General features: G+C 40.1%; 3 protein-coding genes across 4 annotated transcripts; all 3 read left to right on the top strand.

Moving 5' to 3' along the window:
- The first annotated feature begins 6,920 nt into the window (after nt 1–6,920).
- On the top strand, nt 6,921–101,263 carry EXOC6 (exocyst complex component 6). Of its 2 annotated transcripts, XM_064144695.1 has the most exons (24): nt 6,921–7,044; nt 27,945–28,116; nt 29,379–29,426; nt 29,543–29,633; nt 30,546–30,591; nt 37,534–37,738; nt 39,594–39,749; nt 40,407–40,475; nt 42,306–42,389; nt 42,479–42,525; nt 42,903–43,023; nt 44,869–44,940; nt 46,053–46,150; nt 47,262–47,367; nt 51,432–51,541; nt 52,586–52,697; nt 54,751–54,885; nt 59,462–59,641; nt 62,597–62,626; nt 67,956–68,097; nt 75,573–75,646; nt 99,106–99,218; nt 99,662–99,673; nt 100,150–101,263. In XM_064144695.1, exons 1-24 carry the CDS (start codon nt 6,962–6,964, stop codon nt 100,280–100,282), a joined length of 2,439 nt encoding a protein of 812 aa, XP_064000765.1. In that variant the 5' UTR covers nt 6,921–6,961; the 3' UTR covers nt 100,283–101,263. The 2 variants fall into 2 exon arrangements, with proteins under 2 accessions (XP_064000765.1, XP_064000766.1); XM_064144696.1 differs by lacking the exon at nt 62,597–62,626.
- Nucleotides 101,264–102,117: 854 nt separating this feature from the next.
- LOC135176405 (cytochrome P450 26C1) lies at nt 102,118–109,908 on the top strand. The gene is made up of 6 exons (XM_064145556.1): nt 102,118–102,309; nt 102,386–102,610; nt 102,750–103,025; nt 104,435–104,590; nt 108,790–109,269; nt 109,546–109,908. The coding sequence occupies exons 1-6, from the start codon at nt 102,118–102,120 to the stop codon at nt 109,906–109,908; spliced, it is 1,692 nt and encodes a 563-aa protein (XP_064001626.1).
- A 3,724-nt stretch (nt 109,909–113,632) lies between these two features.
- On the top strand, nt 113,633–116,651 carry LOC135176480 (cytochrome P450 26A1). The gene is made up of 7 exons (XM_064145617.1): nt 113,633–113,821; nt 114,039–114,263; nt 114,359–114,646; nt 114,768–114,917; nt 115,229–115,363; nt 115,578–115,730; nt 115,898–116,651. The coding sequence occupies exons 1-7, from the start codon at nt 113,633–113,635 to the stop codon at nt 116,237–116,239; spliced, it is 1,482 nt and encodes a 493-aa protein (XP_064001687.1). The 3' UTR covers nt 116,240–116,651.
- The last annotated feature ends 27,528 nt before the right edge of the window (nt 116,652–144,179 follow it).

Below are 144,179 nucleotides of genomic sequence, written 5' to 3' on the forward strand. Positions count from 1 at the left end.
TGTAATTAGAACAACCCCAAATGTATTTACACATGTTTTACTACAATTCATGAAGCATAATTAACTTAAACACTTGGAAAAAACAAGGTAATTTCCATGCTGGTATGTAATATACTGGCAGTATGGAGTGATCAGGAAAGTCAGCCACCTTTAAAAGAACCTATTTTATTAGATGCTTGCTACAGAGATGTTTTAGTAGTCATGCACTGTAGGGAGACAGTAGCAATTCAACTCTAGAAAAGTCAGATTATTAGTTATGGTACTACTTTGACCATTAAATTCTTAACACATTTCCTTTGTCTTATGGTGTTTATGTAATATTTGAAAATAAATGCTGTTTTTTAAATAGAAATAACAATTCTATATGCAAAACCTAAAGCACACTTCGTCCTGAAAAGTTTTAATTAAGTGCATTTGTGACAACTAGAAAACATATTCATTTGCAGCAAATGGCTGTGAATCCTACACAGAGGCCTTCTACCTAATCTGGAGAGGGGATTTTATAGTTTCTAAAGGTTCAGATTGTATTTATTAATATGTCCAAGTATTTTGTCTGAAAAAGTGGTAGATTATAAAGATCAGAGCATAAGAAGTAGGTAACCACTATGCCTGCTATTAAAATTATTATGGAGTCCAATTTCATACACAATTGCTTGGCTTTGTTACAAAAAAAGGAAAGATTCAATAATTTTTTTTAGTGTAATGGATGAAGAGGCCTAGAAAGATACCAGAAGTCCCTGTTTATAGAGAAAGATTGCTGTCTTTGATGTTTGCAGACAGCTCAATCTTATAGTCTCCAAGCATTCCATTCAGCCCAGCCTACGTTGTATATGTCTTATTACTGCATCAATTACACTGAATTATCTGTCCCTGCATAGCTGCTCTTGCTACTTTTGCTTAGGCAAAACTGCCTGATTTCTGGTGGCATAGCCTTGAGCATTGTATTTATCTGGGCTTCCCATTCCAAACTTTTAATAATGTATTTGAGAAAAATGGTTTTCTCCTGGTCATATGGGCCAGGCTGAGCTAGATGCAGCTGTACTGTTGATGGTAAGATATTGGTGAGTGCATGCTGGTGATTACAAGTATTTGGGGGTGCAGAGAAAGCAAGAAACAAGACAAACTTCCTTTCTTCCTCCCAGTAAGTCCCTTATAGCAGTACTCATCAAGAAGCTTGGGTGGCTATTGAGGTTACAGATGACATAAAACTTAATAGAGCATAACTGTATCAAGGCAAAACATGTCAGTGGTAATTTTGGCAGCCACTTATTTGCCTGTCATTCCCAAGAACCGTTTCACAGGGCTTTTGATTCATTTGAGTGGCAGACAGAACCGGGTCTAGCTACCAGAAAAGAAGATGGCACAAGTGGAACAGGTTCTAGGGAGAACGAGCTTGTTTGCAAGTGTCCAGTTTGGGGATGAGCCCAGGAATGGAGGCAGCACCAGAGCAGGAGATGCCAGAGAAATGACTAATGCCATTGTTGTCCCTGTGAAGGGATGTAAAGAGGAGAAATCTGAGCAATGACCGATGAAGTAATTTGTTATGGATGGCATTGCATGTGAAAATTATCTTTAGTAATCCCATTTGAGGGTGGACATTTCTCCCCTTCCCTTTTTTCCATGAATCATGCAAAATGGATTCCAATCCAACTGGAAAAGAAAATTTAACAAACTTCTGATGACTCGCTGCTGCTAATCTCTCATCGGTAATTTGAAAGAAAAAGTAATCTATGCTGGGATTATATAGCCAGTAGGGATGACTATACTAGAGCACATGCTTCTCTTTTTTAATTGTCATGTGCATAAAATATATTTTTCAAGCATTAATGGAGGCAGGCTAAATTACCAGTTCCCTCTAGTATCCCACTGAGGTTGGGGAAGAGTGGGAGTTGGGGAAGGAAAGGGAGAAAGGACGTGGTGAAAGTGGTTTTGCTCTAGATAAGGCTGTGCATCCTGCTTCACAATCCTGTTGTTGACAGAGCACTGAAGTGGGCTACCCACAGAGGTTGTGGAGTTTCCTTTTTGGAAGATTTTCAAAACCCACCTGGATGTGTTCATTTGCAACGTGATCTAGGTGTACCTGTGAAGGGGGTTTGAACTAGATGGTCTCTTCCCACCCATACCATTCTGTGATTCTATGGCACAGTATGGAATGTATCCTTTTGTCTTTTTGCAGTAAGCTTTTATTTCTGTAGATAAGGCAGTTCCCTAAAGCCTTTTGAGAGTGGCCTTGAACTCATCTGGAAAAAGGAAAAGCTCACATATGACTGAAAGATGTGCACTTTGGGCATATCTAATCAGCACTGGGATTATGGAAGAGCTAGTGAGGAGCAGAAGACAGAAATTTGAGAGAATGATTTACCATTGGAATGGGCTGCCCAGGGAGGTGGTGGAGGCACCATCCCTGGAGGTGTTCAAGAAAAGACTGGATGAGGCACTTCGTGCCATGGTCTAGTTGACTGTACAGGGCTGGGTGATAGGTTGGACTGGATGATCTTGGAGGTCTATTCCAACCTGGTTATTCTATGAATTCTGGGATTCTATGAAACAGAGAGGAGTGTAGGTTGGGCAGATAACACAGGGAAGAAGCAGGATCACCTACAGGAGAAATGGCTTTTGGCAGGTATGAGCAGATTCCTGCTCACGGATTGGGGATCAGCTAGGTCCACTGCTATATGTTAGATCCTTCTCTATGTGTCATGGCCTTACACAGATTTAGAGTCTAAACCACACTGGGGAGCCAACCAACAGGGCATTATGCAATTTGTCTTCAGTTAGGCAACTTTAGAGCTACCTCTACACAGAACCAAGGCACCTCAAGACACACTTCCACAACTGAACAGACTGTAGCACTTGCCTGTTTATTTGGTCATTCATTTTTTTGTTTGCTTCTTTTTACATTGTTTTGTTACTAAATACATTTCCTTCCAGGTAGCAGTGATACCTACAACATTTACACAATAAATCCACAGTATGGTTTATTTTGTTATATTTATTCCTAAAACAAGCTTCTGAATGAGTTTTTGGGAAAGAAGGAAGAAATTGTACCAAAATCTTTGTTAATACTGAACTCAACATTGCATAAAAACATTCACAAAAACACTCTGTATACATGCTTCCATCACTGCAACCTATTTTTCTTGCAAGATACAGCATGTGACATCTGCCCAAGGCATCTCCGATTTACCTGTCCTATCTGTACTCTGCCACAGTGGTGGCAGATGAACTTTGTTCTATCATGTGAATAAGCTTCAGCTTATTCAGTATAAAAATTTTTGCAGTTTACTTAGACTCACCTTATAACTGACGAATTACCACCGAATCTGGTGCTTGTTAAGGTTACTAGTTACGACATTCTTTTGCCTGTGTTTGTGTGACATCCAGTGGCTGGATGGGTCAATCACAGGCTCTCATTTCTTGTGAAAGATGTAAAAATGGCTCACAACTCATTTAGAACAGGAAAGCAGAAAATGTTTTGAAAATTAAAGGTAACAGAGCAATTGCTTCATTTTGGTTTAAAAATAAACAGGTCACTAGAGCAGCTTGTTCAAGGGAACACATTACAGATTTGTATGTAATTCACTGTAGTCTTCAGAGCTCTTTCCCATTGCCATTGATAAGAACTCCTCAGTGCTCCTGCTAGGCATGGAGAAGTGAATAAACAATATATCACCCTGGTCAGAAACGAGTGATTCCTGGTTTCCTGCATTTAACTGTTGACTGTACCATGAATGTGTCAAGACTCATCATTTTCATCAGGAGCAGTACTGAAATGAGACAATTTTTTAATTAAAACCTTTGAAATATCCAAATAAAAAATGGACTGCCACTTATTATTGAATTTGGTTTAAAAAAAAAAATTGTTTAAATTGAAAGATTTAGAACTCCACTTTCATATTTGAAGTAACTGCCTGAAATTAAAGTAAATACTGGCAGTTGTACAAAGTATTTTCTCATCATCAGCATAATGACTTTGACAGCAGCACCACTCTCAATATTAGCAGTTTTCCCATTTTCTTTTCATTCCACACAGGTTAGTAATTAGAAAGTTTTGTTTATTGTGCACTCCTATCAAAGCTACAGTTATCCCAGAGCATTTTTTTGCACTCTGTTTTGCACTACTAATGCTGAAAAAAGACAAGAACATGAAAGTTTCTGTGCTTTTCCAGTTTCTTTTACAAGGCTCAGAAACCTTCTTTATAAATCCAGCTAACCTATTGTGTCTGGAGGCTTTTTATACAGCAAAATTAAGAACAAACTTTTTAAAAAAAATTATTGTTATTTTTAATCTCATAAGGCTTAATAGAGAAATTGAGCATTGATGTCTAGTGCTGGAAATTAGTTTAAAATTGTGTTTTCAAACTGACTAAGTTTCCAGCTTAATATTTATTACTGGTGGACTGCTACAAAGATGCAAAAATACTAACTTTTACAGTAAATTTCCTTTTAGGATAAATAAATTTGACTCACACGCAAAGACTGTGCAGGCCTGGATACTGCATGCAAGGCAAATGTTACCAGCAGAGACAGGAAAACAGCAGCTGTGCACCATTCTTGGACACAAAGTCCTCAGGAGTCACGAGGTTAGCTCAGGATCTGTTTTTTTCATGCCTGGTTTCGCTGACTACATAGTCACTTAGTCAATGATAATAATCAGAATAGAAGTCCTCTCCTATTTTAGACTAGTTTTATGCTAATCTATGGCAAGGAAAAGCAAATCAAATCTGTCAGAATTGTACCTAGAAGAAAAAAAAGATCAGATATATGAAAATGCCCTTGCTGAGATCCAGTCCTTTGAGCTGCCTCTTGGAACCACCGTAAGGTATGCATCTTTTAGATAATACTTTATTGTTCATGATGGAGTTGTTCCATTCTGTAACTGTTCTTTCAGTCAGCCAAATATATTAGAAACCTTTCTTGACTTTGAAATCTACAGGAAAGTTGAATTTAATTTCTATGTGATTGCCCCTAAATGAGAAAATATGAGCCAAGGTCACGTACTCAGTTCCTTCTTTTCAGCAGGACAAAGCTATTACTCAAGGCTGGCTGCAGATTTTCTGTGAAGAAATTACTCTTAAATGTGAAAAGAGGGGGAAATTTGCTCTTTTGTGTAGAAGTGAGGTTAGTTTGTTGTTAACAGCTAATTTTTTTCAGGAATTAACTTATTTTTAAAACATGTGCCATCTTTTTTAATCTCTAAACACACAACTCCATGAGATTTTGTTGTTAATATTCCTAGATATCTGAAGAATTTCAATATTTTTTAGATTTACTGCTTATGGAAACTGCTTAATGGTAAGAGTACAATAAAAAAAACTCCTTTGCTTATTCATCTCTACAAAGAAGTAACATGTAAAACATTATGATGTTCTATGTCTAAGCACACTGTCAGTATCTGCAGAAGAGTTTTAAAAATAGCCTGCTAGTACTGTAGGTGTCAGATTGCAGTGACTACCAGGCTAAAGAAAGAAAATTTAATTTACACTGAAAAATCTCTGGCCCTCAGTAACCTGATGATGGGGGAGGGAGGAATGCGGGAAGATTGTAACTGCATTTAAGTGATTTCTTGAAGGAAATACTACTGCAGTGGTAGCCTGTAAAATCTATTTTCTTTCCACAGTATGCACTTTGTAGGTACTTGTCTACATTTGGAATAGTTCTTCTTGATTTAGTAAGTGTCATTGATAAATTAATTTGAATCAACACTGAATATGGTAAACTCACAACCATAGACAAGATGTTCAGAGTTTGGTGCCATTTATTAACTAGTATCCAGGTGTAAGTGCACCTGGGCAGAAAAAATGATGAATTTGATTACAGTAACTAGAGGGGTACCAAACAGTTGTAGCTAGCTGGTGTTTCGACACTGATGCACTCACAGTTTTTCCTCCCTCACTGGAAAAGTGAAGTTTTACACTTAAGGCCTATGTCTTTACTTTGGGTTTCCACTTGCACACAAAGTAAGTGTGCCTTGAGCATGCAAAACCCAAGGCGTAGTTAATCTTTGGCCATAAACCACAAAGTGCATTATTTAAACAGAAAACGGGCTATTCCTCCTTCACTGAAAAATGAACTTTGCTGTAGACGTTCTCCAGGGCCACAGTTAAAAAACAGGCCAGATTGTAGGGAGACTAGTTTCTAGCAAGTCAGTGCACAGAAAGTGCAATTCTTGTCGTTCTATTTTTACCCCAGCCCCCAAATTTCTACCACTTAAAGAAAGGAAGGAAACAGATGGGCGACTGAACGTGAACGCAGAACACCCTGCAGAGCCTCCGCCTTAGGGGTAGGTGCCACTGGCTCGGCCGCTGCCGCCGCACCGCTGTCGCCTCCCTGCTGGGACTATCCGCATGTCCAGGAGTGGACCAGTTAAAAAGAAAAAACAAACAAACCCCAAAACAAAGAAATGCCCCTATGAAATACTGGCGAAAAAAACAACCCAAACCCAAAACAACACGCCGGCAAGCAAAACAGAGCTAGTCCCGAGGAAAAGGCCGGGTTTGACCCGGTAACCCCAAGGCGTCCCTGTAGTGCGGTGCAACGGGACAGCTGGTCCGCCCGTCCGCAGCGCAGTTGAGAGAGGGGTCGGGTTGTTGGCATCCCTCTTCTTTAACAGGGCGCTGAGCGGGGCCGAGCGGGTGGCAGCAGGCAGGGACGGCTGCCCGCGGTCTACGCTGGGCACTAGCGCTCAAGGTACGGAGGGGCTTTTGCTGGTCGCTTTCGGCGCAGCACTTAATCCTGACAAGGGGCACGAGGGGTGCCCTGTCCGGGGCGACCTGCTCCTCCTTGCCCGCCCCTTTACCTCCCTCCTCACCCTCGCCTGGGCCACTTGCCTCTCTTCGTGCCGGGAAAACCTCCTCGGCGGCTCCCACTTCCCCGAACCCAGCTTCACGGCCGCCTCCGCCCTCGGTCCCTCCCCGGCACCTCCCGCAGAGGCACGGCTGCCGGGTCCCTCCCATCCAAGATGGCGGAGAGTCTCCCCGAGCATGATCGGATACTGCAGGAGATTGAAAGCACCGACACAGCCTGCGTGGGACCCACCTTGAGGTGAGGGGCCGCGACGCGGGCGGCGGACGAGGGTTCCCTGCCCGGCCCTGCCCGCCCGGCCGGCCGCCCGAGGAACCGTGGCCCGGCTTGGTGCGGCCCGGCCGCGCTTTCTGACAGCTGCTCCCCAGAGACACCGTGGGGCTGCCCGAAGCGCCTCCGGTGGGAGCAGCCGCTGCGGGCTGGTGGGGGGCACGCAAGCCCCGTGGGAGACTGTCGCAGGCCATACCTGCGGCCTCTTGACTCGAGCTTTACGGGGACGGCATGTCCCGACCCCCTTTGAGGTGGCGGAAGGAGGAGGGGGCCGCCGCGGTGCAGGCAGGGAGAGTGGAGCCGGCGCGGCTGTCACTCGCGGGTCGGCGGCGCTGGCAGGGAAGGAAGGCTGAACGGAGGCTACGGCTGTGCCCCAGCCCCGGGCTGGCTTCCCTCTGTCATTGTCTACCGGGGAAGCGGGGCGCTGCCCGGCTTCCGGAGTGGGTGGGCGCCCTAACCTAGTGCTGGTCTCTCCGTCGCCCCGAGCTGGGAGGGTGCCTGGACATGAGGCTTCTCTCGGTACCCCCGGGTCTATGCTGAGAACTGGACCGAAACTCTGTTCTGTGAGTAGGTGTTTGCATCAGTAATTACAGGGCTTCCCTATATGCAACCTTTCCTAATGCAGTCGGAAATGTGCCCCGGTGAGGTTCCTTCTGGAAATGTGACAGTGTTCAGAGCGTTTCTGAAATGCCACGACTTCGGTGATTTTTTTTCTCCTTTTCCATTCAGTTTTGCATACTGCCAAATGACGTCTCCTGCATGTTGCAGAGAGGATTTTCTTAAGCTTTCCTTTTAGAGAGGAGCACGTCAGTGCCGTTCAGTTTGAGCTGGGGAGAGAAGAGCAGGCCCTGAACAGAGTGAATCAGGATATGGAGAAGGTGCATGGGGAAAGGGGATATTCATTCTGGAGCCGGACTGATGCTTTCCTGATCGGAGGTGTCTGAAAGAAGTGAAAAAGCATGAACACTAGCCAAACTGGGGAGAGAGGCCTGTGAATTTGTGTGTTATCTGTTTGGGAAGATACAGAGAGTTGGTTTGCAGGGGACTGGAATAGGCAGTTTGTGTGGCAGGAGGCTGTGGGGTGCTGCTGGCTTTCCCTGGAGAGGAGGGTAGGGCTAGAAAGAGGGAAACACGGAGCACAGGAATGGGGAATCTGATACTGAGAACTAATGGAAGAGAAATGTATGTTGCATGGGAAGTGGATCATTTCCCATGCAGTGACTTTGTAGTTGGCTGTGTATGCCTGCGGTGGGTCCTTCAGTGCTGAGGGAGATGGCAGTCTGGCCATTTGTGCAAGGCTGGGGTTAAGCAGTCCTAAAAGCGCGCAGATGGGAAGTGTGCTGGGGTGGCCTAAACATTACCCAGCCTGTATTCAGCCTGGTAGTGGAGGCTAGCTTGGAGCAAACTGCTCTAATCTTCCCTTGCTATTCTTAAAACAGAGACAGTACTTGGAATATAATGTGGAGGTGACAAAGCTGAGCATCTCAAGAAGCTTTACCTGTGAGCGTTTGTAGCTTCAGCTGAGAAGTTGGCTGAGATGCTTTCAGACTTGAGTTGTCCCTGGGGGCTATTTCAGCTAGCAAACCAAGACAGATAGCAGTTGTCTGCAAAAACCTCACTAAAATGAAAAACTTAGAAACAAAATGTTCTCCTTCTCTGGAGACTTTCAAGGCCCATCTGTGTTCCTCTGACCTGAGCTAGATTGTATGGTCCTGCTCTGGCAGAGGGGTTGGACTCAATGATCTCTTTGGGTCTCTTCCAACCCCTGACACCCTGTGATCCTATGAAAATGTTAAATATAATTATAGTTTCACAGTGTATAGTGTACAGAGCTTATAACAGAGGAACCTCTGTAAAGGGCATACAGGAATCAAGCTGCACAGTGGAAGAAGGCATGTCTGAGAACTGCAAATGTGGATGGAGGAGGTATATAAAAGGTGGAAGGGACAATATGAATCTCTTATCCATATTAAACATATAAAATGCTATTTCTTTGCATATTACTGTCCTTTCTTTTTCTGATTGTAGCTTATTTATCTTATTTGTCTTGTTATTTTACTGACTTTTTGGAAGGAATGTTCTGAATTGCTGACTTCTGGACTTTTAGAAAAGAAGTGTGTACTGGTCTGATTTAACCTCCAGTGTTTACTGACAAATCAAACCAAAACCCATCAAACCAAAAAACAAATGAAAAAAAAGCTGAAGGATAGTTCCACCTGGCTGAATGTTTTGGGAGAAGTCCAGCCAGCATCACAGAAATATGCTATTTCTTTGTAAGAACAGCAATGTTTAAAATGAAAACTATAGCTATCTGTTTAGCTATGTCTGTGAAGTGCTGTGTGAAGCCAAAGTCTAAAATCTCATATTCACTCTCAAGATCTGCTTCAATGAACAAAGTGTGAAGGTAAAATGGAGTGCTGTTTTCTGCACAAGATTTAGGTTTTGCTTGCTAGACAATACAAATCAAAGAAATGAGTTGCATAGTGCCATATGCAGTTGCAAAAGGACAGAACATAAAATAATCCATTGATTTCTAGTGGTGGAAGCCATTGATGCCAGCTGCCACATGTGGTCCCTGGAATTCCACTAATTTTGTTATGTGAAGTGGAATATGTTTTTAATCTATGGTCTGTAGCATGGGGAGAACGTTTATAGCATTGTGACACGAAATAAAGTACCAATGTACCTACTTAAATATCAGAAGCAAAAAATAGTTAATACTGAATGCTGAAGATTGCAGGATATGCAAGATCTGATTTATCCTTCATTGCTCATACCCAGATCTCAGAATCTTCCTAGTGCATCCATGCTTCACAGAGGAAGTGTATTATCTTTTTTTGGTGAGCTGTACACAGATTCCATGGAAACACATTTCTGTTCTTGTTTTTTCTTCACTATTTTGTTTGCTAGTTTGGCATAGTTGTCTCTGCCAGGGTGATGTTTCCTACCCTGCTAGAAAAGTGGCAGTACTTGTGCTTGTGATATAAAAAACAATAGCATATGCTGATATATAATTTTATTTGGTGTAATTTACAGGTAAGAAACAATATGCAGACTGAACCTGCAGGTGATTTCTAGTGCTGGAAATAGGAATGTGAAATGCAGGTCCTTTATAGGAGAATTATTTAGTGCACAGGAAGTAAATTAGCTCCTAATGATTGCTCTGCATCTCAAGAAATATAAACTGAAGAGACTATTTTTTACTAAATTAATTGTTATTGTATTTGGTTAGATTGATTTTCTTTTTAGATTTCAAGTGGAGAGTTTAAATTGGTGGTATCTAACTTGCATCTCTAAATTTAGTGGCATACTGAATTATAAATGAGACTTAAATCAGCTATATAACAAACTTTTCATTAAATAGTCAGACTGTGTATGTAGCAGGCCAGGGTTAATTAAATGAATATTTTTTCAGCAGTCTCTATGAAACTTTTTTCAACATCCCCTGGCTCTAATGGCTAACTAAATGAGATTAATGACAACACCTATTAAAAGCTCATCACTCTCACCTTTTTATATAACGTGTTAGTATGTTGTAATTCACGTCATGTACTGCTGGGCTTTGCAAAACCAGGGAGGATTGTCAGCATATTTCTACTCTTTGTAAAGGAAAAGGAGAAAGACAAAATGAAAGAAAGGCAACTCCCATCTCTTTCTCTGTCTAAAACAACCAAACAATCAAAAAAAAACAATCCAACCAAACCACTTTACACACAAAAAAAAATTCAGGTTCTCACTGAACTCCATATAAATACCTATTAACAGAATTTTAACTCTTGGATATGCCAGATTGATTAACAAGATTGATTATATTAAAGTGAAAATGGTTAGCCTTACCTGCTGATTGGTTAGTTTTATGTGTGTTGAAATAGGTCAAAGTAGAGCTCAGTGGAGTACAAGATGTTTTTCTGCCAGTGCCCTGATACACTCTACTTAGGAGTCATTGAGCTTGTGGTAATTTGTAGTATTTCAAAGCCCTTAAAAAATAAAAATGGAATTAACTCTTTAACTTGGCAATGTATCACGTAAGCATATGGTAGACATTTTCTGAACACTTCATTTTTATAACCTTCACATCACTGAGTCTGCATGCATAGCCTGTCAGAGGAGTACCTCCATGCTCACAGTCATTTGACTAAACAACTGATAGAAATGTAAAAGATAATTTAAAAAATATGAGAGAATCAATGATAGGAATTTGTAGCTAAGGTGAATTTGATAAGAAGGTACTCTTTCTGTGGATGTATCTGTAAGTGGGATATACACTGTGATTTTGACCCACAATTGCAGCTCAGTAAGTGCTTCCTGAAAGTCAGCAACTTCTCTGTTCCTCTGCTCTTGAAATCCACCATAATCAGGTTATTGTCTGATAGATGTTAGAGCGTCTTCTACATTGCTCAAAATTGTGCTGGCCATGAAAATTATTAGAGGTTCTCCTATGTAGATATCTCATTAGCATGTAGTCTATGTCTACAGTGACCAACATGAGCTATTAGGTTGATGTGTTTCTGTTTGATGCTGCAGTATGCCAGGGTGACTTTTCACTGGCCTAGAATTACTTTATGGCGGTAAAAGCAGCACTGAGCTGCCTATCTGCAAAGCAAAATCGCTTCTGCATGGTGCTGCTTTTTGTCATCTAGGTTGAACAGAATTTGGAGACAGGATATTGCTTAATTGTGAGCTTCATAAATGAGTATAAAGTGTTAGAAGCAGCTGGTAGCTGTTCATCTTTAACTTCTGTCCTTGTGGTGCAGAAAGGCTAAAAGTAAAAGGCACATTTCAGTTAGGTATCATTAGAGGGAAAAAATGAGGAAACAAAGGTTAGCAGTAGTGGTTGAAGCAAGGCTGTTTTGTCCTTTCCCGATCAAGGTTTCTAAGAAAATTCAGAGGTGGAAATGTGGAGTGAATGTCTGATTCTTCCACTTTTATTGACTGGTGCTTTGCCCAGACTGGGAACCATAATTTGCATTTTGCAGATATTCCTGTATCTATTGAGGAGGCCTGTCCAAAGCCAAGTGAACAATGTGCCTTAAATCTCTTTGGAGTATGACAGGGTGCTCTTAAGCCTCAGTCTAACTTGTTTTACTGCAAGTATATGCTTTTATTACTATCAGTCATAATCTAGTTACATGATTCTGTGTCTTTAGCAGAATAGTTAGTAAGCAGTAGCATAGGTAGTGTGAATGACTTCTCTAGATGTGGGAAAATAGTGCAGCATATAGCACAGACTGGGAAATATGTTTTCTGAGCACTTGCCCATGGGCTGTTAGGATTTGTGATGTGGTTCTCCAATGACAAAATGTGGTTACTCTATTTTTTTCCCCTGTGGTCTTACTTGTCATGTATGATTATCTAAAAGCATTTTAATGTGCTTTCCATGCTTTTGGTTTTGGATTATGAGCCAGCAGTTCACATTTTTGTCTATAGCTTACTCTTGTTTTAAATATAGAGAAAACGTAAAAGGGCTCAGAGATCATCAACCAGCGCTTTGAGTCAGAATTGAAATGATTTGAACATGTATTTCAGTCTTAAGCAAGGTGATAATATTTTACAGGTTTGTAAGGTATTTTTTGAAAATCAGCACTCTGTCTCTTCATTTTCAAGCTCTGCTCAGTTTTCAGTCGTGTTTTTCATTCCTGGTTCCAGTTCAAACTGAAATTACAAGGCAGCCTAAAGGAACTAGAAACTCCTGGTTACGAAGCAGCCCAAAGGAGCTGGAAATTCCACGTGATCTTTTTTGTATCAGGTCACACAGTGTACTTTGATGTGTGTTTATGTAGGTAGTTTAATGGACTAGCTAATTTCTATTTTGCAACTGAGTTGCTAAGGAGTAAGAGTGACTTACTGGCTGAAACAGTGTATCCTGAAAAACTGGTGGCTGGCTTGTACAGTCAGCTGCCTGTTTTGTTACTTGCTGTGGGATTTGATGGCATTCTGTTTAAAAGTTTGTTGCTCTGAAAGGCAACAATCAGATAAAGCAACTATGTGAGCAGGTGTATCACTATCTATATTGCTACGAAGAAGCAGTATTTTTGTAATAACTAGTCCGTTACATGGCAGTAAAACCAGCAGTTTTTTACAACAGAAGAGTGTGTGCTGCAGAATGATTGATCTGGCATATATATATATTCAGAGGCAGAGCTTCAGTTCTCATTTTTCTGTAGGTTAGCTTGATATTTTAGTCAGATTTGCCACTGGTGCCAAAAATATTCTAATAGGTGAGTGCTTCCATCACTGCAAGTTTCAGTATAATACTTTATCTGCCTTTTTTAAATAAAGCCTGAAACTGTGGGTACTCATGTGTTCAGTGCATTTTCACAGAACCACAGAATTAACTAGGTTGAAAAAGACCTCTAAGATAATAGAGTCCAACCTGTCATCTAATCCTTCTAATTAATTAAACCATGGCACTGAGTGCCTCATCCAGCCTGCTCTTAAACACCTCCAGGAATGGTGATTCCATCACCCCCCCAGGCAGCCCGTTCCAATGGGCAATCACTCTTTCCATAAAGAACTTTTTCCTGACATCCAGTCTAAACCTGCCCTGGTGCAGTTTGCGACTGTGTCTTCTTGTTTTTGTCCCTGGTTGCCTGGGAGAAGAGACCAACCCCTGCTTATCTACAACCTCCCTTCAGGTAGTTCGAGAGAGCAATAAAGTCTCCCCTGAGCCTCCTCTTCTCCCAGCCGGACAATCCCTGTTCCCTCAGCTGCTCCTTGTAGGGCTGTGCTCCAGCCCCCTCAGCAGCCTTGTTGCCCTTCTCTGGACACATTCAAGTACCTCAGCATCTTTCTTAAATTGAGGGGCCCAGAACTGGACACAGTACTCAAGGTGTGACCTAACCAATGCTGATTACAGAGGCAGAATGACTTCCCTGGCTCTGCTGATCACACTGTTCTTCATACAGGCCAGAATGCAGTTGGCCTTCTTGGCCACCTGGGCACACTGCTGGCTCATGTTCAGTTGGCTGTCGACCAGTACCCCTAGGTCCCTCTCTGCCTGGCTGCTCTCCAGCCACTCTGTCACCAGCCTGTACTGCTGCATGGGTTTTTTCTACAATGCAAAAAATCTTTAGGTTCAATGCTGATTAAATTTGTCATGAGGCATGTGTCTGCAAGTCAGGTTATCTTGATCTTTTTAAGTGTTCATGCATCAGCTTCTGACTCAGTTTTTGCAGTGCTTTCTAAATGAGAAACTGCCAAGTGAAGCTTTAACCTAACTAGTAACTTATGTGAGTAATAATTCTGAAATGACTCTGCCCAGTTTCACAAGTATTACTAAAGCACTTGAAACTATTCCTGTGTTTAGGAAGCATGTTTCAAAATACATTAAAGCTTTTAAAATGAAGTGATCATCTGCTGAGAGATTCAGAAAAATGTACTTGATAGGTAACTTATGAAATGTGTATAATTGTCTCACAATTTAGCTATCTAAATTTAGCTGTGTCTTCTGGTGAATGGCTTATTCACCATCAGATCAGTCAAATTCAGGAAAGCCAGTGGTTACTCATGTTGTTTCTTCATTGGCTCATTCCTCAACCGGATTTTATTTAGTGTCTGTTGACCCAGCTTTTATGCCTGTCATATGCATAGGAAAGCCATAATTTTGCATCCTTCACAAATACCAGTCACATGGATATCTACTTGCAGGGGTTTTTTTGGAAGCCTGTAGCATACACTACAGCTTTCTGTGTACGTTGAACCTTTGCTCTGAGACTTTATAACTTCCTTGATACAGATGTCTTCCTGAGAAACCTTAGCATAGTTCAATTAAATATAAGCCTGTTTTTGACCTGTAGGTGTTAGAGCGTTTACACAATATGGCTGAAGTTAACTCAGATACAGTTAAACAAGTTTTGTCATGTTGCATTTGATGGATTATGCTACTAAAATGAGCTCATAAAAATCCACGAGGATTGATATTTCTTAAATAATGTTTCTAAGATAATGCCAACTATGGTTCCTAAATAGGAAACTATTTCTATGAGTTGTAGTAAAATATTAAGTGTGCTACCTAATTCAAAAACATTCAACCTAGCTTTGCGTTGACATCGAGTAAATATATTAGACTTTATCTTCCTCAAGGGCTTGCAATAGCTAGTTATAAAAATCTCACTGTTGTTAGTATTTCTGGCTCTTATGTGGTGGTGGTTGAAATGCCCAAACCTCATCACTGTCACCACAGGTCTTTGTATAACAATGACATCATGTTGAATTTGTTCACCTTAAAGTATACTCAACAATGCATTGCTTTCTCATCTTGTCCACGACTTCTAAGAAGTTATTTGTGTCCCTGACAAACTTTGTCATAGGTAGGAAGAAGTTAACAATCCCTCCTGGAGCCTGGATGAAGCCCGCCCTCTACCTCTACCAATGATGTCAAACTAGCAGGGAACTTAATCACTGAGGGAGGCGTTAAGGAAAAGAAGCCGGTTTTAGAGTACATCAACCTTGATGGAAAGATGTAGGGTTTGACAAAGAGGACCTAGAAGATACCTTGGAATGGTTCTGTACTAAGGAGAGTGCTGGGACTGGTGTGGGTTTTTTTGGTTGTTTGTGGGTTTTTGTTTGTGGTTTTTTTTTCAATACAGCATGAGAAAGGTGTTCAGCTGTAGTACAGTGAAAGTTACTTGCTTGCAAAATTGCAGGGAGTGTAACTTGCAATTCTCCCATGAAACAGAGTCATAAAAACCTAATAATGCATGTACTGTGGTATGTGTACCTAGGGGGATACTTCTGAACCATTCCAACTCTCCATTCCCCTCTCCTTTCTGTTACAGGTACTTAGGTGTTTCTGTTGGTAGTAGCTCTCACTGGGACTTTCAGGTTTTGTTCTTACTTCTTATGCTTAGAGTGACTTTGAAGGATATCTACCCCAATGAATTTGACAGGGCAACGTTTCCTTCTGTGTTTTGTTTTTAGTCAATTTCAACATGAAAGTAATATAATTGACATGCTTTTATGTTGGACATTTTTTCTGTTTGTTTAATAAACTTAAAAAACCATAACCAGATAGCCAATGTATGCTACCTCCTCTTTGAAATGTGTAGTGTGCTGAACTGTCACCTTTCCCTAAGACAGGAACAGCTTTTTTGTCACTTAGTCTGCTTATCAAGCAGGTACAGGGCTGGAGTGTTTTCCCTGCATTGTTTCCTAGCGCTGTGAGTCAGTTTTAGCTGGGCTTTTGAACTAAAACTAGACTTTTTTTTTTTTTTTCATTCTTAATCACCTTTCATTTTACCCAGTGATCCTGAGGAGAAGATGGTGGAAAGGGTCTATAGTACAGGATGTTGATTTGCATGAGAGAAATACGTGATGATTTTCTATATACATGCTGTGTGAACTCATAGAGGTAACAAAAATTAGTAATATAGAATTAATGGGAAATGTATGCTTTGGCATATTTACAGAGGAATATGATACATCAAAGAATTATCTGCTTTGATCTGTATTGAGTAGAATACATTCTTAATCCAGTTGGGTTTGAAACATTGTAATTATTGTAGATTTTATTTAATCTGGCACATCTTGATTTCTACAATCATGCATTTACAGTGGTGTACTGTTGATACTCAAAGCTTATTGAAATAAGTAACTTAGGCAGTTGTGACAACTATTTCCTGGGCTACATGAAAAGAAGTTTAAGGGAGGTGATTCTGCCCCTCCACTTCACCCTGATGAGACCTCACCTGATCTTCTGTGTCCAGCTCAGGAGTCTTCAGCACAAGAATGACATGGACCTGTTGGTATAAGTCCAGAAAAGGGCCACAAAAATTATCAGAGAGCTGGAACACCTCTGCTATGAGGACAGGCTAAGAGAGTTGGGTTTTTCAGCCTGGAGGAGGAAAGATTTTGGGGAGACCTTGTTGTGGCCTTTCATTACTTGAGGTGGATTTATAAGAAAGATGGCTATTCTCTTTTTAGCAGGACCTGTTGTGACAAGACAAGGGATAATGTTTTTGAACTAAAAGAGAGTGGATTTAGACTAGTGGCTATCAACAGGTCCAAGTGGAGGCCAGTGACAAATGGAGTCCCTCAGGGATCAGTCCTGGGACCAGTCTTGTTCAACGTCTTTGTTGGTGACATGGACAGTGGCACTGAGTGCACCCTCAGCAAGTTTGCTGATGACACCAAGCTGTGTGGTGCAGCAGACACGCTGGAGGGAAGGGATGCCATCCAAAGGGACCTGGACAGGCTGGAGAGATGGGCACAAGCCAACCTTATGAGGTTCAACAAGACCAAGTGCAATGTCCTGCATCTGGGTCGAGGCAATCCCAAGCACAAATACAGGCTGGTCAGCAAGTAGCTGGAGAGCAGCCCTGAGGAGAGGGACTTGGAGGTGCTGGGCGACAAGATGCTCAACATGAGCCAGCAGTGTGCACTTGCAGCCCAGAGAGCCAACCAGAGCCTGGGCTGCATCAGAAATGTGTTCAGCAGGTCGAGGGAGATGATTCTCCCCCTCTACTCTGCTCTGGTGAAACCCCACCTGGAGTACTGCATCCAGTTCTGGAGCCCCCATTACAAGGAGGATGGGGATGTGCTGGAGTGTGTCCAGAGAAGGGCCACTGGGATGCTCAGAGGGCTGGAGCAGCTCTGCTATGAGGACAGACTGAAAGAGTTTGGGCTGTTCAGTCTGGAGAAGAGGAGGCTCCGAGGTGACCTTCTTGTGGCCTTTCAGTATCTGAAGGGGGCCTACAAAAAAGATGGGGAGGGACTTTTTAGGATATCAGGGAGTGCCAGGACTGGGAGGAATGGAGCAAAGCTGGAGATGGGGAGATTCAGACTGGACATAAGGAGGAAGTTTGTCACCATGAGAGTGGTGAGAGCCTGGAGTGGGTTGCCCATGGAGGTGTTGAGGCCCCATCCCTGGAGGTGTTTAAGGCCAGGCTGGACGAGGCTTTGGCCAGCCTGATCTAGGGTAGGGTGTCCCTGCCCATGGCAGGGGGATTGGAACTAGATGATCCTTGTGGTCCCTTCCAACCATGACTACTTCTATGATTCTATGTAAGGAAGAATTTTTTTATAGTGAGCATGGTGAAACACTGGCACAAGTTGCCCAGGGAGGTGTTAGATGCCCCATCCCTGCAAACTTTCAAAGTGAAGTTGGGCGGAACTCTGAGCAGCCTGGCACAGTTAAAGATATTCCTGCTCATTGCAGGAGGGTTGGACTCGATGACCTTTAAAGGTCCTTTCCAACCCAAAACATTTTATGGTTCTATGATTTCATGTCTCATGAAGGCCCTACTGAAACAATTGGTATGTATTTATCCCTAAGTTTATGTGTAAAGTGCTCCAGATAAGAGACAAAGTAGCTGTAGGTTGTAATAGATGGCTAATTATTTCTGGGACAAGTAATAGAAATCTAATAAAATCTTTAAAAATAATTTAGAAACTCAGAATTTCCTTTACAGAATAATCCATCGCTCCTACATTAGAACAATTTATGTTACAGTCTGTGGAAATAGCAAAGGAACACGTGAATATTGCTATAAGGACTTCAGATTCTTTTTTTATTTGTTGTGAAATAACCTAGGTTCCAACTATGTCCACTGTGTCTGTTATGGTATATGAAGCAGATGGCTAGACTTGGCATTTTGTTAAGGAGTGGTAGGTAGTACCCAAAGCTGGCATTTTCTTTGCTGTCTTTTTTATCTACTGTTACAACACAAGCCTAGGGGAAAAAAATAGTTGCACAGCCCTTGTTTTTCAGTTTCTTGCTTCATACATCAGTAAGTTGCACAAAGACTTAGCAGGAAGAGACATCTCCTTGGTCAGCAGTGTAAAAACAGGAAGGAGGAAGTCTATTGCAAATCTGGGTTTGCTGATTATCAGTTCATGTTTTGCTGCAGAGGATGTCCATTAACAGGCATCAGCGTGATCCATTGCTTATCCAGCAGGAACAATGACTGCTGTAGTGCTGCTACTACAGAATATGGACCCTGCTTATAGGAAGTAATGTTAACTAACAAACTGTTCTCAGCCCTTTCCTGCTCATAGAAACAGGATACTATTAGTGAGAACAATTGACAGAAATTGCACATCCAGGAAAACCAGGCAAGCAAAGCAGAACAACTAAACTAAGATTATTTCTTTTCTTTTCTAATTTTTTTTTTTCTGATTAGGCTGTAGCTTGAATTCTGTGTTGTTCTGGCATGTAATGTGATCTTTATTTAAATAGAGTGGTGAGACGTAATTATGAACAAGGATAACAGAACTGGACCTTAGATAGGGCCTGGCATAAAAAGGCTGCTTTGGTTTTAAGAAATGTGCTTATTACCATAACTCAAGTTGAATCACAGGAAACACCTGGACATTATTTTATAAAGCTGTTTAGGGTGTATGCAGCAACCTATATGAAATTACTCTCAGAAAAATCCTGATGGAGTTTGCAGTTTGTATAAACAAAAAATATCTTTGTGTGTTGTAGGACAAAGGTAGTTTCTGTGGTGTTTCCCATGAAACTGCTCCTTACATGGAGGCTGTGATACAGGATCATGGTTAGGAATGCCATGGTTATAGTTACAGTAACAGATCTGTTTTAGAGGCAGAATCTTCATTTGCATGGTCAGTGTTTTGTGTTTGCATCAGTTCCACTGAGCTCATCATGCAAATTTGAGTTGTAAATATTATTTTAGCTTATAATCTCTTTTTAAAAATCAACTGAGAAATAAGAGAGAGGATCTGCATCCACTGGTTCACTTCTTGCAATGCACATCTGAGACTTAGCTGAGAGCATCTCTAGCCTCAGTACAAAATTGTCTTTAGTAGCAAAGTACAAATTTTGAACAACTACCTGAAGGGAGGTTGTAGTCAGGTGGGGTTTGGTCTCTTCTCCCAGGCAACTAGTGGCAGAACAAGAGGACACAGTCTCAAGCTGTGCCGGGGCAGGTTTAGGCTGGATGTTAGGAAGAAGTTCTTCACAGAAAGTAATTGGCATTGGTATGGGCTGCCCGGGGAGGTGGTGGAATTACCATCCCTAGAGGTGTTTAAAAGGAGACTGGATGAGGCACTTAGTGCAATGGTATTATGTGATAGGTTGAACTCGGTGATTTCGAAGGTCTTTTCCAACCTGGTTAATTCTGTGATTTTTCCACAAGCACAGTTTCTTTGTTTGAGAGCTGGTTTGTGTGGGCTTTTTTAAGCACTACTTGGAAAACTTGAATAACATTTGTATGTCAGAGTTTGTTTTTTTTCTTTGTGTCTCTTGATTTAACAGATCACAGTTAAGGATTTATTTTCTCATAACCCTAAGTCTGAAACTCTAGAGATGAATCTTTTTCCTGTTGCATCCCTTGCAGTTCAGAAATTGTATGGTCAGACTTACGTTTCATGTCAGACTTGTGCAGTTATTGTGCAGATCAGTGTAATTCCCATCACTGTCACAAGCAGTCATGGTAGTGCAACTGATTGGCACTTGGTAAGGGGTTATCAGTACTCTGAAAGGAATGTGTGTGTACAGTTTTTCATTGCTTCATGTCTTACATAACCAGGAAATGAAAGATTTTGTGGCAATGTAGGCAGAGGTGGAAAACTTTCAATTACTCCTAGAAATTGGACAGAACAGGAGGGGTTGGGAATGTGTGAAAATGGTGGAAGGTGGAAAGTCATTAATGAGGAGCTACTTTGTCCTATATAAAAAAAAATATTTTTTCTCTATTTTATGGCAAGATTTTTTGCTATTTTTAAAAATACATGATCTGTCTTTGCTGCTGTTAGAGCATGTTATTATAAACCTAGGAAAAGAATTGTTAACTCTGAAAACTTAACTACTTTCCAATTAAGAATCAAATAATTATCCATTTAAAGATACGAACATACACACACACACAAAGCAACCTTCAAAGCCTTCAAGAAATAATAGCTTTTTTCAAACCTAAAAGGGATTTGTTAATTTTTTGTTTGTTATCTAGTACACTGTTGTAGTAATGATCTTTAATTGACAGTTACTTATCACCAACCTGGAATTCATACTATCTTCTGGATCATTATTCTCTTATGAAAATACAGAGCTTTATTTTTAGTAAACTGTTCAAGTTTATTTTTGTCTGAGGCTGCAGTGCCAGGACAGTTCTGCTTACTACTAAAACCTTACAATTATTGCCAGAACTATAAGGAACAAAATTACTTTAGTTGTCATTCTGATTACTTTTGCAATTCACTTTTCTGTGCTTGTGCTAGTTTGAAGCTAGCTAGAATGTTTTGGTGAGAAGGACTAGATGATAGGCTGTGAAATGAAAACAAGAGTGATGTCTACTTCCCTTATAGGCTTGCTGAGATGTATAAAAATATAAGTCAAAACATAGATAAGACACTTGGCACTTAGGTCTTGCTTGGTCTGCTGGCCGAGTTACATCTTACTCTCTAACCTCACCCTCCATTTTGGACTAATCCACTTTGCTTCCTAATCCCCTGGCTGAACCTCCATTCTTCTTTGGGACTGGGGTAAGGTTGAGAGGGGTAGGGGGAAGGTGAAGGGGCAGCTGAGGGCCCCTCCTGGGGAGTCAGGTTTCTGGGAGGAGAGTTGTGTTTCTGTATGACATTTTATTTTGTATACTTCTGTATATAACTGTAAATATCTGCTTGTATATTGTGCCAGCTGTAAATAATAAGCTTCATTCATATTTCCAGAGCTGGCTGAATCTAGTCTGGGTGATTTCTAAAGTGTGGCAGGGCAAGGAACACCCAAACCATCACAGTGCTAAACTCCCACCAAGTGGATTATAGTGGAAGTTCTATTCAGGTTTCTGATTATTCTCACTTAATAGTGGGAGGGGGATACAGATGTGAAGACTGGGGGTGAGGAGGGAAGAAGCATATCTGAGCTATTTGCTTAGCTCTCAAAAAGTATTTTTAGTCTCCTCTACTTGTATAGTTACTAGTCTGTGTGCATTTCCTTTGCCTACCTTTCCAGTAGTCCAGTCAGTGTACTGCATTAATTTAGGAGTTTATTATTTCTTTTGATCTATAACTTTTTATTTCCTTTCTTCTTTGTGAAGTGCTCATCCTTTCTTAGGCTCTTTACAGTCAGGCATTTCATGTCATGCATCCTGGTTTCATGCACAGAAAACATTTCTATGAAAGGATAGCAGAAATGTATTTTTGAAGCTGCAATGTACAGTTGTGAAGAGTCATTTAGAGCAATAATGAGTATGTACAGAGCTGTCATTATAGAATGGAACAGATCACTTGAGGATGATTTTTTTTGGTGTGTTTGTTTTTACATAATTATTATTTTGTGGAGTTTCAGGTGCAGTTCATGACAGATAGGATTTTGTGACTCTTGAAGGAATTTTAGCTCTCTGGAGATGAGCCTTTTTGCTTCCTCATTGGCTGGTATTTTTGTGCATAGAATGGTGCCCTCTAGTGCTTCGATGCATTTTTGCATGTATACACAAATTGACAGTAAGACCCTATTAAATAGGTATTTTTATATTGTGTTTCAGTTTGGAGGAAAAATAAAAATCTTAGGGAGGCTTTTCATAGTATAAAATAGCCTAGTTTGGTTTTCTTTAACTGGAAAATGATTTCTTATCTGAAAAGTTCTCCTTCACTTTTCTTAAGATCTGAATTCACAGTATCACAGTATCAACAAGGTTGGAAGAGACTTCACAGATCATCAAGTCCAACCCTTTTCCACAATTCTCAAGGCTAGACCATGGCACCAAGTGCCACGTCCAATCCTGCCTTGAACAGCTCCAGGGATGGCGACTCCACCACCTCCCCGGGCAGCCCATTCCAGTGTCCAATGACTCTCTCAGTGAAGAACTTTCTCCTCACCTCAAGCCTAAATTTCCCCTGGCGCAGCCTGAGGCTGTGTCCTCTCATTCTGGCGCTGGCCACCTGAGAGAAGAGAGCAACCTCTTCCTGGCCACAACCACCCCTCAGGTAGTTGTAGACAGCAATAAGGTCACCCCTGAGCCTCCTCTTCTCCAGGCTAAACAATCCCAGCTCCCTCAGCCCCTCCTTGTAGGGCTTGTGCTCAAGGCCTCTCACCAGCCTTGTCACCCTTCTCTGGACATGCTCAAGCACCTCGATGTCCCTCCTAAACTGGGGGCCCCAGAACTGAGCACAGTACTCAAGGTGAGGTCTAACCAGTGCAGAGTACAGGAGCAGAATGACTTCCCTGCTTCTGCTGACCACACCATTCCTGATGCAGGCCAGGATGCCACTGGCTCTCTTGGCCACCTGGGCACACTGCTGGCTCATGTTCAAACCTGTTTATGATTGTTTCTCTCCCTTCTGCCTAGCTGGTAAGAAAACATCAAGGTAAAGATATCACTTTAGACACCCAGTGACTGAGACATCTTTCTACTTTAGTTTAAGCTGTTTCTAACTATGCCTAGTTCATTTTTTTCTTCTTTCAAGTACTTTCTGCACTATCTTGTGTTTACCAGGACTGGTATTAATATATGTTTAGTTGTTGGGATAAGTCAGGAAAACAAGGTATCTCTGTCTGTAGATGGAGTTCTGGGAAACACAGACAAAAAACTTGCTGCGCATTACCAAAAAAACCCTTTAGCTGTGCACAAGCTCTTCATGGCTCTCCTGTCTGCCCTGTCCATTAGGATTGAAAATAGTACCTGCTGTGTCAGTGATTTGCAGTACTAATGTCTGCCTCATCACTCAAATTGATGTTCTCTCATTCCAGATTGAAAACTAGGATGGTATATTGCGGGTTTGTTTGGTTTTTCTGTTGTGCCGAAATCAAGTACAAACATCTGTCTCCAACATCAGTGATTTTCTCCTCATTTTTCCCCCTCCAATTTGAGGACTTATACTGAGGAAAAGCTTGCTCTTCTGAGTTTCATGGTGTGATCAACCACGAGTTGTCCATAGGTTCCTGTAGTTGGATAGATTGCAGAATGAAAGCAGTTGCATTACAAACTGATTGTGCCTTTCAGTTTGGCTCACTTCAGGTTTGTGCTGTTTTTCAAACCACCAGCATCTACTTCAGGGACCCACAAAGCTGAAGAGGATCCATGGAGTTCTTAATTCAGGGGTGTAAAAATGTAAACAGAAATTGAAAAAATCTAAGTATTATGCATAAAATTTCTCTTGATGATCTAGATGTGTTTATCCCTTTTTATGACACTTCCAACTTCTGTTTGTGAAGCAGCTTGAAGTGAGTGGGAGGGTAGAGTCCTGAAGAGATGTATCTGGAAGGGTTACCATTTCTTCACTCTCTTACTAGCAGATACGTGTGTGTGTGTGTTGGTGTGGTATTTCCATGTGTGTGTTGTAAATTCTGCTAAGCATGGCTAGTGATATAAAATAATTAGCTATGGGATGCTTTCAGGATTCCATGTCTCTCTCAAGATGTTGCAGTGTGGTGACTTGTTTGCCTGATAGTTTAACTCTGAAAAGTGCAGAGTTGCCATCAGGTTTGCTTGCAGTGCCATGATCTGTTGAAGTGTACACCTTCAAATAACTACTAGGAGGTAACAATTTCTTTAAATAAAGAAATATAGGTAATTTTTGAAATCTGTATATGGAAAATAAGGTTTATTATCAGAAATAAATCATACTGTGCTATATGATGCTCCATCACAGGTAAATCAGGCATGCGTTGCCTCAGTTGTATTTGCACTTCTGAGAAAGAGCCTAATTTCTGCCATGGCCTGAGATAGCCTGTCTCTCCTGTGTATATTTAGACTTTCAAAAAAGACCAGTACTTCTGAAGCCTCTGAAATAGGGGTGTGTAGTGTCATCTCAGAATACACCATCCTAAGGAAACTCGTTTATTTATTTTTCTCTACTTCTCACCTAGATCAGACACTTGTGATACAAAGTGTGAATTTCTTTTAAATACTGCATTGATTTATGCCTTTGAAGGTTAAGCAGTTCTGTGTCAGGAGTTTTTTTCCACTGGAGCACTAATGAGGGTTTATTTGTTATTGTTCCCACAAGATGGAGCTGTCTACATATGTAATTAATATGGAATTTATACTACTGGCCAAAATATTGTTAGCTCACAAATCACTATTGTATTAGTGTTCCTGTGGAAAATGGTACAATGCAGAACATAAACTAGCTAAATTCTTGTGTGGTTAAGGCAGAGCATTGGGATGGTTACATAATATTAATTTCTTCCCCCTCGATTTTAAGCATATATTCCCTGTATGATTTAAACCTGAACATTGTTAAAATACCCCTATAAACTATAAATTAGTACTTCACTTATTATTAATTATAATTACATTGAAATATAAATAGCTTTAATGTTAAGGGAAAAAAACCTGATTTTAATAGCTGTATAACTATATACTTTATAACTGTGAATGCTGCAAGTTGTCATAGTGTTTCCAAGTACGCAGTGATAGATGTGTACTTGTAAGCTTTCTATCTTTGTGATAATGCTATTCCTTTCTCACTTCCCTTTGAGAACATTGGGAGGAGACCTGGAGAATCCTTCCACTCTTAATTAAAAGGCTCCAGGAGGCAGCAATAAATTAAACTTTTTTTTTGTGTTTCTGCTTTATCATCCAGTGCAGTATAGATGGTGATTCCAACTCATTCAGAGGAAGCTCATAGATGCCTGGTATCTGTGAAGGCACTAACTGATGCCTCTGGTCCTCCTAATCTTTTTGTTTCTTCTCCAGGAATGGTAGTCTGAAGACAAGTGACTGTCCTGTGCTCTCTCTGCAGGTTCCAATGTCTTTAACCCTTTTATTATAGAGACAGAACAGCACTCAGTTACTCATATAACCAGTGCATAATGTGTATTTTGGTGCACTATGCCAGTTGTTGAACCTTTGTCTCATACCTTTACAGGTAACAGTGTTATGGTTTACATTCTTTCCCATATGCCTTCAGCTGCAGAACATTAGATTGCCTAGTGGGAGCTCACTCAGTGCTATGTGTCTTGCACCTTTCTTTTTTCTCAGGCCAAGTTACTGCATTTGCCTCCAGCCACCACCAGATTTTGAGTGAAGGTGCTGCACACTGCAGGTGTGGGTCACTCATGATCTTCCATCACAGTTCTTTAAACCTCAGTCATCCTGGATAATCTTGAAGCAGTATGACAAGAACCTCAGGAGGAGAGGCTGCCATATATTTGCTCCTTCCAAGTATCAATTCAAATGGTGGTGGATAAGTTTAGGGGTACTTTTCCCTTTGTGTACCACTTCATCAATGAACAATTTTACATTTTTCCCCCGGTGCATTTTGGAGGAAAGATCCTACCTTTCAGCACCATAGCCTTATTTTCCTACCATAAGCCAAAGGAGGACATTCTAGGATTATTTTATAAAATTTTATCTTTTATTAAAAGACTTCCCTGAGGAAATACATGTAGCAAGCAGGCTATCAGGGTTTGCCTTTCTTCCTCTGACATGTGGGACAGCTTGTTACCTATTTCATTTCTCTAACTTCAGTTGCTTCTCTGTATATTTTCCAAGGTCAAAGGAAACTGAGAAAAGATGGAGAATCTACTTGCAAGAGACTTTTCAATCTCTACTATACCATTTTCTTCTTTGAAAGGTCAGATTTTTGTCAGACACTCTGCTATAGGCTTGTTGAGCAGGTGATGATGACCCTAGATCTTGGCAGAACTCAGTCTACTTAGAAAAGAAGATCTTGAAGAATATGGGCAATCATACTTCTTTGAGAGGACTGAAAGGGAAATGCTTTCTCTCTACTCAAGTGTTTTACAGGCTTTGGCTCACTATTGCCTGGATCTTGAATCAAAGACTGAACTTCTACAAGCAACATGCAGATCATTGGAACATCAGCTTTGTTTTTTCCCAATCCTAAGAGTTTAAATTTTTTTTTACAGCAGCTTCTCCTTATGGACTTCTGGAGAAAATTTTGTAATTATGAAGATAAATTAGAGACTACAAAACCCAAAGATTTAAAGATTGTCAATACCCTGATTTTCTTGAACACTTCTTGTTTATGTGTGTATGGCTATGTCAGCCTTGTGTTGCCACCCTTGTGGTATGTGAAAAGCTACTTCAAAATTTACCTGGTTTTGCTGTTGTTGATTTATTGAATTTTGGCACTGTCTTTGCTTTACTTTTTTTGGGAGACTCCATGCCTCTGATTTCCAGTACAGTTTTCTGTATTACCTCTTTTCTTGTTTCCTCTGCTAAAGCCCAAAGCTTTAAGTTGCCTGATGTCCTTTGCTCACTTATGCTTGAGGACTTTTCCGTACAGCTTTCTGTTTCTATTTGTGCTGTAGCTTGACAAGCTAAACTGATACTTTCTCCAGAGTTGTGTTTTCTGCTTGAGGTTTATAAGTGTGCTATTCAAACAATTATTAAAACTAAACAAAATACTTGATTTTCACCTTTCCTGGGAGATAGATCCTGTTGAAGTAGCAGCCTTTGGCGTGTGAACGTTATGGCTTTGCTTTATGAGGCATTGAGCCCAGGCAGGAGGAGTCAGAGAGCAGCAGGGTTTGCTGCTGCTGTGCAGTGTCCCAATCCTTCTGGCTGGAAGCATCCAGCCCTGGTTTAGTTGGTTAAGTCTGGTAATAAAAACACCAGAAAAACAAATATGTACGTTTGCACTTCTTATGTTTAGCAAAGGGTGGACATTGATGGAAAAGTGATCCATGCTATTTGAGGTGGTTGGAGAAACTGATTCTTTCCTAGCCATGTTTGAGCATCAGGGCATAAATAACAGACCAGTGAGGCTCAGGTCAACCATGATGTAACTGGTTAAGCACCTGGATTAATGCCATAAGGGCTGGGTTCAGTCCTTGGTTTTGTGCCATCTCTTTCTTTTAATCCTGATTTCAGTGAGGTGGATTACAAATGATGCCATTGTAATGTCAAATTTGCATGCTTTCATTTTTTTTAAAGTCAGAGATTTCAATAAAGATCCTTGAATACTATTTTTAACTTTTTACTATTATTACTTCTTTTTAACAGGTCTGTATATGATGACCAACCAAATGCACATCAGAGGTTTATGGAAAAACTAGATGCCTGCATACGTAACCATGACAGAGAGATAGAAAAGATGTGCAATTTTCACCATCAGGGCTTTGTGGATGCTATTACAGAACTTCTTAAAGTTAGGGCTGGTGCAGAAAAATTAAAGGTAAGGAATGACTTTTTTAGAGTTTCATGTGTCATTGTCTTTGGATTTAAAAGAAAGAGCTTGACTCTTGTACTGAAGAATAAGAATTCAGTGATTATCACATACTCTCTGATGTTTGCAACATTTTTTTAAGAAGTGGGTTATTTAGGGTTTGTGACTAGAGCTGAATTGCCTGATCCAGTAATTTACATTCACAAAGCTGTCAATTTCATTAGGTCTAATTCTGATTTTGTTTTTTAAGTTTATGTTTTTGGAAAATATTATTAAAATTAATTTGCCCTTTGCAAAGGATATTTTGGAAGGCAAAGACAACAAATGGTAATCTCTTACATAGGTCTTTATCTAATCATGTGAAAAATCTTAAATCTTGATTAGAAAAATAAAAACACTGAAATTACGCATGAAGAATAAATTTTCTTTGTAGTGAATAGAAGAGTAGGTGGAGTTAGTAATTTTCATTCTAAATGAGAACTAAGATTTACTCTCAAATCACAATGCAGAATAGTGAATTATGAGATCCATCCCTTTTAGCTCTCTTTACACTTTTGAGAGCAAAATATGCACACCAGACAGAATGAGCATAGTTCACCAGAGGTTATGATTAGAAGAGCATTATATAAAGGATATTCAGATAACAAGAGACCAAATACAGCATCAATGAGGTCATTGAGCATCTTTGTTCAGAAATTAATGAGATTTTTAATAAACTAGAATGTGCTTCCTTATTATGATGACCTAATGAGTCACTTACTATGTGGGAAAATCTGAGGTCGAGCTTTGCCTGCACCTGCAGCATTAAAATGTTGCTGTGGTTTGGAGATTTCCACGTTTGATGTTAATCAACCACCCAGTGTTTGCATTCAGCAAAGTATGAATGTTTAATTACCATAAAATGCAATCACCATTTCTTACAGACAATGAATGGCCCATAGAGCTCATTGAGGTTATCAAAAAGGGACCAGTGGTCAATTGGGTCAATGATTTGAATTGTTTGACAGACCTACAGAAACAAGGAAAGTTCAAAAATCCCAAGTAAATTTGATAAGTTTGCCACAGAATCTGTTAGAAAGAACTGTCATAAGTAATTGAAGTTAACAAAAACCCTTTGCGATCAAAAGTTCAAGTTCAAGCTGTAGAGTTAATTTGAATTTGCATCTCTTTGTTCTAAGTTTCTCATGAAGCATGATCTGATTACAAGGGTGAGCAGTCACATCAGGGCAATATATGCATATTTGTCTAACAAAGGTGAAATTATTTTTAAGGTCCAAGTTACTGATACCAACCGAAGGCTTCAGGATGCTGGGAAAGAGGTGAGAAAATGGTGCTTCCTATATGGGCATTATAAGTATTTGTAACAAATTAAACTTATTTGCAGAATGTAATTGTGGTTTTCCTTTTGTTTGTTTTTTTTTCTTCAATCTCTAAGGTGATAGCTCAAACAGAGGAAATCATCCGATGTAGAATTCAGCAACAGAATATTACAACAGTTGTGGAAAAACTACAGTTGTGTCTTCCAGGTGAGTGACCTATAGCTAAATATGATGGCAAATAAAAAAAAAAAGTAAGTCACAGTAGCCAAAATGGAAAACAAATTTTGTTTTTCAACTTGTGGTCCTGTAACATCCCATTTAACAAAAAAATGGATGGCTTTAAAAAAGATGTCAACATGAAAGTTCCATGTCTTTTACAGTATTTGATGTGGAGCAGTTACGGCAGTTTGTGAGAAGATAATGGGACAGATGTAAATCGTGCAGACAATGTAGCCACATACAGCTTTAAATGAAGTAATATTTTTAATATACTAAACAATTTGTTTCTTAAGAGGGTGTTTATTGCTGTTGGGATTCTAGGGAAAGCACTGATGATTCTGTTTCAACATTGTGTTTGTAGCTCTATGCCATTAGAGGATTTTTTTTTTTTACTTATAGAAAATAGGAGCTCTAAGACAGTTTTTCAAAAAGGTGATGCTTTAGGATTGCACATAAGTCAGTAAGGGTTTGGTCCTGTTCATGCAATTGGCATAAAAGAGATTGAGAATTTTGCTTGGTGAAGTCTTGTTGTTATGGGTACAGTAGGTGGTACTGTTGCTGTTTAATGGAGACAAGTCATAGACTGGTAAGGCAGATAAAGTTATAGTATGTACTAGGTGAATGGATGTGATTGATATATATAGTATCTAGTGCTTCATTTAATATTAATTCTTTCTCTTTTAAAAGCTATTATGACTTTAGTTATTTTTTCTTTCTTAGTTGCATTCTTGAATGTTTTTTTCTAGTTTTAGCACATTGATGTTACAGTAAGAATTAAATAATATAAATTTAGCCTATCTTTTCCTATAGTTTATTTTGTCCTTTACAGTATATATTTTCCTCTTTTATTAACTAAAGCCACAGTAAGATCCATGGGTTAATCTGCTTGTTTTTATGCAGTGCTGGAAATGTACAGCAAACTAAAAGAACAGATGAAAGTAAAAAGGTGAGTAAACTTATTTCTATGAGTAAAATGTAACACTTGTAAGTAAATTGATAGAATAGCAAACAGCAGTGAAAACACCTATGTATTTTAAGTCCTTTACATGTACCTGTCTTTTCATAAAACCTTGTCTGTCTTTCAAGAATGTCACTGCAAGTGAACTTTATATTAAATATAAGAACTTCAATGAGCCTAGTGATTGCCACGAAAAATAATGTTTACTCAAATAAGCACGACACTCAATGAAATTATGATTTTTAAATGTGAAGAAGTGTATTGTTTTTTAATGCACAAACCAATTTGAGAAGCAAACGTAAGAGCCACAGGGAGTAAAGATCTTTCAGGGTACATGCATCCTCAATTAATATATTATGATATATTATTATATGATATATTATGATATATTTAAATAAAATTCATAAGCCAAGAAAAAAGAACATTTCACTCCATATATTTTGCTTTTGATCTATCTTGTATTTCTGTACTATTTTTTTGTGTGCATGGGACTGTGAGAACGAAGTGCAGAGAGTGTGTTATGGTTTGTTTGCCTTTCATGGCAAACTGACTTGTTAAAAAAAGTAATCAAAACCATAATGAAAGAAATTACAGAGTAATGGTTTATAACTGGTACATTACCAGTTGCTCCTTCCTCTGTTGTGTCTTTGATTTCCAGACTTTCAGAGAGCCACTCACTGCAGCTGTAACCCCGGTATCCCAGTTCTCTCTCCATTACAGTTTAACTGCCTCTGCCCTTTCCTGTAGCTGTTATCCTTTCCCACTGCGGCTAGTGCTGTTGTGCATCTCGTGGACACCCACCCCAAGAATACCATTGCTGCTATTTTTGTCTTCCTGATTGCTACAGCATCACTGTCACCTTCACTCCTGCCTGTTTTCATACTGCCTCAGTCACACCAATTGCTCTTTGTCTTCCTTTGAGAGATTTGTGATCGTTGTCAGTTGCCTCTTTGTGCACTTGACGTTACCGTAGCCAGCTCCTGCTAACAAGTCTGTCTGGACCTGACGGTTTCTGTGTGGAGCTAGTTGTGCGAAGTCAGGTGTCTACAGGGCTACTGTGTAATCTAGATTTACTTTTGGGCCATTTGTCTGGATTTCTGCTGTCTGGGTAGCCAATGCCTCCTGCCATACTGCTGAGTCATCTGAAAATCCTCAGCTGCCACTGTGTATGAGTTAATTGGCTCTAAAGCCTGTGTGCAAACATGTCCAAATTGCATCAGATCTACTGTACCCATCAGATCAATCAGTGTTGAGCAAGTCAGATGTATCAGCAACAGTGGTATATATGCTATGTCATACCTGTGCACACATGTTGTCTGGGAGGTCCTCTATAGAAATGGGAGAGCTCTAAGGATAACCTTACAGCTATGGCACTGTAAAGTCTCATACTACAATCATAACTTGCTAGATGTGAACCACTATGGTAGATCTTACTAGCGTGACAACTATACACTATTTCCTCTGAACAGGGCACTGGTTTGTCATCTGCTTTGAGTAGCTGGCAGCATATTGTTGCAGTGGTCTTGGAGCAGCTCAGCAGAAACACATAAACAGTTCAGTGCACTTAGTACTTTGATCAGAAAGCAGACTGCAAGGGTGTGCTTTCTGAATTGCACTGCTTCCTTCTGCAAGGTGGTCTGTAGAGTGTGTTGTATTTGGTATGTTGAAAATAAGGAAACACTGGGATAAAGATCTGTATTCTGCAATTCATTTACTTTGTCAGGTAAGATAAGCAATATCCCAGTTTTAGAACTGCATAAAGTCATAATTGAGAAGTCACTTAGGCAAGATAAAAATTGCAGATGGCTTTTTAGCGTATTGTCTCTATGTTCTTCAGTAGTTTTGGCAAGTTTTGATGGTTGATGTGTGTTCTGAGAAATCTTCAATACTCTATAAATCTAAAACTAAATTTGTATTATTTAAGAGATTCAGACCTGATAATTTTCTAGTAGAAGGAGCTGCCAAACAGGAAGTCCTAATAATCAAAACAACATATACTGAGTTGAGGAGCTTGGGCTCATCATTGTCATATCATAAAAAGATCTAAAGGGGAAGAGAGATGCCATAGCTTTGATGTACCATACCTTGAAATTGCATGGAGTGCAGGTTTTAGACTGCTGTAGGCTACTGTTGCAGCTCAGATATCTTTCATTAGTTATGCTACAGTTCCTACTTTGCCTGTAACTTACAATTTCCTATAACACAGGCTAGATGGGGCTATACTTTTGAATTTGCAAATAATTCAAATGGTAGTTTCCTTGTGCCTTAGCAGACAAATCCAAAAAGTGAGTGCATCTTGACCTTTATCACTGAGTGATTGAGCAATAGCAAAGACATCCATAGCATCAGTTTGAAGACCTGATAACTGATGTGTGCAGATAAAAGAATTTCAAAACTGACCTTTCTAAGTTTTGCTAGGAAGCTTTCCTAGAAAAGTCAGACAGGAGAATTCACGATCCCTGTCTTAACACAGCAATGAGGAATGTTTATTTTAGGCAAAATTGTTTTTTTCCTCATTAATTTCCACTGAGGTTTGTGATTCCAGCAAAGTTTTCATTTGACTTTCTCTGTTTGCGGTCTTTTAGAATATATTTTCATTATTCCATTGTCTTACATTTCTGCACTGTGATTAATACTGGGACATTTTCTAATGTTTAAAGGAAGAGAATATGAAAGTACAGATATTCCATATTTTTATAGGACAGTTGGTTTAGGATAAAGGTTGAAATTCTGTTTCCTTTTCTCTGTGGCAGATGCATTTTAAGATAGTGCAGCATTTTGAGTCTGGCATACATACGGTGCATGTGCAGATGGAATGAATGTTTACTGAGGAACTCAAAAAAGCCATTTATTTGCAGCAATTTTTGGTCCATACGACTATGGGCTATGTTTGAACTGATGACCTAGAGGTGAAAGGCTCTGTATCCTATTTATCTGTCTTTTGAGCCATGCATAACACAAGTTGACAAGAACTGTATTTGTGAGAGGAAGTAACTGTGGAATCTGCTTTAAGCATACACAATTGGCTGGAAAGAGTTATGGAGGATTTAAAGTCTTAGCAGTGGAAGCACAAGGGAGAGGCGTGGTTTCTCTTCTGGTCTCCAAAACACCTAGAGAGGGCTATGCATTTAGACTGGACTACCTAGATCTTTAATTTTAAGACAATCATACATTTTTATACAGTTCTGTTACCATGGCCTGTGAGTTTGAACTTTGATATGTATCTCTGGGAGAAAGTTCCCAGCTGCTTCGAGTGATTGTGGTCTAAGTGGGAATTGTTGAAGTCGGTCTTTTTGCAAGTCTTATTCTACAGTAAGTATTACCAAACCCCCCAAACCTGCCATACAACAAAACTAAATAAATCAAGGCTTTTGATGAATCTTCTGGACTCTACTGTGAGAAGGGCTAAAGAAAGAGTATAAACTGAGTGAGCTTTTTGCTCTGAAAGACTTGGGTTTGTTTCCTGACATTACTATAAGCTTTCTTCCAAACTGTGGGAAAGACAGAGTTGATTAGTTATTTAGGTTACTAAGTCTTACTGAAGCAGTCATGCACCCTTTCACTGCTTAAACCTTCCAGTCATGCAAATAAACCTTAAGGCATAAAAGATGCGGTTTGTCCTTTATATCCCATGTCTGTATGTAAAGATATTGGAAGAGATAAAACCTTTTGAAGAGATGATTTTAGTTTTCTCTATTGTCTTTGAACCACATCAAAATGAAGCGCTGGATTTTACCAGCTGCAAATCAATACTTCCCAGAGGTACTGTGGATCTGGGGAAAAAACATCTTCAAACTATGTATTTGATACTGAACTGTCAACTGCTTGCTTTATCACCATTCTCACAACCCTATTTGTGTGATAACTTCTGTTTGAAAAAAAAATCTCCTGCTGCATCATTATGACTGTTCAATCTGATTTTCAGAAATACTAAACTTTTGACTCTCTTTGCACAAGTTTCAGAGTCCGTATTGCCCAGATCTCAGTTTTTGGTCCTTTGAGGCAACTGCTAAAATTGCATTTTAAACTCTTCCACCATATTAGGCTTGGAACTGTTAAGCCAGCTGAATTTACAAGCAAAAAAAAAAAAATAGTTGTTGAGCTTCAATTGCAATTTCAGTATATCATCTTTAAGATCTGTGTGTATGTGACTTTTTTTACAGTATTATTGAAAAATTCTAATGAATTCCCCTAAATTTGCCTGGTGGAATACAAGAAGATTTTCATATTTACTTAATGGTGATGCAGTAAACAGAAATACACAGTGTTTGCCTCTGAGGGAAGAACAAAAGTTGGAGAACACTACCATTTTTTCTTTGTAAATTAAGTTTAATTACTTAATGAAATGGAGAATTTTACGGTTATTCTCTTTTCTCCTGCTTTTTCAGCAGGAAATTCTGACATGTGACTAGATGTTTGTTTGCTTAAAAAGCTTGTGTGCAAATCCTTGATTCTCAGTAAAATTCACATTCTTGCTCCTGTTCTGTGCAGCTTCTTGACTGCTCTAGTTTAGCCTGATGAGGCTTTTTCAGTAAATTATGGTGTTTCTCCAAACTGCCTCCAAATGACATATTGCTGATAACCATCTTAAAAGTTCACTCTGCCATTTGAAACATAACTTAATACTTTGTATACGCTTAAGTAATGGTCAGTTTAATTTTTTTTCTTCTGTATTTTTTGTGTGTTGATGTTTTAAATTCTAGTACACACTGACAACTTCGTGTGAGGAGGGACATCTTGTAAAATAACAGCTCAATTTTAGAATAAGGTTGTGCAAACCACCAATATTAATCTTCTAGGGACCACCAATATTAATTTTCTAGGGATCCTGCATCTTTACAGTTTTAGAGGGTTCCATTTTTATTGTTTAGAGAGGTTAGTAAAACCCATCTCATCGTTTTGTTTTGTGGTTCCGGTGACAAGATAGATCAGTTCTGGACAGTCTTTTACGACACTTATTGGTGTTTCAAACTTGTGTCTTTGATTTCAAAACTTGTATTATAAATTTTGTATTTGGGTCATAATCTTACAAGATTAGTTTAAAAGGATGGGCAGAGGACTTCTGTATTTATGTGAAAAGAATAACACTGAATATACTACTTAACTAAGTTATAGACAAATGAACAACCATTACCTTGTATGATTGGTAATATACGATGGAAACGAATAATACTGTTGTCAAAATCTTTGTCATCGACCTTAATAAGTTGAATGTTTTTACACCAAAATATACAAATACATCAATCCATTAAATGATATGCAAAACTTTTTAGTTTAAATTCTGACCTGCAGATGACCTCCAAAATAATAAGACTTCAGTGCTTTATCAGAACAGATGTTAAAAGGGCAAGATCCTGAGCTCCATGTATATATGTGTGTGTGTGTAATTAGTTAGAAACTATAGAATGGATTTTAAATGGATTATGTTAATTCTGATCTTGGAGACAGCAGTCAAAAACCTTCCAGATGAACTAACAGTGTTCTGATAAGCTGCTCTGTATAATTTAAATAAAAACCTTTTATACAATTCTGATGCTATTATGGTTTTATTCCCCAGAAGTCTCACCATGTGGTACTCTTGGTCAGTTATTATTTAAAAAAACAAAACCCCCACACATAAAACCCCTGGACTCCTTCTTATCTGCAACATTCCTGCTGCCTTATGTATATTTTATATAAACCAAGTATATAATAAACAAAAGCTCCTAATTTACACTTGAAACCTCTCTATTTGCAGTGTCCTGAAAGCTGTTGTATTCTGGAATAAAAGACAAGATCTTTCCCATCCTCCAGCTATGCTGCATTTGTTAGCTTAGAAATGCCTTGATTTAGAAAATTAAAATTTATTTCAGAATCAACAAGAATCTATTACTATAATATTCATAATTTAGTATTGCTTGTGTACAGAAGGGAAGACAGCTGCTTGAATTGTATTTCCTTTTGAAAGTATTTCTCTATCTACAAAGCAATACCCATGAACAAAAGAATTTTCCAGGTTTTCTTGAACATTCAAAAGCACTTTACTCATATTTAGCTTTTCCTTTTCAAAATGAATGGTAAATATCCAGTACTGATTGTATAGGACTTTTAGGAAGACAAACTAATTGAGGTTATAATATGAAAAGCTAAAAATGGGCTAAAGATACTGCTCTGTATTTGTGGGAAGAAAGGTTTGACACTAAGTTAACTTGATCTGATCTCAAATTTTCTACTTTCCCTGTTCAAGACCAAGATAGAAGGCATCAGTTCATCTTGTTCTGTTCTAATAGACCAAACTAAATATGCTTTTCCAACAGCCTCCTGGTCTGAATGTCTGGTAAGAATACCACATAAAAGAAAGTTACTGTCACATCTAAATTAATTACTGTCCTATTCATCTTTAACCTGTTTCTGTCACCTCTTTAAAACGTTGTTGGCATCGCAGATTTGTTGATCATGTGGTGGTTGTTGCCTTCATAGTTTATGTATCTGTCTCAGAATTTGCCCACTTGTTTTGTTTCATTTTTTCAATAAAGTGAAAAAAAAATTGGAAGCATTCTGCCTTAGGTCCTTATGTGACATTTCAAAATTAAATACAGAAGGATATTGACTTCAGGATCAGGCCTGACTCAGGTCCAAGTCACCTCCATGTGGTATTAATTTCTCTACTGCAGGATGTTCCATGTGGTGTTAGGAGGCTGTCAACAAGAACAGCTAATACCATAGGAGCTTACTTAAAATTTGGACTTGAGTGAAAGTTCACTGATTTTTTTTCCACCTCAGACTACGTAATTGCATTGATGACCTCTTGTTTCTTAGTTTTTCTAAGAATAAAGTAATTTCACTAGATGTATAATGATTGTGTGCATGATATGGATATCCTATACTTGATAAAGTATTGTATTAAAATTTTATAAGAAGCTGCATAATTTTATTTTCATCTCTTTGTAGATACTATTCTGCTTTAAAAACAATGGAACAGCTAGAAAATCTGTATCTTCCTAGAGTTAGCCAATATCGCTTTTGCCAGATAATGATAGAAAATCTTCCAAAGCTGCGTGAAGAAATAAAAGAAATATCCATGTCAGATCTCAAGGATTTCTTAGAGAGTATTCGAAAGCATTCTGACAGGATTGGGGAGACTGCTATGAAGCAGGTAAGCCAACCTAACAGGAGGCGTTCAGTCCTCTTATCTATTGAAAATATCAGTGTCAATATTCTCAGGTTAGCAGAAAGCAGAAAGTATTTGTCTAAGGATTATAGACCTTTGAGTAAAGATGGAGAGCTGTGAAATGCTTGCTAGCATGTCAGGTAGTTTCTTCTCCTGGATATAAAGTTGTCAATTGTAGTAGTCTCTGGATAACAGAGGAAGTAGCATTATGATGACTAGCAGTGAGTGCAGCACAGCTCAGCCCATCACAGACTCATCAAATCAATTGGGCTTGGAAGGGACCTTAAAAGATCAGCCAGCTCCAATCCCCTGCTACAGGCAAGGATATCTCCCACTTAGCCCAGGTTGCTCAAGGCCTCTTCCCATCCAGCCGTGAACACCTCCAGGGAGGGATCACGTGCAGTGGGTGTTTCCAGAACATTCCATGTGCCATGCTGAGTCGGCAGCTTTTGCTCTGGGCTACAGCTCTTCCAGATTTGGACAACATTAAGGTAAAGTTGCCCTGTTTATTGCCACAAAGACTCCATGCTGTTAGGTGACTGTGAATATGGCAGACAACAGCACGACAGCCCAGCCATGCTACTAGTGCAATTTCTTTCCAAAGTTGTGTCTGTATCCTAGACAAGAAAGAGTTTCCCTGGGAAATGAAGGAGAAATACTGTGTATCTCAATTTGCAAAAAAATATTAAATACCTTGAGTAGTCAACTAGACAGTCTGTAACTCAGCAGCTATAACACCAAAAACAAAGAGCAGCGTATCTGACCTGATGGCAAGTATTGAGTAAGACTAAAAAAATTCTTGAGATAACTGCCTAGTTATTTCTAAAGTGTTACAAATAGAGAGCACTGAGGTGAGAGCCAGGAGGAAACCAGGACAAATGGAGCCCTTGCCTATGCTACTTCAAAGCACTGGTACTTGGCAGGCTTTGAACAATTAATGCTTAAAAAAATTATTGAGAGAGCAAGTGAATTTTCATTTGACATTTTGCTGAGCAGAGTTCAGACTGGGTTGCCACTTTGCCATCTACGGTTTTGGTAAAATCACAGAATCATTGAGGCTGGAGAAGACGCTGAGATCATCAAGTCCAGCCCATGACCCAACACTGGCTAAACCAGGCCGCCAAGTGCCACATCCAATCTTTTCTTAAAGACCTCCAGGGATAGTGAATCCACCTCCTTGGATAGTCCATTCCAGTGCCTAATCACCCTTTCTATGAGGAAGTGCTTCGTAATATGCAACTTAAACCTCCCCTGGTACAGCTTCAGACTTGTCTTGTCACTAGTTACCTGGGAGAGGAGCCTGATTTCCTGCCTGCCTACAACTTCCTTTTATGTAATTGTAGAGAGCAATAAAGTCCCCTTTAAGTCTCCTCTTCTTCAGTGTTGATTATTATAGATACACTTAATTGCAAGATTATATTGTGCTAGCTTTCTCTTCAATTGCTTCTAGTAGCAAGAACAATAGTGCATTTAACTTTTGCAGCTGACTAGTCACTGAGGCTGTACTGAAGCAAATAAATAGCTGGAAGCTCTGTGATAGATGTATTTCACTTAAATATTGATTCTCTGGTTGCAATTTATAATCAGTAAAGTTCTATGTTTTGTTTTGGTTAGGTTTTTTTTCCCCTACCATTAGAATTGTATTCTGTGGATTAGGGCAAAATTATGCTGAAATTAACTATCAAACTCATTTATCATCCTAAATCAATTAAAAGCACAATCAGCAGTTTAGACTGGACACTCTTAATTTGCAGTTATATTGTTTTTCGTGTCATAGCACGCACTGATCAGTGATGAAATTTGTCTTGCGTCCTCTTTATTGGTGCTACTCTTAAAACAGGCACAGCAGCAGAAAACTTTTAGTACCACTCTTCAGAAGCAGAACAATTTAAACTATAGTCGGAACGTGCATCTGGGTCGAAGCAGAATTTTGGAATCCAAAAATGAAATGACATTAAAGCGAACGTTTGAAGAAGATGATGAACATGAAGAAGAGGTAACTTTATTCTAAATCACTACACCTTACTTAAAGGGAAGTTTGTAGTTTTATTGAACAAAGCTTGCAATACACTGTCTGTGGAAGATCAACATTAGTTAGGAAGAACCAAAGAGCACCTTCAATGCTGAAGTCTGGATCAGCATTTTAGGGGGAAAAATTACTGCCAAAATATTAGTTGTAGCAATGATACCTTTAACATCTTGTTTGGGGACATTCAATTGGATAGAATTTGTAATTATTCTGGAATTCATTTGCAATTTATGTGATACATTACTTGCCCACTATAAATGATATACAGCCTAGTGGAATATTCTGCAAGTGCTAAAGCAAGATCTTCTGTATTGAAGATTTCAGCTTGTGTTAGAACTCTTTCAGCTATCCAGTACTTAGTATTCATGAAATGAATAAAGCAAAGAGTATTTAGACCTTTAAGTCTGGTGCTCTGAAAACACAATGAAATGAGTCTGTTCTTGTAACACAAATAAAACCTATTAGGGTAGCACAAAGGGAGAGGAGAGTGGAGTTATTATTTTACTCTCTTGTGATAGAACCCATTCATTTTTGGGTTCTTACTAGGTGCACTATTTCTATTGGTAATGTATCACGTTCATCAGATTAGATACTTTTAATGTTTTATATACTTTTCTTTTTCAGGTTTTAACTGCCCAAGATCTTGTAGACTTTTCTCCAGTCTATAGGTGTTTGCACATCTACTCAGTTTTGGTATGTATTAAGGTGATCTCAAAAAGATATTTTCCTTTTTGAATTTGAATGTTCATTTTCATATTTATCATACTTTTAATAGTTGCCAAGTAATCAGACATATTCCTTCTAGTAGTGGTAGTTCCGGATGAACCAGCTAAGACTGGATACTGAGAACATGCCTGCATACTTTATTCTATCTACAAATGAAGGACATGCAGCAGGACATTGATTACAATAAGCATTCTTAAGAATAGGTGTAAAATACACATATCTGCCTCAGCAGCAGTATCAGCACTATGGTGGTTTCCCCAGGTGTTCCATGTTACCCAGATATTTGAGGGGATATGACCAATATTACAAAACATAGGAACATTCAGTATGAATTTTGTGGAAATCAGAATACTAGTGCAAGGGTGTGTTTTATCTTGCCTCTCCTTAGCTTGTTCAGTAAGTGAAAGTTGTTCCTGTATTCTGCTCATTGCTATAGAACATCTCTATAAAATAGGTATTATACCTGAATTGCTGATCTTGACTGCATGAGATAACATGGTCTATAAACAATCTTGTGAGATATTTTACTTATCCATTTTTATGTGGATTTGGGAAGAAGAGTTACACTTTTTTATTTGATAAGCCTGTGTCAGGACCGAGTAGAGCTTTGACATTTGAAGTAGAATTCAGTATTGCCTTCGTGCATCTGAAAACTACATCAGACATTTCAGCTGGAGGTGAATGGTTAATATGTCTGATCAGTACGTGTTAATATGAAGTAGAACACAGTGCATAAAGTTCTGTGGCAGCAGAAGGTGTTCTAGTAAAATTCTATGTCAGTTTCAAGGGGATTTATTTGTTTTTAGGCCAAGTCTCTTTCACTTCTAGATTTCATTAGGTTAGCAATATTTCTAACTATGATGAAATATCATTATGGAGTTAATAAATTTAAACTTTCTTTGTTGTATCTTATAAAGGAGTTAGTTAAGTAATACTGGCTTTGTAACACACAATCTTTGTCATAATTTGAAGATTTTTTTCTTTTGAAGCCTAAGTAATGGAATTCTGAATAGCACTGGCCTGATAAGAAGCTCATGAAGTTAAAACAAACCTTAAAAATGCTAAGCTACTTTATTCTGCTTGCATGCAGATTGCATTGCGTTCAGTAGGTAGATGAGTCAATGTAGCACTGATTTCAAATGGACAGATGGTTTCTACTGAATGATCATCTAAATGAGATGAATAGGATGCCACTTGAATTCCTCACAGTTTAATTACTAGGCACAGAGGGTATTGTATTTTTGCAGACCATGATGTGGGAAAAGTCCAAATCCACAGTCATTATATTTTTGAATTCCTAGGAGAATAAGCAAATATTGAATAAAATTTCATGTGTTTTTTAACTCAGGCAAAGCTAGTGCAGTCAGTATTCAGATTTATCATATATCACAAAAACATGTTTGTAACTTAACTCTATAATGCAGTTAGTTTATAAATAACCTAGAGAAAATTAGTTTCAGTCATAGACTAATAGGTAATGCATCCTGTCTATAAATATTAATATACTCTGAAAACCATGGATTAAACACATAAATATGGCTTCAAAGACATAATATTGTTTGACAAAATGTAGACACATGAACAAAATTTTTATTTACAGTATATTCTGTAGGCTACTTTAAAAAAGTAATTTCTGCATATTTCTTACATGCAAAACTTTGCTGATGTCAGCTAGAGGACTACATGTGGAATAAAAAGTATGTGGTTTAGTTTAAGAGATTTCTGTCATTAATTTAAGAAATGTTTGTTTCATACTGAAACAATATTCCTGTTTTAACTACTTCTGTCTTGTTTCAGGGTGATGGAGAAATATTTGAAAATTACTACAGAAAACAAAGAAGGAAACAAGCAAGATTAGTTCTGCAGCCACAATCAAGCATGGTAACCAATAGTTCTGGTTTTGTATTACTTGGGTTGTGGCTGATACTGGTGTTTTTATTCCTAAACTTGTTTTCTTTTTTCACTGCAAGCATGAAACAGTAGAAGGCTATAGAAGATACTTCAGTCAAATTGTAGGGTAAGTTTTCTAAGCAAGAATTTATTTCAGTTTTACTATATTGATTCTTGGTGTTATTCTGTGGCCCAAAATCTTTCTTCTACAAGATTCAGTTTCTGCACAAATCATGTGACTGGTTGTTGCTGGATCTGAGTGGGGAAGAGTATTCAGATCCTAGCAGTACAGTGCCCCACACAGACTCTCCAGCAGCCTGGGCTCCAGCCATCGTGAAATAAACTGTTCATATTTTAGCTTTATGCTGGGTAAAACAACAGCAAACTTACCATAGTCTCACCGCATGAGTGGAAAAGAGTTTGACTGTGCTTGTGTGTGAAAGGGTAGAATTTCCTTTTATATTAGAAAGGAACTTAATAATCTAAATATTACTTTCTTTTTAGCTTCTTTGTAGTAGAAGACCACATTTTACATGTAACCCAGGGACTGGTAACTAGAACATATACCGATGAACTGTGGAACATGGCCCTTTCCAAGATCATTGCTGTTCTTAGAACACATTCAGTAAGTCAGAAGTTTTACTAGTATTGCAGTTTAAGTCCTCTGACTTCAGAACTCTGAGTATTTGGATCTGGGATATTAACAAAGTGAAAAATTAACCTCTCTCATGTTTTCTTTTCCTTGTGATTAAAAATTGCTTAGATTTGGGAGGCAGCCTGCCAAGCTTTTGTTTTTCCCAACAGTATTAGGCTGTGATCCTCAGCCATGGGCTATTTGCATAATCCTCCTCTGATTTACAACTCACTGGGTCTTCCAAACCTTCTCTTAGTCCAGCAGTTTAGAATATGCAGAGTTAATCTGCTGTTATTATTGCAATCCTTCCTCATTAGTCTCAACTGACCTCTTCATTAGATCAGATTGAATAGTTCAGCACTGAAAGTACCACCAGGAAATAGTTCCTAGTTATCATTCCAAATGCAGTGTTTCCAAAATAAACACCAGCAAAACCCTTGGAGCTATCTCTTCAAAACCGTAGTAGTAATATGTTAGGGCTGAAGTAAATGTATAGAAAAAATCTGTATCAGTTGAGTATTTCTATATATTCAAAGTGTGTCTCCTAAAGTTGCATTTCTGACTTAGTTGCAATGATGCTAAATAGCTGCATTCTATTTCTCATCCCTAGTGAAAGCCAACAGAACACTGTTGTTCATGCAGTCTGACTGATAGTAAATTGCTTCAGAGTTTATTATTAGTATAACTTTTACTATCAGGCAAAAATAAAATGTTATCTTTTGCTTTTTAATGTTTACTAGAAGCAGATCCTTTATGAATGTTATTTTTATTGCAACTGATCTTTAATTCAAAGAATAATTTGTGTTTTGTATATACTAAGGAAAAAAGTTCAGGTCTCAACTGTCGTTTTATCATTGGACCTTTGCTGATACATGAGATGTTACATTTTTTAAACTAAACACTTTGTAATTGTCTGCATATGGATGTATATATCTACATAAGAATGTGGTAATTTAAGGAGTAAAAATAATAGTGTTTAAAGAACTCTTCAGTGTCTTGTCATGGAGCTGATTGCTATTTCTTCTCCAATTGCATCACTTCTGTGAAAATCCATTCTATCAAAATCTATTTCTAAGATCATCCTAGCACAGACTAATACTTAGTAAGTGTATGTTTTCTTATGAGGTATTGTGACCCAAACTCTTATTTTATTAAAGCATGTCAAGAGCAAATATTAAAGTGAATCAGGGTATATAGTCTCTAACCAATTCTATGATCTTATCATGCCTTAAAATAATGTAAATATATAAAAAAAGAAAATCCAACACTGCAAATAGTGAGGCAGAGGTGAAAGCCTTAGTTGTAAAAGTCCATACTTCTAACAATCTGACATTTAGTAGAGTAAATAATTTAGTGTCTTGACTTTTTACCATCAGATTTGTATTTTGAACATACTTAGAAAATAATTGATATTGTTTTCTCTGTACAACTTGGAAACTGCCTGAGGTGGCATAGTTAGCACTTGTTAAATCTCTGCTTAGCATCCAGAAGAGCATCCTAGGAAACCTCTCCAGTGTTGATTTCACAAAGCATTTTGATGTGTGCTTATGTTTCAATGAAATAAATATATTTTTCTGATGTTGAATCCCACTACAATGTACTGATATTTATTGAATCTCATTATTTATATATTACTCATAGCTCATTCAAAAATTTAAGAAATACTTAAGTACTTAAGTGACTGGACTAAGTGAAGATCAGTGAGGCTAAGTTGTTGTTTAGTAGTGAGGTGAAGTAATGACGCTGGAGAGTTTCACCTTTTGTGCTAATATTCTTTGAAAATGTATCTCTCATATTTTAAATACTTTAAACAAACCCAGAATTTCTTACTTTCAGTCGTATTGCAGCGATCCCGACCTTGTTCTGGAACTGAAGAATCTCATTGTAGTATTTGCTGATACTTTGCAGGTACATACTCTATTAGTAGTTTAACTGAAATTCCTAGAGTCTTTTTTTCCTTTAGGTGCAGAAATGCAATGTTTTGGGTTTTCTTATATATGAATCGAGAACAAAATTACACCAAAAAATTATTTAATATGTGTGTGTGTATGTCTTGTGTTGGTTCCTCCTTTTCGGTACTATCAACTTAATGTATGCATTCTGGGCTGTCCAGATATCCTACAGCTAAGAGGAAGTTCTTCACAGAGAGACTGATTTGCCATTGGAGTGGGCTGCTCAGGGAGGTGGTGGAGTCACTGTCCCTCGAGGTGTTCAAGAAAAGCCTGGATGGGGCACTAAGTGCCATGATCTAGTTGACTGGCTAGGGCTGGGTGCTAGGTTGGACTGGATTATCTTGGAGGTCTCTTCCAACCTGGTTGATTCTATTCTATTCTATCTGTCCAAAATTAATATTATCTTTGTATATGTTTTTTTTCTCTTATAAATGCCTTCTGAAGCAGGAATATCACACACAGTATCACAGTATTATCAGGGTTGCAAGAGACCTCACAGATCATCAAGTCCAACCCTTTACCACAGAGCTCAAGGCTAGACCATGGCACCAAGTGCCACGTCCAATCCTGCCTTGAACAGCTCCAGGGACGGCAACTCCACCACCTCCCCAGGCAGCCCATTCCAGTGTCCAATGACTCTCTCAGTGAAGAACTTTCTCCTCACCTCGAGCTTAAATCTCCCCTGGCGCAGCCTGAGGCTGTGTCCTCTCGTTCTGGCGCTGGCCACCAATTCCAGTTGTCATTAGCTCTCTAGCTGAAAGGTCAAGTGGATGTTGTTGGCGACTATTCTTGCAACGTTTAACAAACTGATAAAAAAGATTAGTTATAGGAGTAAACCACAAGTTAAAATATTATAGAGAGATGGAACAGATTTCTTACTGAAAACTAAAATCATAGGGTAAAACATTTGATAAGAATTTAATGTGCAATTTTTAAATTGTGATGTGTTTAAAGTAGTGTAGTTGTTTTCATTGGTTTACAAGATGGAATAACAGGACTCAACTCAGAGTTCTGAACTGATGTGTACTAGTTTTTGAGTTAACCACTCTTTTACTTTTTATATCTTAGGGCTATGGTTTTCCTGTGAACCGACTATTTGATCTTTTATTTGAGATAAGAGACCAATACAATGAAACACTTCTTAAAAAGTGGTCTGGATTGTTCAGGTTAGTATTTCAAAATAATTGTGCCTTTTGTATTGCAGCTATCACTTTTTTTTTTTTTTTCTAACTTCAGGGTTTTTTGATAGAGCTGTAGTTCTGGAAGAATTTATTAACTCTGCATTGTGTGTGAATTTCTGCTAGGGCTTGTTAAATGCAACTAATGTTTAGGAAGAGAGCCATCCAGTACTGCTTCTGTATTTAATGGGGGAAAGGAAATTCCCCAAAGGGACATTACAGGAGAAACACACAGGAAAGAAGCATCTGTTTTCCTTCATTAGGATCTTAATAATTCTAGGCTATTGCAACAGGGGTTTAGGTTTCTAATTTAGCTTATCTTAATGTTTACATTTGGCTAATATGTGTATTTCCCTGATAGACCACTGGCATTGCCAGTTCTTCATGTTTTTTTAATGTAGGTTGGTTTCCACTTATTCCTTGGAATCATTGGATTAAATTGTAAGCCAAAGAATACAGCAGCCTCAGACTGTACTCCAAAACCTGTCTGCAGACAAAGTGTGATGTCTAAATGTGCAGAGATTTTTTTTTTACAATAAAACACATTATATTGTATAGCAGAGAATTTGTGTACTGCAGAGGACTGAAGATTCTCAAGCTTTCTAGACTTTTAGTATAGGCATTTGGCTAGCAGAAAGGTCCAGAGAGTATTTAGATAACCCTGTGATCATATGCCTATTTGAAATCCTGTGAATCTTTTCTATTGACTATATGTAGCTGTACCTGAGACACTCTATCTGCTTTATGATAGGCGAAGTGTAGGCTAACATAATTAATAAGGACCCTATGGTTTACACTGGAGTAGTTGATCTTAAGTTTGTTTGCTGTATTGTGCTTTGAGTCATGCATATCAAAATGTTTTCAGCTTTTTTTTTCCTCTTATTAGGTACAGTAAAAGGCATATACAGGATACTTTCAAATTAATCTAAACAACATGTTGTTGTCTGAAATTATGATGATTGCAGCTCATAACCTTTCAAAGCTGCATACCTAAATGTGGTAGTAAAATTCTATTAATTTATGTGTTTTGACACTGGAGAATACCATAACTAAGTTATGTGTCTTGTATTTTTTTCCACTTTGCTAATTAATTCACCAGGGATATTTTTGAAGCAGACAACTACAGCCCTATTCCTGTAGCAAATGAAGAAGAGTATAAAATAATTATAAGCAAATTTCCTTTTCAAGATCCAGAGCTTGATAAGGTAAGGAAAAGTTTTGTTATTAAAGTCTGTGAGAATTCAATTTTGTGCTAGTTTGAGACTAGCTGGAATATTTTGGTCAGAAGAATTAGATTATAGGCTGCAAAAAGGAAACAGTGGTGATTTACTTCACTCATAGTCTTGCTGAGATGTATGAAAACAAGACCATAAATATAGATAACACAGTCGCTGTGTGTCTCTGGGTGCCTGTACTTTTCTCCCTGGCTTGCTTTCTGTGTAACTAATCCTTCTGCTTTAACTAACCCCCCTGGCCGATCCTCCAAACTCACCTTGCACATAAGGCAAAGTCTGGGATAAGGTAGAGGGGTGGAAAGAAGGTGGAAGGGTGGTTGGGAGCCCCTCCTGGGGCCTCTGGTTTCTGAGAGGGGTGTTGTGTTTCTGTATTACTTTTTAACTTGTACATTTCTATATATAGCTGTATATATTATAATACTGTATATTGTGGTAAGCTGTAAATATAGCTTCGTTTCCTTAACTTCCAGCTCAACTGAGTCTAGTCTGGGTGATTTCTTAAGAGCTGGGGGGGTGGATAACACTCAAACAGTCACACCAATTACAGACACTTGGTACATTAGTGATTTTTATAATTAAAAAGCAATTAAAATTTGTAAAGCTATATAGATTAAGAGACTAAATCACCTTCTTTGTGTGCAATTATCTAGTCACATGTAAATGTGTGAAAATTAAAGCTTTAGTCATTTGCTCTAATGTTGGAGTGAATAATGAAACCCATTGTTTTGTAAACAAATTAATACTACAATTTAATTGATATACTCTTTATGTAATTATAAACCAGTCTGTCTTTAGTTAAATTTTGTTGCAAGTTACTTGGTTTAGTGACTCTTAGTATAACATGTGCTGCAATATTGCAAAGCTACATGTAAAACAGGAATCAGAGGCCACAACTTCACTTTTTAAATTATTTGTTTGTACATGTGAGAAAAGCTAAAGGTGAAAAGATTGTAACTAATTCTGCTGTACTAGCATTCCAGTAGGGTATTCTTTCCCAGCCTCACCCATTCTTTCATTACAAACTCCTTTCCTAGAAAGCTGCTTAATGCTCTGCCATTCAGATAGGGTTCTGGTAGTACTTAGGAATATTGATAAAGAAACAACATGATGGAGTCTGTAAAGGAGAACTAAATCTAAGAACCACATGATAGTGAAAGTAACTGCTGTAGAGGGAAGCTGGTTTGTACATGATCCATTGCTACAGATATCTGCAAAAGTAAAAAGATACTCTAATTCTATGATTCAGCAGGGATTTACCAGGCAAATATAACAGCTGCATGTCATTAATACAGCACTGCAGTGAAGATGAAAAAATTAAGGTAGGTTTTATGATAATTTTTGACCACAACTCCAGGGTGTTTTCTGGATGCTTTCCTCCATCAAGTTCACTTGTTTAGCCATTATAATACTAAAATAAGATAAATAGAATGGAAATCCCTCAGAGTGTTGGAAGTGTACCCTAAATACTATTTAGTATGACACATTTTGCTTATAAATTGCAGAAATTTTTAACCTGCACTGACTGTTTTATCTGCTGGCCTCTCTCACTCTCTGTTTGATGTATTAGCATGCACGCATGGACATTACTTCTGTGGGCATGTGTAGTTACATATATGTTTGATTAATGCAAAGCTTTGGCTCTTATTTCTCTAGTAGGAAAATCTATTCTCTCTATCCAACAATTTTCATTTTGGTTTGTAACACAGAGAAGGATTTCTGTTTGGTAGTGAGCAGCACTTTTTGTAGGTGTTTTAGGGATAGAATTTCATTGATGCTTAATTTTTGGGCTGGTGAACTTGAAAGTAAGACTGGGAATTGGGTTAGATTCTGTTCCCACCTCTGTTGTCAACTAGCTGTGTGGTGCTAGTAAGTCACTTCACATCTCTCTGTCCTCGTTAATTCATCTGTAAAGTATGAGGTTTTTCCCTTGTGTCCTAGCAATTTTTGAAGCAGTTCAGTTGACTTCAATGAGATTTGGCAAAGGGGCAGAAGTCTCAAAGATCATTGAGTCTCTGAAAGGTTTGGCAGCTCGGCAGTGAAGCAGGGAAGAAAGAATCATTAAGTATCCACATTGCAAGAAAGACTCCACTGTTACCTTATATGTTACTAGATAGCAGGGAGTCCACCTGAAGGGGAAATTTCGTGAATGCTCCAACCTCACTTCCTCCATCCTTACTTCCATTGGTTGCTCTTTATAATCTTGGGCTGTAAGTCACTGGGAGGTCTTATTGAGCGGGTTAGTTTAATCTACATTTTGATGTTTAAAAAACTGAAAAGTGTAAATTCAGGGTACTCACTGAGGTAGCCTATGTAGTTGATAGAGAGGAACTGACACCCCAGAGGGTCTATTTGATACATCTCTGATGCCTTGTACAGATTAAGGAGAATTTAATTTTTGAATGTCTGTTTCTCTGTATTTAATATTGAAAAAGAGATGAATGTGAATGAGTGGTAGTTTAGGATGAATTACCTCACATTTTACAAGTACAGTTTATCACAGAGTTGATTGCATCAGCAGAATTATGACCAGAACCTGATAGGTATTTGACATAACAAATCTGACTGGATCAAACAATCTTGTCTGCAATCTACTGCTTAGATTGAATGTGACAAACTATCAAAGTTTGATTATGTGATCTAATTTTACTCCCTTTCTGTATTCAGATGTGAAACCATTGATAGTAATTCTGTTGCCTGTTTTTTTAGCTGCCTGCTGTAATAATCAGACAGAAAGTGTTGTACCTTCCTGCAGTGGCCAGGCACTGTGGATGGTAAAGAATTGATTCTCTTAAATCACTGAATACGTAAAACTCAAGCCTTCTTGAAAGACTATTGTAATTTTCAGATATAGTTGTATGTAATAACAAATGTTTTATCTATAAAAAATTATTATTTAAATCAGATGAACACATTTAAAGTAAATTCTATTTGGTAAGAAAATGTTTGCTACCATTGAATGACATGAAAATCTAGCACTTATTCCACTTATTTATCACACCGCCTGATTAAAAAGTAAGAGATACAATGAGGAGAATGCCAAGGTAGTCTCTTTTGGCTTGTTTTTTTAATATACAAATGTTGAGCTGCTGTTGATTAATGCTTTTTTACAAAAAAAGAATTACAGCCTCCAGGGATTGTAGAAGTTGTCAATTATTTTTTCTCGTGCATTAGTGATAGAGTTAACAGAAGAGTAGTTGTTTTGCAGATTTCATAAAGTATGTATTCAGAACAGAATACATACTTCAATTGGTTTGGTTTTGTCTTTCTAAATAGAATAGCAGCTTTAAAGTTGAAGTAAGAAACATGACAGTTTTCTTGCAGTCTGTTACTATTTCCCACATATTAAACCAAATTGTTGCAAAGAATTCAAACTGGTTTTTTGTATAGTGAATCATCAAAAGAAAGTGATGTGAAAGTAAATATACATGCCTGAATGTTCTCAAGATGCTTTGAAAATCCCAGATGTGTTGAACTTCTCAAATATTTTAAAAATATTTTTTCAATACTTTCTTAGACAAAAAATGTTTGCATCCCACTTTTTTTTTTCCCCACTTGGATTAAAAACTGTTTGAAACCTGCTTTTTATGTGATTGTGAGTTGCTTTCTACAGAAGGATCTTAAATTACATAAACTATACGAACTTTATTGTAATTTAAATAAGTGGTACTTGTAGAGAGTGATGAGGTCTCCCCTCAGCCTCTTTTTATGCAGGCTAAACAAGTCCAGTTCCCCCAGCTGCTCCTCAAAAGACTTGTGCTCTAGAGCCCTTGCCAATTCTATTGCCATTCTCTCCAGTTCCTCGATGTCCTCCTTGTACTGAGGTGCTATGAAGCTTTATATCAAGCTAAATAGTTTATAAGCTATTTAAACAGATGTAGAAGTCAGCTCAACACTTAGCAGTCTGTATTTGATGAAAGACAGCAAAGGTTAAGATATTGATAGTCTTAAGTGGCTTTCTAATTCTTGCATTTAATACCAAGCTCTCCTTAGAATCAATTTCAAGTGTAAGGTAGCATTATCTTTTATTTCCACAGCAATCCTTTCCAAAGAAGCTTCCAATGTCTCAGTCAGTGCCCCAGATTTATATCCAGGTTAAGGAATTTATTTATGCGAGTCTTAAGTTTTCAGAGTCACTTCACCGCAGGTAAGTGACAGGAATGTGACTATAAGGTAACCTGTGACTTCCATGTACCCTAAATAGTAACTTGAAAATGTGTTTTCTTGTATACTTGATAGCTGTTCTTGTTTAGTAATGTACATTTAATTTGCATATACAATTCCTTGTATTTAACCTAAGATGCCCAATGCTACAGTATATATTTCATATTGTATACAATATGTATGTGTCTATATTGGCAGCTTGGCATGGTAAGCAGTCTAAACCACTACTGGTTTGTTGGTTGGTTGTATTTTGTTGTTTGTTTTGTTTGTTTTGTTTTGTTTTTTTTAACAATATTGACTGGTTTGAATTACCTAGAGCTTTTATTTATTTAGCAAAACATGTAGGATTCAAAAAACATATATTTATGCTGACCATTTCAGAAATAATGGTGCAGCATTCGTGGTTACTTCAGTCTTTCCCTTCTGAGTGGTTTGAGTTTCCTTAGCAGTGATTTCTCCTGCAACAAAGCTTGCCGTCTGCATTCTTATTCCCATTTACATCCCACCTTTTTCTGAGGGAAAACACGATTCTCTCATTTGCTTTCCCCTTGTGGCCTTCAAAAGCTTAGTTTTAATTACATAAAATAACATAGATCTGAAGTCTGGAAGTTATTTGTAGCTGGTCCCCCATTTCTGCACTGTAAATGACTCGCTTTCACACATTCTTAATTGATACTGTTTATAATTTACACGTACTAATGAGTGCATGTTGACCTCCTTAGTAACTCATTAAATGCCACAAATTACTCTTTCCAAACTGCTGTGCAAATAAACATGTCCAGAATCTAAAAATAACAGGTTTTGCATGGGGTTTGAAATTCAGTTAATGGATAATTTAGTAATTGAAAGAGGTGTTCTCTGTCTTAGATCACAGAAGACTTGGTGCAACCAGAATGGACACAGGGAATTCTTAACATGTAAAGTTAATTTTGTAGGGAAAAAAGAAAAATATTAAATGTTGCAGTATTGAAGTATTATTGTTGTTGTCATGTACAGCATAGTTATAAAAGAGAAACTCTTTTTTCAGCTCAACAGAAATAGATGATATGCTCAGAAAATCGACGAATTTGCTGCTTACAAGAACTCTAAGTAGTTGTTTACAGAACCTAATTAAAAAACCTCATATAGGTTTAACAGAGGTAAGTTTTAAAACACATCATCAAAACTGTGGTTTTAAAAACAATCTGTGTTAAAACTATTCTTGTAAATGTAGGTATACTGCTATTGAGATGTATGTAAGGAAAACAAGTAGTATTTGCTTCAAAATTGAAAGTTTAAGCATGCATAAGGTTACATTTAGAAGAGTAAACATCTGTTACACAAATAATAACGGTATAGTGTTAGGTCTAGGTGGAGTTTGTTTACACATGGATGCCTTTTGAGAGAGACACGACAAGGAAAGAGTTCTGTGTCTTGTATGATAAATAGAAGCTTGCAAGAAATAATCCAAAAGCTCTTACATCTTTGGTTGCATACAGGACATGGTTTAAAATATTTTAGTAGGTTTGTGCACGTAGTTCTTCAGCAGGACTCTTGATTTGATTTATTGGACAGAGGAAGAGAAGGTGAGACAATGAATCACTCTGAACATTCAGTGCAGGTACCTGCAATGTTAGTAGATGGCAAGTATCTACTGAAATGTGCTGAGAAGGCCTGAAACTGTTGGCATTAAAGCAGTGCTGTTATGTTGAATGTTATTTTTAAACTGCAACAATCTTTGGTATAACTGAAACCAAGAAGAAGATGAGGCAAGAGCCTTATGAATCATATATGCCTCATTAGTTAGACAAGCCATATAATTTGTCTAAGATGTTTTCTTCACTTTTGAAACTGGTACATGAATGTTTTCAAGGATAGGAAAATTAATTCACAAGTATTATTTTTTGAGCTGTTTCATTATCAAGTCAATGTTTCATGAAAAAAATGTTAAGAAGAGAAAACTTTCTTTACCAAACATTACGTTATACATTAGTATAAACATTACGTTATATACATTAATGTTCACTAAACCAGCATGCAGTGGGAAGATGTAATATATTTCAGTGGCTGTACACTGTATGTTGTCTAATTTGTGAACTGAATGCAAATGCAGGTCCTGCTTTTAAAAACTTTTATATCATGTATGATCAGGATGTTACTAGTCTTGGGAGGGAAAGGAGTTGTTTTTAAAACTTCCTAACCTCACATTCATCATTCAGGTGGCCAAGAGAGCCAATGGCATCCTGGCCTGCATCAGGAATGGTGTGGTCAGCCGGAGCAGGGAGGTCATTCTGCCCCTGTACTCTGCACTGGTTAGACCACACCTTGAGTACTGTGCTCAGTTCTGGGCCCCTCAGTTTAGGAGGGACATTGAGATGCTTGAGCGTGTCCAGAGAAGGGCGACGAGGCTCAGGAGAGGCCTTGAGCACAAGCCCTACGAGGAGAGGCTGAGGGAGCTGGGATTGGTTAGCCTGGAGAAGAGGAGGCTCAGGGGTGACCTTATTGCTGTCTACAACTACCTGAGGGGAGGTTGTAGCCAGGAGGAGGTTGCTCTCTTCTCTCAGGTGGCCAGCACCAGAACGAGAGGACACAGCCTCAGGCTGTGCCAGGGGAGATTTAGGCTGGAGGTGAGGAGAAAGTTCTTCCCTGAGAGAGTCATTGGACACTGGAATGGGCTGCCCGGGGAGGTGGTGGAGTCGCAGTCCCTGGAGCTATTCATGGCAGGATTGGACGTGGCACTTGGTGCCATGGTCTAGCCTTGAGCTCTGTGGTAACAGGTTAGACTTGATGATCTATGAGGTCTCTTCCAACCTTGGTGATACTGTGTGATACTGTGTGATTCTGCAGACAATAATGTGACCTTTTTTAATGGCTTTTTTTTTTCAGTAGCATGTTCTTTTTTGAGACATATTGTTATGGTACAAAGTAGTGATTTTGGTTTAGTATTTTCCTTTATTTTCCATTTTAAAATTCTAGAATTACTATTAGATTTATTTCACTGAGTAGGTGTCTGCAGTCTTAATTTTTAATATGGCATAATTTATGTGTAAGCCATAGTATTATTTCTTAGTGGTACTTGAAACCTGGTGGTAACCTGAAATACTGTAATTAATTCTGGTAACATTGTTTTCAAAAGAAGTAACCATTTACAAAATCAAATTACAATTGGTGAATCAAAAAAGGATTTTTACAAAGATGTTTTGTGTCTTGTAGCTTGTTCAAATCATCATAAACACAACACACCTGGAACAAGCCTGTAAATACCTTGAGGATTTTATATCCAACATTACAAATATTTCACAAGTGACTGTTCACACTGCAAGACTTTATGGACTTTCTACATTTAAGGTATGGTATATTTAATCTGGTATATGATTATGTCTGCAAAGTGACATAAAAATCACTATAAGTGAAGCATTTTAAAACAAAAGGATGTGGGGGTGAAGCTGCACACTTTTTAGTTGTTGACTCTAAACCATTTCTTGACTGTTAAGAATTCAGTTGTAACACTGAGCAGCTAAACACTGGGGTTTATGTTATTAATATGACCTGAAATGTGTCAGTACATGAGAAACATCAATGGTTCCTTTCAGATCTGTTATTAAGTTACAAAATGACAAACTAAGCTTAACTGCACCAGGAGCTTTCAGTAGATTAAGTTGCAGTTTATGTAATGTCTCCACTTTCTGAATGGAATCAAGCAAAACAGCTAGTTTAATTTTAAATATTTAATTATATTTTAGCTCGTTTTATTCTATAATTGGAGTGTTTTGTGGTGTATTTTCAAATTATGTAATTTAGTAGTACAAAAGCAGTATTAAGAATGTGCTACAAAGCATAAATTATTCAATTATCTTTTTAGAATTCCTATTTTATTTGCATGTCCTTTATAGACAAAATAATGCTTGGCAAAATGATCACTGTGAACTTCACTGCTTTAATGTGTGGCATCTGCTTATCTACAGAAGGTGTATTTTCTCTTACATTTTTTGATAAGATAAAGTGAGTCATAGGTGATGCATACTCAGCACGGACAACTGTAATTCCGATAGTTAGCATGGCAACAATTGTAGTGTGAGCATTAAAAAAAGAATAAAATGTAAAATGTTTTGCTTCCAGGTGGCTCCTCACCTCTTTAGCAGACAAAATTCTCCTAGTTGTTCTTGCATTTGTCTGCACAAAAAATTCTGAAGGATTTTGTATAGAAGAAACTAAAGCAAATGAACCAAGTGACCTGTGTAGATAGTCACATCTGATATCCTTGGCAGAGCAGAAACCATGCTGTCATCTGTGAGGTCTCTCTACACAATTTACTCAATGGACCTTAGTCCTTTTTCAGTTTTAAAGCTGTAAAAATGTGCTGTTAAGGAGAAACCTGCACATAAAACTGCAGTTGCTGAAAACAACGCAACTTACACATGTAATTTCAGGTAATTTAAGATTTATCCCTAAATTACAGTAGTCAAAATTCTAATACTTCAGGCTGTATTATGTATGATGACCTTACTAAGCTGTAAAACAAGGTCCCAGCAGCTGGACTGGCTATGCTGAGTGAAAAGATGATTTAGTCTCAGGCCTCTGAATGGTCCTACATCAGAAACCTTCCTGTGCTGTGGCACAGGGCACATGTGGAGAGGTACTTGGAGGTCCTTCATCTCTGGTGGTGGGGGTTTAGTGTCAGGTACTTCTTGAAAGCACCAGATGGTTGTTTTACACCAAAGAACTCAGTTTTGCTATTCATATACATAAAATCTGGCAAAAAAATGTTTCATTGCTCGAATCTGGCTGAGTAGCTACTTTGATTCAGAATAAAAGCAAATATGTGTACTTGGGAGGGGCGTGTACTTTGGGATTTATTTTCTGAAGAGGACATTCTTGCAGAAGAATAATCTTCTATAGGTTATCTTGGGCTGTTAATTCAGCCAGTACATTGCCACCTTATTTTCTCAGTTGCGGAAGTGTTTGAAAGAGAAACAAAACATGAAGTCATCAGAGATTCCAAAGCAGCCACAGCTTGAAGTTTAGGTATTTGGTGTTTTTTTTTTCAGAGTACACTGAAAGAAGAGAGGGTGATTTCTTGTATTTATAGGATAAAGACAGTTAATCCTATTGAGACTTTTCTGTGCTCCATTTTTTCTTTTGATGCAATGTGTACTACAATCATATCCCCTCTGGCATAGATGTTAAAAGGCGGATGTGAGGTGTAATAAGACATCTTCATTGCAAAACACTTCTTATTTCCAGTCAATTGCCAACAATTTTCCCATTAAATGTAATTTGTTTTCCTAAGAATTTAATGAGTAAAGGTGAGACAGAAAGCTTCTGTCCTAGCAACTGCAGTTATATTGCCCTACAAGTTGTTTTACTATTTTGTCCTGTTGCTTAAGATCTAGGCTACCTGGATTACTTGTTGTGTACAAATAGTGCATGTGTGTGTTTCAATCTGCATATCTGTAGATTTTTTTGCATGAGGTCAATCCACAATCTTTATAACATTCAAACAAAACACTTAATGCAGGCATAGTTTTTGATTTCATTAACAGTCAGCTGTTCTTTACCCTGTACTTTAATTTAATTAATGCAAATGAAAGTTTGAATTATATTTTGTGCTGATTGCTTAGGCTGTAAGTTATGTTTAGGTATCATATAAACTATCTAAGTTCTATTAGAGGGAATCACAGAATATTATATCTGTGTTTAATGGGCTTATTATCTATGTATTTTGAAAAATACAGAATGAACACTGACAAACATGTAAGAATTTTTATTGGTTTTAATTGAAAATTATTTCTCTCCTGTTTCTTTCCCTGGAGAACTTGTTAGCACAACATCCTCCACTTATAGTAGAAAATTCTTTTCTCGTTAATCCTTCTTTTTTTCCCCCTCTGTATTGTAATGAAAAACTGCTTGCAGGCCCCAAACTAGGCCCTCGCAGAGTTTGGTATGTTCTGCTGTTATTAAATCCATCTCCTGGTGGCAAATCATGTCACCTACATCCTTTCTGAATGGTCAAAGATTGCCTTTTATTTGTAGCATTGATGACACTTACATTCCATAACATGATCTTACAAGTACATCTAGACTGTATTTTTTAACAGAAGCCTTCTGTCCTATCCCGTGGCTACGATTTTAGAGGGCTGCTTTTCTCATTTTATTTTTGTACACAAGATGAGCTTCAAACTTTCCATGGGTGCAAATTAGAAAAGAACAAAGCAGCAAAACTTGATTTGTTTTAACATATTAAAAATTGTGCTGCTTTCAGTATTTGTTAGTCATGTTTTCCAGCTTGTGGTGACTATTGTTTTCCTTTGTTTAAATCAGCAGCTGCACTAAACATAAACACATCTACCTGACAGAAGGTTTTGGGCCCAGAGTCTCAGCATTAAGCTGCATGATGCCTGTTGAAGAGTGAGATCCACAGCATCAAATTCTGTGTAGGGCTTCAGGACATCCTCTAAGAGGAAGGAGTTTTCCCCTTTCAATTTATAATAGGGGAAAATCTGACGAACTTTCAAAAGGTTTTGATACAATCCTCTTGTCAGGTTAAAGAAGAGATGGAATTAATTAATCTACCTCTAGGAGCCATCCCAAATCTGAGTATTACTAACTCACACTTTCTTGACTTGTTATGGGATTCACAGTGCTGGCTTTTAGGTTTGCAATCCAGTTGCTTAGCTCTTCATTGTTTTCTTGGGGAGTAAAGTAACATGCCTTGTTTAAAGAACTGGCAGCATACTGCTCCAATTGTAAACCAATAACCAAAGCAAAATAAGAGGTAGCCAAAACCAGGCTTCCAAAACAAGAAATTAAGGACTACTCTTGTCCTTGCCAGTATATGATTTTGACTGGTAAGGATGTTACAACTATTCCATAAGTGATGTAATTTTAAATAAAAATCTCCCAACAAACCCAAATAAACAAAATCATCTAAGCAATTGCATTAAAACTAAGCAGATATTTGCAAGTCTCATTATTATAGATGGTTAAAACTGGGGCATGACTGTTAATTAGAAACTTTAAATATAAACTTGACTTCAACTGATGTTTTATAGTCATAACCATCTACAGAATAGTGGATGTCAGCATATTCCTTTATTTGACATGTTAACAGATTGTCAAATTCTTGTGTGTTGGATTGGGAGAGCTGTTCTGTAAAGGCTTTTACAAGTTGATTTGGTGTAAAAATGCTGGTTTTAGGCTATCGTATTTTGATATTTGTACGTGACAGGGCCACATGCTTTCTTGCTTCCTCTCCTCATGGCCTGAGGCCTAACTGAAGACTGAATTTGACACACTCAGTGTGATGCCAACTTTAACCTCAGATAATTTTGATTTTTTTTTCCTTGTGCCTGTCTTATTTACACCTTTCTGCTTTCTTATAGAGGAAACTCGTGATGAGAATCTCACCTGCTTTTATGTTGCTCCAGTATATCCAGCCTAGTTTTACTCTCTAAAATCCTTTAGCAACTGACCACATTAATTACATAAAAATCACATAATTTCTAGATCTCTAGCCATTGCAGATAAAATAATTGGGGTCCCTTATTATTTTCTTTGTAAAAGAGGATAAATAAACTTTGTGTCAAGGTTGATAAATTTGTAACACTGAAATGAAGGAGATTGTTCTGAAGAAAGAAAAGCAATTCCATTGCTTCCAAATTTAATTTGTCTCCAAGAATTATTGGAGATTATTCTGTAGGCATACACTATGGTAAATTTACATTATACATTATGGGAGTATTTTAAAAGCAGCAATCTCAGACTTATTGTAAGGCAGAAGTTAAAGTATTGATTTAAATAAACTATTTTTTGACTCTAGGAAAACCCACAGTACTTCAGTTTTGGTGATGAAGATAATTTATCTGCATTCTAATAACATTTTCAAATTCTCACAGTTGAACACAATTTTTTTTTTTTTTTTCAGGATGCAAGGCATGCTGCAGAGGGAGAAATCTATACAAAACTTAACCAAAAAATAGATGAATTTATTCAGATTGCTGATTATGATTGGACAATGTCTGAATCAGATGGAAGAGCCAGTGGATATTTAATGGACCTCATTAACTTTCTGAGAAGCACGTTTCAAGTTTTTACTCATTTACCTGTAAGTGTTCAAAATCAAGTTTTAATGTCAAACTATTGGAGCATTATTTTATTTTAAAATACTGACATTTCAAAGACAAGTGAGATTTTTGAATTGTACACATGCCACAGATTTATTTTCAGATGTGTTTCAGAATGTTGACAATGCTTACCCATGGTAGTAATTAGAAAACTCTTCAGTGGTACTGTTAAGAACAGCTAACTTACAAATAGTGTAAGAATTCATGCAGCTTTTTAGAGCATCTGATGGCTTTTGTAATGAACCATGTTGGTTCTGTGTACATATGCATGGATTCAGTGTAGAATTGGTGCAAATCCTGCATTTGTGCATACGATTATGGAGGTCTTGATTCATCAAGGTTATTTTTAGCTAAATATGGTTTTTATCATAAGAAGTAATTTGACTCTAGTTAACTGAGCTTCCATGAAATACTCATTCATATTCAAATATGTCCTGTGCTGGTTTTTCCTAAATAAATGGAAGCTATTAATCTGGTTTGGGTACTGTTTGCTACATTATGTTGTCTGATTTTCCCTTGCTTTAAGACACTGTTTCGTTTGATTTATTGTCATAGTGCTTTATAGATCTAGAGTAATTTCAGTAAGTCTTTAAAGCTACATCCATCCTTTATCAGCTTGCTACTGTCACACTGTTATCCACGTGGCTTCCCCATGTGCCATGCCTATGAAGTCCCCAGTGCACAGAGGATCCAGACTGGAAATAGAAAATAATTTCTTTATGTGCACAGCAGGGTGTTGAACTTGCAGACATAGTGAGCTTATCTGGTCTTCCAAATCACATGTGAAGTGGCTGTGATTTCTCAGTCTCCTTTTTTTAACTGACTCAAAGACATAAGCCGTTCCAAATGTGTAATCTAAAATTGATGTGAACGTGATGTGTTTCTGTGCCAAATATTTTGAGCATTTTTTGATAAAGAATAGCAAGTTTGTTAGATAGTTAAATTCATTATAACTTAACATATAAAGCAATATGAACAAACAGCACTGCTCCTCAATGGCTGTATGCATATAGCAGTTGAGGGATGTGGAGCTTCTAGAGAGGGATGTACAGAAATCTGTCGTGTGTATGTTATGGTGTAGCTGTTCAGAAATGAGCCACAGACAGAACAAAGCAATGTGTGGAAAGAAGCAGCTGTGGCAACAGGACCAGAAAAGTGTGAAAGCAATAGAAATGTGCCTGGGGGTACAAGTCCATTTTTGAAGAAAGCTAGTTCCTATAACACGGTTATTCTGTAATTTCAAACACTGGTCAGGTAACAAGCAGGATGCAGAACTATACAGACAACGAGCCTGGACTGGCAAGAGGGTTCTTGCAATTGTTTTCCTTATGTTGTATTTCACTCTGTGTTCTGGCTTGGCCAATTGTAGAAACATACAGCCCTGTGACCATTGCTGTGTATGAGCTGTGGATGTTGTATGAAAATGTCTACACAGTTTCATTATGGTGATCCTACCTAGATTTATAGGTTACTGTCATTAAGAGAACGTGTTTAGTAAAATCATTTTCAAAGACAACTCCAGAACTAGCATCCATAACTCTCAGAAATAATAAGTGCTTTTGAGTGCTAAACTAAGGTAGATTCTCACATGCTCTAGTTAAAATCTGCATCAGTTTTAGTATTTATTTTCATTAATGGATTATTTGATTCATGTTACAGTGGCATTTCCATAATAATTATTGTATGGCTGGCAGAAATATTCTATTGCTCAAAACCTTTTCTGTACTTAGAAATCAAAGAACAAAAATACTAGCCACTGGCCATAATTCTAGCAAGGAAAAGGGCAGGAGAGGTACAGAAATCTCTTCTCTTCCAACTTAGTGTATCTGATCATTTTAAAGTGCATTTTGCTTGGTCTAGGGGCACTAGCTGGCCACAGTAGTTCTCCATAGTTTCACTCAAGGCTTGGTGATTTTCTCTCTGATATTGTTTCAAACTCTATTCTTCTGGTAGAAGTGTTATAATATGTTCTTTAACCATTTTTGTTGCAGTTGTTGGGTGCCTGTTGGTCTTGCTTTATTTCAGTTGTATGTGTAAGGTGTGTAAGCGCACAGGGATGTGTCTCCTTTAGTGCTTCCATGTGAGCCTATACTGAAGTATTTCTGTAACAACATAGGCATAACTTTTAAAAAATCCATCTTATGTTAAATACCTGTGTAATGTAATTTGTGTTATTTTTATTGGAACAGTAGAGATCTAAGTCAGGTACAACATGATCTCAGTTTTACTGGACCTGCACACCTCATGGCACAGATGAGGTGGGGTCTAAAATCTCTGCTGGAAATGTCTTGTGTGTCTGAAGCTTTGTGCTTTGTTCTCTTTTCTCCTCTGTGCTCATTTACTGTACTTAAGCAGTTTTGGAAAAGAAAATAGATTTATTCCACTCTACAGTTATATTACCTTTAGATTTATGTAAAACATATTAATGGGCCGTGTTGCATTTGGATTCTTAGTGTCCTGAGCCATTTTAAGTCTTTCCTGAGAAAAGTATGTTAATGATGTACAGATAGTCTCTGTAAGCCAAGATGGTAAACATGGTATTTATTTTATAACCTAAGTACTTTGGGATAATTTATTTCTTACTGTGAAGACCTTCTGGAAAGGCACATCAACAGATGCTTTCCAATTTCAAGTTTCCTGCTTCAATATTTTGGCATACAGATCCTTATTACAGAAAATTAACCATATTTCCCAATTAATATTATTTATCTCTTTGTTATGCATTGAAAAATACTATATAGGTTCACACACATATTTATATAGAGATATATATATATAAAAAAAATCAGGAATTATGTAGCTGTAATTACTCTTTTTGGAAGCTTTTCCTTACCTTTTATTCCTGCCAATTTTTTATTCTTTTTTTGTTTCCTTTTTGATGTTGACAGTACATCTTAATTTTTTTGTTTTGATTGCCTTACTGGTTTCCTTCTCAGAATAACAACAATGACCATGCAGCTATGTCGGTAAGTAGATGCAAGATGAAAAAAAAAAGCATGTGAACTGAAAAACTATGAACTGCCTGCAGGCTTATTGCTTCAATTTTAAATCATTTAATAAAAAGATCCCTCTGTTTTGCTGATGACTTGCTGTGTACCTTGTGTGACTGCATGTGGGAATCAGGCTAATAACTAACATTGGGCTTTTGTACAGTGGGACAGTAGGAGCCCTAAAAGCCTTGAAGAGGGTTTTCTGGGGTATGTCTTGCATCCCAGATGAGACCATTTAGAGAAGACTATGAGACCTTTCAGTAGAGAGGTCAGGTATCAAAATGCAGCTATGAGACATGCATACAGATTAAGGGTAGAGTGATGTAACCAAATAAAGAATCAGTGCAAGTTCTCTCTGCTACATCTGCCTGGGGTCAAGGGAATATGTGTGCTCAATTGAAAAATAAAGGAAGGTAATGGATTGCATTTAAGAATTTTTCCAAGCCTTGATTATCTTCAAGTCATCAATTTTTGCATAAAGAGTTTGTTTTGATTTGGCATAATCATTTCCATGATAATGAAAATGTTGAAATTAGTACTGTTCTGTAAAGAGTGGCTTCCAAATACTGGATTTCTGAATGTACTTTTTTTTTTTTCCTAATTGTATTGTTGGATCTTGTTCAATTAAGCAGCCTACAGCAGCAAATACATGTACTGTGCTGTTCACTGGTGAGGTGAACAAATATGTAAGGCATTTAAAGTACATAAAGTGGCAATAACTCCTTTATTGCTACAGTTTGGAAAGTAATTGGCTGAGTAGCTCTGTTGGATCTGGAGAGTAGTTTCTCACAGTTGTTCCAAGTTGATAGAAGCCTAGAGTACATCAGTTATAAATGGAGGTTTAGGGAGGTGGATTATTTTAGTCTGTTAAAGAAAGGCTGGAGACAGATCTAGTGGCAGCTTCCAACCATTTGAGTCACAAAGCCAAACTTTTCTTGCTAGTATTGGTAAATTAACATGTCACCATGGGGACAGGTGGAAGCTTGAGAGGTTAAGCTTTGACATTAGTGAAGTTTGTGTGAAGAGAGTAGTGCAGTGTTGGAGGAGGTTATCCTGAGTTGTTATTGAGGACCTGTATTTTTTTATTTTGTATTTTGAATAGTTAAAGAAAAAAATCACATTTTATTTTCAGTTAATTTGAAGTTATAGAGGGTGTGTATGTGTTTTTAATCAATGTTTGGTACTAGGTGAAGTTTTGTTCTAGATCTGTGCTCTCTCAGTGCAGAGTTGTTATTGGACAATTCTTTGGAAAAGAATGGCTACTGAAAAATAACAGTTATGAATTGCTTTCAAGTAGGTTTGGTTGGGGGATTTTTTGGTGTTTTTTTTTTTGTTTGTTTGTTTCTTTTTTTTTAATTTCAGTAGAATTTGGGGCACAGACTGGGAGTAAATTTGATTCTTAAAAATCCCATTATTGTTTTTTTTAGTAGACTTGTATTTTATCAATGGTTCAAAAACTGGATTTTGGTCCTGGTGTTGAGTACTGCAATGCTTTAGTTGCTGTGACTGATAAAATTTGTGTATTTTGTTCCTTTGCCTTTTCAGAAAGTTTCTCATTATGTCATTTCATAATGTTAAATTAATTAATTGGCTAAACTTCTTAGATGTTACAGACAAGTTTTGTTATTTCCTTTTATGCTGAGGATGGCAGTTTGCGTTACTTTGTTTCTGTGATTGGCAGCAAAAACCTAATTTCACAGCTTGCAGTGAGGGTGAAGGGGTGGTGGTTTTCTGCAGCTATATTCAAAAACTGTCCATCAACAGCCTCCACAGGCTGCTTAGAGAATGGGGGGCTCTTGCCGTTTTCTCCAAATGCCGCTTCATGCTGTCTTTGATTGGCACAGCCTGGCAGGGAGGATGGATGAATCTGTCGCTGGCCAGTTAATTGTGTTGCTGGTCTCAGCCTGACATCAGGTCTTTGACTCTTAAATGGCTCAATACAAAACAAATTAGCAGATTGTAGTCATATTTCTCATTCTATATGCTTTGACTTTGTTGAATGCAGTCCATAAATCATATTGACTGACACCATAGTGAATGATGAAAGGTGCTTTTGAGACAGCTAGCATGGGTCTTAGAAAGTAGTACTGCAGCCGTGCCATGGAAGGATGCATACAGCTGACCCTCTGGGAATTTCCTAGGAGCCAAATGTCTCTCTGCTGCAATTGTTCTGAGGAGAAAAGCTATTGGGTCCTATAAAAAAGGATTTAATATGTCAGCAGATTCTCTTTACAAGCTCCTTTGAAATATAAGAAGTTTGTCTAAGAGTTTTCTCTTTTTACAAACTTGTATTTCAGCAAAATGTGAAAGCTGGGTGAAAAAGCAGTTGCCTTTAACACTGTTAGCAGGTGGTTTTGCTTACAGAATAGGGTCCTTGTTTCCTGAACTTTACATTAGTTGAGTGGAAGAATTGGTTTTGTAGATAGCTGCAATTAGCATAGGCACAACTGAGATAATGGTAATGCCTCCAAATGGGAGGCAACTGGAGCGAGTGTGAGAAGCATGCTAAATCTCTGCATGCTATTGAATATAGATATTTAATTGCTAGATACAGTAATGACACAGTCTTAAAAAAATAGTAGTAATTTAGACAAAAACAAAACACCAAACTGACAAATAATATAAACATTAAGAATGTTTTCAAACTGACTAACATTTGCTTAATTCTGAAAAGGAAATATATTATTGCTATGTTCAGGAATCCTTAAATTTCATTTTCAAAAATGCATTATGGCAATTGATTAATTGGTGGATAGTACAAATTTGGAGATAGAGTTTTATTTATTTCCTTTTAACTAGATCTTGTTTGTCAAGCACAAATTTGAACTTAATTATTTTCTGAATGCCATGCATCCAGTACATTTTGAATTGGGAATCATTGAGTCTTGAAGAGAATAACAGTAAGGTTTACATTTAATTCAGTTAAAATTAGAATTTCACTTGATACAGGTAGCTTCACTTTTGTTTTATACTTAAGAAAATGGAGTGATTGTATTGAGTAAGAATAAACTGTGTATAGTAAACTTCTATTATTTGTTGATGTATCATGTGAACAATAAGCCTGTAGTTCAAGTTACATAGTTGCAAATAGTTTAAATATCAGGCTGTTTCCATTTTATGAAATTTTAAAATAGATATTAAACATACATGTATTGATACTTACTTCAAGTCCAAGTGGCTTTTATCATGTCATTTTTGTGTCGTAACCATTATCTTGTGCTCCAGTACTATTGATATTTGCCAGATGTAACAATTACCTTCAGATGCTTTTTAGAAGTATCAAACTTTGTCTTTTATTTGAAATGAGAGGAATACACATTATTTGCATATAAAAGAAATTGAATGTTACCATTTTTCTTGACAACCTATTAATCTGGTTTAACTTTTATTGCATTATAGTGGCAGCATAAATAGGACATGGAGCTGATTTGATGGAGCAGTACATTAAACAGAGATGCACTAGTTGTTCCATTAAATCAAAATGACATTTCCATTAAGTATTCAAACCAACTACACTGTAATTAAATGAACTGTGGCCTACTGATTCCCCTTCTCACCTCCTTTTTTTTTTCTTTTATCCCTCTTTTTCTTCCCTTTTATTCTCTCCCCCCCCCCCATTCATATTGATATTGTTCTGCTTGGGGAATAGAGCTGCATATCTCTCAGTGTAATTTCCACTGGGCTTGGGAGACTTTTAAGCATGCTGTTCTTGCATTGTTTCTTACATTCCTTGTTGTCAGTTCATCTGTTTTAGTCAAAAATGTTATTTGCTTTTCTGAGATTTTTAATTAAGAAACTGACATCTCATTTTAGATAACAAGCTCCTAACCATTCAAGGTGTCCTAATGCTAAAGAGGTATTAGCAAAAGCAATTTAATGTTTCAGTGTGACAAGTGAGGAGAGTGAATGCTTTCCATTGTATTGTCTACATTTTAATTACATCTTAAGAAAGAACAAATTTTTAAACTGCAAAATACTTAGGGCCAAATTTGCTTTCTGTTGTATGTATACATGAAAATTCAGTGCCATGAGTAAATCTCCTTATTAAGGACAAGACAGAGCTCTTCAGATGTTGGAGCAGAACTTTCTAAACTTTTGGGACAGCCAACTGCTACCTGTGCTTACATTTTTCCATTGCTTGTATGTGTTTCTGGAAGTCAACAGAGAGCTATCAACCTGACTTTGCAGAAAAGCAGCTGGGGAACCATTGCTTTAGAGAAATACATGTCACTGCTGCTGAAGAATACAACTAAAGTGGTAGTGGTGTGTGCTCTAGTAGTGTGTAATTATGATTTATTTTGTGGAATGTGTTAATAGTTACCATTGTTTCAATATGTATTGTAACACAGATGCCAGTTGCAAAGCATGGGTTAAGTACATTAAACTACAGAGAGTCATATAATTGCCTTTGAAAGCAAAGATCATTCTGCTCAAAAAGATTGCAGTTCTATGAATAGAGTGGTGCCATCTGCTTTGGTATCTGATCTTAACTGCTTTTCATAATTCTAAGGTAGAATTTCCATATCTTTCAAATTTTCTGTACTAAATTTTTGTAATTTATCAAATGTCTGCTTATGTGCTTTGTATTCTGGTCTCATGTTTGGAAAATTACTTGCCCCAATTACATTTACATCAGAAAGAGAAATGTTACTAACTAGACTGTGATTGGAAAATGATTTCTGTTTTGTACAGCAGAGGGCTACATTTCATTTTGTAAGTACTTGATTACAGACAGCACTGATTTATTGAGCACCTGAAAAGCCAATGGATAAACATGAATATTTCAAATAATTTGGCAACAAGCTTTGAGATGGAATTCAATCAATTACAGTGCCAATAATTACCACAGGCTGTTATGAGAAAATCCCCAACTGAAAGCAATGGGTTTGGTTTGTATAAATGTTAGGGCTTTTTTTACTGACTTGATTAAAAGATACAGCATGCTGGTTCTCATTACATTCTTGCTTTTACTCTGTTTGGGTAAAAAAGACAGATTGAAAAAAAAATAATCTACCAAACTGTTCATACACTTCAGCAACTTGTATTATTATTTTGGAAATGTCCTTGTATTCATGAAAACTGTTGGATTTTGAGAAGCAATATCAGTAAACTTAATTTAGTTCCCCAATTTATTTAATAGAAACAAAGCTAACAGCCCAAATTAAAAAACAGCAACTGTAATGTATCTCCTTCTAATCTAAGTCTTGCATCATTAAGAGTTGTGTTGCATATTAAAATCAAATAAGCAGGTTTATAGTGACATCTAGTTTGGTTTTATCTTAAAACTTGTTACTCTTTCTACTAGGGAAAAGTGGCCCAGACAGCATGTATGTCAGCCTGCCAGCATCTTTCAACATCCTTAATGCAGATGCTACTGGACAGTGAATTAAAACAAATAAGCATGGGAGCAATTCAGCAGTTTAATTTAGATGTGATACAGTGTGAATGTAAGTAGATGTTCCAGAATTCCTATCTATATCTGTCTTAACACTTAAAACATTTTCTTTAATCTATGCAGTAATCTTTTTTCCATAATCTATTGAAGATTTGTCTTTAACAAAAAATTACAGCACAGCTTTTTAAAAAGTATTTCTCATTATGTATGTTAACATTTCTGGGAAAAGGTTAATGATTTCTTTTTTTACTCAAATATTTGATTGAAATATCTATTTCTTGTTACCCCTAATGGAATATAATTGCTGTATGCAGTGGAAAAACTACAGTGTAGTACAAAATCGTCCAAACCCACTACATAAATATTGTATTTTTTTAGCTTTGTATTTTTTAAGCTTTTAAAGTTCAGGAAAGAAAAATTAAATGTGTGTAAAATTTTTATTTTTTTCCTCTCGAATTTATTATGATACAGGTTTCTATAGTGCTATTACAGAGACTTCTTCCCCTTGTAGAGCTACTACTGCCTCACTCCCTTTGCTGAATATGAATACATTGGATTTTGTTTTATTCTTTCTGTTCAAAATATGGCATCAGAATTATTTCATAAAAATATTTCAATCCAGCCCTGAAAGCAGGGTTAATTTCCTCATGTTTTGCACAGACTTCACCTCTTTATGAAGGAAGTTACTTCCATAACATTGTGTTATGAGTAGGTATTAAGTCTGTTTTATTGTAGTTGATGACTGGGATACTGTGAAAAGACTCCTTAGTGGTTTGGAGTTTTTTTCTCAATAAATATTTTTAGCTTGTTGGGCCCTGTTTTTTCATAGTAGCACTCCTCTTACATGTTCAAAGCATGAATCTCAATGGTTTTGGTGAGAACTGTAAACCAGGGCAATTCTACCAGTTGTACCCTGAGGTTTTGTTTGGACATATGAAAAAAAAAATGATGACTACTCAATTAGCAGCCACCTATGGGAAACTGGAAGTTTGATTTAAAGCACTTTGGTTAGCATCACAAAGGGTTCTTGTCGGTGTCCAAGGACAGATTTAAAGGACATTTTGGGGACATTAGCCACGTGCTTGTCTTTCCTTGTCCTGCCTGACTTGTTAATTCCAGCTAAACTCTGTAACAGGTAGTACAGGCATCTTTCTGACAGTCCTTCACTATACAGCCTAAAGGCCTTTCAGTGCATGGAAATAACTGACAGGATTATCAGGGCCTGATTGAAAGAATATTTGTCACAATGACATTAAATTTGTCTCATGATTGCACAAGTTGGCCAGATGATGGTTTGATGATTTTTTTACTTTTAGTACACTGGAGGATGCATGTTTAATAGTGCTCTTTTCAGGTAGATGGGTGGAGATAGGCATGTGTGCATTTGTGTAGTTTTCTAGATGTAAAAGTAGAAATTCCGTAGTATTTATAACACTGATACCATAAACATTCATCTAGACAGGCTGAATTGGTGCAGCCGCTAAACAGTTATCTTCTTTCTGAACAGAGAGCAACAGCAATGAAAGCTTGCTCACTACCATATTATTCTATTTCTAATGTTCAAAATATCATCTGTGACCAGTGCAGTACTTCATTACTCTGTATAGACTGATCAATTCACTACTGCTTCACTTGGGGATTTCTAGCAGGACAGAAACAAAATGCATGCCCAGCAGGTGATTTCCACAGTATGAACAGTATGTTCACAGCAAAGTAATGTAAAGTCCTAATGCATCTGACTGTTGTCTGGTCTCCAGGTTGTTTTGAGATCTTTTTTCATCTTTACCTGGGCCCTGTTATGTATCATAATTTCTTTTACTACTTTCTGCCATCTTTGGCTGCTGCAGTGTGGAAACTTCAATCAGTGAGGAGATCTTAATGGAATTTTATTTAATCTTACATGATAACATTTCAGTGTTTTATGATTGATAATATAAATGTAATCTTAAGACAACATGTTTTGTTATATGTGGCTGCTATACTGAGTTTATGACATGGACAGGGTATGGAAAACCTCGGGCCTTAGTTCAGAAAATTAGTAGCTTCAAGACTGAAAAATGCATTCTTGCCACTACTGTGGCTATACAGATGCAAATAAAACATACTCTAATTCTTCCCTTCTGCAAGCACACTAGGAAAAACTTGATTTTGCACAAAAGCCCTGTGAGTAGTTTAAATATAATAATGGGAGCTTGTCAGAATAGCATGTTGCAACAAATGACATCTTACGATCTGCAGAATAATTAGGCGACACAAGATTTTGCTCAGACTGCTTTTCTGTTGTGGTTTCATTCATAAGGCCCATCACAGGCACATTCCAGGCCTCACTGTGATGCCTGTGATTTATGTTCTTGCTCATCACCCTCCCCCAGCTTTATTCTTTGACGTTTTGGGATTAATGGATACGACAGTGACATTTCAATTAGTGCTTAGAGTGTGCAAATAATTCACAACTGTTGGGTGGTTTCCTACTGTATTGTACTCATGGGTTTGACATTTTACTTACAGACACAGGGCAGTATACTCAGATGCATTTTGAACTAATTTACTAAGTTACATGAGATGTAAAAAGTTTTGAGTATCTAAAGATACATTAAAAAAACATCTAGATCTTACAGTGAACTCTGGGATTTCACTAACCTGCACTGCATTTCTATGCAAAACATATAATTGAAAAAGCACTCCTTTACCTTCCAAACATACTAAAAACATCGAGTTGTTTCTCCTGTTTTAATTTAAGTATTTCTCCTCTCTCTCTCCATGTTTTAGAACTTTGAAAGAAGTGGTTTATATCTGCATTTTACACCATTCTTTCTCAGTGGTGATCTTCCAATAGGATCATTGGGATTCTTATGACAGTGTTCAGAAAAAATCAAATATACTAGGTCTTGTTGATAAAAGAGTAGTTTTTTACTAGGACATTATATTTTAGCTCTCTGAGAAGAGAAATGGAGAGGGAAGGTGTTGGCTATTTCTTGAAGATGAGCTAGAGCAACCAACATTTGAATTTCCTGAGAAGCAAGGTATATCTGATAGAAAATGTACTGCAGGTCTAGATGCTTTACATCAACTTTTTATTAAGGAATTAGAGCTTGTCAGAATTCTAATTGCTAGAGGAGTTAAGTGTAGTTTTTGTAATTTATGTGTTTTATTGTAGGTGAATTGTGAGACAGGATTAATTGGCAGAAGGAGATATGGTTGAGTGGGTACCCTTCTTTGCATGAATCTGTGCAAGGATGAAAAGTTTTGGGTGCTGCTTAAAAATGAGCATGACTTAGTGGAGAATTATCACAGAGCAGGATGCAATTTACCTTCCTAACCATCCCTGTGTAGGACTTCCTGCCAGGCCCTCCATTTTCACCCAGTATGGGAGGAACTGCAGTGTTTGAGAACAACAGAGATCTTGACCCAACTGCTTTCTTTTGAACGTACATGAAGGTAATCTGCAGGTGGGCATGCCAGAAGCTGAGGAACCCAAATTCCTGATTTATCTCAAAAAGGCACTGCAGTCTCCTATGGAGGCCCCTTACTTTACCTGCCTCATCTCCCATCTGGGAAGTCAAGTTAACTCACTTGAGACCATCCTTCATCTGCTGGTCACATATGGCAGCATAGGAGAGAGAGGAAGCAAGGAGATCTCAGCAGTGCTGGGGGCAGGGCTGGGGGATACTAGGCAGCCAGCTGGCAGCTCCCTCAGCAAGGCTCCCCTCTAAGCATGTTTGAACAGCTGGAACATCCAACAGGGCTGCAAAGTGGCTGAGATAGTCACCTGATTGTCCATTCTTCCTTTAAAAAAAAAAAAAGTTTGTAGCTTTTGCTGTCCTGCCTGTGAATCAGCATTATGGAGCTGTGATAAAGCTGTCCTGATTTAGCTTTTGAGCCAAAGTCTAGACTCTGATTTTTTAAAATTATTATTATTTCTGGCTTTGAGCAGCAAAACTGTTTCTCAGGAATTGGGTACTGGATTCACAGACCAAATGATAGCTAAAAGATGGAGTTTTAAGAGAATAAAATGAAGAAATCTGTTAATAAATCTAGGAGTGTGTAGAAATTCAGTAAAATTTATAGTTAAAAATATCTTAAATTCCATTGTAGCAGACACAGTATACAAAATGTAATTAAAGGATCAAAATATTCAAAGAAAACGGACTGAAGATATCTTCACAACATTTAAATTTACCATTCCTGCAGATGTGTTACCTTCCAGCCTGGTTTTGCATTATTACACACTTCATTAGATCCTGCCTACAGTCTGTTCCCAAATAGGCTGTTGTAGGAGCTACATTGACATTGTACATAGTGTGGATGCACATTGTGCCCAAGATCCTGTTATATATGCACACAGAAAAGGTCTCCACAGTATCAGCAAAGTGCAGGGAATGAAGTTGTTAACAAAAGCCTCATGAATACCCAATTCGTGTAATGCAGGCTTTCAAACTTTTTTCCCCAGAATCTTTGAAGATTCTAGTTCAAGCTGCCAAGCAGATAGTTATTTGTGACAGTTTAATGGTGATCTTTGCATTTTCTTCTTGTATATTATATTATACAATTCCTGAATGCATTTATGCACACTAAATCAACCAACCAACCAATAAGCCCCTCACCCCTCCAAATCCTCTTTAAACCCAGAACGAATATAGGGGGTGAATGTTTAATAGATGCATATATGACAGTGTTTCAGCACTATCTGGAAAAGGACCCTTAGGACAAAGACATTAAGAATGTTAATCCTGTTCTTTCAATATCTTCCTAAAATGCTGTGCAGTAGAAAATATTTAATTAGCTTTGTAAAATTGTTAGCAAAAAAAGCCCTGAGCTGAGGGCATGGGGGGAACTGTCTGACCATTTCCCTAAGCAGATTATCTTTTTGCCCTTTGAACTCATGAAATTGTAATAATGAAACAAATTCTACTGTAGTCACCTGTCAGAAATGACTCAAACATGTGTCTAAATGCTTGTGCTATAATGTGTCTGGCGTTACAAATGCATTCCTAATATAAAACTGTAGTTAAAAGAAGCAAATCTTATACTGTAATCAATTTTGATACTTTATATGCTTCTTGCTCTATAGTTGCAATGATACTAGGTGCTATATAGAGAAATTAACCATGCTGCATTATTTAATGTGGTAGGATAAATTCCAAACTATGTTAGCCTGGTGAGCTGCAGAGATGATGCAAGTATTTGCCTTGTGGCAAGTAAAAGTATCTTGCTGTAGAAAGGTGTCTCCCAAAGTATGAAGTATCAATAGTTAACTGAAAAGGTTTGCTGCAGGTCATACTTTTCAGTTTTACTCACTTAATCAGTTTGTGGACGTTACTTTGCTGTAGAACTTCCTTTTCCCATTGCAGAGTGGCTGGAGGAGCTTCGAATCTAGTAGGGGTAGCTGCTTTCAGTCTGCTGTGCATTAACAGAAAGCCATACAGGCTCAAATACAGATGGGCCTCATCTTCCAAAACCAATACAGGTTCTCCTTCCTTGTTGAAGGAACGTAGAGAAGACCTTATTAGTGTACTGCCAACAATCCATGTATCTCTTTTTAGCTGTTTGCTGTGGAGCATTGCTAAGAGCTCCCTGCTATAGTATGGTGTTACCATTTTTAAATGCAGGGTCTGGCTGACCACCTGGGCCAGCATTATAGGCCTGGCTGTCCCTGAAGAAAGGGTGGCCCCACTGTGTGAAACATACACAAAAGACAGCCATGAAGACACCCAAACCTTTAGCCCAGGGCATTGAGAAGGGTGCTTTCACAGGCACAGACATCTCTTGTTTTTCTGCAGGTTGCTGTTTGTTTTCTCTTTGCTGCTTTTAAAAGGTTTATTATTAAACAAACTCTCTTTATAAAATGATGGGTTTGGATATGCTTTTTGTACTTCTAAAAAAAATCTGCACTTTTGGATGTGGGTTTTGTTCTGGTTTGGTTGGGGTTTTTTTTGTTTGGTTTTGCTTTGTTGTTGTTTTTTGTGTGTTTGTTTTTTAATTATTATTATTTTAAAAGCATCTTTCTGATGCTGAAAAACTGAAAACTACTCTAGAAATTTGGTATTGCTTATAAAGTAGGAAAAACAGGCAACTGAAAATTTGGGCTTGGTTACAATAATCAGGGAGCATTCAACAGCTGTTCCCAATACTCACCTGTGACATAGCACTTGATTGCTATTGTTTGTTCCTTTAGTTGATGAAGAATCAAGTCATATTCAGTTTAATTTACTCTCCTATTACATTGCCATCCACAAAATCTTTCTGCACTGGTGTAACACAAATAACAGATTCTACTTCTACTGTTAAAGTTGCTACTCTGATACTATATTCATCTATTTCTAAGTTATTCTTAGATATTCCGAGATGGTCTTAGAAGCTTCTTGTACATCTTAAGTAGGAATCTTTCTCATTTTCATTTACAATTGCATTCCATCTAATAAATGTTACACTTTACTCTTACCTAAATTCATTAGTCTGCTTTAAGTTGAAACCATACATTCAAAAGTAAGTGATTGAGCCTGTTATTACACCATTATGTTAGTTCAGACACCAGTATCTTTCTGGATGCTACTACTACTAGATGATCCAAATTTTCTATCTAGCCATTTAAAAAAAAATCTATTAAAGATTGCATATTACTTTTAGTACAGTTGAGCACTCTACCTGGAATTTTTTTGGATCCATACATTCTGTTTCTTCTACCCTTGAATGACCTCTTTCTCAAAGCTGGAAAATTGCTACCTTTCACTGCCTCAGATAATTCTTTTCTGAAACAATTGCAGTAACTCATACTTTGTTTTGTTCAGAGCTCTCACTGAAGAAAATAAGAAAAATTATCTTTTGAAGTAAGATGAGTAAGAGCTTTTGAAGCTCCTTTGAAGTAAGATGTCTTTTCTGAGCGGGGATGTGAGGCACTGACTGTTTCTGCAAGTGTCTTTGTTATTAACCTGTGATTAGGATAAGAACAAAAAAAGGTATATTTATTGTGAGGTTTGACAATTATTGGTTGTTTTTCAATTTAAACAGTTAGCTGACATTTTTTTTTTCCATTACTGTAAATTTTACCTTTATTTCGTGTGTACAGTTTTTCACCTGTTGTCTACACACTAAACTCCCACCTTGGTGTCTGTCTCTATTGCTGTTTGGCTAGTGGGAGGTGGGCTTATGGTGTGGATGCTGTAACAAATGCAGACATTTGAAGATATGTTGAAAGCCATGGAATCAATATTATTCCAAAATTCTGTGGTAATCATTCACTTCAGGCCAAAAAAAATGGTTTCTGTGATTGTAGCATTGCTACTGGGTTAGAATTTTAAGCAAAATTCCTGATGATACTCTTAAAGGTATTAGGTTTTGAGATTATTGGAAAAATAAAGGGGAAGTTGTTTGGTTTGGTTTGGTTTTAATCACTGCAAGTTGTTAATTAAAACTCTTTCTACCAGAATAGTTTTGTTTTAATGCTAGCTAGCAGTTATAGAGCTTGATTTTTCTGTTACATTTTTTACAAAAGTCTACATCTGTAATATTTTTAACCTTTCTTTACAGTGTTTGCTAGTTCTGAGCCTGTGCCAGGATTCCAAGGAGACACCCTGCAGTTAGCTTTCGTCGACCTCAGACAAGTAAGACGCTCGGTTTTTATCCTACTAATTTCTCCTTTTGACCAATCCTGAAGTTATTAAATTCAAGATCCTTTCATGGTTTTGCATCCCCAAGTAATTAATTTTGAAAATAAGTTTTTTAAGCTTTATTAGTGGCATTATTCCCCATAATTTCCCATAAAACTGTTTCTCCAATGTGTTGTTAGGGGGCACTGTGCTACTGGTGGTACTGTTAGATAAAAGACTGAATCCTAGTCCGGACAATTTTGTAAAGGTCCTGTGACACCTTTTTCACGAGTGTACAGGTTACCCTGGTGTGTGCTGGCCTGGTTTCACTCTGAGCAATTGCTTTTGTCTACAAAACTACTCTCTGGAGAGCAGAATTGAGCATGGTCCTTTCCTTAATTTGTTGCATAGGGTTTTAGAAAGTAACTTTATTGCAAATGACCCATCTGTGTCCTATGTCAAAGTTAATTTAAAATGCCTTAATATCAGAAGCACTTTGGCACAGTTCTTGCCAATAGGAAGACTTTCACAGGCTGAAGTCAACTGCTTGAAATTAAGAACATTTTTATTCCCTGCTCTCTGTAAATTCTGTCTATATATCCACTCACAGCAATTAATTTTCAATACCTTTTCATACTTGAAGAAAGCTTCTTGAAATGATTTAATATTTCACAAAATTGAAAGTGTGTTATTTAAATAATCATTAACTATAGATGGAGAGTCTTTAGCTCTTTGTGGATGTTAGTAATATTTTTCTGCACTATTATAAGCCCATCAAAGTCATCAGAAAAGAAGACAAGTGTAGAAAGAATTCCATACCAAATTATCTCTGTAGTAAGAATATTTTTGATTTTAATAGGTAGTAGGTTTCCCTCAGCAAGAATACGAAAAGGCATTTTAGAAGGGAAAACTCCTGTGGCAGAAGTATTCTGGTTTCTCCTACTTGGTGGAAAAGATTTCATTAAACCTTCTCTTAAATTAAAAAGTTAGAAGGTAGAGTTGTCTGTTACATTCTCGCAGTAATGTAACAAGGAATAATATCTACAATGGAATAAGCGTGGTCTGTATAAGGAGGATATAGGATCATGGCAATAAGATTTGTTCATATGATGCTTGTGCTTTAGGAGTTCTAGAATGCAATACATAAAGCTATACTCTGCCAGACTTCAAATACCACAGCTCTTGACTAGCAAGCTTCCTCTTTTGGATTCTTTTTTCATTCTCCTTTTATTATCAATGTTAGAAGTGACTAAACCACTTCCAAATTGTACTAAGATGAAAGGGGACTATGTTGAGAGATTTTGGCACCATTTCTGTCATCCGTCTAAGTGGCATAAATCCTTGCAGAGCCTGTATTTGTTTCAAGGGAAAACGTGATTTCCAGCTGTGCATGATGGCAGGGTGTGTACATACTTGCTACAGGAAATAAATAATATTTCTATTTGTTTTAAGCACCAACTGTCAAAAATGTTATGTAAGTGGGGATTATGTTGCTTATGATAGCTCTCAGTTTTCCTTAGCAAGTTATATTTAGAATTGTCTTGATGCAAGTAATGCTTTACAGAGGATGCTCTGTATGCCATGGGAATCTATCAAATTCACTTCAGATACTTTATAAACAACAGAAGCCTGGACAACTCTCTTTACTTGGCTTGCAGTTGGAGCTTGTAGGTGTAGGGTAGTTCTAGTATATTTGGTTTGGTTTGTTTTTTTACTGTATTGTTTCATGTCTCACCAAAAGATATTGCAAGCACACATTAAAACCATTTACCATTTAGTAAGGTTTTGCAGTGTTTTCTCTCTTCTTTATTTGTGATCCATTTTTCTCTTAATAGGGTGGATGACAGTTCTTTTCAAGAATACTTAGAAAGGCAACAGAGCCTTTTTCAGAAAGTTCTTATAAAAGGTCATGCTTCTGTTTTTTAGTTTGAATTTGATACTTCTTCATGAATTGCAGGATATGAAAGATAAGGAAGTAGGTCCAGTGGTCAGGTTTTACCTGCCCACCCGGACTGTGCCCTGAGGTCAAACTCCTGATATTGGCTGTTTGGTACAGAGGAGCTGATGACAGGTAGGGGCTGATACAAGGGGGAAAGCTTGAACCGTATCAAAGCTAAAAGGCAGGAGATTTGGGACTCAGTGAGAGACTGTAGCTAAAAGATGGATCAGCAGGATTGCCCTCTTCTTAAAAAGCAGCTGACCTGCAAGGGAAAAGACTTTATCGTCCTGCCAATCACATGGTTGCTAATGGAAGCCAGTTATCTCAACAACAGCTTACTCTGTTGTACTAGGGCAATGTGTAAGATTAAAGAGGATTGGGCAGTAGAATGTGTTGTAGCACATTTTACTAAAGAAGTAAAGTCACTTACAAGGAGACAGCTTGGAATACAGAAATGGAAGAGCTACACTCAGATGATTACCGTGCCAAGAGAAGCAGCTTTGAGAAGAATTGCCATAAGTATTTTCATACTAATCCTCCATCTTTCTCTGAAGACAACGTATGGACAGTGTGTTGTCTCCCACAAGCCTACTTCTTTCTTTCTTCCTTCTTCCTCCCCCAGATGTAGAAGGGCAAATAGAAAGTGAAACAGCTGACATAGGAAAGAGTTGCTTCTGAGATGAGAACAGTAATTAGTAGCAGGAAGCTCTAAGAGGCAAGGAATCAGAAAGGAGCAGGTACTTACCAATGTCTTCTTTGATGAGTCACGTCCTTCTCCTATCCCCTTTCATGCTCTTGTCATACTTAATGGGATGTAGAAACCCTAGTCAACACAGATTTTTTTTTTGCAATCCTCATAACCATAACATTTTAGCATCTTACGGGGGTGACAGTGTGGTTGAGTAATCACACATGGTGCATGCTCAGAAGAAATTACATGGCCATGATCATCTAGAAACTTGTAGTTCCAGCCAGCTTAGCAGCTCCTAAAGCAGCAAGCAGCTCTAAGAAAATTGGGATAGATTCATGGTTATCTACAGCTGCAGTAATTGTGTCATGCCTTATGGCATTTGTCTTAGAATATGTTCTGAGGTGATATCTATGTGCACCCTTTCACTTTACTTATTTAAAGCCACTGAGGGGCAGGCCAGCTCAGCATGGCAATTATGAAAGTAACATGGGCTGCTTTAAAGGGACTAGTGTTTGGAACCATCATGAAGATGACCCAGCTTTCCTGCAACCTGCATTGCTCTCTGAAGATAATCTCTTACTGCTGTCTGTGCAGGGAGCCTGGGTAAATATTGCAGTGGCCCAAAGTGTGGTGGAATGAACTTTGAGGATTTTGCTAAGAATTCACATCCTAGGTTAATTGGAATTAACCTTCAAAGGTAAACAGGTCTTAGTTTGTCCTACTTAAATTAGTCTCTGAGGAAGCTCAGCTTCTGACATGAATTAGTTGTGTCCTGGTTATGATCTGTTCTTTAGTGCCTAAGGACTAGGGTTACAGTTTTGGAATGTGAAGCAGTTTCTTGGATGTCCTGGATGCTAAAATACTGTGAGGAAAAAGGCCTGAATGTTACAGTTGGTGCATTATTCTTTGGAAAGCTGGTATAGTGTGTAGCAGACAGGAATCACAACCTTGTGGTAGCCTTAGAAGTCAACCGTTGTTGCCTAGGGCAGATTTCCTGATTCTTAACCGACTGGGTGGTAACAGATGTCTATTCCTGAAATCAAATTGTTGCCTGCAAAGTTACAACCTAAGCTGCAAATGTGGCTTAACCTTTTTTCACTTTTGACTTCACAAGCTCTTCCTAGTATTTCTACCACAAGCACTACTTCAGGCCACCTTCTTCTACTGTGTGATCTCAGATCAATAGTTAGCTAGCTTGATGATTGTGGAGCTTTCTTATTTTGACAGGGGTGAGGAGAACTGTGTCTCATCTGTGGTCTTTTGGCACTTAAGAACATGTTAATATCCTCCATCTGCAGTCCTGCAGCACAGGCAGCCATCTCAAAGTGAACATAAGCATTTGCTAGTTAAGCAACCATTGCAGCAGTATCTCCACACACATGGTAACATAGAGTATACAGTCTGATGGTCATGTCCCCCAGACCAGGAGGCCAAGGACTGTGAGTAACAAGGTCCATAAATGCTCCATAGCTATGGAAGAAAATTCTCAACGATTTTCAGCAACTTCTTTGAACATTTTGCTAGCACTAGAAATAAATTAGACATTCAATGCAATGTGATTAGCATACAGAATAATGTAACATGGAAACATAAGAAAATACATTTTTGTCAGACTTTTATTTATGATATATGTAAATGAGTATAAACAGTTCTGTGAGCCCAAGTTATTGGTAATATATTATATGTATTGCTTCTAAAACTTGATATTTAAAGGAATAATACATTTTCTTCTTATTCCAAAGCACAACGGGGATTACTTTGGCAGGTTTTTGAGTTGCTCATTCATTTACTTTGTAATTAATTTTCTGGTGTATTGCTGGTGAGAACTATTACTAACCACCTGAACTGTAGTGTCGCATGCAATGGATGCAAATTTATTTCAAGGAGAGCGTTCTTATTAGCGCTTAATGTAGTCCTCCTGCTTCTTTGATTCTCATTCATCACTGAGAGATAACTGTCCTGATAAACTCAGAAGTAACTCACTGTAGGTAGGAACTGTGAAACAGATCATTGGGCTTCAATCCTAGCTTCAGAAGTAACTCACTGTAGGTAGGGACTGTGAAACAGATCATTAGGCTTCAATCCTAGCTATGGGATAATCTGCCACAAAAGGCAGGCTGACAGCTCTGTCTTCCCCAGACACTGCTTTGTTTGCAGTGTTTAACTTGATTTCCTGTAGTAGTAACTGCATCTCAGCTCTGGCTTGGCTCAGATTCCTCCAACATCCAGCATTCTGAAGCTCTCACCACCTATACTGCCTGTAGAGAATGCTCCCAAGTCCTTCAGTATACTTCAGAGAGTAAGTTGCAGCCTGTTTCCAAACCTGGCTGCCATGACTCTGAAAGGTCGAGGGCTCTGAAGGTGTGCTGTGGCTTCCTTCACAGGCTTCAACCACAGGCTTTGAATGTACTAGGGTATACCCACTCTCGGTCTGTATTCTAGAGAAGAGTCTTGAACTAAAAAAAATCAGGATTTTCCAAGAGAGAGAAATTTCTAGCAGTATATTTAGTAGTAAGTCTTAAAAACTTTAGAGTTAAAAATAAAAGTCAGCCTGTCTTTCATAAAGCAACAGGTTGATTTTTTAATTGGCAAGTAGTACAGAATATTTAGTCTTTCACTTCCCGAGGGAAATGATTGTTGAGACTTTCATCTTCACAGAGACTCTTTCACAATGCTTACTGATTCTTCTTCCCTCGCCATGCACTCCCCAGCTTCTCTGAACAAGCTGAGGAGCATGTTCCATCTGTAACATGAAGCCCAGCCTCAGGGTGCTGTGTAATGGGATTTGTGCTTCTCTAGTTTTGAGTGCAACGCTGCTTATTCAGCTAAAGAAAGGAGATCAGGTTTCAGACAGCAATGAAACAGGAGTTGTACCTCTGGGTTTCAGACCACGGATCCTCACTTGGCTGGGGGAGGAAGGCAACGCTCTTGCTGGCTTTCCCCTTCTTCATAAACTGACTGTGCTAAAGCAGGAGGAGAGGCTTGAGTCTGTGGGCAAAACAGAGGTGCTTAAAGACTGTCTCCTGTCTTTGTGTCATACAGAGATAGCATGCATATGCATAGCTGTGTTCAGAACGGCACGATTATTTCAGTGTGACTGTATGTAAGTGTGCGTTATTTGGCTTGCAGGGAGGGACACAATGTCCTCTCAGAGTTCTTTATTTTTACAAGTAAATGAGAATTCTTCACACAAACCTGGCAATTTGTTTGTAAGCACTTATGTTCCCCAGCAGAATCTCTTGCCTTAGAATTCTCCTTTTCAGCTAACTTCTGTGAAACAGAAGGCTGAGATCACAAGTTATGTGTTTTATTTGTGAGAAAGATCTCAATCAGTGCTCTGTACACAGAAATAAGCCATCTCATTACTGAGATGGGATTTATACTTGCCAGCTGGTAAGAATTAGGAAGCTTTGGAAACAAATGCACAGAAATTAGCAGTGGGGGTCAAAACCAAACATGGCCTTGGATACACTTACCTTGATAAGGATTTGCAGAATCAAAGCAGGATGGCAAGTCAGTCACTTCCTGGCAGTAGGTATTCCTACTCCGATGCTGCAAAGAGCCAAAGCACACATGCCAGATATTAGGTGTATGTGTGTTCTTTGGGACATTAAATCATTCATCAAAATCACTGCAAAACAAATGGTATTCAGTTTAACATCCGAATGCCCCTTTTCCAGCAGAGAAGTGCAAATAATGTGCTGATAGTGTACCAAGTTTCTGCTCTAGATCCTGACAACGAGAGGTCATAACTGAAAACAAGTTGGAAAAACTCAGTGTGCAAATGTTGTTCACTTCTGTAGCACTGTCAGTACCTTACTTAACTAAAATGATACACAATGGGCCACTAAGCCACAAGATATACTACTCCATCTATTGCAAAATCTGTGCCAGTTTCTCCAAAGGAAAGTATAGTAGAATGTGCACGAAAGACCATCTAGTGACACATATAATGGCTAAACTGAATGTTGTCTACTAATTGACAATAAAGAATGCTGTGAGTACTGAAACAATGGAAGAGTTCAAAAATAGGAAAATACTTTTCTTGCTTTGGTTTGGTGTGTTTTAAAGTTAATGCATTTAAGGGATACGATTCTCTTACATCTCCACTTATCTAATTCTTCTGTGCATCTGGTTTGGTGAGCTGACAAGAAATCTGTGCTGTGTGTTTATAAAATGACAGAGCTTATGCAGCACTAGCTCAGCCTGACTTAGCAAGCTGCAGATAACAGCCTTCACGTAAGAACATAAGCCTTAGTTGAACAAGAGGAGGGATTTTGTTGCTGTTAGGTGAATGTATAATTTTTTGGAAGTGAGACAGGAAATGTCATTTATTGATCTCATTTGTCATATGTGGGTGAAACACTTGGCTTATTAGAGCAGTGAAGGGACTCCCAGCTTCTAAATACCACCATCATAAAAGCTACAAAAAGTTTTACTGCAGAGGTCAGTCAAAGCAGATATCAGAAAACCAAAAATGGTAGGCAAAAGCTACTGTCAGGACTATATACATGGACATATCTGAGTCCCTGTCTGAATGCAACTGTCACATTTAATCAGCCTTCAGCTCTTCTTAGTCACCAGAACTTTCACAGGACAAAGTTAGAAATAGTTAATTCATTCAAAACCTGTAGAGTTCTTGTGATTGAATTTTCATACATCTAGCAGACATTTTTGTTCAGGAAAGTTCATTCCAGAGTTACTGAGGAAATTCCTGTACAATCATGACCTAAAAGGCCCTAAAACTGCATCCTTGGTAGTTGTAGTGTGTATCCTAATTACACCCTGTACATAATGTGAGAACCCAAAGGCCTCAGTTTTCTTAGGTGAGGTGCTAAATTTCTTCAATAACTGGCATGTTACATGTCTGGGAGACTGCTTACAGAGTAATAATTTCCAAGGACATTATGAGAGAAAGCACTAAATAGGTTTTATCTGGAGAAAGATTTATTCTTTTGCAGAAGGATCTGTGGGTAGCAAACTTTCAGAAGGTTCACTTCCAGTTAATTTCTCAATTAATGAATCTTTTGCTTTAATTAGAAGAAATTGATCCATTTGCCTATTATGTTTGTAAATTCATACTTAGCTTATGTTTGTAAACTCCTGGTTACCCTTTCTTTGAATGACAGATAAACATTCCTTTCAGTGGAAGCTGTTCAGTGGAATGAAGTTGCTCACTGATTTGCTTCTGCTAACACTTTTCTTCCCCATCTGATCCTCATCTTTACCTGAATATATTATATAAAGCTGTTATCTTCCTGCTGACAGCCAATTCGTGCAGGATCTCTAACGTTGCATCTGGGCCTTCTGTAGGCCTGAGCTGATGGATGGAGTTCAGTTTTGGAGCCCTAAGCTCCACAGGATTTCCTGTGAATCCTGTAGGTGGTATGTGGTTCCTATAAGTAATGTATGAGTATTGTTAATTCAATAATAGAAGAAGAAAATTATTGTTTACCTTCAAATTACTTGTTCTTTGTACTCTCTTAACATCTGTGAGTCATAATCTACCATCAGGGAACTATGGGATGAGTAGCTGCATAAGCAATTTTATGGCAGAAATTATTGAACATGCTAATGTCTTATAGCCTTAGCTAAGCTTGGTAGTATCACAGGTGTGTATTATGTATTGGTCAGCACTAATAACCCCTTAAACCTACAGATTTGCCCTTAGGTTTTTTTCAGTTGCATCAATCAACACATGAAGGTTCCATTCCTTCCCTAAATTATGTCAATCACAGGCAGGATCCAGAGTAGCCCTTTTTTTTCCCCACTTCTGCTATTTTCTTCCATGAAAAAGAAAGTTCATCTCTTTGGAAGTCACCAGTGTAAATGTAAAATCTAGTAAAGTCAAAGGAATATTTTACAACAAGAAAACAAGAGGTATTCTCTGCTTCAGAACAATAAGAACATGGGAAAGAAATTCAATAGCATCGTAATGACTTGAGTAAGTGAAATGTAGATAATGAATGTTTATTCATTTAGATTAGAAGAAGATTTTGAAGATCATGTCTTCAAAAGTGCTTGTACAATGTGTACCATAATGTGACACTGATCATCAGCTGAGTGTTAGAAATACAAACCAGAGAATATTGTTCAAACTGACTGTCTCCAGTCAGTACAATCTGGGAGAAGAAACCACTGTATTTTCTTTCTGTTAGCACAGGTGGCAAAAGAAATGGATGCAAATCACTGGTTTCTGAATGAAGTGAACTAATTGTACTGTAAGCAAAATATAATATATATAATATGACCAAATTTCATGTTCTTAGGCACTGTTTATATCACACAGGATTATAGCATGTTAGCATATATGTTTCTAATGGATGTGTCAAGTTTAGAACTAAATGTCACTTTACAAGTTGCACTGTTTTAGAGAATATTGAACAAAAAACCAACAAAATTTGCATAGAAAATTCACATATAAGTTATGTTTTAGAATCTTAAAAAAAGCTCTTTGAGAGGACTTTCCCTAGAGCAGTAGCAGTGAAGGAATTTAGAAGACACTGCAATCATTTGAAAGAATGATGGTAGGCACCAAAAAAAACCAAACAGAAAATAATAAGAACAGAAATGCAAAGGAAAAAAAAAATCAAAATAATAGTAGATTGAAGCAGCAGGTGGTGAGGAGAAAAGAAAAAAAATCAATTCCTGTCTACAAATGTACTTTATTGTTTTTATTCTTTTCTTTCCATTTATCATTTCCCAGGGTTTCTGCTAAGACCCATTAAGAACATTTCTTTTTAACGCGATATAAACTCGAAGAGATGTGTTTACCCAGAGGAAAAAAAAGAACTTTCAGTACACAGTTAATGGTGTACAAAGTCCAAGAAACCTTATTCCCAAGAGAATGCAAGCTTTCCTGATTTCAGTGGTGTGCCTCCAGGAAACCGTTCCAGGAAGACACACAATTAGCTCACACTTTTCCAGAGTGCTCAGTGTAACATGATGCAGTTAAACCAGAAGACGGTTTTCATCTCTTGACCCTGTGTCAAACGTATCAGTGGAGTAGCTTACCTGAGATCTGTAAGAGAACATAGGCTGTCAGATCTTTTCCCATAGAGAGGAACATGCAGTGCACAGACACAAACCCCACAGTGTAAAAACCTGACTTATTTTCAAAGAGGAAAATGCTGAGCTAGCCTTTGTAAGTGATACAACACAGTATATTCAGATTCTCTTTTTTGCCAATCTAGAATTTTAATGCAGATCTTCGTACTTTTTTAGGATGTATGAGAAGGGTGTTAAAAGTGTCTTTTTCTATTTTAAGCACTAACAAGATATTAAGTCCTGTGGAAGGATAGATTTAGTAATAGAATTGAAACACTCATCCAAATGATAGATTTGGGATTGTTAACATGTTCAGTGCAGTGTCTAAGTCTTGCATCCAGTGACACAGATGATAGTTTTGAAAGTTCACAGTGAAACAGAATTATATTGAATAATCCCTAGACAGCAGTACACAGGTAACTGGGAGGGTTGGAGGAACTTGTATAACTGGTAGATTGAAAAAAGCATAAACTGAGAACTCAAATGACAGTGTAAAACAGTCCCTGTAGCTTAATTAAATAAACCAAATAATGCGATTTAAACTTACTTTGAGTTAAAATTACTTTAATAAGAGTGTTAATTACTAGAGGATTAACACTGCTTACATGTGATAATAGATGTGGTCAGTCAATAAAGGGTGAGAATAATGTTCGTTTAAGAAGCAAAAGAATCTAGCACGGGATTACTGACCAGAAAGGGATAACATTTCAAAGTGGCAAGTAAAATCAGGGGAAGACATTGTGCCATCATTACTCAGCAGAAGTTTCATGTATACTGGGATCTGATGGAGCTAAAATACAAGGAGTAATTATTATAAATGACACGTTACCTAGTTTGGAATTCTGTCTACCAGAACAATTGTAACACTTTTTCAGATTAAACATTTTAAGAAAATGCTGTCACCTGAGAAGTAAGGAGAAGAGGCATGTTTTAAAGGAAAAGGGTTGGACTTGATGATCTGTGAGGTCTCTTCTAACCCTGATGATACTGTGATACTGTGAAAAGGATAAAAAGATCAACTTTTAAGGAGAACGTGTTAATATGTTTCTTAGAAAATAATATTGGGCTACTGACATTGAGCAAAAAGAGTTTCTCCTAATATGTTTGCAAACATAACAGCAGGAGAAGGTATTTTGCAAAAAGCCAGCAAAAAACCCCAAATTCTGAGTTATCCAGGTTTCTTGTTACTGCAGCTTGTAGGACTAAAAAGTCATTGCTAAGTCAAATTATCTAGGCAAGGAAAACAAACAAAAGACCTACTAGGATTTTGTACAGTCCGTAGTGTTTCCTAAAATGTTTTGAGAGTCATTTGGTAGATACGAATGTAGAAGTAAATGTCTTGCAGTAGGAGAAGAGGAAAGTGAAGGCTGTCCAGTAAAGCGTATGGAACTTTTGTCTAGTGATTTTGCCTTCGCTTTCAACTTGTCTATATTTACATTCCTGAGTTACTGATTGTGGAATTCCTTGTCCAGTGGTTCCCAGGTTTAGTATAACTTTCCCTAAGGGATGTAACTTCATCTGCCATGAAGGGTGGTTATGCAGCCATACCCTAAATGCACTGCTTTGGGAAGAAATAACTGTTTACAGTAAACTTATGATAAGCACATCAGAAAGTGTCTGGATTGCATTGAATTTTTGCTTCCAAACCTTATCGTTTGCATTGAATTTTTGTTTCCAAATGCAAACAAAATTATGTTGGCTTCTGGTTTTCGGTGGCTTTCCATGTGTTCTATCTCAACACTCAAGATCAGCTGAAATACTTTATTGCACAGTTGCTGTATTTGTATCTGCATCCTCCAGAGACTTTTCAGAGTGATGCCTTGTGTATAAATTGCTGAGAGTTTTGATGGGCATCTAAAACAAGAATCTGGAGCACTGACTGTATTTTTTTTTAAATTATTTTATTTTATGTTTGCAGCATTTTGAGCACCACACAAATCTTAAAAATAAACCAAACAAAAAAAAATTACATATTGAAAAATAGGTAGACTGTTGTGTTGAAACAAGCTATTTCCCCCTGCCTGCTGTAAAACCTCCAGTTACCTTAGCAGAGATAATGTGTTCCATAGTGCACACTAGAGGTCATGGATCTCTGTGGAGAGCTGATATTACAGATTCAACAGATGCTTATAAACCTTATAGGCCTGATGCATATCCTTCTCTTAAGTTGGAAGCCTCAATCTCTGTAACAATGTAATTTCAGTAATTTTCTTAAGATTCATTTCCTCAGGTGCTTTGGTCCTGGTCAGGACATGACAAGAAATAACTAGAAAGCCAGAAGAAGGAAATACCCTGTTCTATCTCTGAATTGCTAATTCCTTGGTGGCCAGGTTGGTGGCTTCCTGGGTCAGTCTGTGAGTTGCAGCATCACACAAAGAGCTGAAGTCTTCACCCTTCTCTGTGAGAACAAGGCTGATGACATGAAGCTGTGCCATGCTTGCTTGTCTTCCCATAGGAATCAGTTTACTTTCTTACTCCAGAGTTGTGTATCTAAAATTCTTTTCTTTGATCCTAGAAGTGATCAGGAATGCGATTTAAACTTGGAGTTGTAATTATATTATGGATGTTTAGTTTTAGGGTACAGCAGCCTGACATTATAAATTAGATATGCATGCATACAAGTACAGTTTGGATTAATTAGTTTATAACAGCATTTGTCAGTTAATGAGTTTTCATGGTATAACACATATACTGACCTCTGATGAGACTGCAGGCATCTAGAGTTACTTACATGGATGCTGCTAAGTACTAAATATGACATGTGGAACAGGATGAACACAGTTTGGAAGTTGAATTGAACATGTTTTGGTTTGAAATTTTATACCAGCCACACCAAGTTAGATGATTTTTATTTGCCATTGGAATGGGCTGCCCAGGGAGGTGGTGGAGTCACCGTCCCTGGAGGTGTTCAAGAAAAGCCTGGATGAGGCACTTAGTGCCATGGTCTAGTTGACTGGATAGGGCTGGGTGCTAGGTTGGACTGGATGATCTTGAAGGTCTCTTCCAACTTGTTTGATTCTATGATTCTGTGATTCTCTAAACCAGAGGATTTAAATGTGAAACTGTTGACATACTTAAAACATTAGATTTTAAAATTTTTGAATAATTATTTTCAGTGAGCAAATAGTTTGAAGGGAGTATATTTTAAGTTTTGTGGAGTTGGGGAAAAACCTGCTTATAGTTTGATTGAACTGTAAAAATTGCCTCTTCAGTTAATAATAGTTTTGGTAAATGTCAGTGTTTAAGTACTTCTGGTAAACCTGTGTTTAGAAAGAAACCCAAACAAGCAAAACCAAATCAGAAGCCAAATGAGAACAACAGCTTAAATTTAACTCTGTTTTATGAACTATTTCATACTTTTAATGGCTGAAATAGTACTTTCAAAGCCTAACCCAGTTCAGAGGCAGATGTTCTGGTTAGGGGGCTGCACTCGTCACCCCTGCATGTTGTTCGCGTGTGTGCTCCTCTGCGTCAGAAGCTCAGAACCAAAAAAACAGAAATGGTGAACGACCTGACCATTGCATAATACACAACTTTTAATCCACGCAGATTTTGCCATTGACACAGTTTTATGCTTTGTCTGAAGGGACTTTGTGTACGGGCTAACGGGTTTGACAAGAGCAATTTGGCCCAAGCCTGTGCCCTCTGGAGCCTGACTGTCTGCCAGTCTCCCGCCTTTCAAACTCTTCCCTGTTTATAAACTCAAAAGACTAATTTTTCCCCCCCCCTACTAGTCCAGCTTATTCTTTAATGATGAACAGCAACATACTTCATAATAAACATTTGTGATTGAACAAATCTTCTTTGAAGATGTATTACTTGTTGCTCAATTGTTTATTACATAAGGGCTAGCTATTTATATTTGCCTCGGTGTCTATTTTTCAGTGACTTTCTTTGCATGTTATGTGTTGGGCTACTTGAAGTTTTAATGAGATTTGTAAAATTTACACATCATGAGTGGTTTTCTGGTCATAGTAACAGCAAGTCTTGTTCATGTGATTACAACAGAAGGCATCTTATTTTGTAGGAAAGCCTAAGTTCACTTATGGTGTCAAAGAATAAAAAAGTATATTGGGAATATAACAAGACCAGGCACCTTTCAGAATATACCTCAAGGTCCAGATTTCAGGGGAGAATTCAGCCCTTTGGAAGAATTTAGGTTATAAAGAATTTATTTGAATATAAATAGCTTCTTTTTTTTCTTAGTGTAACAACAATTCCCAGTGGTTCAGCTGTCATAACCTCTGAGTTTATACATACACTTATGAATGTGTTAAAGATTGTATCTCAAGGTTTAAGATAGTGACAGATATGATTTCCATGTGTAAATTTGAAGCAGATGGAAGCATTTAAATATAAAAGTTTTAAATTCTTATGAACATTTAAACATCCTAAATTTAGACAAAATTTCTAAATGTTTACCGCTTTTTTTTTTTTTTTCCTTAAAGGAGACATATTTTAATTCAGTGGTTTAAAAACTGAAAGACATTGCCTTTTCTAACACCAACTATCCCCCTTTTGAAAACTCAGGGCTCAGTTTTCAAAGCATTGCCCAGGAATTTAGCCTGCGACCCCCATTGACACTAATGGGAATTGCATAGCTAAGACCCCGTAACATCACTTTGAAAATGCATTTGTTGTATCAGTCCCGAAAAACGGTAGGATAAACTACAGGGAGACATTTCTAGATCAAGAGGTGAATTTATGCTTTGAAATACAAGGCTAAAGTGTGTTATTCTGGTTATGTGATCATTAGGAGGAACTCTAAAATTCACCACATTCACAAAATAAGTCACCAGGAGTAAATAAAACAAAGTATTTTGGCAAGTGGCACGCAGACTTGCTAACCAGGCTAACAAGGTATTTGTCTGCAGTAATGAACACCTACTTACTAAGTGGTAATTGCATTTGTTTGGTACGGTGATATCCTGCAGTTAGCAAACTCTACCTTAGTTCCTTGTAAGATGGACATAGATATCTATATTTTAAATATTTCTCGTGTTCTTTTGCAACCAGAAAATGTTTAGAGTGAACAAGACTTGTCTTTGTCCAGTTCTGGTTCTGGTCCTTCACGTTTTAGTTCCAATCTAGTAAGTGCTTTCATAGTGTGCAAGCTTTAATAAACAGGGAGATAACATTTAGTGAACTGTGGGAGTGTTATGTTCGTGTTCATGCAGAGGGGTGTTTGTCAGTTCGTTGGAAATAAATGTCTACCTGTGTAATGTATATTCATGTGTACTTGTGCGTGAAACACAAGCAGGTCCTAAAAAGAAATTGTTGTGTAGTTGTGTTACTGTAGTGCCTATGAGTCCCAGTCATGCCTCATGGCCCCATTATGCTGGGCAGAGTATAAATAAGGGTTTTAACAAAAGGAAGACAGTGCTGCCTCAGAGTTCACAAACTGATGAGATTATAGCTCCACTGAAAGGTTAACATTATGTCAGAAATTATGAAACAACAGTGATTCTGGTTGACAGGCTTTCTCTTTGGTCATCAAACTCATTTGTTCTTCTGAAGACAAGGTGTGTACAGGTACAGTGTGAAGTCCTTGGGGTGGGAAATGTTGAGAAGTGAGATATTTTGGGGTTTTGTGTTTAAAATGAACGAGTCCCTTTCATCTTCGGAGCTCCAAACCTCACTAAAAGTAGTAATGACTGAAATATTAGCATATTTGCTATTCATTCATCTCTATGACTCAAATGGTACATAGCTAACAGAAATCATAGAGGTTTCTTTTTTTTTAAGTCAAAAGCCATCCTCAAGAAAAAAAAAATCAGCATGGTATTTCTGTACTTTTTCCTAATAAAAGATCGGGTGTAGCTTGCAGCTGTATATGCCTGGCACTGTTCATTTCCCAGAAGAGTTCACCACTATTCTAGGCTTTGGGATTTTTTTAATTAAAGGGGTCAAAATCCATTATATCAAAATTTCAAAGAATTTACCAATTAGCTGTAGTCCACGATGCCCAGCAGGTGGCTTTTATACTATTAAAGGGAGATTGTTTCCATCTCTGATCAAAGCAAAAACAAAACAAAAGAAAATATAGTATATTTTGTTGTATACAATGCAAACCACATGCTGTGCAATTTATAGGTGTGAGTCTGTTGAGTCATAGCATTTCAAGAGCAAAAAAAAGTTATGTATTTTCACTCTTCCTCGTGAGGATTTTAAAGGTAATGTCTAGATCTATTTAGATTACTGATAAGCTAAGACGATTAGGCAGCTTGCTATTTCCTAAAATGACGATTTTAACATCTTCGTAATTAAAAGTAAAAGTAAAAACGCGCAGTTGAGTAGATTAATGAAATTGCTAGAAGTGAAGTTGGAAAAAGCTAAGCAGGCTGGAATGTACAAGATGTGAAAAAGTTCTAATTTGCACTTTTCAATGAATCTAAACTTCCCGATTTTTGCCGACTTAAAAAGAATGTTTGTGACCTTTTGACCCTTTTGTTATCCCTTACTCTGAGAGCCTTTATTCTGTAAGGCTTAGGTATAAAAAAATAAAAAGAGCGTTAATGGCATAACAGTCCTTTCTGATCACTCTGTGTAAGATGTTTATGCAAAGTGTCAATAGAAGCAATTGGCCTAACAGTGTGACAACCTGCTTTGCTTGGAAATGGGCTAATCTCCTGTTTGGGTTATCCAGAGGTCAGGTAAGGATTTCTTTTCTTGCACTCCCCATAGCGCATGGGTACATAACCTGCAAATGCTGCATGGCAGAAATCAGAAGCAACTGAGCGCAAGAATGCGACAAAGACCTTTTTTCCTCTTTCTTTCTTTCTTTCTTTCTTTCTTTCTTTCTTTCTTTCTTTCTTTCTTTCTTTCTTTCTTTCTTTCTTTCTTTCTTTCTTTCTTTCTTTCTTTCTTTCTTTCTTTCTTTCTTTCTTTCTTTCTTTCTTTCTTTCTTTCTTTCTTTCTTTCTTTCTTTCTTTCTTTCTTTCTTTCTTTCTTTCTTTCTTTCTTTCTTTCTTTCTTTCTTTCTTTCTTTCTTTCTTTCTTTCTTTCTTTCTTTCTTTCTTTCTTTCTTTCTTTCTTTCTTTCTTTCTTTCTTTCTTTCTTTCTTTCTTTCTTTCTTTCTTTCTTTCTTTCTTTCTTTCTTTCTTTCTTTCTCTCTTTCTCTCTTTCTCTCTTTCTCTCTTTCTCTCTTTCTCTCTTTCTCTCTTTCTCTCTTTCTCTCTTTCTCTCTCTCTTTCTCTCTCTCTTTCTCTCTCTCTTTCTCTCTCTCTTTCTCTCTCTCTTTCTCTCTCTCTTTCTCTCTCTCTTTCTCTCTCTTTCTCTCTCTTTCTCTCTCTTTCTCTCTCTTTCTCTCTCTTTCTCTCTCTTTCTCTCTCTTTCTCTCTCTTTCTCTCTTTCTCTCTCTTTCTCTCTCTTTCTCTCTCTTTCTCTCTCTTTCTCTCTCTTTCTCTCTCTTTCTCTCTCTTTCTCTCTTTCTTTCGCTGGTTTTGCTTTCTGTGATTTTTTTCCCTCTTATTTCTTTTATGTTCCTGTCCCAGAGAGTCTACTCTAACGTGTAAAGGTGACAGGGACTCTACTAGTATGGTATCTGCTGCTTCACTTGCTTTTATTATTTGGTGGGTTTTTTTTTTTCAAGTAGGCATCATCCCACTCTTTTCTGAAGTTCACGTAGAAATTTACTTTAAATCTCAGTCTTTGAGGGCTGCCCCTGCTGCCCTGTCACAGCAGGCCTGGAACTCAATAAGTGCTCAGGCAAGCATAGCAGGCCAGGCAATGGGCCTTGGCGGCTGCATGCTGTGAACTCTTGCCTCACTGAATCAGCTTCTGTGTGTTTTTATAACTGCCTTTTTTTTCCCCTGTTAATTATGCCCAAAGGCTGTGGAAAAACAGCATTTATCTGTTTCAACAGACTAAGCAGCAAGTGTTCTGACATGTTTATCAGGCAAATTGTACCTGACAAAAGGTAATTACACATGCAATCAGGTCCAGAAGTAACTGGGTGATTAGGGGTTAATACACTGTTTAGCATAAGAAATATTCAGCTTGTGAGCAAGGAGAGTTGGCCAGAGAGACATACTCGACAGCGATACTTTATTAGAATTATTTTTCTTTCGATGGAATATTTGACTTTACAGAAAGGTAAGCAGAATCTTAAGTGTACAACTCATTTTTATCTCCAGCTCCTGAGTCACTTGTGCCTATCGTACAACCACTCTTGCTACTTCAGAAGAGATAACAGCACCATTCCAGCCTGCACTAAGCTGTCTTAGCAGTTTTGTAGTGTAACCAACACAATTGTTATTGTTTAATGGACACTGTCCTCATTTCCTCCTGCATTTCCTTCTGCAAAGCTCTCATCTCCTTGTCTCTGCTGCTGTGTTGACTTTGCATAGCTAGTTCCCAAAGTTGCTTTCATTTCCAAGATCATTCCTGACAGTTGCTCAAAAGTAAAAAGGAAAGGGCATCTGTATGATATCTGATGATGTGACAAGAGGCTCAAACAGCATTGAATGGGCTGGGTGGTTGATTCTAGCAGTTCCCAGTGCACAAAATTCTCTCGTAATTAGAAGATGGTCTAAATACAGAACTACAGCTGCCCAGGACTTTAGGTAATATAAGACAAAGCTTTACTGATCAATTATTGCCAGTAGTTTCTGTCCAAACATGGCTCTATCACCTAAATATTGGGGGGAGGGGGGGAGTTAAAAGTATTTACATCGAAGAATAGGTGCAAGTACCCTATTTGAAACAAAAATTCTATCCCTAAAATCTTAAGAAATTTCCCCCCCCATAGCATCAATGCAATGTTTTGTGTTAACCGAACCTATTAGCTATCAAAGTCTTAAAGTAGGATCTCTTTCAACAAAACAAAAACAGGTTAGTGTCTTTTACAATAAAATTGTTGTGTTTAAAATAGAAGTTTTCTAATTAAAACTAACAATATTGTCTGTGCAAAATATGAGTATAGCCTTTTATATAAGTATATATAAGTGCATTTTTCCCACCTGTTCTGACTAAAGAGCACTAATGTTGTACATAAAACACATTTGGAAAAAGCGTAGTCATGAACAAAAAGTTAGAAAATCACAGTATTGTAGGGTATAATTTAAAAAGCAACCACAAAAACAGAGGTTTAAATTATCTATAATTTTAGAAGTGTATATGTAACTAATAAAGTCATGCTTTGAGAAGGCAGCACTGAAAGCAGTTGCCTACAGTAGGCAATTCCTACAGTAATAGGAACATGCTGTTCTCTGCTTATCAGCCCTGATAGTTCCAATATGTTGGATAAAAATTCCCCTTCTAGCACACCTTCAGAAGAGGCAAGTCATTTAAATAAGGCAGAAGTGTATACCCTATTCATCTTGTAAGTGTAGGTAAGTGGACAGTCTATCGTGCTGTTATGCACTCTACCCTGTATACTCGAAAGGATTAAGCTTGGGTGGGTTTTTGTGTTGTGGGTTTGGTGGTGGTTTTTTTATATGGTTAAAACTCAGACACACAGTTCTCTGCAAATTATTTCTAGTCAGAAGGATTTCCATTGCTCCTAGGGAAGCATATTCTGCTTGATTATAAAATTCTCAGGTATAGCATTGCCTGTCTTAGCTTATTTTTCATGGTTGTCATGGTTTAAAGAGAGTATACAACAATGCCGTTGTTCTTCTGTAATGGAGCACCTATGTGTAGTTTATTGGCTGCTTCACGGCATTTCAGCTGTGTGATAAACTGTTTCTGACAGAGCACCCTTGGATGGCTTCTTAGCTGGGGCTGGCTGAGCACCTGACTAACAGCTAATGGTCTGCACTGTCTCTGCACTCTGAGTAGCAAGGGAGTGTCTTTCTGTCCAGTTTCAAATATTTCCCATACACGTTAACTTTAGAAATATGCATGTGCAAAATAAGCATCTTTTCTGCTGCAATTTTGAGGTACAGAATGCACACTCTAATCTTGAAGGAGTCACAGCCAGCAGCACCAGTGTGATGAGCTACACTGTGTGGATTTTGACTGATTTTTGAGGAAGGAAAATATTTACTGTCAGGACCTACTGTGTGTACGTATTTGTCTTACAACAGTGTGTGCCAGTGTGGGCTATTCCTTGATGAACAATGCAACTCATTTTCACTTACAGCCTTGGTAATAGTGATAGGTTTAATGGATAAAATAGTAGGGAAGTGTTGTTTTAATTTGGCCTTTGATTAGTTGATTCTAGTTCAACTACTATCACAGACACAGCAAATTCTTCTGTACTTCACACTTCACAATTGAGAAGCTGTAGGCTGAGCGCACCTGCACTTAAATCCTGCAGAAGTGGAAGGTTTGTAATTGTAGCTGATACAGTTTTTGGCAAAAATATTGCTTGTATAATTAGGCTCACCCTTGATCCTTTTTTTTTTTTTCTTTTTAAAGTAAAAATGAGCTACCAATTTTTTAGGTAGGCCAGTGTTTCATGATAAGTTTTGCTTCCCCAAGACTATGCTCAAATCAGACGAAGTGAGCCAATTATTTTTCTGCATCTTCAAATGGATGGACTCTTTTCCAGATTAAATACCTGTGACAAGGACAGTCCTGCTTTCACAGGGGTCATTATTTATGAAGAAAAGTAACTAAAGTCCGTCACATAAATAAGACACGCATTTTTGTCTCAAAATAACAGAGTACCCAAAGGTAACACAGACTGTAGGGTTGATAAGTCTGTGACATGGCTGCAGGAGTGAAGGTGAATTTGGGGTTGTGCTTGAAGATGCTCACACATGCGATGATACTGGGACTAGCAGCTCACTGCTGCTAGACTGTCCTTGCTGCCACTGGCTGCTTGCCGATCTGCTCCTCTCACAAAGTGCTTGCATTGACTGTACATCCGCCAAGTGCCAAATCAGATGCAGGTGATATGAATGGCCAGGACACAGATCCAAAGAGCTGCACACCAGGCAGCTCTTGCCCACCCACAGTGTATAGTACGTGCTGTCAAAGCCCATTAGGTACAGCAATATGCCACAGTGCAGAACTGTGGCTGTGAGTGGGACAAAATGTACAATACATAATTGTGCACAGCAGCAGTCTGGTCTCCACCAGTGTCTGCAGCTCCCTGTCGTGTTTACTTCAGCAGCAGGGCACGTTTGTCACACTGCAGCCTCTGAATGAACACACAGAAGGAGAGAAAGGAGCTATGAGTGAATGACATGAGTAATTTGATTGCATGTCTCTGGTCCTTCATGTTACCTGCCACATGTCATGACAGCCACTTTAGGTTAGGAGATTTAGCTTGAGGTTGGTTGTGTGCAGGTCTTTGACCAAATGTGTAGCAAGGTACACCCCTCTTGCCAACAGTATCTATTCAAATGCTCCCTCTTCAGAGTCAAGACTGTCTTGGAGTACCCAGAATATGCCTCATGTTCTCTTGGGATATTTTTCTACGTGATCTGTTGAAAAGCAACAGACTCCATGGTCTATTTAAAGCCCTATATGCCTACCTATGTTTGGTCAGGTAATCTTTCACCCCACCCATCACTATCACTGAGACCTCCCAGAGCCACAACATAATCAGGTGATTGATTCAATTGATGTCAATGTGGTATGAAAACAGCTTGTGATATTGTCAGGAAAGTTTCTTTGAACTTGCCAGCACTTTAATTGTATTACTCATCAATGGCTTTTGGCCATATGTTATTAACAGGATACAGAGTTTCAGGGTTGTTTAGGGTTTAGCCAGAATTCTCAATTTCAGTGTTACAATAGGAATAAGAAATCAAATATTTATCTTTGATTTACTGAGCACAACTGCTCCAGGAGCATTGACACAGTTCTTTCTTAAGGACTGTCTCTGATGTGGAGCTCATGACAAGTGGTATTGTAATTAGTAGTAATTTATTAATATATTCTGCTTGCTTCTCTTTAAGAGGGAGAGAGAGAACATGTAATCTTCAGATCATATAGTTTGGGTTCCTGTGGTTGTTAGCTTTATCCTCGCAGCCTGTGTTATGCATCTGCCTGTTCTATCTTTGCATTTGAATATTATAACATTGTATGTATTATAATACAGCCTCTGTGAGGACTAGACACTAGTGACTGTGGTAGCATAGGTAGTAAGAAGTGATGAATAACATCCAGCAGCAGCTGAGGTGGTGGATTTCACAAATGCCACTGATTCCTGAGTTATCAGAGCCTTTCCAAGTCTGTTGTTTGCTTTGTGACTAAAGTCATGTTCTTTTCAGCTCTGTAGGAAAATTGATGGTGTTCACCTGAGAAAGCACTTTCTGAAAAAGAACCATTTGCATTTGACCTTGACAGCTGTCATCCTTGGGTTTTATACACCTTTCACCTATATGAGATAGTTAAATATGAAATCTAGATATCACTGAAGTTTGCAGTGGTCCCTGGAGGACTTTGTAATGACAGAGCACTAACTGTGCCAAAGGTCTCTTATGAAGCAAGGAAATGTTACTATGTAATCAAAAGACTATGCTACAAATATGGAAAGAGCAATTAATTAGAAAATAATTTATTTAAATCAGATACATTATTTGGAAAACAAACAAGCACCATAAGAAAAGGGTTAGAAAGTGGGAAAATGTGGAGAAAAGAGGCACATGAATTTGAATCTGTGAAGATGAGGTGTATGGTTTTATTTTGTAATTAAATTGGTGTTCTAATTTGGGAGATGAGCATTACTGGAGACTCATGTTTTTTTCAGACTGAAAAGTTTGTGCAGCACATGGCATTTGGAGAGGATGTCCTTCTTTAGCATAGTATGAGAAGTCAAAGGAGCAGGCACCTGCTGCAGATTTGCCTATGGGAGCCAGAGACACTGCTGTTGTGCCCTGGCTATAAGAGCTTTGGTCTGGCTTAGCAGAAGCAAATATTTAAAGTGAATGGGGTTCTTTATTTAAATAGCAAAATAGCAATTTGTCTGATATGTTTCTTAAAATGTTTCTGTTATAGAAAATCCTGCTCCTCTCCACCTCTCCAGCATTATGGATGTAGCAGGGCCTCTAGGTTATGCAGAGGACTCAGCTCAGTAGAGCAGAAATGGGCACTGTGAGCAGGGGCAAAGCATTGCCAATGGTTCCCCACACTTATTTTAACAGTAGGTTTGCTAACACTGGGCAGCCTGAAAACGAGCCAGCATTAGCCCTCAGCAGCAGCACAAGGCCAAGCATCAGACGCAGGAGGAAGCTAGGGCTGTCCCGCCATTGACGTCAATGGGAATGGGGCCCACAGGTGGGAAAGGCTTCACTGAGCCAGTGGGGCCGTCTGTGCCCTGGCCTCGGGCAGCCTGGGCAGGGTGCCCAGTGGTGCCTGCCTGGCACCCTGCAACAGTGGAGGGGGAACTTAAAGGCTGCAAGGGTGCTGGCTGCTGGATGTTAGGCGTTGTGTCCATTTGTAGAAGCAGGCCGTTTTGTTGAACAGCAGCTCTGAGCCTTTGAGCCAAAGGCCCCATTGGAAGTTGCAGCCAGATGCAGCACCGTGCTTGAAGGTTTTTTGTTCCACTCTGTAAGTGTTTGGGGTCTGTTTGGGCCAGAACTGTCCCAAGGTTTTGGGCTGAGTCACCATAGGGAGTGCAGCGAGGGTTGTTAAATTCACTTGATTACCTGAACGTCTGGCTTAAATTACTGTGAAGAGACACCATTATCCCGTTCTCCGTCCTCACGGTAAAGCAAGCTCCCCAAACACCAAAGCGTGAAGCCTCTAGCATCCCCTTTGCGGGGCGAGCCCGCACAGCTGCCTCCCAGCGCACAGCCGCTAACGAAGGGAATGGGCAGGTGAAGGGGCTCCTGGGCCAGGCGAGCGCCTCCCTTGCGCAGAGCCGCTCCGCGCTTTTCTCACACGCCTCTCCCCCTCCAGCTCCTGGACCTCTTCATGGTGTGGGACTGGTCCACTTACCTGGCTGACTACGGGCAGGCCACCTCCAAATACCTGCGGGTTAACCCAAGCACAGCCCTTACGCTCCTGGAGAAGTAAGTGCGGTAACTGGGGCTGCCTACACGGAGGTGCGGGCGGCGGCGGGACCGGCAGTCTCAGCCCGGCAGTCCTGGGCGGCTGCAGGGCGGGGCCGCCCTCACGGGAGCTCCTGTGGCGGCCAGAGCCCCGCGGCAGCGCGTCGCTGTCCTGGTGCCGGGAGCAGCGGGCCGTGCCGGAGCACCGGGAGCAGCGTGCGGCTGCCGGACTTGCCGCTCTCGGGAGGGGAAACGCGGGGGTTTGGCTGCGATAAAGCCGGTGCGAATCTTCTATTTGGGCCGGCGAGCGGATTTGGGGAGGACAGGGTAAGGCAGGGTGCGATGCCACCCAGCCGGGTGTCAACTTGCTTGTAAAATCTGCGTTAAAATATACTGTGATTCAAAGGTATTTTCTAACGATATTTTCTCTTCTTTCCTGCCTGCGGTGAATACAATTTTGGCAGAGTTCACAGAGGGTACGTATTGCCTATATCGTTACAAACCGTGGTTGCTTCAGTTTATTTCGTTTCCCAAATTTCGTTTTCAAATCCACTGATACGGGAGGTCGGCAATAACGATTAGGTGTTCTGATGGTGAACAAAACATACCCATTCTCTTAAGTCTGCGCTTACCGTGGAAGCAGATTATACTAATGGGTTTTCTGGTTTGCTTCTGTCCTAACACAAGTGATAGGACCAGTTTCCTGCCGAAGTGATATTTGCTCAATACTCGTGGGTAATTTGTGAGGTAATTTTAGTTGAAAGGAGTTCCACATTGCAAAAATTTAACTGAAGAACATATGGATTACAGGTTTTGTAATCTTTCCTGGTTCTTTACTAGCAAAAAGGTCAACAGAGGAACAAAAGTAAACTCCTTTAAAATAGCTGGATTTCGCCTCTTTCAAACTATTCTTTCTAACATGTCTGTGTCATTTGCTTTTTTATTTCTCCAGGATGAAAGACTCTAGCAAAAAGAACAATATTTTTGCGCCCTTCAGGAAGAATGATCGTGACAAGCAGAAACTAATAGAGACTGTAGTAAAGCAACTTAGGAGTTTAGTGAATGGCATGTCTCAGCACACATAGACCTATTAAATTGGTGGTGTCTCATCACACCAAGAGGTATTTCTTAGCCGCTATTTCTACAAAACAAACAGTGATGTCAGTTAGAACATTCGTTTGACTCAGTACAGGAAAAATGCAATAGATGGCTTGTACAGGGGGCATCTTCAGCAAGTTGATTCTTTGTACGCATTTTTAATGGATTGAATACTATTTTGTATATTGTAAACAAATGGTGAAAAATGAGACTCTGCAATAAAAAGCAGCTCAGTCATGTTGTACATGGAACAGCTAAACTGTAAATATGTTATTTAAATCTCTGCAGACATGGTAGGAATTATTTGAGAAAAGACCCCTTAGTTGCCATTTTCTGGGTGAATCCTAGCTTAATATTTTTTAATCATTGAGATATTTGCATTTCAGATGCCGCCTATTGTTTTCCTGCATTAAATGTATATTAGCCTTAAAGTGGTTGGACATAATTTTGTATGCCAGATTTTGTAATCTGGAGGTATGAAAGTAATCTTCTGAATTTTAGTACCTTTTAAAACTACCTGAGAGCTAGACTTGATATTTACTTAGCAGTAGTGCTCATAAGCATTGTTCTCCAAAAGGGTTTATCTTGAGGTTGTGAATGTAAATAACCATTTGAGTTCTTTCTAATGTGACATTTTGGCTTGGTTTGGTTTTGTTCCTCAGGGTTACTATTTCTAATTGTACTTTTGTAAGATCGCGGGTTATTTTCCCCAGGTTGCAGTAAGGAGTAGATTTGCCACTGTTAGTTTTGTGCTGCATCTGTTTGTCAATATGCGCTTTCTACTGCCAGACCCATCCCGTTAGCACTTCATCCCAACGCCGATCTCTTTGCACTGTTCCCTCCTGGCTACTTTAGACACAAAGAGAATGTCTAAGAAATAAAAACCAAAATGGAACATGTAAAAATAATGTACATATTTGATGTATTTTTAAGTTATTGATGGTCTAAATACAGTAATATAAATCTCATCTGTATTCCTGTTTAATTTCACGCACTGGAGCACACCTCGGATCTGTTTTTGCAGGGACCTGTACCGGTCCCGACTCTTTGGTGATTTACTCCCGGGGCGGGCAGGCGGGCGGCAGGGGATCCAGGAAACCCTACCGACAGGGTGCGGCCCGAGGTGCTGCGGGACCCGCCCCGGTGCCGCTGCAGTCAGGGGCGGCTGGGGGCGGCTGGTCTTTGGGAGCGAGGCAGGGACGCTGCCCGCTCAAGGGAGCCTGGGACGGGACGGGACCGTCTGTCTTCACCGGACGGCAAGAAGGGCCGGCCTGAAGTGGCTCCTGGAGGGTCCCAGCGAGGCGGAGGAGGCAGCCCGCGCCTAGAGGCCGTGGATCCGGCGCGGATGAGGCGCGGGGCGCCGCGGCCGATGATGCCGTACCGTCGAGTAGGGGCCACCCCCGGGGACCGGGAGAGGGGCGCCGGGTCCCCAGCCTCGAGGAGTTGGGGACTGCCCCGGCTGCGTCTCGGCCCCCCTCAATCCCTATTCCGCGTCTCCCTCTCCAATCACTGCACTTGGCCGCGCTGCTTAAGTATGCAGCGGATACGTCATCTCCGAAGGTGGATCGGGCGTAAGTGGCCAATATCTATATAAATGTGGCTGAGGGGCGAACTGGCAGCAGGAGACGAGCGGAGACGAGCGGAGACGAGCGGGGCCGGGCGGGCAGCAGCCGGGCTGCAGACCGCCGGCAGCAGAGTCGCTGGGAGCCCGGCCCCCCGCATTTGACAGCCACCGGGGCCGCCCCCACGAGCCACCCGCGCCCCGGGGCGGGGACCTGCCACCGGCCCGCGTCCGCCCCGTCTCTTTCTGGCCGAGAGGACCATGCCGGCGAGGCTCTCCTGGCCCGAAGCCGCGGCACTGGCGCTACTGACACTTGTCCTGCTGGTCACCCTTTGCCGGCACCTGTGGGCGCTGCGCTGGAGCCTAAGCCGGGACCGTGCCAGCGCCCTGCCCCTGCCCAAGGGCTCCATGGGCTGGCCCTTCTTCGGAGAGACCCTGCACTGGCTGCTCCAGGTAAGACATAGCGGGTAGAGACGGGGTGGGATCGTGCTGATGAAAGCCTCTGGCTGACCTGCAAGGTCGTCCTCAGGGCTCCCGCTTCCACAGCTCCCGGCGAGAGAGGTATGGAAACGTCTTCAAGACCCACCTCCTGGGCCGGCCGGTGGTGCGGGTGACGGGCGCTGAGAACATCCGCAAGATCCTGCTGGGTGAGCACACACTAGTTAGCACGCAGTGGCCCCAGAGCACCCAGATCATCCTGGGCTCCCACACTCTGCTAGGCTCCATCGGTGACCTGCACCGCCAGCGCCGCAAGGTGAGCCTCCTGGCTGCCCTGGCAGCGAACGCAGACCCCACAGCACCTCCCGGGCTGGGCCTAGGCCTGGATGGCATACGGAACTCCCGCTTTAACCACCTGCCTCTGTTCCCCCCTTCTCCTCCCCTTCTCCTCCTAGATCCTGGCCAGAGTGTTCAGCCGCACTGCCCTGGAGAGCTACCTTCCACGGATCCAGAAGGTTGTGAGCTGGGAGCTGCGGGGCTGGTGCATGGAGCCAGGCTCTGTCGCAGTTTATTCCTCAGCTAAAACCTTAACTTTCCGCATTGCAGCTCAGATTCTGCTGGGGCTCCGCCTGGAGGAAAAGCAGTTCAAGAACCTGGCCAAAACTTTTGAACAGCTGGTGGAGAACCTCTTCTCCCTTCCCCTCAACATACCCTTCGGTGGGCTGCGCAAGGTACTGCTGCCTGCCCTGCTCCCTCTGCCTGGGGGCAGGGATCTAGGCCCTGGCGACACAGACCCCCTGTCCCCAGGCCCGCCAAGGGGAACTTCCAGTGTGCCAGGACATCTGCAGCAACTCATTCCAGGTCTGAGGGCCTGGTGTCTGCCCTAGCCCAGCTACCTCTGCACTTTTCTGTGCTCCTGGTTGGCTTCCATTATCTCTCTGTACTGGTTCCTGCTCACTGTGCAGCACAGAGCTGCACTGCTTCCTCACCCCACATGTTGCCTGGGTTGGCTCTGGTTAGTCCATCACATCTGGTCCTGTCTCATCCCATCCAGACTCATGTCAGTCTACGGCAGAGGGGTCTGTTGGCATGAGCACAGGGAGAGGTGGACACAGCACACCTCTGGTCAGCACTCGCACCTGAGGACAGGCTGAGGACTTGAGACTTTTTCACAGTCCTTGATCTCTTCTTACAGTCCATGAACCCTTGTCTGTCAGTGACAGAGAGTAAACAAGGGTTCCTGGAGAGCAAACATATCAGAGGGGCAGTCTACTCTGCCTCTTTCCACTCTGCTGTCCTGCTTCTCTGCCTGCCTCCCCACACTTCAGCTCTAGGCATCAGTTCTGTGTCTCTGTCCTCCTCTCCAATTTCTGTCTGTGTTCCTTCCTCTGGCTTTGGATTTTCCACCCTTACCACAGCTCAATCCTCACACCCCTTTTAGTCAGGTCTTACTCAGTCTTTTGTTTCTACTCTAAGCTCTGCCCTACCTGATCACCTTACCTAGCCAGTCCTTGCTGCTCTTCTCTACCAGCTCAAAGACCTTGTTTTCCTTGTCCAATTCCCCCTTGCAGGTTGTCACTGGTATGGTTCTTCTGGCTTTTACAGAAGACATTTTGATACAGAGCCATACACTCTGTAACTCCATCCCAACTTTGCAAAGAAATTGATGATCAGTTAATTCTCTGAGGTCTTCCTAAATGTTTTGCTGCACATCTGGTGTATAGTCTGGTAAAGCCACTCATTTGTTCTTGAGTCAGATGTTCCTTGCCTCTTGGACTCTAATTTACTAAGTCACCTCTTCTTGTCTCTTTGGAGAGACTTCATTTAGACCTGGCAAGAAGGAGGTTTTGCTCAACGCAGGTGCTTCTGGACTCAGTACTATGGATTTAGTGCTGTTTCTTCCTCTCAGTTTTTCTTGGTGCTTGTCGTATATGAATCACAACAGCAAAGCAACAGAATTTGCAGGAGTTCTCCCTAAACTGCTGCCTCTTGCAAGGCTCTGAGGCTGGGTTACAGATCCTGGGATTAAGGATTGCCATACATGTATGTGTGTGTGTGTGTGTGTGTGTGTGTGTCCCGGATCTCTCTGGAGAGGGAGGCGGTTCTTAAGGCACTCCTGAACTGTGTCTGCCTCCTGCAGGGAATCAAAGCACGGGACATGCTACATGAGTTTATGGAGAAGGCTATACAGGAAAAGCTACAGAGAAACAATCCAGAAGATCACAGCGATGCTCTGGATTTCATAATAAATAGTGCCAAGGAGCATGGCAAAGAATTCACTATGCAAGAGCTAAAGGTAAGGAGAACTCACCCTACATTATCTCTTCAAACTCAATGGCCCTTTGAGATACCTGGTGTGGGGGACAAGAGGAGGGTTGTGTGGGGACCCACCACTAGCCATTGGCTCCTGCTCTCCTCTTGCCAACTTTGAGGACACCATGTCCAGGTGAAGCAAGAAAGCCTGGACTTAGCATGCACATATGCTCTAGCAGGATTGTGTCCCTCTAGATTAGAAGAGAGGTGGTATTTAAAACATGAACAAATGCCTCTTCCGCCTTTCCTCTTCATGACTGACGGACTTCAATCTGACTTAGGAGGCTGTTAGGGTTATGTGGCTGTACAAAGGCTCTGCATGTCAGTGTGCACTCAGTATGTGGAGCTAGTTGTGTGCTCCTCAAACCTCTCACAGCATCTAGCATAAGGCGTTGTGTAGATCATGTCCTCAGGGCTCAGAGCTCTGAAGTCTCTGAGACAATACATCAAAATGGGTCCAGGGTCATTCCCTATCACCTCATCATGAATTAGATCATCTAGTTTACGAATTGCTATGATGCAACAGGATGTGTTACTGTAACTGAGAGCTAAACCCAGTAACCCTTACTGAGCCAAAGCTACCAATTGAACGTGAAGTGCATTTTGCCAAAGATTTTTGGGGAAAAATTGACATTAGTACAGCATCGTTCATAGCTACAGGTCATTTGGTGACAGTGGACGACAGATGGCATTGCCTTTATAGAACGACTTTTGAAGCACCTCTGCATGGATACAACAGCTGAATATATTTTGAAAGTATTGAACATACCTTGTTTTACTATTTATATAGGTGTTTAAGGAAAACTGTCCAAGGACTAATGTTTTATAGTATTTAAGGAAAACTATCTGAAGACTAATGCTTTTATTTTATAGAAGTGTAATCTCTAAATCTGAAATATATGACAGACTTTACAACAACTATGAGATACAATTAGAACTAGTATATATCCTTAAAGTGCTGCACTCTGGCCACAACAACCCCATGCAGAGATACAGGCTGGGGTTGGAGTGGCTGGAGAGCAGCCAGACAGAGAGGGATCTGGGGGTGCTGATTGATACCCGCCTGAACATGAGCCAGCAGTGTGCCCAGGTGGCCAAGAGAGCCAATGGCATCCTGGCCTGCATCAGGAATGGTGTGGTCAGCAGAAGCAGGGAGGTCATTCTGCCCCTGTACTCCGCACTGGTTAGACCACACCTTGAGTACTGTGTCCAGTTCTGGGCCCCCCAGTTTAGGAGGGACATTGAGATGCTTGAGCGTGTCCAGAGAAGGGCGACGAGGCTGGTGAGAGGCCTTGAGTACAAGCCCTACGAGGAGAGGCTGAGGGAGCTGGGATTGTTTAGCCTGGAGAAGAGGAGGCTCAGGGGTGACCTTATTGCTGTCTACAACTACCTGAGGGGTGGTTGTGGCCAGGAGGAGGTTGCTCTCTTCTCTCAGGTGGCCAGCACCAGAACGAGAGGACACAGCCTCAAGCTGCGCCAGGGGAGATTTAGGCTGGAGGTGAGGAGAAAGTTCTTCCCTGAGAGAGTCATTGGACACTGGAATGGGCTGCCCGGGGAGGTGGTGGAGTCGCCGTCCCTGGAGCTGTTCATGGCAAGATTGGCCTTGAGCTCTGTGGTAAAGGGTTGGACTTGATGATCTGTGAGGTCTCTTCCAACCCTGATAATACTGTCATGCTGTGATTTATTGCTTATTTTAATAGATTTTTTTTTTAATAATTGACATTCCAAATATGATTGTTTAAGAGTGATTGATCTCTGTTAGTATTCACATGGATATTACACATTAACAATTGCATGATCTCTCATCATGTCCCTGGCTCTGACCACAAATGGACACTAACAATAGGAATAAGAGGATAATAAATGTAATGTAGAGTGACATGGCAGCAACCTTGGGCTAGCTCATTCAAATTATAGGATGTTCATATGCTGTCCTGTGCCTTTACAGCTAGAATATTTCCACCTTTTCTGCACTTCAGAAAACTACTTGCAAACCATACTGCCTATGTTTGCATTTAAGGCACTATTCTCCACTCTAGTGAAACAACAGTAGAATTCTCGCCCAGTAAAGTTGTGTAACTGGGTAAGAAGTCCCAAGCTGTCTCAGAGCAGTGGCTATATCTGACTTTGAGAGACACTCCAAACACTTGCATGCACTAGTGACTAATTTGCCTTTTATTCAAGTAATTTTGAAAGACCATTTTCAAAGAAACTGTCTGGTATATGCAGTGATGCACGTTCCTGGCCTGCATCAGCAGGACCTTTGAAATGTAAAAGGTCATGAAAAAGATGCTAAAAGTACTCTTTTAGAACAGTAAAAGCCTTGGAAGGATAAAAAGAAAAAAATCCCATCTTCTGTAACAATGCTGTCACTGGCTGGAACAGTAACACCACCAGTCCTGGCTTCCAGGACAGAGTGTTGGACTGTAGCACAGGGACAATACTGATGATGGTGTGGGAAGATGCTGCCTCCCAGTCACCCATTATGATGGCCTTGTAAAAGCAGAGAGGGCAAGCTAGCAGCTCGGTGTCTTATCAGGCACTTACATACTATCAGCACTGTCAGAGGCAGATGGAGGGAGTTGTAAGGGCTGACTTTTCAAATCACAAAGCCTGCCCTAAATTGCTTTCATGTTATTGAAATGTCTTGGGTCTTAATTACAAGTGATGGAACTGAGAAATTTCTTTTCATCTGGATCTGCTACCCAGTGGATATAAAAATTTCTACTAATGCCTGCAGGAGTTGTGACAGGTGTTGACAGGGATCTGTTCTTTCAGCGGTTTTCTTTCAGCTGAAAGATGTCCTTGAGAGCTGCCCTTTGGCAAAAGCCTCTAGTCCAGCCAATATATGTCACTGGGAATGGTAGCAAAGAATAATCCTTATTACATTATCCTTGACCTTATCAGACCTATCTCCAGATACCTTCAGGCTTCATATATCCTTCCCTGTGTTTCTGGCTTTGACTCTCCAGAAACAGATTGTGTCAGAAAAATGTACAATCTAGACACATAGCTGTATGAAAGCAAACTGCTCTGTTTCTCTGGAGGGTTTGCTCTGCTTTGCCCCTGGCATGGAGCAATTAGTGCTTGGTGGTGCCAGACAGCTCCCAGGTTCATCCAGGGTATCAGCTTTCTGTTCTACTCACTTGGGTTTTTCGTGTGGCTTTTCACATTGGACTCCAGCCTCTGTGCTCCCAGTCCACTGCTACAGAGCTGCTGGCACCTTCAGATGGTGCTGTAAGCTTGAGCATTGTTTGCTGTCAGAGATGTGACATTCTCTGACCCAGCTCTGGACAACAGCCTGCAGCAGCCTGGCATGTGCTGTGCTATATAGGTCCAGTGGATAGGCCCTGGAAAGACTGTGAGGCTGAATGGGGTTCCCTGAGCCAGGACAAGGCATGGATGATAGATTTGAATGTAGGAGGTCCATCTGAGATGGATATTTTGTTATAAATACATCTGCTACAGAGCTATCAGGATCACTGCTGTGTTTCAGGCTGCAAAGCTTGAAAAGCAAGCAAGTCCTTGGCCTGGTGTGTGCATCCCTGCAGGACAGATAGCTCCTTTCTGGATACAGCACCAACCAGACTGACCTGCTGTAGCAAAGAGGTCTTTTCTACTTTAGATTGTTGGTCTGATGCCCCTCCCAGACAAACTAATGGCCAATCATAAATGGAAATTCATCAAATGCAACCCATTTGAGGTGCCAGTGCATCTAGGATTTATCTACAAACATGCAATTGTTTTTTAACCCCTGGCTGGGCAGAAAGGTAAAAGCTAGAAATGGCAAAAGGGAGATGGTAGATGAAGGTAAAAAGTGTAATGGTTGAAATGAGCTTCACTCAGAATACTAAAATGCATGGTAAAATGCTTCTTTAACATTTGTAAAACATTGGGAGGAGGAAGCTCAGAGAAGCTGGACTGGGGGATGATATGTACTCGTCTCAGTTGTTTTCTGCATCAGTTGCTTGGAAGTGGATAGCCAGTTGATGCAGAAATAGAAGAACAGGGGTCTCTTCTTTTGGTTCCTGCCAAATTAGGAAAGACACAGGTTTGTGGAGATCATGGGGTGGGCAGGGCCCTTTGCAGAGGGATAAACCTGCAGAATGTGAGAACAACTTGAATTCCATCACTACCAGTTTATAATGGCATACAAACTTGTCATCTTCCTTCCTCTCACAGGAGACAGCGATTGAGCTCATATTTGCTGCTTTTTTCACTACGGCTAGTGCTAGCACCTCTCTGATCCTCCTGCTACTGAAGCACCCTTCAGTGATTGTAAAAATAAGGCAGGAGCTGGCTTCTCACGAGCTGTACCGGCAGTGTGAGCACTGCTCTGCAGGATCCTGCCCAGACACCCTGACTACCCAGAGCAGGGATAGCAAGAAGCCACTTCTCCCTGGGGTCAAAGATACTTGCAAGGACCAGACCCAGCCTCTTGAGCAAAGTTCCTCCCAGTCTCATGCCCCAGCGGATCCCACCCTATGCACTGGCCCCCAGGTCCAGGTGCCATGGAGACAGAGCTGTTGCTGCCCCTCGGACATGAGCCTGGAGAAGCTGAGCCGCCTGCGCTACCTGGACTGTGTGATTAAGGAGGTGCTGCGAGTGCTGCCCCCTGTCTCCGGAGGCTACAGAACAGCACTGCAGACTTTTGAGCTGGATGTAAGTGCCTCATGCATCAGAAGACTGCTAGGGAGCTGCTGACTGTCACTACCTGCAAGCACCCTGCATCCAGCACAGTAGTGGTGCTCAGCAGCGTAGTTAGGGGAAGGTGGCATCCAGCAGCCCCTGTGGGTACTAGCTGGGCTGGGGAGAACAGGAGTTGCAGAGCAGATGGGTAATGTGGTAGGGCTGTTCCTAGACACCCTCTACTCAACCTTCCACTAGCACAGCTGGCTGCACAGATAGGTAACCTCTCCCTTTCTCTCCTGTCTACAGGGCTACCAGATCCCCAAAGGCTGGAGCGTCATGTACAGCATTCGTGACACACATGAGACAGCTGCCATCTACCAGAGTCCCACCAGTGGCTTTGACCCAGACCGCTTTGGTACCACCCAAATGGAGGCTGTGAGCCGCTTTCACTACATCCCTTTTGGTGGTGGGGCACGGAGCTGTATCGGGAAGGAGCTGGCACAGGCCATCCTCAAGCTGCTGGCCATTGAGTTGGTCAGCACAGCCCGCTGGGAGCTGGCCACCCCTGGCTACCCTGCCATGCAGACCGTGCCCATTGTTCATCCTGTTGATGATGGGCTGCAGCTCTATTTCCACTCCTTGCAGCCCAGCCACAGCAGCAAGACCTGAGCCAGGGGTTCACTGTCCCACTCAGTCCTGGTGTCAATCCTCTCCATGGTGGTTGGGCACAGGTCTCTGCTGCCCCAGGATGCAAAACTCCAGAAGTTTTTATTTCTACCTTCCTGGTGTACAAGCTGGTAGGGAGAGTCCTGCAAAATCTGGCTTCTGAGCACCAGAGTGAACCTCAGCCCTAGCCTGGGGGCAAAATCTTCTGAAGCTGCTGTTAAAGAGCAACCTCCATGGGAGCTCAGACAGCCTCTGCCCCATGCAGGTCTCTAGATGCTGGAGACTGGGAGAAACCCCCACCCAGCTCCAAAGCTAAGGCTCCCAGAGTTTTTCTGTCCCAGGGTTATCTCTCATCAGTGTGTTATAGGAAAGACAAGATGCACATCCTGTGCACTGTAGCCTTTTAGATGTAAAAAGAAGTTGGATGGGGGAGGTCTGCAGGAAAACAGAAACCAGGGCTGCCCCAATCCATGGCATAAACAGTAGCTAGAATAATAGAGTGTAAAGTGGGTTTTATTGTAAGCATTTAATCTCATTCCCGTGTTTTCCTTTAGAGTCACACAAAAAGGACATTCTCATTCACTTAGTAGTAGTAGCTATGTATGTCGTTTGCCTGAGCACTGTGGTGCTGCTTGGGGTCTGACATGAAGCACTCCTTTGGAATCTTTGCAGGATGTGCTCCCCAGCCACAGCCAGGCTGAAGGGTGAGTCTGAAGCAGAGGAAGAGGCTTTAAGAAATAAACATTCAGAAAATGGACATTTCTGAGTATATCTAACCTGTAGTAGAATGTCCCCTGTTCTTGATGATGCCCCACATTGCGGAGTGGGTATTTGCAAGGTGACACAGGCCTCATGGTAGCTGGCTAGACAGACTGAGTGCATCACTTGCAGCTTAGATCTGACAAGAAAAGTGCCAGGATGGCAGCTCTGTGAGTCCATCCAGGGGGTGACACTTGAGGCTCAGCATAGGTGCTGAGGGTGCTTTTTAAAAGTTTTTTAAGTTGCTTCACTGAGACTGACGTATTTCTGTCCCATGTAAAATTAAGTGAGTCCTTTTGTTTGTGCCTGGAGAACACAGATGGATCCAAGTCCTTGCTCCACTGCAATGTGTTTTTAAGCTACTTTCACCTTCATCTCTATTTCTTACTGCCATGCATCCAGCATGATGAGTGGGGGAAACCATCTGCCTTGTCCCTCCAATGCATCCTGGGCTTGGTGGCATAGTGCATTCTGTCTGAAGAACCAGTGGCAGCTTGGCCTGTGAGGGCCTAAGTGTTGGTGTGTTGAACATAGACCATTTGGAAAGGTTCTGGGGAGCTCCCTTCTCCCCTGAATCTCTGTCATCATTCTGCTTCAATGTCAAACTACAAACGGTCTTGCCCTTGCCTCTCCTTGCACACTTGCACTGGGGCGCTGCAGCAGAGCGCGTACTGCCGTTGCCTGTGCAGCAAGTACAACACTACCTGGAGCAGAAATGTAGCTCCCAAATGTGACTGGTCAAATCTGGAGAAGGTTGAACTACACGCATGAGTTAAGTGCTGTTGGCAGGTCGACCCCTTAGTGAACCAGAGCCTCTGCCCCTCTTGACCTTGTCCGGAAAGGTGAATCTTTGTGGCTATCAGAAGTGAAATCAGTAGGTGGTAGCTGCAAGTGGCAATGACTAACTTTAATTAGCAGGAGTTACTGGTGTGGCCATGACTCGCGGGTGACGCGGGGTCCCACAGCGGGTCGGAGGAGTGCCCAGCACCAAGTATGGGAGAGCCGGAGCTCCTCCAGTAGCACTTAAAAATTACTCTGCACGCTAGTGAGCCCCATAAGCCACCCACTGAAAAATGTAACATGAATCCGCATTGGGGAGGGGGAAAAAAAAATGAGTTGAAACTGATTTTGTTTGCAGATAAACAAGAGCATTTACAAATTAAGTGTAACAATTGCTACTTGTAATCAAAGTTTGTTCATATTAGGCTGTTAATTTCTTGACCCCCTTCCAAGATGTTTTTAATTATCCCTTTCACTCTTTACCATTTGATTCTTTTGGAGCTGATGGCTGAGGAATACAAAGCTAGGGAGATAATAAAGCCTTCCTGTGGTAATTATCGGTGCTCAGGCCACCGTATCTCGTTATTTTGATAGACAGTGAACTTGGCGCGGTTGCCGGCCGGGTTCACGCAGATGTCACGGTCCGTGTTGTAGGTCACAAGCAGGTCAGAGCCCGGCAAGGGGAGAGCTCCGGGTCAGGGCGCGGCCGCCGCTCCCGCCCAACACCAGCCGGGCCCCGCAGAGCGGCGCCGTACCCCCAGGGGCTGCGCTCCCCGGGGACGAGGAAGTACCCCCCGAGATAGGGTGGTGGCGGCGGTGTCTCTCTTGAGCAAAGGGCTGCGGAGGCGGACAGCCCTGCGCCTCAGGGCATCGTAGAAGGGAGGGTTCCGTGTGAAAAACAGTAATTAAAAGTGACATCTCCCCATCTTCTACACAAACACATACACACAACTTTCAGCGTTTATTGCACTTGTCGGGTGCAAGAAACCAAAAGTAACAGGGAGGAAAGAGGAAAAAAGGGAATGGAAAAAAGAAAGAAAAGCGAGTACGATGGTTTATTGGTAGCAGTCGTGCCCAGAGGAACTCTCCGTGGCCCCGTCCCTCTCCCCGCGGCCCCGCAGCCGCGATCCGCACCAGCCTCCCCTTCCCCAGAGGCCGCGTCTCCCGGACGGCACCTCCTAAGCCAGGACGCAGAGTCAACGGCAGCGAGCGCAGCCTTTCCCCGCGCCTCTCGCCGGTGGGAGCACCTCTGCGCCGCGGTTGAAGGCAGGATGCTCGGCCAGCGCCGAGCGCCTCTTCCCTGCCGCGGCAGATTCGACGGCCTCGGAATGCCGGCGAGCCCTAGGCGAGGGCGGGCAGCGGACCCCGGGGAGACAAGCCGGGCACGACGGGCTGGGTGTTTCCTTTCTGCGCTCACCTCCCTTTCCCTTGGTGACCCGCGCTTGAACCTGCATCGAGAGGCTCAGACGGCCTGCTGCCCGCGTCTCCTTCCACCGCGGCCGGGCAGAAATACAAGCTGGGACTTTCGAGGTGAACCAGAGGACAGCGGAGGCTCCTCTGCCGATGCGGTGGCACAATTGCGGCTCTGTCCGGCTGACCACCCGCCCCATCCAGATCCCAGCACCGTCCTGGCTGGCTCCGGCTGCTGGCTTGCCGTTCCCTGCCAGCGACTGCAGCGGGCAGACGACGGAGCTCCGCAGCTTGAGAAGCGCAACAGCACCGTCCGCGGAACGCCCGCTGCTGTCGGTGTCTCCGAGCAGATGGGCGCCCGGTTGCTGGAACGGGACATTTCTCGGCGCAACTCACTGGTCTCTTAACGAACATTCGTAATAAATCCCAGGAGGCGGCCGGTCCCCGTCTGTCAGCTGTCGGCGGGGTCCCACAGCCTGCTTGCCGAGAGCGGTGCAGCGGGGTACGAGCCCGGATCCGCTGCCGCCCCGCGCGGCACCACCTTTCCTTACCCGGCGGCTGTCTGCGGCGGGTAGGATGCGCTGCGCAAAGCAAATAGTTAAAGATTTTGGGGGGAGGAGCCAGGCCGCAATCCGCAATTAAAGATGAACTTTGGGTGAACTAATTTATCGGACCAAGGTAGGGTGGGCAGAAACCTGGGAAGGGTATAAAAGGCGGCCCGCGGCGAGCCTGGCCCTCGCACTCGGAGTTCCCGGGGGGCTGGACTCCCTCTCTAGCCATGGGATTCTCTGCCCTGGTTGCCAGCGCTCTGTGCACCTTCCTGCTGCCCCTGCTGCTCTTTCTGGCCGCCGTCAAGCTGTGGGACCTGTACTGTGTGAGCAGCCGCGACCCCAACTGCCCACTCCCGCTGCCTCCGGGCACCATGGGGCTCCCGTTCTTCGGGGAGACGCTACAGATGGTGCTGCAGGTAAGGCGAGGCCATGTCGCGGGGAGAGGGGAACAGTCCCGAATCCTCCTCTGGCTGCAAGGGAGGGGAGTGAGCCACAGCTTCACCGGGCTTCCGTGCCCAGGTGGGAAAGAACTGCTCTCTACACCTTTTACAGATACTAATGAAAAATATTAACATCTTAATATTTTAAAACAACCAAACAAGTATTGTTTTATCATTTCCCTCCATTGTCCAGAGGCGCAAATTTCTGGAGATGAAGCGCAGGAAATACGGCTTTATCTACAAGACTCACCTCTTCGGGCGGCCCACGGTGCGGGTGATGGGCGCCGAGAACGTGCGGCATATCCTGCTGGGTGAGCACCGGCTCGTCTCCGTGCAGTGGCCCGCCTCGGTGCGCACCATCCTGGGCTCGGGCTGCCTCTCCAATCTCCACAACGGGCAGCACAAGCACCGCAAAAAGGTACGGCCCCGACGGCGGGCTGGGAGTGGGTGCGGCTGCCCTGAGCGCAGTGGCTGAGCCTGTGTCGCCTTTCTCCTCCTTGTTCTCCCGGGTAGGTGATCATGCAGGCCTTCTCCCGGGACGCCCTGCAGCACTACGTGCCCGTCATCCAGGAGGAGGTGAGCTCCTGCCTGGCGCAGTGGCTGGGCACCGCCGGGCCCTGTCTGCTGGTGTACCCCGAGGTGAAGCGCCTCATGTTTCGCATAGCCATGAGGATCCTGTTGGGATTTCAGCCCCGCCAGGCCAACCCCGACGGTGAGCAGCAACTGGTGGAAGCCTTCGAGGAAATGATCCGCAACCTCTTCTCCCTCCCGATTGATGTGCCTTTCAGTGGGCTCTACCGGGTAAGACTGCCGGCAGGCTGGGAGGAGAGGGGTGCCCCTGCAGTGGGACAGTGGGGAATGGGTGAGAGGCATGGCACTATGGTTTCAGTCCCACATTGCTGTCTCCCTGATGCTCGGTCAGGGCTTGCGGGCACGCAACATCATCCATGCCAAGATCGAGGAGAACATCCGTGCCAAGATGGCCCGCAAGGAGCCTGAGAGTGGCTATAAGGATGCACTGCAGCTGCTGATGGAATACACCCAGGGCAATGGGGAGCAGCTCAACATGCAGGTGAGGTTCCCCAAGGCCAGATTTGTCCCTCTTGTTAACCATACACTTATCTTTTGGGAACAAAAAGAGGAGAGTGGGAAATATTTCCCCATGAAATAAACCAGCTTGTGTAGTGCACTAGGGAACAGAGGCTGTGTGCAGGCTGTTGGAAGGGAGCCACGTCCACTGGGAGCATAAGCACCATCCCTATCCTGGCCCCTGGGTGTCTGCTCCAGTCTAGGAGCGATGCACAGCATTGTGGTAGCGGAATAAGCATGGTGGAGATACTGTGTTCATGTCCTGTTTTACCCTTCCTGTGTCCTCTGTGTAAGGAACTGAAGGAGTCGGCCACAGAGCTGCTGTTTGGGGGCCACGAAACCACTGCTAGTGCTGCCACATCGCTAATCGCTTTCCTAGGGCTCCACCATGATGTCCTGCAGAAAGTGAGGAAAGAGCTGCAGGTGAAGGTGTGTATCTTCCCCAGAGCCATTTGACAAGAGGGGGCAATGAGAAAATACCTCCAGGAGAGGTACCACAGCCAAAGGCTCCCCTCAGCACAGGTACTGCCCTGCATTTAGGGGGTGGCAGGAAAACTCCACTGCCTGGGGTGAGGCTGCTATGCAGTGCCAGTAGCCCTAGCACTTGCTCTGTAGCTGTCATGACAGCGTTTTTTCTTTCTAGGGGTTACTATGTAGTCCCAACCAAGAGAAACAACTGGACATGGAGGTCTTGGAGCAGCTGAAGTACACAGGCTGTGTTATCAAAGAGACCCTCAGGCTGAGCCCGCCTGTTCCTGGAGGATTTCGAATTGCACTCAAGACACTTGAGCTAAATGTAAGCAGGGCTTGGGCTCAACCCCTCAGAGCAGCTGCAAAGTGCGATTGCATTGATACAGCCTATCTGCAGGAAGCCAGGAGGGGAGGTGGGATGCATCAGTATGTCCTATGCTGACACTTTAACACATCAAGGTGCTTCATGTTTCTTTTCTCTTCCTTTGGTAGGGTTATCAGATCCCCAAAGGCTGGAATGTTATTTACAGTATTTGTGATACTCACGATGTGGCAGATCTCTTTACCAACAAGGATGAATTTAACCCAGATCGCTTCTTGTCTCCATCTCCAGAGGATTCCTCCAGGTTCAGTTTCATTCCTTTTGGTGGAGGCTTGAGGAGTTGCGTGGGCAAAGAGTTTGCAAAAGTCCTTCTGAAAATATTTACAGTGGAGTTGGCTCGGCGCTGTGACTGGCAGCTGCTGAATGGACCTCCTACAATGAAAACAGGCCCCATAGTGTACCCTGTGGACAATCTGCCTACAAAATTCATAGGTTTCAGCGGCCAAATCTGAGAGCTCAGCGCTTGCCTTCAGCTGGATTTCTCTATAGCTTCTGACATGTACATAGTAACTTTTTATAGTAACAAAAGCCTTTAAATATTTGTAAATGTGAATTGTAAATGTACAATAGTTATTTATGTCTACTAAATATTTCAAAATGCTATGATTTTTTTTTTTCCTCAAGCACTACAATTATGGGTCTCTGATTCATAATTAGATATTGTTATTTCTATAGAAATAAGTTTTCCCCTATTTAAAAATCTTATTGAAAGCTGGCCAGCTAAGCATTTGAAGACATTTTTATGATGGTGTATGTATTAAGAAACATTTTTAAAGGCATTTGAAACAACAGTAAGTAGCTACTCATTCATATTACCTAAAATGGGTATCGATTGAGAATGTTTTCAGTATTATTTGTGTCTAGATCTTGTGTGAATTTTAAGTTTGATAATAAAGTTTATTTTTGATGATTCTGCGTTTGAAGGTCTGTATGTATGCTAGAGAGTGGCTTAACTAACCAATTGGTCTGAAGGGTTTAAATGTAAAGTTGGATCTGCTTTTGTGAATGAGCTACTCACTATTTCTAAGATCACAACTCTCCCCTGCCTCTGAATGTGCTCCTCTCTTGTGAACAGTAAAGTGTTTTAAGCTTTAGTCTGTAAGTTGCGAGAACAGTGCAAAATCACATATGTACACTGAAAACAATATGGAGTGATAGCAAGTGCTACAAGGCCTCATTATCAAGCTCAAAATCATGAGCCACAGTAAATAAGTAAAGGGGAGCAGAACATGCAATGTGAGTCCTTCTCTAGCTACAGAGAATAGGTTGGGGGAAAAAAGAGGTTATTCATACATGTCCTCCCCTCCCTTATTACTGGTGACCTGTGTAAATAGACCACTGGATCTTGTTCTGTGTTGAGTCTGCTGGCTATGAATCTTTACTCACAAAGGTGTCTCTTATCAGCTGGTAGAGCAAATAAAATCTGCTGATTTCTTCTTGAAATGCAACAGCTCTGACTAGGTCAGAGATAGAGCATGCATTTGGTTTGGGAACTTCTTTCCTGGAATTCAGCAAAGTGAAAACTAAAAGGCAGGCACTAATGTGAATTGATTAACAGGGAATCAACTGTTAAGATGCAGTTCCCTGGGGGTGTGTAAGCAGGGCAGATAAAATGCCCTAGGCATGACCCCTGTTTTGGCTTAACCATAAGGGTTTTTTGTGCTCTTCCCCTTGCCCCATTACTGCACTTATTAGTCTTCCCTCAAAAGTCAAACAACATAGACTGGCTCTATAAACATCTATAAAGTAAACCAATGTAATTCAGTGTCACTAATGCTTATAGCACCATGTAGGCTCATTTAATTTTTTTGTTTGCTCCCAGAAGACAATAATTTTTGCATTATGTTCTCTCAAGGTCAAAATTAAAGATGGAGTTAGGTTGCTCAAAATTGCCACAGGTGCTTAATAGAATCTATGATGGTTTGGGTAATTTTTTAAAGGATTTTTAAGAAAAACTACATTTGATATATTTCCAGCTAGTATTTTAAATGCATAAGCTTCTAATGTAAGATCTTGGATAAAACCTATTTATAAGCATAGCTACCAAGACATTCAAATTTTTGTAGTCTTAAAATACAAAAGATACTATTCTTAGATTTAGCCTGACTCTTCTTGGTGGTGTTTAAAAGCTTAAATAATTTTTGCTATGCAAAAATCTCGTGTCATGATGTTTTTCAGAGATTCGCTGAATAATCATGGTTTATTATGAACGTAGTAGCAGAAAATTGCAAACCTTGACCCTGATTCGGTGGTAATCTGAAGTCTGAGAAGCAGCAAGACTCTTGTTTTGCTATCCCTCATTAACATTTTCTTCGTTAGCATCACAACATTCTGCAAATCCCAGGAGATTCTTTAAATGGTTTGTTATTTTTAATTTAAAGTCTTTTGTATGTGGGAACTTTTTGCATGGTCTTCCTATTATTTTAAATTCTACTTTGTTCTTATAAAGAAAAGGAATCTAAGTACTGTGTGGAGAATATGGAGAATATGAAGACTCACAGTGTAAGTCTAAAGCGGTATCTGTGTTTCTGTTTCTTCTTAAAAGTTTTTTTTTTTAGTCAAGTTTGCAAGGCTTTTATGTTTGGAGGGAAAAAAAATAAATCATATACTTAATTTGATTTCGTCTGGACATCTGGGGGCATATCCTCAACTGCTGTAAATCATGACAACATAACCTATGTTAAGCACTGCCCCCATATAATTTATTTCTGTAGTTAAATGGTCTGTCACTGCTGTGTAATTTAGGCATCTTGGAGCTAGCTTTAAACAAGCTATCCCAAGAAGTGGTAGCAACGTAGGTGCAGTAATAGGGAGCTCAGTGCAGGTTAATTGCTAAAGTATTTGCCCAACTTCTTGAGCAGGTTTTACAACCCCGGCTAATCTCCTTTATGCAGCTGTATCTTGACAGCTTAGATGCTGGCTGCAGACCAGTTTCAGGTGAGCTCTAGTATGATTATGTAGCTTTGCCAGCTCAGCAGCAGTTTGTATGGGCGCAGTCTGAGGTTGTCGCTGCTATTTAGGAACACATCAGCTCCTACCCCACCTCCCCCCCCGCTCTTGTTACGCTGGATCTTGATGAAAAATTATCTCAAAAAACTAATTGCTTTTCTGGTCGATTAGGTCTCCTTCACTCCAGCTCCCTACGTGAACGTTGTTTGTGCTCAGGCGCTGCAGGAGAGATGAAGGGGACAGAAAGAAGCAGCAGCACTTCAGCCTGCTCTGCTGCTGACAGGTAGTTCCGAGAGCCAGGTTCCAGCTTTCCTTTAGAAAGTGCTGCCGCGTATCGCTTTAAGCGACTGGTGCTCCGCGGCTTACACGCTGAAACACATTAAAGGGCCAGATTTGGTGCGGAGCACTCATTTCTTTCTTGTAATTGGTTTTGGGGGAGTATTTTCTATGTTTTCTATCAGTTAACCTGTCACTTCAATGAAACATCTCTGACTAGGTCTCCGTTAGCAAAAAAAACCCGCACACAACTCAGTAGGTGCTACGTGTTGGTCCTGGATTTAAAAGCCATACTTGATATAGAGCATGCCGGTTTTTCTCTGCAGGTAAGGCCAATTACTGCCAACCCACACTTCTCTTAAACCCACTTGAATAATAGTTCCTGCCAGCCGGCAGCATCCCTGGTGCTTAGTATTTCCGAGTTATCTAAGCCATGCTAAGCATGTGGTTCTTAACAGCATCCATGCCTGAGTTAAAATTACATTAAAAAATGACTACATCAAAAAATAACTACATTAAAAAATGACTACATTAAAACATGATGTTGGTGTAAACCGGCATTGAGGAATGCCACTTGAAAAATTGATTCCTGATTGAAAGGCAATTGTATTTCCAGATAGACCAGAACATGTAAAACTTATTTTTTTGTTAATGGATATATAAGTAAGAAAAAAAAAAAATGCTTTGCTGAAGATTAATTTGATTATAAAAAATATTTAAAATAGTTTTATAGTATGTATTGATTTTATCCTAGGCAAATGAGGACATGTTACTTGCATATTCCTTTCCTCAGCAGTTGAGCTGGGAAAGGGGTTTTTGTTCATAAAAGCACCTATTGAAAGGACAGTATAACTTGAAGCCTCATATGCTTGAGGTTTTGGACTTACTTTTCTGACTTTTAATTATTTTTTTTTAACCTTTTCTGCAAGAGTTTTTACCTGGAATTTGCAAGACAATGGCCTGAGGAAACAAAAAAATGTTCTTTTTCAATCTAGTGTATGTTTTCTTATTTTATTCTGGTCAGTTGATTCAGAACAACTGCTGGACAAGTACCAAGAAAAATACTTAAAAATATGTAAAATATTCCATCCTTGACTTTCAAGTGGCACTTTCCTAAGTGCTATAGGAAGTTTTTAAAGCTAGTTTTGAAAATTTGAGCCTGGTCATCTTTGAGAACAGCACACTGCTGTGTTTTGTTTAATCTACATATCAGCAGAAGTGTTTGGTGTGGATGCTGACACAAGAATATGCCCTAGTAATTTAAAACTAATGTTCATAACATTAGATCCCCAGACCCATCTCTCTCCTTTTTATTTTCTTTAATCATTGGAATTTCTTTTCACGAGGTATAAACTCTCAGAGGGAATTTCATTATCAGAGTTTAAGCATTAGAATTTCTTTTTATGAGGTACAAATTCTCAGTGGGAGCTGCATTGCTTAGGCTCCCTGCAAATACAACTATTTGTTTTAGTCACAAATACAGGTTAATATCCCAAGTGCAAGCAACCCATGGCAGAGTTTCTTCACCTTAAAATTATTGCATAACATCTTTCCTAGAACAGTCCTAATAGGATCCTGTGCAAGACTATGAGATCCTGTACAATGCCATGTCTTTGCTGAGTATTCATGTAAACCAGACTCCAATCTGTTGACTCTTGGCAATGGTTTTGAAATTATAAAAGGCAGTCATGAATCTTGTGTTTGAGACATACTACTCAGTAGGGTGTGCTCCAGCCCCAGATTAGTTACTTTATTTATTTATGGCTTAAAGATACTATGCCACATCTAGTTGTCTTCTCTATTACAACAAAAAGTAGTGGGTAGATTTGGAGATTATTTGTTAATCCAGATATTTTTGTTTGCCAGGTGGTTTGTATTGTAAATTCTCTGTCAAGTCATACATCCAGCGTGCAATGCCAAACATATACAGATTAGCAGCAAAAATTTGAAGAGTTTATTAGTTGCAACCATTAAAATGATAGATTAGGAGAAAGGAAATATAACTGGCAGCAAGTTTAGAGAAGACTCATTAATAAACTGGCTTGATTCACTTGTTTAATCATGTCTTACGAAAAATGTTATATGAGGAGTTCAATGAATAATGCAGCCTTCGTTAGGTTAGCTAAATGAAGGTAACTTCGTGGGTGGGTTAGAAATAAAATGTTTAACAAATCTGTTTACATCCAAAGAGTAAGAGCAGTTGAGACAGCTTTTAAAGAATCTCAGATTAAACTATTTAAAAGGTGACAGACAAGAGAACATTGGTAGTAGGACATAAAAGTGCTGTTTTAAGAGACGTTTAAACATCACCTTTCAGTTGCAACATAGGCAAGGCAACATACGAAGTATTCTCAACTAAGTGTTATTTGTTCCTTTATCAGCAGGCCCAACAGTGCTGTTTCCTTTGTGTTAGTGTCCCAGAGATACATGCAGAGCTTGAGTGATTTGCAAGGCTAGGAGGATCATTTTAGGAAAAGTGACTTATGATGAACCTGTTTGCCAGGTCATTTTGTTCAGAAATACACAATCATTGATAGACTTGCTCATTTCAGTACTTCCCCCTCACTGCAGACTATGACCATTTAAGAAAGCCTGAATCTCCTCCACAGGTTAAATTTATTCTGCTCTACAGGATAATTGCCACAACATGAGAAAACTAAAAAACAGGGACTAAATCACCTATTAAGAACATTTTTTCCTACCGCATGTCAACCTTTCTTACACCTCTTACGAAACAAATCCCTGGGTTTGGACCTCACAACTTACCCAGAAGGTCAAAGACTGCTGGAAGATGTTTTCAAGAAAAGGGGGAATAAATTCCAGAGCTGAGGGCCCCTCACAAGATCTCCCCAGAGATAAAGGTAACCAAAAGGCAGTCCCATTTGCACTCTTTTGGGTAGGATGTAGGTCAGTGACATTCTGAGGTGGTTGGTAGCTGAAAAGATCAGTGTTAATATGTAGTTCTGAGTTCTGAGCAGTGGTCTAGGTACAGTTGAGAGTTTAAGGACATGGGCACAAGCACAAATCTACCAAGACTCTGTTAAGTCATCTTTGTTAATGCTGCTTTCAATGAAATAGCCTCCTTCAGCAATCCTATTTTGAGGAAAGAGCACTATCTTGGTTTGGGGGGTTTTTGCTCTGTTTTGGATATATTGGTTGAATGTTAATTTAATACACACACATCTCAGAAATAGACTGCTTTTGTATGTAAAATGCCAGCAGAACACACATCTTACCAGGATTAGATCTGAATTTGCAGTGAAGTGATGGTAGGACTTGGTTTTCATGGCTTGCTGACTCAGTGGACTGAAAGAAGCAAGGGTCTGTGGCATGCTTCACCTAATAGCCTCTATTTTATATCTGGACTCCTGTGAATTAACAAGGAGTCTGTACCCTATGGGAAAGGAAGGGACTGGATATAACCCTGCTAGCCATAGTGGTGCTAGTTTCTATTGACAGAATTGTGGTGGGGTTTTTTGTTTTGGTTTTCCTTTCTTACTTAAAAGTCTACATCATGCACCTTCTCATAAAACAACTCTGCTTCTCTCCAAAGCTTCCCTTGGAAGCCTGGGGACCATGGAGGAATCTGAATCTGATCCCTGACCTGGCAATAGCCTCATCTTTTGTGAATTGTCCTTAACTTTGTCAAGAATGGAAGGAGATAGAGTAGGAACAAAGGGGAACCACCAGCAAGGCAAACAGCCCCACTGCTCTAGCACTACCCCATAGCCCTGACTGTGTAACACACAGGTGATTTGCACCCTCAGGTCATCCTTCTTGTCCTGAATTTCCTTGCTCTTTGGTGTTGTTATATTAAATATACATTATTGATGTTAATGGTGCTGCCTACAGCACTGCAGCAAGCTAGCACATACATTATATATCTAGTAGTTCAAGAGAAAAGTTCATTAATCTTATCAACAGATTGCTTGAAGTAATGGCATGTCGTGACCTTTTTGCTCATTGTAGGAAATCAAATGGCTCAGATTTTGGAGGTTCTGAGGGAGTCTTCCCTGTAAGTGGGACTGAGAGCATGCTGGTCACTGAAGCACACTAATTATCAGCCTGCATTTCTAGAAGAAAATGCAAACTTCAACCATAGCAACATACACAGAAAAGTGCATTTTACAGAGGCAAGTTAGATGCCTGCAAAGTGGAACCACCATCTTTTTCAGAAATTATCTTGTCTTTGCCTGTGCTGCACACTGTTGCTACTTGTTTTAATCGACAGCTTACAGATGTACTTATTGTCAATGTATTTAGGAGAGAAAGGTGGGCCAAGCATGCTGATGAGGAAAACTGAGAATCTTTAGCACTCAAAGGTACCACTTGTTTACTTTGGTGGCTCCTTGGTGATTGTTTGCTTCACCTTTTATTAACCTGCAAAGGGATTAGTTCTCTTAAACTAAAGAGGAGAGACCAGCGCACAACCCACTGCCCCAGAGATAAGGTCACAAAGAGGGGACGTGTCCCGACCACAACCTCAGAGAAGAAATAGAAGTCTGAAGGCATTTACACTAGGCTGCCATTGCTCTTTACTAGCCTTACTGTGATTTACCGTATTAGTTCAACTGCTGACACCTTTATGTCCCTCCCTCCTATCCCAGCAGGCCACAGAGACACAGTCCATGATAGATGCTGGTGAACTTTTCCTCTGATCACCTTCTGAAGAACTTTCCCATAATCTATTGTTTTCTATCACAGTGGAAAACAAAACAAGGGTTTTTTTTTTACTTTCAGTTACCAGCTATTTTGCCCTAACTTTAAAGCAATGTACTGAATTTATTACATCAGTGTGAAAGACATTTTAAACTCTTGTCTCTTTATCCTACTCCCTGAACTTAACATGGTCCAGAGTAAATCAATGTAATTGCTGCTAGACCTACATTGTTGCAGGAATGTTTTATATTCCATGTTGTCAGTTATTTAGAACAGTTAATTGAAATTGCTAACATAAAAAGAGGAAAGCTGCAGTTAAGAAATTAACTTCTTTTTTTCTTTTTTTTTTTTTTTTTTTTTTTTTTTTTTTTTTTTGTGCCTGAGGCTACTGTATGAATTATATAAAGAGTTAACATCTTTAATGTATAGACCAAAAGTGTCTGGCATATCTAAAAGAAAAAAGAGAGTTGTGGACTCAAGGCAAGTATTTTCCTCAAATGACCACATAAAAATATAAGAACTCATTCTGTATCAAGAGAAGCAGGTGACCTAACGTTCTTCTCCACAACTCAAATATACTCACCAAAACGTTGCACTGCATCTAAATAAATAAATGCCATGGGCTGCACCTGGGTTTGTCTCATCAAGATTCAGCACCATTATTAGAGCATGGAGGAAAAAAGACAGTCACAGCAATGTTAAGAAGGGGCATATTGAAGAGAGTACACATGGAAAAGGATAAAACTGTGCTGCAAACTTGGTCCTGCAAGTATTCTTCTCTGAGTGCACCCTCAGCTAACGTCCTTGTAGAAAGAGTGAGCAGACATGCACGTACAAGCAAGCTTGTCCAGCAGACAGAAGCATCAGTACGTGTGTAATAGGGAGCTAAGCACTGGCTCAATTAGGAAGGAGATATTTGGGGAAGGCTGAACCAGTAATGGTTTGATAGAAGCACTGATCAGCTTCATCTTTTAAGAAGAGAACTTTGTTTAAGGAGGTCTGTGGTCAAAATATTCCCAAATATGCTTTCACTGTCTTCCCCAAGGCTCTCTTCGCTCTCTGGGTTGTGATAACACAGCAGTGCATTAATCAGTGCAATGATCTGTGATGCCACACTTTTGCCATCAGGCTTTCACATCAAAACAGCCTACTCAGTAGTTTGGGCAGAATGCAACATTTCACCTCATCTTCTACAAAACTCAGCAGATGTCACAGCTGGCCTTACTAAGCCATAAACCTCCACTGAACATGCCAGACGGCCGCCAAGTGTCCTAGCTTTGCCCTCTGGGTGGCAAAAGGAGTGCCACTGCTGCAGTCTAGTCACTGGGAGATGTTTCCCAGCCAAACCTCTGTGTTAAAAGAGAGCCCTAAATATCTCTTTTGCAGTACTTGACAAGCAAGCAGCTGTGCAGTACTGGAAGGTTTTCTATCCTCATGTCCTGCCACTCAGAGTTTCATAGGGCCAGCAGTCCTGTTTCAAGAAAGATGCAATCTCACACTGTACAGAGAGGTTTGTTCTTTACCCTCAGAGAGAGGAGAGCAGGATTGTAAACAGAACTCTTACAGGAAAAAATAGTAGGATAAATTCCCAGGATGGCAGCTTTGGCAAAGATCTTTAGGAAGTGACAAATTACAGTTGATAGATACACTAGTAAGGTGGTCCAAAAGCTTTCCACTTTACAGCTATCATAACTGAGCTGGCTTACCATGATGGAGATTTAAAAAATGCTTTATTTGAATTATTTTTATAATTACTTCCTTACAGTTAACATTGTTGTAGAGAAACATTAGGCCTAATGTATCTTAACAAATTGTCTTTGTCTTGCTGTGCTTTCTTCATGTAGTGAACTTCATACTTCTCAAAGCCTTGTGTCTGTGCTCTGCTGTATCTGAGTGGCTGTGGTTTTGGAACAATCGTTTTCAATAGCAATGGCAAAAACACAATCGTGCTATAACAAACCAGTCTTGTGTTTCTGAATTCCTTTAACACGACTGCTTGCTTTACCTGATAGCATTAAGTCTGCAGTCAGGTTAGGCATATAAATATTTACTCATGTTATACAAATGTATATAGTTATACACCTAGATATACAAAGTCAGGTAGAAATATATAAAATCATTTTTATCTTCACATACCTATGTTAGGCAAAGAAACACAGATACACAGTGGAATTAAGTTTGACCTGTCACCTCTGAAGCACACTGTGTCCCCCTCCTGCCTACTACTTCTTGTTTGCTTGTTTCCCCCAAAGGCTGCAGGAAGTACAAAGGTTTCAGAAGCTTCTGGCCCAGATGTCCTGGCCTTGCAGCCCAAGCATAAAAAGGGCAGGAGCAGGGTCAGGATACCAGCTTGGGTCAAGGTTAGTGCAGCTGCCCTCCTGCCTAATCATCGTCATTGGGCAGAGAGGACATAGGTATGCTAAGGAAACAGTGCGGAGAGACCCAGTCCTTTGCCTGCTCTGCCATCTCCCTGTCAGCTTCCTCCTTCTCCATCTTCTTTTGACCTCTTGCGTGTCCCTGGTACACTGTGGCTTTCTTTTTCTCCTGCAGATCCCTTTGTAGACGGCAAATTTGGTTTCATGTCTTCTCATGCTCCTTGTATCAGACTTTCCTACTGGCAAGCTTTCTCTTTCCCCTCATCTCCCGTAGCAATATTCAGGGTGACCCCACATCTCCACCTCTTTCAGTAGGGTCCCATCATCCCCATCTGAATTCCCTTCCCCATTCTCCTACCCTAGTGAAGGCAGTCTCCCCAGTCTTTATTTGTCTGGGAAATAGCTCATTTAACTGGGACAGGGAGGATGGGCAGAGATGAGAAAGAGCCATTGTTATGCTGAAAGCAGTTAATGGGTGCCACCAGACACTTGCGTGATCTACAGACTGTAGCTGAAGTCCCTTAAGCTCTGCTGGTGCTGCCCAGGGCACAGGGATTTCCCACCTGTCCTTTCTCATTTCCGAATTTTCCTCCAGCTGAGGAAAGGTCTGACGCTGACCCACATCGTTCCTTGATATTTCCTGATGGATTTGATGGATTAGTCAAAACACACCACGCTACAGAGTAAGAAACACTGTCGAGTTGGGGAAAAAAAAGGACTTAGGACAAGTTTTTAAAGGTCTGAGACTCTGGAGAGGGATCTGGAGAGCTGGACTGGACTTCTCCTGAGTGGGAAGGACTGACAACTGAAGCTGCAGACAGGGCTCCATGTCTTCTTGGAGTTATCTGTGTGCTGGGTGGCTGCGTGGAGGGTGGAATTTGGTGTTTAAACACGCCATGAGAAAAAACAAGACAAACCAAACAAGCAAACAAAACCAAACCCCACCACAATATAAAAATCACGCTTTTCCAGGAGAAAAGGTCTAATTTTTACAAGCAGAGGCTGGGCTTTCAGCAGATGTGTCAGTCAGCTGCATGTTTTAACTGTCCCTCCTTGATTAAAGGAGTTTTCTTTGTGTTTCTGTAGAAATTTGCCTTAACTCTCAGTTGGACTGGAGCTTTTACAGTTAATCCGCAAAAACAATGTCAAAGAATTTAAAAGCCCAAATAACTCAGATTTTGCACTAAAAATGACTCGCTGTCATATTTCTTCTATTTGTCGGGGGGGGAGGGGCTGCCTGTTGGAAGTGATGTGGATTGTTGCTCATTTTTCAGTTCTGCTGTCCCTAAGCCATGGGAAATGACTTAATTTTCCACCCTTTCACACGACCCTGTTATCTCTCTACTTCACTCTTTGTCTGGATCACAAGTGCTGATTTCAGTGTTTAATGCTTCATAAGCAGTAAGTCAGAATTTTCCTGATGATGAATGAAACGGAAGATGAGTAAGATTTTGCTGGTCAGGAATTGAGTGTTATAGATTCACTGAAACAAATTCAAGTGGCTGTTGGGATGTCTGTAAATATGCTGTAAGGAATCACTGGTGACCTCTAAGGGGAAGCTAATGTGTCAGAGATTGCTTACAGGTACACCTTCTAGACGGGCATAGAGGATGGCTGTTTCCATACTCCCTGAGAGGTATAGAGAAGGTACAAGAAATAACTCTTGTAAGAATCAGGATGGTTGGTGTACGGTCTCACTCACCTGTAAGTCACATCCAGCTCAACTAAACAGTGGCTGAAGTTGTTAATATACCATTGCCCTTTAATGGTCTATGAAAATGAACTTTTGATCCCAGTCCTGTTTTAAGTAAACAGATGACCCTGTCAAGCAACACCATCCCATTTGGGAGCTCAGCAGAGGCTAAAGCTAGCAGTAAAAGATCTGCCATTCACAGACACTGCTAGTCAGCTGTGAACTTTTGTCCAAGGGGCGGTGGTGGTGAAAGGACACAGGAGGAAGTAGGAATGACACTTGCACCTTACCAATTTCTGGTAGAGTTTTTTTTTTTTCTTTTTAAACTCTCCTTCTCTCACAAGGAATTTTGGAAATGAAGATTATCCATGAACAAATTCAAAAGGCAGAAAAGTTACTAACCCTGTCTGTCTCTCCTAGGGGTTGCCTGTGCACTGGCAGAAGAGAGTTCACGTATGGTTCAACTGTCCTCTTACTCTGCTGAGAGGGCTGTAGTGGCAGCCCAACACTGCTGCTTTTAGTGTGAGTGATGCTGAAGAACGACAGCACACATGTGAGCTTTGGCCTTGTTGATCTGAACTCATGATAAAGTGAGTAACTGCTTCTACCAGAACTAGCAAGCAAAATTACCTCTTTCCCATTTCAGTGCTAGAAACCCAAAATGTATTGCAACATGCTGCACTTTAGGGATACCATGGGCCACTTCAAGTTTGACCTTAAAAATGTCTTTTCATTAACAAGGTCTATCATTTTTATTTTTATTTTTCCCTATTACAGCCTTCTTTGCTAAGCTCAAGTCATTAGTTTAAAGTTAAGGACTGCCTTATACCATAAAGCTGGATAACCTTTTGTTGGAGGGAGGGAGCTGCATGGCCTTTCACCTTCCAGCTTTACAAGCAAAGCCAAACTTCTGGGCAATCACTGTGCAAAATGCTTTTTCTCCCTCCCCCTCTTCCAGTGATGGCTGCAAACAAAGGTCTTTAGGGTTGCCACTCCAGACTTCAGGACTTTTAAGGGTCTTTACTTGCATGGAGATCAAAGGTTTCTCCTTAAAGAGTTTATCACTCAGACAAATACTCTGCAGTTAGCATTTCAAACTGGGTTTACAAGTCAAATAATTTAGCAATTTCTTCTAACCATGTGGCCTTATGCAGTGGCTGCTGGATGCCAATTATAGCACCACTTTGACATGGAGTGCAGCACTAACTATTGACAAATGTGCGTGCCCTTTTCACCATTCTTTACTGCAGAGAAGGGAGGTTTCCACACATTCTGAGCTGCTCCCAGACTACTCAGATTGCTGATTCCTTACTTGTCACTTTCAGTATGTCCCTTCATCTCATTTTGCCTTTGCATAGTTTGTTTGTTTGGTGTTTTGTTTTTGGGTTTGTTGGGAGTTTTGCTTGTTTGTTTGTTTCCCTTTGAAAGCATAAAAGCTACAAAGACTATATGCTAAGCATTAGTATAATCGGTATGCAATGCAGTAATGTGTCTAAAATGATGCTTTAAAATATTGTTCAGATGTCTCTGACCAAAGCTGTCCAAAGCTGTTACCAAAATGTCCCGTTGCTGGTCCACACAGGCCAGGCCAGTGCCCAAAATGCTGTTGTAGGTGATCCAGTACCAATATCTCTTTCATGCTAGCTGTTCAAGTCCAGAGCTCTGATTACTTTCTGTGGTAGATTTTATTTTGTCATGTTCTACATATTCTCTCTTGCTGTGCTCTTCACTTTGAGCATCTTCAAGAAATGCCCTGAACAATGACACTAGTGACTGTCTCCCATTCATGTAGATCTTCATTTCAATAGGCAGAGAAATGGAGTCATTGACTGCTATAGGGAAAGGGAAAACTTTTCATTTCTGTTAGTCTTTAGGCACATCTTCACCACAAAATTAAAGGAAGAATAAAACACAACTCTGTTTACACATAGTTTATTTTAACTGGAATGTAAAATTATGGTATCAGTATTAACTGCCCATTAAATTGTCAGAAGAGTAATAGATGGGATTATTTGAAGGGATAGGCTTACACAGACTACCAGCTTGGAAGCTGTGTAAGGAGTATTACACATGCTTTCTTTCCACTCCATGGAGGGAGGCTCTGCTCAGCTCTATGGAAGCACAGGATCTGATTTGGCTGGTAATTCTAGAACAGAAGCAATTTTTTGGTAGCAGACAGGGTGTGCTGGTTTGAAGCTAGCCAGAATGTTTTGGTGAGAAGAACTAGATTGCAGGCTGTGAGAGGGAAACAATGGTGATGTCTACTTCACTCATAGGCTTGCTGAGAGATATAAGAGCAAGAATCCAAACAGATAAAGCAGTTGGGAGTTGCTCTCTGACCGAGCTGTGGGCTGCACTTCTCTCTAACTTCACCTACAGTCTCTCTGATTAATCCACCTGCTTCTTAACCCCCCTGGCCAACCCTCTATTCTTCCTTGGGCACAAGGCAACATCTGGGGTAAGGTAGAGGGGTGGGAGAAGGTGGGAGGGTGGTTGGGTGCCCCACCTGGGGACTCAGGTTTCTGGGAGGGGAGTTGTGTTTCTGTATTACCTTTTACCTTGTATATTTCTGTATATAACTGTATATATATAGTAAATGTCTGCTCGTATATTGTGCTAAGCTGTAAATATAAGCTTCATTCAACTTCCAGAGCCGGCTGAGTCAAATCTGGGTGATTTCTAAAGTGTGAGGGGGAGGTGGGTAACACCCAAGCCATCACACAGTGATAAAGGGTCACGTTTTCTCACAGCTTCTGTGTAACCAGTAATATGAGTAGTATCTGGGCAACATTATTAATAATTGTTTAGCAGGCTAATTGTTTGCAATTAAAAGTGCAAATGAGGTAGAGGAAAACATCAACATGTCCTGGATAATTTGTGCCATGCATTTTTTCCAGATGAATATTCTGATTGGTATGTACCAGTTATGACACAGATTGATATGTTCAGAATTACAGGTGACTGAACACTCAGCAGAAGAATTTCGTGTTGATGTTAAAGAAATTGTGTGTTCTACCTGCACCTGTAGGTATGTGAGAGAGGCTGAGGAAGCTGGGGTTGTTCAGCCTGGAGAAGAGGAGGCTCGGGGGTGACCTCATTGCTGTCTACAACTACCTGAAGGGACATTGTAGCCAGGTGGGGGGTGGCCTCTTCTCCCAGGCAACCAGCAACAGACAAGGGGACACAGTCTCAAGTTGTGCTGGGCAAGGTCTAGGCTGGATGTTAGGAGGAAGTTCTTGCCAGAGAGAGTGATTGGCATTGGAATGGGCTGCCCAGGGAGGTGGTGGAGGCACCGTCCCTGGAGGTCTTTAAGAGAAGACTGGATGAGGCACTCGGTGCCATGGTCTAGTTGACTGGATTGGGCTGGGTGCTAGGATAGGGACTGGATGATCTTGGAGGTCTCTTCCAACCTGGTTGATTCTATGATTCTACGATTTAAGATTACTTTCCATTTAGAACAGTTTCATTCTTCGGGGGATGTTAGGTACAAGCCACCTCCTCCAGTTGTATGTAACGGTGACATCTGCTTAACATCCTGCTAACAGTGTTAAATTCACAGGGAGCATCCTTCATCCTCGGGCCCTTTCCCTCGCAGGGAGGGTGGTTATTTTCCAGGTTATTTGGGAAGTGTATGGCTTCTGTTCTTCAAATGCCAGCCCCTGCACTTGGGCCACAACAACCCCAAGCAACACCACAGGCGTGGGGCAGTGTGGCTGGAAAGCTGCCGAGCTAAAAGGGATCTGGGGGCTGGAATTAACAAACTACTGAACAAGAGCAAGCAGTGTGCCCAGGAAGGCCAACGGCATCCTGGCTTGTATTAGACATGCTGTGTCCAGCAGGAGCAGGGAGGTGATCGTCCACTTGTACTTGGCTCTGGCGAGGCCACAGCTTCAGTGCTGTGTTCAGTTTGGGGTACCTCATGGGAAGCTGGCGGCGGAAGCGCTGGAGCGAGCGCAGCAGAGGGCAATGAAGGCGAAGGGCCTGGAGATCTGATGAGGAGTGACTGAAGGAGCTGCAGCCATTCAGTTTGAAAAGCAGAGGCTGAGGGGAGACCTCATCAGTGTCTGCAGTTACCTGAAAGGATGCTGTGGAGAGGCTGCTGATGGTCTCTTCCCACAGGTAAATCGTGGTAGAAGAAGAGGGAATGGCCTAAAACCACCTAGAAATCCTCCACCTGTTCCACCCGCAGCAGGCCTGAGAGTAGGCCACAACCGCCCCCACCCCATCTTGGGCCTATAAGGCCTCAGCAGGCCACATGACACAGGTCATAGAATCATCCAACCAGGTTGGAAGAGACCTCCAAGATCATCCAGTCCAACCTAGCACCCAGCCCTAGCCAGTCAACTAGACCATGGCACTAAGTGCCTCATCCAGTCTTTGCTTGAACACCTCCAGGGACAGTGACTCCACCACCTCCCTGGGCAGCCCATTCCAATGCCAATCACTCTGTCTGGCAAGAACTTCCTCCTAACATCCAGCCTATACCTACCCCGGCACAACTTGAGGCTGTGTCCCCTTGTTCTATTGCTGCTTGCCTGGGAGAAGAGACCAACCCCCACCTGGCTACAATATCCCTTCAGGTAGTTGTAGACAGCAATGAGGTCACCCCTGAGCCTCCTCTTCTCCAGGTCAAAATTCCCTGCCAGCTAGAAGCCATCTCCCACACACAACCCATGAGATGAGAAGGGATGCACACTCTTCCCAGAGAGAGAAGTGTACGGAGGAGAAGGGAAGAGAGAGATATTGGCAAGGCACTGGCTTATGAGCTGTGACACCAAAAACCAGGATAGAATAACAATCTCCTGGGATGACTAAGTCCATCCCCCGGGACGGGTCTTGGTCTCTGTAGTTTTCTTAAGGGAACCTGGGACCCCTTCAAAATACCTCAATCATTCAGAAGACTTTTCCAGAACAAGCTGATGTTAAGGAGGTAACTGCATTACTTCAATAGCAGGGAAATTAACTTCTAGGGCAGTTTCACACCCAATGTACTTTCAGGATCACCTTCTGGGGAGCACAGTGAGATAAAAGGTTTGTGTAGTTCTATTCAGAGAAACTGTCATCCAGTTGTTCCTCAAGGATTCAGAAGTTAAACAGGTAACATTCAGGTGGAGGCAGTAGCAGCCACTGTGTTCACACCATCTGACACAGTACAGCTGATAGCTGCAGTACCTTACCCAACTGCCTTTGTGAAAAACACTGGAAAACCAGGAATGTTAAGAACTCTAGATTCTGATATAATCAGGTACAGACTCAGTTACCAGAAAGATAAAGGAGGTGTCTTGGTATACAGAATGACTATGGAAGAAAACTTTGATCTCTTATAGGTTGCAGTGACTCCTAATGTTGCTGACTTGGAGGGCAGAAGGGCTCTGCAGTGGGACCTTGACCACCTGGACAGATGAGCAGAGTCCAACAGGATGGCATTCAATAGCTCCAAGCGCCGGATGCTGCACTCTGGCCACAACAACTCCATGCAGAGATACAGGCTGGGGTTGGAGTGGCTGGAGAGCAGCCAAACAGAGAGGGATCTGGGGGTGCTGATTGATACCCGCCTGAACATGAGCCAGCAGTGTGCCCAGGTGGCCAAGAGAGCCAGTGGCATCCTGGCTTGCATCAGGAATGGTGTGGTCAGCAGGAGCAGGGAGGTCATTCTGCCCCTGTACTCTGCACTGGTTAGACCTCACCTTGAGTACTGTGTCCAGTTCTGGGCCCCTCAATTTAAGAAGGACATTGAGATGCTTGAATGTGTCCAGAGAAGGGCGACGAGGCTGGTGAGAGGCCTTGAGCACAAGCCCTATGAGGAGAGGCTGAGGGAGCTGGGATTGTTTAGCCTGGAGAAGAGGAGGCTCAGGGGTGACCTTATTGCTGTCTACAACTACCTGAAGGGAGGTTGTGGCCAGGGGGAGGTTGCTCTCTTCTCTCAGGTGGCCAGCACCAGAACGAGAGGACACAACCTCAGGCTGCACCAGGGGAGATTTAGGCTGGAGGTGAGGAGAAAGTTCTTCACTGAGAGAGTCATTGGACACTGGAATGGGCTGCCCGGGGAGGTGGTGGAGTTGCCATCCCTGAAGCTGTTCAAGGCAAGATTGGACGTGGCACTTGGTGCCATGGTCTAGCCTTGAGCTCTGTGGTAAAGGGTTGGACTTGATGATCTGTGAGGTCTCTTCCAACCTTGGTGATACTGTGATACTGTGATGCTGTATTTGTAGGCTGCTGCATTATTTTCACCTTTTTTCTGAATTGTGCCCAACTCTTTCAAAACAACAAAACTAAACAGCCTCTATCACATATTTTATTTAAAATCAATGATATGATCATAAATTTCTAAAACAATCATATCAAGTGAATTCATAACTGATAATGATATGATGTCAAGATGGCATTGTCTAACACAGGGACTATGTAATGTTACAGTGAGGTATAATGTGGGAGAAACCTCACGTGAGTTGATAGCAGAACCCCACTTGAATATGAAACATTAGGCTGCATCTAGCTGAAATTTCTTTCAGGACTTCTCTAGCAATCCAGTCTTGAACCAGGAGTCCCATAGAGATACTATCTTTGTTTATTTTGTTACTATTTAAAATGTTGTTATAGTGTCTATGAACCTGAACCATGGACTAGGAGTCTAAAAGTGTATTTTGTGTCCTATCTTTGTGCTAAATTATCTACAGATCTTGAGCACCTTAGATACATTATTTTTACTACTAGATATGCTCAGGATATCACCCAAAAGAGGGAAAATAACAATGGTGTCTCATTTTCATCCTAATTACCTTCTAATGAAAGTTGCCATCCAAGTCTTTGGAAATGTAGATTATACCTTGGCTGGCTGACATGCTTCCTTCCCCTTGCTAGAAAAGCATTCTTAACCACAGAGCCTCTGGCAGCATTGGTGGAGCACTCAACTCTTGGGGAGAATCTTGGCTTTGCCTGGAGCAATCATGCCAAAGGAAGATTGTATGTATTCACTGGTCTAGTCAGGAAGCAGGATTCTAACAAGGGAATTGGGGTGTACGTCTGAAAGCAAGGATACCTCTTGCAAAGTTGTACATCTTTTGCAGGAGGCTTGATTAGGCTAGGATGATTTTGATATTACCATTTTGGCTTCCATGATTGTGAGATGGCTAGAAGACTGTGGAGTTGGTGTGTTCATCTGCTTTTCACATTTCTGACTATGACCTTGACACTGTATAACAAGCACCTAACCTTTCTAACCATGAGTGAGTTTGATTCTAAGAGAATACTTCAAAGCATGAAAGCTGAGTTCCCAGGGACCCTAATTGCTGAGGCTCAGATCTTACCCTCTGTAATTTAGTTCAATTGTTTCCTATGATGACAGTATAGACCAATGCACTTGGGAGTGTATTTGCTCCTTGTGGTTCTGGGAGTAGAAGTTAAAACTGATAAGAGTAAAGGAATTAAAAACAACAGTGGCTTACTGAAGAAATCCTCAGATTTCCTAATGGGATATCAAAAATTCACTGCCTCATTGTGCACATTGTCTACTTTATTATCAGGGTTGGAAGGGACCACAAGGATCATCTAGTTTCAACATGCCTGCTATGGGCAGGGACATCCTACCCTAGATCAGACTAGCCAGAGCCTCATCCAGCCTGGCCTTAAACACCTCCAGGCATGGGGCCTCAACCATCTCTACGGGCAACCCATTCCAGCCTCTCACCACTCTCATGCTGAACAACTTCCTCCTCACATCCAGGCTGAACTTCCCCACCTCCAGCTTTGCTCCATTCCCCCGTCACTTCCTGATAGCCTAAAAAGTCCTTCCCCAGCTTTTTTTGTAGGCTCCCTTCAGATACTGGAAGGCCACAAGAAGGTCACCTCGGAGTCTCCTCTTCTCCAGACTGAACAGCCCCAACTCTTTCAGTCTGTCCTCAGAGCAGAACTGCTCCAGCCCTCTGAGCATCCCAGTGGCCCTTCTCTGGACACGCTCCAGCATCTCCACATCCCTCTTGTAATAAGGGCTCCAGAACTGGATGTAGTACTCCAGGTGGGGTCTCACCAGAGCAGAGTACAGGACAAGACTCACCTCCCTGGCCCTGCTGGCCACACTTCTCCTGATGCAGCCCAGGCTCTGTTTGGCTTTCTGGGCTGCAATTGCACACTGCTGGCTCCTGTTGAGCTTCTTGTCCACTAGCACCTCCAAGTCCCTCTCCTTGGGGCTGCTCTCCAGACACTCACTGCCCAGCCTGGATTTGTGCTTGGGATTTCCTCGACCCAGATGCAGGACATTGCACTTGGTCTTGTTGAATCTCATGAGATTGGCATGTGCCCACCTCTCCCTCCAGCCTGTCCAGGTCCCTCTGGATGGCATCCCTTCCCTCCAGCATGTCTGCTGCACCACACAGCTTGGTGTCGTCAGCAAACTTGCTGAGGGTGCACTCAATGCCTCTGTCCACGTCACTGACAAAGATGTTGAACAAGACTGGTCCCAGGACTGATCCCTGAGGGACTCCACTTGTCACTCATCTCCACTTGGACATGGACCTATTGACAGCCACTCTTTGGGTGTGGCCATCAAGCCAGTTCTTTATCCCTCTAGTGGTCCACCCATCAAACCCATGTTTCACCAGCTTGGAGACCAGGATGTGGCGCAGGACAGTGTCAAAGGCCTTGCTCAAATCCAGGTAAATGACATCAGTTGCTCGCCCCTCATCTATTAATGTTGTGACCTGTTCATAGAAGGCCACCAGGTTTGCCAGGCAGGATTTGCCCTTGGTGAAGCCATGCTGATTGGACAAAATCACCTCTTCACTATTCTCCTGTTTCAGTAGTGCCTCTAGGAGGATCTGCTCCATGATCTTATTGGGCACAGAGGTAAAACTGACTGGCCTGGAGTTCCCCAGCTCCTCCTTCCTACCCTTTTTGAAAATGGGAGTTATGTTTCCCCTTTTCCAGTCAGTGGGGACTTCACCTGACTGCCATGACTGTTGGAATAGAATAGAGAGGGGTTTAGCAACCTTATCTGCCAGTTCTCTCAGTACCCCACTGGGTCCCACAGACTTGAACACTTTCAGGTTTTTCAGGTGATCACAAACCTGCTCTTCACTTATCACAGGCAGTTCTTCCTTCCAGTCCCTGCCATTATCTTCCATGACTCCAGGAGTGTGGCTGGAGGCCTTTGCAGACTGAGGTAAAGAAGTCATTGAGAACCTCAGCCTTTTCCACATCACTTGTGTCCATTTCACCTGTTTCCTTTCTGAGGGGGGGCACACCTTCCCTAGTCTTCTTTAACCATTAATATAGCTGTAGAAATTCATGGAGTTCCCTTTGACCTCCCTGGCTAGATTCAATTCAAAATGGGCCTTGGCTTTCCTAACCAGATCTCTAGCTGCTCAGGCAGCTTCCTTATATACCCCCATTCTAGCTGTCCTTTCTTCCACTCCTTGTAGAGTTTCTCTTTGTATGACAGCACATCTAGGAGCTCCTTGCTCAGCCAGGCGGGCCTCCTAGAATTCTTCCCTGCTACCAGGGGGTAGCAGGAAAGAGGAATTGAATAAAAGATCATTATAAATCTGAAGCTTTCAGAGTGATTTATCAAGTAGTAAGAGAGTTTGGAATATGGGGGTTAAATCTGGTAAACAGCTGTGATATGGACTGAATCAATGTAAAACACAAATTCCTTGTTCTCTCATACCCTGTTTGATTTGTTCATGTTATTTCAATGTAGAAGAAGGAGATCCAGTTTTGCATTCCTTACTCAAATGCACAATTAATGTAAAAGAATCACCTTGTCTGAAAAGGACTTGTGATAGGTCTGAGTCAAACCAGCAGGACTGGGCAGTAAGTCATTAACTACAGACTAGTTACTCCTTAGCATAATATTCTGTACCACAAAACCTAGAAACTGAAGATATCCACACTGACTGTAAAAAGATCTTTCTACACTTCACCACATCCTTCGGTATGTTTTCTTTTTGGAAATAATGATATACTGAACTTTCAATATAAGCAGGTCAACATTTTGTGTAACATATTCCTACCGTTATTATTGCTTGGTGAAGTAGTTCTTGCCAAGTTTTAGTATTGCTGATGCAAGTGGTGGGAGGAAATGGGGAGAGAAAGAACTGTTGTTTCTAGATTTTATTTTTGAGAGAAACTATATTGATATGCCAATACCTTGCAGGTGGTATTTTACAGATAACTTTATTTCAGCAACAATGTGGTAATTTTTTATGTTGGAGCTAGTATGTAGTAATATAATCTCTCATAGCGCTGGACTAGAAAAGACCTTCTTTGATATTCCTATTGCAGGTAAAAAAATACCTGATTGCAAAACTCATTCTCATACTCAAACTTAAAAGCAGATGTGATTTTTTTTTTTCTTCCACTATTCATAATGGAAAGCTCTTGTGGAGCTTTTCTAATAGTTAAAACTTTCTTCAAAAACCAGGGGGAAAAAACCCTCAAAAACTTATTTGGAGATAGATTATATCTATTTATTCTTGGGTTAATTCAGTCTAAAAATTAAGTAAGACTTTTCCCATTTTGAGTACTTGCTTTGTCTTTTATCCATAAAGAGACACCCTAGCAGACTTCTCTCCATTGTACCACATGACACTTTTCCTTCTCTTTTCCAGGATCCTGTCAGCACAGCAAGTCTCCTCAGTCGTTCAATTTTGAACAAAGATTGATTTAAAATATGGGCTATTGTGAGGCAGTATTCCAGATGAGGCTCAAGTAACACCTTCTAAGTGTTGTGGATATTTGACTGTTCCACTGGAATTGCTTAGCCTCATGTATTCCACTATCACTTTTGGCATTTCACGGCCATATCATGCTGGTGACTCTGTCTTTCTATGGTCAAGTAATATCTCCCAATTGTGTTTGGGTTTTTTTTTTTCTCATTCTTTATGATGTTTCCAGATGATGAGACCCTTAGTCTAATTTAAATTCTTATTATTAGTTGCTAACTATATACTTGTACTTTTCATCCCACTTTACCACTGTTGCCTTCCAGAGTATGTTTCTCTTGTGTGCCATTCTAGTCATTTTCTTCTGACCACCACTTTCTCTAGCTTTATGTCATCTTATGAAACAAAATGGCCACAAAATTGATAACTGAGAAATCATACACTGCTAAGTTCTCTTCTAACCACTTGTGACTTCCTTTCAGCATCTCTCCCCTTGCAAAATGCCCATCAAATTCACAGTTCTCTCAGCTTGTACTTTCCCTGCCTTAACAAACATCCATTTATGAAGCATAGCATTGAGCACTCTGATGATGGCTTTTTCTGTGCCCAAAACCTTGTCTGTTTTCTCAAAACAAACCATCATCAAATGTCTCACTCACTCTGATACATTCACTATGAATTCTCACTTGTAGGGCCAAGCTTCATATATAAGGTCTGTGCAATTTCCTATGAAACAATCCTTAACTGGTCGGGGGGAAAAAAAGTGTATGCATTTCTAATATAGGTGATGGTATTGTTAACAGACTCAACTTTGTGATGCATCAATGCAATATACAATAGCTAATTCCCTCCCCCGCCCCTTAACAGTGGGGAGGACAGAATGCACTATCAGGATAATTTTATATAAATGCTTATCCAACTTGCTTCTTCTGTCTGTTGGTTTCTCAACTCAGAATCAAAATGATGGAGTTCTTTCAAAGATGATGAAAAAAAAATCTCATTACTACAGTTGTACAAAATATTATCTTTTTTTTTGTTGACTGATTAAATCTTTGTGATAAGGACCCAAGATAGTAGATCATTCCTAATATAAAAACATGCTTCAATAAGTATTTATGTTGTCCTGGTAGCATAGATATTATGTATATACTAATGCCTTCATGTATACCTTAATGCCTTAATTTCTTTACTGTTTCATGATTTTATGTTCCTCTGAGGTCTAGATATTTGTGAAACATAACGGAATTGCAAAACAATAACAACAACAACAAAACCCCCACAAACAAAGGAGAATTTTTCTCTTTTTATGCTATGGACAATGTCAAGCAGATACAATTACCTATACAAAACTATCTGTATACTATTGAAAAAAAAATAGCATTGAAATGTAGGGAAGCTTGGAAAAGGTTTTAAATTTGGGACTGTATTGTCAAATACCTTCTGTAATTTGCATAGTAGCTATTCTTTTAATTGTGAAAAAGGTTTGTAATTCTTCAGATACAGATTCTTAGCATTTGTTTGTTCCTATGTATTTTCCAGTAAATGACTTGTCATTAACTACTTTCTGGAAAAAAGAGCAAGTGTGTGGTTTTGACTCATTTGGTCAGACGACAATTAGCAGCTTGCTAGGCAGAAAACTCTTTCCTTTAAAACACATGAAGAAGCTATGATAAATAATTTGTCCTCCCCAAAGGGGAAATATCTGCCTTCTTATAACTTCTGAAATCCAGCTAAAAATTATTAAACAAGTAAACATTTCTACAGATTACTTCAGACTTAGACACCTGGTTTTGAACCACAGAACCACCTGTGCTGTGTTGAACATGAGAGAAAGGAAGTACAGTACACAGGGTAAAAAGTACAGGGTGAGGCAGTGTGATGTATCTCTTAGGTCAAACAAGGGGTTGCTTGTAAATGACCCTTCTGAGGCAGACATATGACTTCCCAAGACTGGAGCATTCTACAAAGGGATGCATAAATAGCAGTTGTTCACAGCAAGGGTTATACTATATGGCTATTAGAGTGAATAGAAGCAACTCACTTCTTGCCAATGACAGGAAATAAGGTCAAGCAAAGATAACAGGTCTTTGAATTAGAGGTTTTCAAAATATTAGTCTTACGCTTTCAGTATGGAGTTGAATAAGTGGTTCTCTTTAAAATGTCCTACTTTTAAAACTCAGGGGCATTTGAATCCAAGCATATGAAACAGCATTCATTGGGTTTTATACCTGCCCTACCCAGCTTCACTTACTCCAGAAGGCAATACAATTCATAACAGAGCCACTCTGAATCTAAATGATTTTAAAAGTGCAACTGAGGGCTTTTGGAGATGTTTCATTTAAACTGAATGTTCCCTTGAAAAAGAAAGGAGAAGAAATTACAAAGCATGCCAATGCTGTAATGGCATTGTTAAACATCTGACTTGAGAAAAGAGCTTTTTGTGTAGCAGTATATTGTTTACTGCTAATCTGTAGTCCTGCGGTGCAGGAATAGTTCTCCTTCTCCATAATCCTTTAATGCATTAAATACATAATCCATTTCCAGAAAGACTAAAGTTTCAGACTTCTTCTTTGATATTTGATAAAAGAATATAGATCTTTTCCTGTTAATGTTGCCAAATGTGCCTCATAAGTCATCATATAAACCCAGTCATTACCATGTTTAATAAGAAAAGCATTTAATATAAAAATGTGTTAGGGAAACAATTGTATAGTGATTCCTAGAAGTTCAGTCTGAATTACAGTCCTCTTAGCTCATCCCTGAAATTCTTACAAGGTAGTTTTCCCTCTAACTCATTTAAAGTAAAGTAAGTGGATTTGTGGCAGGTATTTGCAATTAAATTACAGGCATAGGCTTGGGATAATTTAAACCCTTATATATAGATACAACATTCAGTAATCACACAAAAAGTGAACCTACGTAAATTTGTTGCATTCTGGGGTGAATTCAACAAAATGAACTCAAAATTAGTGGAGCTGTTAGCTACAGTGAGGATGCGTGCAAAGCATGAAAAAATGAAGCATGGGTTTTTTGTACCCCCACCTAGTAAACTAGCACATTCCATTAACTTTGTATTAGTAATTTACGGGAAATTCAGAAGTGAAAACAAATGGTTAAAGGCCCAATTATTTCTTACAACAGATACACAGCTGTAGTAGTTCCTCTCTACTGTGTATGCAGGTCATATGCTTAGTAGGTGCATCATTTGATTTTACACATCTGTCGTTCTTTCAATAAAATACAATTCACTGCTGGCTGAACAATTTCTGACTGGTTAGTAGCACAGACAGGCTACATGTTTTGTTCCAGTTTTTGTGTATGTATTTGTGTTTCAAGTCAAAGGTATAAAGAACAAATTTTTTTAGAAGACAATAGTAAGTCTCATCTTTCATTTAGCAAGAAAGGGTAGAAACTTTTGATGGTCATTAACATGCATTAGGTGCGCTATTAAAAGAGATTAAACATCCTTTCATATTATCCCTTAATCATAGGCAATTTCCTTGATGTAGGAGTTTCATACCTTTTATAGGGGTGTCAAAATGGCCCATGTAAGTAGATCAGCTGCAAGACAAGGGAAGAAAAAAGTTCACACACTTGTGTTCCTTTTGTAATGCTGCAGCTCCTTCTTTAAGACTACAGAAAGCATATTTCCACTTTTGGTTTTACATTTAAGTGAAAAATGCTTCTCCTTTTATATTTTGTGCTTTGTTCAGTAGTGCATTGCAGGTGATGTTATCTAGATTACGTATAAAAATTATTACCTGAGCAAAGTACTTGTTTCTGGCAAAAACACACTCTTTGTGTAGAAGAAATCTAACTATTAAAATACATTTATTAAAAATAAAAATTATAGGTCCATTTCATACCTACACAAGATATTCTTCAGTTTACACAGTGACCTAAAATCTATAATGAGACCTGTGATAGGAAACAAATGCTAGAAATAATTCTAAGTCCAGCTGTATTTTAAAGGTTGTTCCTTGGAAACTGCAAGAAAAAGTTATGTTATTAAAAATGTTTTCTTCACTACCAGATAGCTCTTAAAATGTTGGGAAATAAAAGAAGGCCTCATGACATGAAAAATGTAAATCAAATCTGAATTGTAGACTGACTACATGATAAGGGAAAGGCTGACTTCCTAAAGCATAGATACTATTCCAAGGTCATAGATATGACTGCTTCATCTGCTTGCTGTAAAATTCCTTCCAGCTATTTTTTTTTTTACATATTCCAGAACATATCTTTGGAAGGGTAGAGCAGGGAGAAAAAAAAAAAAAAGAAAAAAATATGTTCTGTAGCTTGAAGCCTACCAAATGCAAGCAGATTAAGGGTCATCTTTGTTTTTGTCTGTACTCTTAATTTTAGCCATATTAGGGGCATGATGCTTATTAAAGACTACAGAAAGGCAGTAGTGTGTTTAATGTGGTCTTCTAAGCAGCATAGCAGAAAAAATTGCTTCTCATTCATTTCCAACAGGAGCAGTTCATTCGTAAGATAAAAGGTGAAATGTTTCTGCTAATCAGAAATCCAAGAGAAAGAGAAAAGGGGATGGGGGGGGGCAAGTATGGTCATCTTCCTTCTGTATGGTCCATTTCCTTCTGCAATTCAATATTTTACTTTCTCCACCAATGTTAGTCCTTGTCTATTTTTGACAGTTCTTGTGTAACTTCGAACGCTGTAAGAATGCTTTCTTTCTCTCTCTTTCCTTCACTCTCCCAGATTTAATTTTGCTAATTTTGAATAAAGGATTTATTGAGCCTTTCTTTAAATGGTGTGCAGAGTAGCATCAGCTTGCCAATATGACCTAGTTCTTTGTGGTTTTATATATATATGAAAGATGATCTAGTTCACATTAGTCTTTTCTTCCACTCTTCATTAACTTTAATAGTTGCGTATTTCCACCATATACTCTGGAAGCTCCCTAAGGCAAACCTCTGAGTGGTATTTGGTTTTCCTTCTTCCTCAGGTCTTTAAGTTTTAAAATATTTAAGAAACGGTTTCATATTTCCTTCTATTTGTTCTCTTGAGGTACTCTTTATTCTTTGGAAGATTTTTACCCAGAGTTCACTGATTCTGCTAACTCTATTTATGTTATCTGGCACAAAGGATCTTAGTGAACAACTAGGAAGTCAACAATTTTGTTAACTTCCTAACATTAAACTTTTTTAGACTCAAGAGGTTTGCAACTTCTTTACTTTTGCCATCTGGACCTGGAAATGATGGACTAATTCAGTGAGCACGACTGTGCTTCTGTGCCATGACTATGCAGAGATAAATAATTCTTCTGCAATTTTCATTAAGTAGTGAGGACATGTGCTGAGGAGTTGAAAACCTCTGTTGAAAATGTCATTCACCAGGAGACTGTGGCAGTTACAAACCGAAGCACACTGACACATATGGGAAATAGGAATAATAATACTTTATGAAGAAGATTGCAAAGAAAACTCATTGGGACTGCAATATTGAGGTACTACAGTCATAGTGACCACACAGAAGACAGAGCAACTTTAAAATACATCTCAGATGGTGCTGTTCCTGAATTTTAGTACAATTACTTTTTGTATTGTTTCAATCTCAATCTTTTAAAGCAAAACTTTTAAAACTACACAGAATCCTATAGTCTGAAATTTCTAAGGGTTTGGATGAAAAATTATTATGAATTGATGTATAAATTTGAGTCCTCCTGCTTTGCTGTACTTTCCATCTACATGGGTGTAGGGTTTTTTCCTTTTCTTGCTTTACATGTATGGACTTCCTCTGTCTATTGTAGCAACATCCAAAC

Source organism: Pogoniulus pusillus, chromosome 6 (genome assembly GCF_015220805.1).
Source record: "Pogoniulus pusillus isolate bPogPus1 chromosome 6, bPogPus1.pri, whole genome shotgun sequence".
NCBI classification, from domain to species: domain Eukaryota; kingdom Metazoa; phylum Chordata; class Aves; order Piciformes; family Lybiidae; genus Pogoniulus; species Pogoniulus pusillus.

Excerpts from the sequence above, each read along its gene's own strand:
- LOC135176405 (XM_064145556.1), top strand. The coding sequence starts at position 102,118 with ATGCCGGCGAGGCTCTCCTGGCCCGAAGCCGCGGCACTGGCGCTACTG. Across the intron at positions 102,611-102,749 it reads TGCACCGCCAGCGCCGCAAG|ATCCTGGCCAGAGTGTTCAG; the intron begins GTGAGCCTCCTG and ends TTCTCCTCCTAG. Across the intron at positions 109,270-109,545 it reads TGCAGACTTTTGAGCTGGAT|GGCTACCAGATCCCCAAAGG; the intron begins GTAAGTGCCTCA and ends TCCTGTCTACAG.
- LOC135176480 (XM_064145617.1), top strand. The coding sequence starts at position 113,633 with ATGGGATTCTCTGCCCTGGTTGCCAGCGCTCTGTGCACCTTCCTGCTG. Across the intron at positions 113,822-114,038 it reads CGCTACAGATGGTGCTGCAG|AGGCGCAAATTTCTGGAGAT; the intron begins GTAAGGCGAGGC and ends TCCATTGTCCAG. Across the intron at positions 114,264-114,358 it reads AGCACAAGCACCGCAAAAAG|GTGATCATGCAGGCCTTCTC; the intron begins GTACGGCCCCGA and ends TCTCCCGGGTAG.
- EXOC6 (XM_064144695.1), top strand. The coding sequence starts at position 6,962 with ATGGCGGAGAGTCTCCCCGAGCATGATCGGATACTGCAGGAGATTGAA. Across the intron at positions 37,739-39,593 it reads GGGAGACTGCTATGAAGCAG|GCACAGCAGCAGAAAACTTT; the intron begins GTAAGCCAACCT and ends CTCTTAAAACAG. Across the intron at positions 42,390-42,478 it reads TGCAGCCACAATCAAGCATG|CATGAAACAGTAGAAGGCTA; the intron begins GTAACCAATAGT and ends TTTCACTGCAAG.